The 111,336-nt window shown below is 37.9% G+C and overlaps 2 protein-coding genes and 1 long non-coding RNA gene across 3 annotated transcripts; 1 reads left to right on the top strand and 2 right to left on the bottom strand.

Moving 5' to 3' along the window:
- Positions 1–9,104: 9,104 nt before the first annotated feature.
- Positions 9,105–78,614, bottom strand: UBA6 (ubiquitin like modifier activating enzyme 6). Its single transcript, XM_008158731.3, has 33 exons — positions 78,499–78,614; positions 74,217–74,279; positions 66,991–67,085; positions 66,456–66,484; positions 62,559–62,653; positions 61,705–61,816; positions 59,486–59,566; positions 56,831–56,953; positions 54,498–54,621; positions 51,382–51,485; positions 49,883–49,945; positions 49,046–49,122; positions 47,400–47,466; positions 45,357–45,500; positions 41,827–41,894; positions 41,257–41,335; positions 39,893–39,973; positions 34,380–34,457; positions 32,653–32,834; positions 30,597–30,702; positions 28,334–28,423; positions 28,142–28,222; positions 27,247–27,375; positions 24,955–25,006; positions 24,807–24,870; positions 23,796–23,865; positions 22,331–22,402; positions 20,905–21,025; positions 19,577–19,770; positions 18,430–18,557; positions 17,429–17,516; positions 17,072–17,166; positions 9,105–11,366 (listed from the first exon to the last, which is right to left on the bottom strand). Exons 1-33 carry the CDS (start codon positions 78,567–78,569, stop codon positions 11,231–11,233), a joined length of 3,162 nt encoding a protein of 1,053 aa, XP_008156953.2. The 5' UTR covers positions 78,570–78,614; the 3' UTR covers positions 9,105–11,230.
- On the top strand, positions 51,088–80,773 carry LOC129151990 (uncharacterized). Its single transcript, XR_008558699.1, has 3 exons — positions 51,088–51,124; positions 57,312–57,419; positions 80,182–80,773. It is a non-coding gene; the product is annotated as an uncharacterized LOC129151990 (long non-coding RNA).
- An 8,636-nt stretch (positions 80,774–89,409) lies between these two features.
- GNRHR (gonadotropin releasing hormone receptor) lies at positions 89,410–107,838 on the bottom strand. The gene is made up of 3 exons (XM_008158732.2): positions 107,320–107,838; positions 91,201–91,420; positions 89,410–89,654 (listed from the first exon to the last, which is right to left on the bottom strand). The coding sequence occupies exons 1-3, from the start codon at positions 107,836–107,838 to the stop codon at positions 89,410–89,412; spliced, it is 984 nt and encodes a 327-aa protein (XP_008156954.1).
- Between the last annotated feature and the right edge of the window lie 3,498 nt (positions 107,839–111,336).

Below are 111,336 nucleotides of genomic sequence, written 5' to 3'. Positions count from 1 at the left end.
GATCTCCCCCAATCAGGGATCCAGCAACTCAGGCATGTGCCCTGAGCAGGAATTGAACCGTGATCTCCTAGTTCATAGGTCAATGCTCCATCACTGCACCACACCAGTTGGGCTGTAGTCAGCCCTTTTTATTGCCAATCTCTGGCAACCACTGATGTCTTCCATTCCTATAGTTTTGCATTTTCCAGAATGTCATATAAATGGAATCACAGTATGAAATCTTTTGACACCAATTTCTTTCACTCATCATAATGTCTAGATTCACACAAGTATGGCAAGTATTACTAGCTTGTTCCTTTTTTTAAAGCTGAATAGTATTTCACTATATGGTGACACCATTTTTTAAAATCTACCTACCAATTTAAATGTATCAGGGTTTCCAGTTTTTGGTAATTATTAATTAAGCTATATAAATATTATTATAAAGATTTTTGTGTGAACATAAGTCTTCATTTCACCTGGATAAATCTCTAAGAATAGTGTATGTATCCTATCTAATAAAAGAGTAATATGCAAATTAACCATCACTCTGCTACATCCACAAGCTTGTTGTCAAATATTTGCTTGTTGTCAAATATTTTTTCTTTAGAATTTTTAACTAGTATTTACTTTATACAAGCTACTGTGACTTATAAAAGCATTTCCTGGATATATAATTTTTATTTTCTATATCAATTCCACTGTCTATATCTAAACTCCACAAAACTATTAAATTATTATTTGGTTACATTTTTAAAATATATTTTTATTTATTTTAGAGAGAGAGGAGAGAGAGAGAGAAACATGAATGTGAGAGAGAAACATCGATTGGTTGACTTCCAACCCGTTGTTTTCCATATGTGCCCAACCTGGGACCAAACCTGCAACCCAAATATGTGCTCTGGCTGGGAATAGAACTGCCAACCTTTCGTTGCACAGAATGGTGCCCAGCCAACTGAGCCACTCCAGCCAGACTACATTTTGTGTTTATTCAACTTTAGGAGCATGTTGAGTTAACCCTACAATTCACAGATCCTTATTTTCATCAGTCTGTACAAGATCTTTCATTTTATTTTTGTCTGTACAAGATCTTTCTCTCATTTTATTTTTCTCCTTCTATATGTGGATCCTACTTCCACTGCTCCCATAGGCCTCACAATTATATTTTACATATGTCTTCAAATATACAATTACCTACAAAATTTATAGGGTGTGTGTGTGTGTGCGCGGGCCCTTCATTTATATAAGTAGCATTGTGCTCATATTATTCCTTAGTTTTGGGGCTCAATCCTGGGAATTTTAATCTGGTCCACCATAGACTCCACCATATACCTTTATTCAAGTAGATTGCTCCAACTTCACACACACACACACACACACACACACACACACACACACACATATCTTCATTTTTGCTTCTCTACAAACCTTCACGAATTTCTGAAATTTGTACCCAGAGGTATATATGCAGTCTGCCAAACACACTAAAATGCTTTCCAGAAGTTTACATCTTTACCAGCAATGCAAAAGAGTTTGAACTTCTCTTCACCAACATCCTATTATTCTCTTCTTAAACTGTTGTGATCCTTATGAATATACATTAGATGCTCATCCTATCTAATAAGAGTATATGCAAATTGACTGTACCTCCACTACACCCACAAGCCATGCCCACCAGCCAATCAGGAGCGAGTATGCAAATTAACCCAACCAAGATGACTGAAGCCACGGAGCGAGCAGGAGGCTTGGGTTTCCCCGGTAATGGAGAAAGCCAAGCTTTCCACACACCCTGGCTGACCTAGGCCTCCACTCAAGGATACAAAGTTTCAATTATAGAAGATAAATGAATCCCAACAAAAATGGCGGCAGCCATGGAGCTGGGAGAGAGCAGGAGGCTTGAGTTGCCCCAGCGATGGAGGAAGCCAAGCTTTCCACACACCCTGGCCAGCCTAGGCCTCCACTCAAGGCTACAAAGTTTCAATTATAGAAGATACATAAATCCCAACAAAAATGGCTGTGGCCATGGAGCAAGCAGGAGGCTTGGCTCCACTCAAGGCTACAAAGTTTCAATTATAGAAGATAAATAAATCCCAGATATCAGGGCCTCCACTTGGGTCGCCAGGGGGTGTGGCCGGCCTGCAAACCACAACAGACCCCTCGCCCAGGCCACCCCACACCCTATGGGAACCCCCACCCTGATCTGGGACACACTTCAGGGTAAACCAGCCAGCCTCCACCTGTGCACCAGGCACCTATCCTATCTAATAAAATAGTAATATGCAAATTGACCATCACTGCAACACACAAGATGGCTGCCCCTATGCAGTCAAAGATACTGCCCGCATGTGGACACAAGATGGCTGCCACAAGATGGCCAGCAGGGGAGGGCAGTAGGGGGCGATCAAGCCTGCAGGGAGAGCAGTTAGGGGTGACCAGGCTGGCAGATAAGGGAAGTTGGGGGCGACCGGGCCTGCAGGGAAGGGCAGTTGGGGGTACCCAGACCTGCCGAGGAGAGCAGTAGGAGGAGACCAGGCCTGCAGGGGAGAGCAGTTAGGGGTGACCAAGTCGGCAGAGGAGGGAAGTTGGGGGCGACCAGGCCTGCAGGTAAGGGCAGTTTGGGGGGGACCCAGGCCTGCCTGAGAGAGCAGTTGGGCGGACCAGGCCTGCAGGGGAGGGCAGTTAAGGGCAAACAGGGTGGCAGGGGAGCAGTTAGGCATCAATCAGTCTAGCAGGGGAGTGGTTAGGGGGTGATCAGGCTGGCAGGCAGAAGCGGTTAGGGGCAATCAGGAAGGCAGGCAGGTGAGCTGTTGGGAGCCAGCAGTCCTGGATTGTGAGAGGGATTCCCAGATTGGAGAGGGTGCAGGCTGGGCTGAGGAACACCCCCACCCCCGCCCTTGCACGAATTTCGTGCACCGGGCCTCTAGTAACTTTATATAAAACTGCCAAACTCTTTTCACAAATGGTCCTTTCTGCATCTGTGTCATCCGTCTTGAGCGTTCTAGTTGCATTCTCACAGGCACTTATTGTCATTAAAAAAAAATGATTCTTATAAGTGTATAGTGGTCTCACAGTGATTTTAGTATGTATTTCCCTAATGACTACGTTAAGCATTTTTTCATGTTTTGTCAATCATATAGTGAATTTGGTAAAATATGTTTAAGTCTTTTGTCCATATTTTCATTGGGTTGTTTTATTGTGGCTGAGTTTTGACACTTCTCTGCATGTTCTAAAAACAGGCCCTTTGTCAAATATGTCATTTGTAAATATTGTGTTTTTTTGTATTTTAATAAATAAAAAAGAGAAGTTTTCAGTTTTGATGAAGTATAAATTATCAACTTTTGCTTACTTTTATTGTTGTATCTGAGAACTCTTTGACTAACCAAAACCACAAAGATTTTTTGCTGTTTTTCTCTCCCCAGAAGTGTTATAGTCTTATGTGTTACATTTAGGTCTATCATCCACCTGCAATTAATTTTCGTTTAGGTGTGAGGGATGCATCAAGTTTAATTTTATTGGTATTTAGGCATGTAATTGTTCAGCAACATTTGTTTTAAAAAATCACCCTTTATTAAATCACCTTTGCATCTTTGTAAAAAATCAACTGATCATATTTTCTTTTTTTAAAAATATATTTTATTGATTTCTTACAGAGAGGAAGGTAGAGTGATAGAGTTAGAAACATCGATGAGAGAGAAACATCGATCAGCTGCCTCCTGCACACGCCCTACTGCGGATGTGCCCGCAACCAAGGTACATGCTCTTGACCGGAATCAAACCTGGGACCTTTCAGTCTGCAGCCCGATGCTCTATCCACTGAGCCAAACTAGTTAGGGCTAAACTAGTTAGGGCTAAATATAAGCAAAATAATAAAAGTCTTGTAGAATTAAAAGACAACAGAAATAGAATATATGACTATAGTATGCAAGTAGAATTTAAGAGAATTATTCTAGTTATTATATCAGCATAAAAAATAATCTCAAAACTTAGTTGCATAAACAATCTGTGTTTATGGATTTTTGTGGGTCAGGTATTTGGAAGGGCACAGCAAATCTGGGGCCTGAAATCTGAAAGTTTTGCTTACGCACATGTCTGACACCTGATGATGGTAGTAGGTTGGGGCTATTCTCTCCATGTGGGCTAGTTTAGGCTACCTCACAGTATGATGTCTGATTTCAAGATTGAACTTTCCAAGAGGGAAACAGCAAGCAAGAAAGGAAGAGCCAAGAGAGCGAGCCTTTATGACCTAACATTGGAAATCATACAGAGTTACATATGCTGCATTCTGTTATATTAGTTGAGGCAGTAAAAATATTTTGTTTGGGTTCAAAGGAAGTAGAGATAGACTATCTCTTGATGGGGGTTGGGAGTGTGTGACAAGCTTCTAGAAGAGCATGTGAGATTGGAAATATTGCTGTGGCCATTTTCAGAAACTATAATAAATCTGCAAAAAGGTAAAGATAATGACTCACTTTAGTCTTAATCTGTATATGCATATTGTAAAATAAGGTAATTATCAAAAGACAAAAGCTACTAAACTAGTAAACAGAAAAAGGTGTAATTATCAAATTAGGAAAAGAGAAACTATGTCATTTATATTAAGAAAGAATTTAACCTAAGGAATTGGTTAAATAGGTCTTGGTAGAACTGAAAATGTCAGCAAGGTACACAACTATTAATGGGCAGAGGGTGAGATTGTTAGAACTGGAAGCCTAGATGAGATACCCTGCACAGTGCCAGAATAAAGTTAGTGCCTAGAAACCAACCACAAACACTGGAAGAAAAGCATGCTGACATCAGGAAGCAATTGGCAAGGGTAAAAGTCTCTTCTCCCTTGTCCAGCATTCTAGTTTCCTTCTAGTGCTATTTATGGAACCTAAAGGAAGCCTAATGGCAAAGGAGAAATGTAGTTTCCAAAACTTTGGAATACGAAAGGGTGTCTAGAATTGAGAGAAATGGCAATAAATGGAGTAAAAAAACTAAGTAAATACAAATTTGAAAAGGTTAGAAATTAGAGAAAAACAACCACAGAACAGAAAATCCCCGAAAAATAAAATGGCAGAAATAAATCTATCAGTAATTACATGGGATATAAATGGCCTAAATGTTCCAGTTAGAATATACAAATTATCAAATTAAATTTAAAAAGCCCCAAAATTCAAACTCTAGGCTGATATGAAGGAACACTCTGCTAAAAAAATCAAGAGTCAAAGAGGAACTCCTAATGAAAATAGAAAATATTTTAAATATTAACAATCCTATACAATAAAAGCCCAGCGATCAAAACAGTGGAACGACCAGAGACCAGAACGACCGCTCCCCCTCACCCTGGCTGGCCCTGCCCCCCATTGGGGACCCCCACCCCAACCGGGGACATGGCCAACCTGCAAACTACCCAGCAGCCCCTCGCCCTGATGAGCCCATCCCCCAAGCAGGGACCCCCACCCTGATCTGGGGCCCCCATCAGGGCAGGCTGGCTGGCCCCCACCTGTGCACCAGGCCTCTATCCTAAATAATCATAAATTATAAAAAGGTAATATGTGATTTGACCTTAAGGCGGAACGACCAGAACGACTGCTCCAGTCACTGTGAGGTGCAATGGCCATCTCTCGGTCGCTTTCCCCAGCTCGCAGGTTCCAATTGCCCAATGGCGAATGAGGAACTGGGGGTAAGTGGCGGGGGACAGGGGTGGCCCCAGGCCAAGGCCCCCATCCCACCGGTCACCCCACACACAGAGAGGGCAGGGCCGGTGAGTGGGCAGAATGGCGAACGGAGAACTGGGGGTGGGTGGCGATGGCGGGCAGGGCCAGCTGCGGACAGCTGGGGAAGATGGCCCTGGTCGCAGGCCAGGCCTAGGGACCATACCTACACACGAATTTCGTGCAGCGGGCCTCTAGTAAATAAACAAGTACACATACACACAAAGGGTGGGGCAAAAGTAGGTTTACAATTATTCGTATAGAAAATAATACAATAATTAATAAATAATAATACAAGAATAAACTGTTTTGTGTACTTACAACCGAAAACCTACTTTTGTAACACCCTGCATATATACCAAAACTGTGGAATGTGAATACAACAGTGATTAGAGTATGATATAATGTAACTATAAAATATTATAGTAATATAGAGATATTTATAACTTTTAAATTCATATGTTTGAAGATAGGCTGAAAATGAATGAAGTAAGCATTCATCTCAAGACGTTAGAAAAAAGAACAGTTAAAAAAAACCCTAAAGAAAATAGGAAAAAACTAAGTAATATTGATAAAAACAGAAATTAATGGAAACAAAAAGTAACATACAAGAGAAGATTAACAAAAACAAAATTTGAATCTTAAAAAAAGACTAAACACTGTCCCTCTTTCAAGATTATATAGGAGGCCCAAAAGAATTTACAAATAATTATAAGAATCATTAGAGTTTAGTAAGTTTCAGATACAGAAGCAATACAAAGACATCAATTATATTTTACACTAACCAACAGTTAAGAAATGAAGTAGCTAAGTCATTTGGTTTAACATACTTATTTGAGAATATTTTAAAAAGTTGGACAAAATATATTTAAAAAATGTTGGGAAGGCATCGAGTTGTCAGTGAACAATTATCAGGCTAATATCTGGGAAAAATAGAACTTCATTAAGGTGAACCCTTTGTTTGGGATCACTTGTTCCCTGAGAGCTTTGGGAAATTTTTAAGTAAGAGTCCACTGAGAAGCTGAGCACAGCTAAGGGGCTAGGGATTCAAAGATTGAATCTAGTGCCAGCCAAGAGGTGGGGGCCCTATTAACCCCAGCCCACACTTTGCAACCCTTCTGGATTGTAGGAGTAAGGGTTAACAGGAAGAAAGAGCACTACTACAGTCTACAGTTCAGCTCTGAGTGACATGGATGACTTAGAAAATCTCATTTTCTAAAACTGGGTAAAAACGATCCCAAACTACTAGTGCCCAAGTATCTGGTAGAGCATATGAAAAAATTCTGTGGAGGATGAAAATGATGATGCTGGGCATCAAATTGCTTCTACAACTTTTCAAATATAGTGTTGGCATTTTTCAAATATAGTGTTGACAAAAATATAAGAAATGAGGATTAGCAGAAACAAAAGAAAAAGAAAAGACCAAGAGAATTTCAGATTTGGGAATTATTAAACAGACTATAAAATATTGGTTTTCATGTTCAGGTAGATAAAAGACTGAAAATTACAGCAAGACAATTGGAAACTGCAAGAGTGACAGATTTCCATATTTGCAAATAGAAATTTGAGAACTGAAAATACAAAGGGCTAAGAATAACCAAGACAGTCTTACTAGTTCTGCCAAATATAAAAAAACAATTATTAGCTGTAGTGATGAAAACAATAGACAGCACAAGTATAGAAAAGGAACAAAAAAATTCAGAAAAGATATATATATAAATATCAGAGCAGGGTAAAAGTAGGTTTACAGTTGTTTGTATGAAAAATAATACAATAATAAATAATAATACAAAAATAAACTGTGTTTTGTGTATGCACAATTGAGAAATAGAACCTCTCTATTGCTCAGGAAAAACTGTTATTATCTAATAAGATTTAAGATATAAATACCCTATGACCAAGAAATCCCATTCCTAAGTTATACCTGAACTAGGAGATACACATAAAAATGTTCATTGGGAACTGTGATTGCCCCAAACTAAAAACATCACAATTGTCTGCAGTCAATAGAATGAATAAATTGTGGTATGTTACTGCAAAGTTAAATTATACAACTATGATGATGAATGAAGTATAGGTACAGGCAACATGAATGAATTCCTTGTTCAATGAAAGAAGCAGCCACAGAAGAATACAGTATGGTTCCATTTACTTAAAAGTTCAAAACCATCAAAAAGTAAATGGCATTGTTTAAGTACGACATAGATGGTAACACTAAAAATAAATAAAAATGACAGTTATCACAGGAGGTAGGGTGGTATTATTGCCAGAAGCTATGTGGGGAGAAGCTGGCTGATTAGGAAGGGACTACAAGGGGAGTTTCTGGCTGCTGTCAATGTTCTATTGATTTGCGAGCTGGTTATACAAATAGCTACTACCTTAAAATGATTCCTTAAACTGTGTATTTATATTTTATGTACTCTTTTGAATATTTGTTTCTTAATTAAAAAACAAAGATAGGACATAGCAAGACAAAAATAAACACAAATTACCTTCTCATTACCTACTATGATCTCCAAGATCTCAATGTCCTGTTGAATTTGTTAAAAGTAAAACAGCCAAACTCATACCTAGTGATTCTATACTGAGTAAATTATACACTTACTAGAGGCCCGGTGCATGAAATTCATGCACTAGGGGAGAGGGGGTGTGTCCCTCAGCCTGGCCTGTGCCCTCTTACAGTCTGCAGTCTGGGACCACTCGCTCCTTACCACTCAGCTTGCTGCTCCTTAGCACTGCTGTGGAGGCGGGAGAGGCTCCCACCACCGCTGCTGCGCTCCCTCGCCAGCCGTGAGCCCAGCTTCTGGCTGAGCTGTGCTCCTCATTGTGGGGCGCACTGACCACCAGGGGGCAGCTCCTGCATTGAGCATTTCCCCCTGGTGGTCAGTGTGCATCATAGCGACTGGTTGTTCTGTTGTAATGGTTGCTTAGACTTTTATTATATAGATGATTACAATGAATTTTTGATAATATTCATTATGAATTATCAGGTCAAGAGGTTTTTTCCTCAAAATCTCAAGAGAACAATTTTCTTGTTGTCTTCATTTTACTAATTATAAAATCGTGGACTTAATGATACACATCTATTTTCAAGTTCTACCTTTGGAACAATTTAGAAGAACTTACAGATGAATTAACATAACTGCTTTGAACTCTAAAATGGACATTAGAAATTTGCAGCTAACAGTTTGGGATTTAGCAGATCTTCTGGGATTTATAAGGTCACCATCATTTACCCTTAATTGTTTTAATAGAATTTCCAGGAGCCAAAAAAATTTTGAAGTAATGTCCCTCCACATCCAGTGACTGTTGTATCTCCATGACTGCAAAACTTGAAAATTAGCAAACACCAAAGCAACATTACCCACAAAATAAATAGCAAACTGGAATCTCTGGATTTACAAAGATATTGTCAAATTTCTTTTTTTTTCAAATTTCTTTATTTTTAATAAGTAAAAAATTACTCAGTGGTACCATACAAAATCAAATAATTAATTTTTGCACCTGGTATTGCAATCATCAATAACAATCTCATAGTACAGAAATAAACTAGAGAATGAAAAAAATTGTCATTAACTTCACCTTGGCTTTCCAGCTTAGAACTAAACAGAAGAAATTAATAGCAATAACCATTACCTACTGAAAAAATAAAAGCAACGACAAAAGGGTCTCAGGTTTAATCCTGTTGATTTTGTTTGTATCAGCTAAAGCACTGGTCTCTATAAATAAGAACTGAGAGCATGTTCTAACTTTACTTTGGAAAAGATTTGGAGATTTACATCAAATGATAAGCAAGCTGTTAGATCATAGTTGACTTATTAAATGGCTACCTGGAAAATATCAGTTACTATCATGGAGCACAAAACAACATAAAAGTGGGAAAAGGCTTCTTAGAGAAAAGTCTTTTTATTATTCCTACCCTATAAAGCCATAGAACTCTGATGTTTCTGGATTCAATTTTAAGTAACATTAACTTTAAGCATTACATTTCTAATATGCACAATTGGATAGAGTAGGATATGAGGAACCAAAAATTAATTGCTTATTTCAAAGGTAGCCATTTCCTTTAAATTTATCCTGTCCACTTCTCTCCACCTCCCAATGTACAGATTATCTATCTGTTAACCATACAATTTCACCCTCTACTCCTAAAGAAATTTATTTTCTCAACTGGATAATACTTTTACAAAAGAATAAAATAATAAAGCTGGTTGATAGTCATTTAAAGTATTTCTAAATAAAATCAAAGTTAAGTTGAAGATATAAAAATATACCTAACTAGAATAATACTGATGGAAATTAGTTTTTAATTTATCAAAGTACCTACTAATGGTCTGAACAGGGGAGCAGAAGAAAAGCAGCTAGAGGAAAATGACTTTTGTGGGTTAAACTTGCTTTAGAATACATGGTAGTCTTAGAAAAAGAAACATTTGCTGTTTTCATTGAGTTTACAGTGTTGAGTATACTTTATGTCATTTTAATGATAGCATTTATATGAACATATGCAACAGCTCATATCAGAAAACAGAAAGTTTCTGTCATCAAAAACCTAAAAAAATAAATTTTTATTTTCATCAACTCCCTTTCTGGGAATGCAGAATAAAATAATACGTTTCTTTTTAACATAAAATATTAAATTATTCTTTTCTGTCCATTAGGTAGCTGGGGGAAAAAAATCCAAGACTCAACTAGTGATAATTTTTTAATTTCTAGTTTTCATCTACTTCTAAAAAACACTCCCTTCACAAGACCTTTTAATCTTATATACTATGACAATCAGGTCTAGAGTTCCAAATAAATACAACGGCCACATGAGAAAGCATATTGAAGAATCAAATGATTAGCTACATCTATTCACATTCACAGATTCTCTAAGAGGGTTGTCAGAGTCCATGTAATACGGTTAACATTTAGTCATCTGACCTACTGCTCATGGCTTACAACACTGATGTTATCAACAACGATCCTGACTTTTGGGAGATGGTGATATAACAAACTCTGGTTAAACTAGCAGAGGTAATAGAACAGTAAACTGCAACTGTGAAACTTAAAATGTCTACTCTTTATCCACCATCTCTCTACTTCCCACTGGTGTTAAATTCAAAGTCTAATCATGAGAAGTATGGGTGCCTGACACTATTTGTATAGAAAAACAGGCCTCAAAAACTAAACAAATAAGAAATTCATAAAATAGGATTAAACTTTTTGGATAGTTGCATTTGTTACTTTAATTTCCTTAATCTTTTATCTTTTCTAGTCATGGATACATATATTTCCTTCTATTCATCCAGAGAGATTAATACACAAATTTGTTGTAAGCATTATAAAATGACATTCCAATTCAAAGTTGCTTGTGATCATATCCACATAACAAGTATATACTATGCTCCAAAAGGTTTTGCAGTTCTTCAGTGTAGTTTCTTAATGTTATGTCCCTTAAATTAAGTTTTCCTCAAAGAGAAATCCATGGTAATATGAGCTCATTTTGCAGCTCTGAATTAAGCCACTCTTTCTAAAGTCAAAGAAGTCCTGCAGCAACTTTAAGACAACTTCTGTTAATCAGTGTCATGACTAAAGTAGTATCTTACTGGAGGTCCAGGCAAATCTTCATCTCCATCAGTGTCTGGGGCAAATGACACAGTAAGATCCACATATTTCTTTTCAGTAGTAGGTTTTACAAGTTTATGCATTCTAAAAAAAATAACCAAAGACAAATAATTAGGTAAATTCCTAAAATGAATGATTTGCTGACTAATATTGTCCAGAGAATTAGACTTGTATCTAGACTTTATTTTCATTTTTAACCCCAATAATAATCTGTTTTCATCTTTTCTTTCTTTTCTTTCTTTCTTTCTTTCTTTCTTTCTTTCTTTCTTTCTTTCTTTCTTTCTTTCTTTCTTTTTCTCTCTCTCCTCTCTCTCTCTCTCTCTCTCTCTCTCTCTCTCTCTCTCTCTCTCTCTCTCTCTCTCTCTCCCTCCCTCCCTCCCTCCCTCTCTCTCTCTTTCTTTCTTTTTTTAACTAAAAGCTCTAAACTCAAGACACTCATTTACCTAACAGTGAATCACTTTGGACCACTGCTGATAGTGATAAAGAATATAAACCACTTATTCAAAGACAAAAACAAAAAGTGAAACAAATTCTCCAACACACAAAAAGCATAAACAACCCAAAATGCTTTTTGAAAGCAATGATTTAAGAAAACAAATTCTCCTAAACCTCCTATAAAGTTTAGAGAAATCATAAATTCTTCTCATTCATGTCTCTGTAAAGAGTAAAAAGCAAGCAAGATTTAAATCTTCGAATGCAAGCTAGAAACATCACAGTAAAACACATTTTTAAGTTTCACCTTTCCCTTATATCCTATGTTTATCCTACATACCAAAAAAAACACTTAAACAAATTGGCAGTTACAAAATAGTCACAGCAATGTAAATTACAGCATAAAGAATATAGTCAATAACCTATAATAATAAAAGGGTAATATGCTAATTAGACCGGATCAACTGGACGTCCAACTTCCTTCTGGACGAAGCCACGGTGGCAGAGACTGAGAAAGAGGCAATTAGGGGCGATCAGGCCAGCAGGGGAGCAAAGCAGTTAGGGGTGATCAGCCGGCAAGGGAGCAAGCAGTTAGGGGCAATCAGGCCGGCAGGGGAGCAAGCATTGAGGGGCATGATCAGGCTGGTGGGGGAGCAATTGGGAATGAAATCAGGCAGGCAGGCAGAGTGGTTAGGGGGGGATCAGGTAGGTAGGCAGGTGAGCGGTTAGGATCCAGTGGCCCCAGATTGTGAGAAGGATCCCGGATTGGAGAGGGTGCAGGCCAGGCTGAGGGACCCCCGCCCGCCCCCCCATGCACGAATTTCATGCACTGGGCCTCTAGTATTATAGTAACTACCAATGGGGTCAGAGGGGTACTTAAAATATGGAGGAGGGGGGACATTGTAAAATGTATGATTGTCTAACCACTGTGCTATACACCCGAAACTAATCCTATCTAATAAAAGAGCAATATGCAAATTGACCGTACCTCTGCTACACCCACAAGCCACACCCACCAGCCAATCAAGAGTGAGTATGCAAATTAACCCAACCAAGATGGCTGCGGCCACGGAGAGAGCAGGAGGCTTGGGTTTCCCTGGCAACAGAGGAAGCCAAGCTTTCTGCCTGCCCTGGCCTGCCTTGGCCTCCACTTAAGGCTACAAAGTTTCAATTATAGAAGATAAATAAATCCCAACAAAAATGGCGGCAGCCACGGAGCTGGAGAGAGCAGGAGGCTTGAGTTGCCCCCGGCAATGGAGGAAGCCAAGTTTTTGCAGCCCTGACCTTTCTTGGCCTCCGCTTAAGGCTACAAAGTTTCAATTATAGAAGATAAATAAATCCCAGATACCAGGGCCTCCACTTGGGTCGCCAGGGGGCGTGGCCGGCCTGCAAACCACCACAGGCCCCTAACCCAGGCTGCCCCATGCCCCAAGGGAACCCCCACCCTGATCCAGGACACCTTTCAGGGAAAACCAGTCGGCCCCCACCCGTGCACCAAGTCTCTATGCTATCTAATCCTCCTATCTAATAAAATAATAACATGAAAATTGACCGTCACTCCAACACCCAAGATGGCCGCCCCTATGTGGTCAAAATGACTGACCCCATGTGGACACAAGATGGCCGTCACAAGATGGCCAGCAGGGGAGGGCAGTTGGGAGGCACCAGGCCTGCAAGGGAGGACAGTTGGGTGCAATCAAGCCTGTAGGGGAGGGAAGTTAGGGGTGACCAGGCCGGCAGAGGAGGGAAGTTGGGGGCAACCGGGCCTGCAGGGAAGGGCAGTTGGGGGGGGGACCCAGGCCTGCAGGGGAGACCAGTTGGGGATGACCAGGCCTGCAGGGGAGGGCAGTTAGGGGTGACCACGCCTGCAGGGGAGGGCAGTTAGGGGCAAACAGGCTGGCAGGGGAGCAGTTAGGCATCAATCAGGCTGTCAGGGGAATGGTTAGGGGGTGATCAGGCTGTCAGGCAGAAGTGGTTAGGGACAATCAGGATGGCAGGCAGGCAGGCGAGCAGTTGGGAGCCAGAAGTCCTGGATTGTGAGAGGGATGTCCCAGATTGGAGAGGGTGCAGGCTGGGCTGAGGGACACACCCCTCCGTGCACGAATTTCGTGCACTGGGCCTCTAGTACAAGAATAAATAACATTGAATGTAAACTGTAATTGAAAAAAATAATTGATTACAAAAACTCTAACTCCCCGCTCCCACTTAGTTTTTGCGATTGTCACTGTTGTCTTAAATCAAACTATCATCTATATACACTATTACTGCATTAGCTTCTAGACAGATGTCTCCATTTTCTCTTCTACCTCCAATCTACTCTGCTGCCAATATTCTCTTAAAAAGTAAATCTTAATTTATTCTCTTGCCTAATAATATTATCTATCATACCCATCTCATGCCAGGCTCTGAACTATAAAATCTTTAATCCTCAATAGCAGCTCCTTCCATTTTACAAAGATATTTTGTCCCATATATAACTTTCATTCTTTCCACCACTTACTCTTCTCCACCTCATCCTTAAGTCATTCAAAAATACTTGATTTTCCAAATAGATCATGTATTCTCTTGATTATCAGCTGCATGCCTTTGCACAAACTATTGCTTTTGCCTGATATAATCCATTTTCAAAAGTAGTGCAAATGAAACCTACCCTAAGCACAAGGTTTGATTTAGTAGTACCCATAGTATTCTGTAAAAACCTTTATTATAATAATTCTTCAATTACATTTTAATTATTAACATGTGACTTTTCCTTAAACTGTGAACTCCTTGAGAGCAAGGTCCATTTGATAAAGATGTATGATGACAAAACATTAACAGGAGTAATATTTATTGAATATTTTTTACTTGCTATTACAATACTAGCCCTTACTATTATTTTAGTATTCAATTGCACAAACATCCATGTTTGTGGATAGGAAACTAAGTTTCAAAAAAGTTCAATAAACTACAAATCCATGTGACAAAACAAATGGCTGAGGAAGGATGTGAACCCAGGTATTTCTGAAGCCAAGCTTATCCAGACACTTCATAGGTACTCAGTAAATTATCTGCTAAATAAACAATGTAATCAAATGAGAAATATCATTCACAAAACATCATGCTGGAGCTTACACATATTGGCCAATTCTATAAAGCATTTTTATGAATTATTCACAGCAAAATTTCAATTTCACTAGTTAATACACTTCAGGACCACACATTCCAATCTCATCTAGGTACTATATGACATAATTCTAAATACTACTCTTTATCCAAAAGACATTTAGGATCTGAATTAAAAAACACACACAACCAATATGAGCCAAATTAATGCCTTAGCTAATATAATAGGAATTTTGTTTGTGAAGTATAGATAATTAGGACTGGATTATAATGATAAAAAACAGTGAATAACCTCACTAACTGATCATCATAGTTAAAGCTGACATATCTGTTATAGCACCATCATGTGGAGATTCATTTATTCATATGACAAATATTTATTAATGTTTATTTTGTGCTAGGCATTTGCTCTAGGTTCTTGAAATATGTCAGTGTAAATAAAGATTCCTACCCCTTGTGAAGCTAATGGTCTAGGTCCTGGGGGAAACAGATAATTAATAATAAACATTATATAGTAGCTACAAGTCAGTGATGAATTCTATATAAAAAAGTAGAGCAACAGAGATCAGGCATGTGAGGAGGGGACAGCAGATAGGATGCAGTATTTTAACAGGGCTCATGGAGGCCTTTTCAGGAGGTACAAAGACCAGAGGTGAGAATTAGCCAGGTTGTTATCTCAGAAAGAGTTACAAGCAGAGGAAACAACTAGAGTAAAGGTTTCATGCTAGTGCATGCCTGGAGTGTTCAAAGAAAAGAATGACCAGTATAGGTAGAATTTTGAGAGTAAAGGAGAGAAGTATGAAAGGAATTTAGAGGAGTAACTGGGAACCAGATCATTTAGGGCCTTGCAGACCACTATAAAGACTGGCTTTTTTAGTTCCTATTCTTTCTTTAGGTCCCTATGAAAAGCAGAGGAAATAACTAGACTACTAAATATAACACAGCAATTTACCCCCTTATTCTGCTTTCTTTTCTCCATAGCATTTAACACTATCTGATGTACTTGTCTAGTTGTTATGCAAACTCTCAAAGTAGGACAGGGACTTGGCTTTGCACACTGCTATACCTCTAATGCTTACAAAAGTATCTGGCACATAGTAGATACTCCTTAAAAATAAATGGTGAATGAATGAATATAACAATTTGGCATTTTTATTTTTATACTTCAGTCTCATATTCCAGGAGAGGTGGATCTATTTTCTTTCTTTCTTTTTTTTTTTTAAAATATATTTTATTGATTTTTTACAGAGAGGAAGAGATAGGGATAGAGAGTTAGAAACATCGATGAGAGAGAAACATCGATTAGCTGCCTCTTGCACACCCCCTACTGGGGATGTGCCTGCAACCAAGGTACATGCCCTTGACTGGAATCGAACCTGGGACCCTTGAGTCCGCAGGCCGACGCTCTATCCACTGAGCCAAACCAGTTTCGGCGAGGTGGATCTATTTTCACTTGGTATGTTGATCAAATCAGGTTTTTAAGCCTATTGGCTGAAAAGTTAACAATGAACTACAATAAATTCACAAGGGTATTATAATCTTACTAGTGGCCCAGTGCACAAAATTCGTGCACGGGGGAGGGGGGTTCCCTCAGCCCAGCATGCACCCTCTCCAATCGGGACCCCTTGGGGGATGTCGGACTGCTGGTTTAGGTCCAATTGGGCCTAAACCGGCAGTCGAACATCCCTCTCGCAATCTGGGACTGCTGGCTCCTAACTGCTTACTTGCCTGCCTGCCTGATTGCCCCTAACCCCTCTGCCTGCCTGCCTTATTGCCCCTAACCTCTCTTCTTGCCTGCCTGATCACCCCTAACTGCCTCCACCTGCCTGCCTGATCACCCCCAACTGCCCTTCCCTGTCAGCCTGATTGCCCCTAACTGCCCTCCAGTTCTGCCCGGATCCTCCTAACTGCCCTCCCCTGCCGGCCTGATCCCCCTAACTACTCTCCCCTGCCGGCCTGATTGCCCCTAACCGCCTCTGCCTTGGCCCCTGCCACCATGGCTTTGTCCAGAAGGATGTCTGGAAGGTCTCCTGGTCTAATTAGCATATTACTCTTTTATTAGTATAGATGAATCTCTCTTGAGAGGTAGCCAACTGAGCTTGATAGATTCATAGTCTTTTGACTAGCATAAGGAGTAAAACACATACTTCTATCTGAATTTCGATAAACCTCTATATTTAATTTTCCAGTGTGCATCCAGCTTATATGTTTCAATTTCTGTGACTCTTTTGCACATAGTGTGTGATACTTACGTTAACTTCAATCTTTTTGCATGACCAGGCATTATAGGGACATAAAGCATTTTGACACCTTGTACCACCATTGTTGGCTCAATTCCGTACTTTTCCTGAAAGTGAATATCCAAAAGAGAAACAATAATCAAAGCTCAATCTAAATATAAAGTTTTGGGTGACAATGTTTTACAGCCAGTAAAAATAATATTTATTAAATTATCCCATAAAATTATGTATAAAAATATTTAATAATATTTATTAAATTATCCCATAAAATTATGTATAAAAAATTATGTATAAAAAATTATGTATAGACTCAAAGCAACTAATGTATAAAAAACAAACTCAAAGCAACTAAGTGAATACGTGTCTCACTTTGACAGCATTTATAAAATCCAAGAGGGTGAAATCTTCTTTTCCATGTATAGTCCATCGGTCCCAAATTGTAAATGATATTCCATTTCTGTTGTAGAAAGATATTCAGAACAAAAACATTTTAATTTTCTTTCCTTTAATAATAATAAAAACCTCTCAGAAGTCCATTACTTGTAATTTAGCTAGATATTAATATAGGGGGAAAAAGGAAAATACAACTCCTAATTATTCCATAAACTTGTTTCTCCAACATGCCACATAGGTTACCACTTTTATCAGTTCCTTATTGATTTTTCTAGCATCTCATTATAAATCAGTATGACTTAGTGATAGAGTCCTCCCCCTCTTTTTTTTTAAACACCTGCATGAGTTTCACTGTGTGGATGTTACAGTGCCCTACTACTGAACACTTGGGTTGCTCCAATCTTTGGTTATGACAAATGATGCCAGAATGACTATCTTGTACATACTATCATTTGATATGAATGTAAATGTATCTGCAAATTTGAAATACAGTGTTATATTCCCCATATTATGGGTTACACTACTTTATACTCTCATCAGTAATATAAGAAAGTGCTTTTTCACACTCTTGCCAAAATAGATGTTTTCAAATTTTGGTTGTTGCCAGTCTGGAAAGCCAAAAATGAAGATCCAGGACAAATGCTTTGCCTTGTCACATAGCTTTTGGAACTAGATTCTAAATCGGATGAATCATTAGTCAGACACCAAGGCGTCTTCTAATTCATTTGAGTTAGGTATATGAAACCATAAAATAGTACAATGCTAAACAGTGTGACAGATTAAGTATTGGGACAGTTCTATGGCTAGTTTAGTAAAAAATATGTCAAGAAGATAGGGTTTTCACCTGTTCTTGAAGTATTGGCAAGAATTTATAGATTTAGAAAAAAAGGAAATGTGAAGTTGGTATTTTTCCCTTTTGAAAGGTAAAAATTTTATTTTATTCTCATTATGTACGAGAAATAGACCTTCATGCGTACCTGATTTCAGTTTTTCTTACTTCAGTTGTTTCTGTAAACACTATAATTGGAATGGCTAAGTTAAGGAAACAATTTTTGTAAGCTTCAAAGGGACAGCCAGCAGCTACTTTGATCATCTCCAATGCAACCTAGATTTAAAAAAAAGTAAATTGATTATATAAAAAGCCTAAAACGATTAATGACTTTAATTATCTCTACTTAATATCCCTAAATTCTTCTCAAGCATTTCTCTGTAAAGAGTAAAATCAAGTATTGGACTAGAGCAATATAAATTTCTTATAAGTCTCTTCAGTTTTAGCATATATACTTTCAAACTCCTTACCTGTTCTCTATATGGTGAACAAAGTTATTAAAAGAATATATTAACTTAACCAGGTAATCTTCCTACTTTGAAAGCAGATAGCAGAACTCAAAAATATAATAGTCTAAGAACACAATACAGGGGCAGATAATTACATGACTTCTAAGAATAACACTGTATACAGTGTAGTAACTAGGGCCATTGTAAAGATTCTGAATCATTAGGGAAGATTAAATTGTAAGAAAACCAAATCACAAACAGGGAATTACATATTTTTTAAGGCAGAGCACTAAAATCCAATAGCAAAGATCAGGGCAGTTCATTTTATTCAAGAAAAAGAATACCTGCTTGGTATGGAGGACACAAAGACGATTAAGAGGATTAGTGACTGTAAGAAAAATTAGACTATCTTGACAGAGATTATTCTTTTTTAATGTTATAATGGCATGGTTCACTGGTTGAGTGTCGACCTATGAACCAGGAGGTCACAGTTTGATTCCTAGATGGGGCACATGCCTGGGGTTGCACTCAATCCCCAGTGTGGGGCATGCAGGAGGCAGCTGATCAATGATTCTCTCTTATCATTGATGTTTCAATCTCTCTCCCTCTCCCTTCCTCTCTGAAATCAATAAAAATATATTTTTAAAAATGTTTGTATACCTGTAAATATTTAAAATGCAGATTACTGTATTTTAACAAATGTCTTGTAATTTTAAATTATAAGATCAATATGTATCCCTCTACTTTTCTAAGATCTCTGAGTAACTGGTTGGAGGTAGTATAATGGGAAAAAAGGAAAGAGGCGATGAAAAAGATGCATTTTCATTAAAAGAATAATAAACTCACCAAGCCAGAAACCGCAGCTGTGGTTGTTGCTATAGCAGGTATAATTTTACCAGCTATGCGCTTTGTTTTGAAACGGTCAGCTGGTTCAATGCTATACATTTTAGCACGAAGATTTGATGCAGCTGTGATGAAATCTATGTGTCCATTACGATCATCATCTTTTTCAAATGAAAGGACTGCCATCTGAAGGTCACCTGATCATAACCAGAAAAATAGTTTCCTAGTAAGTGGTAAAGATTTTATCAGGTGAAAAGCAATGTGGGTTCACTACTCTGATAGGTTCTTTTTTGTTTATGTTTTTGAATGACTGAAATGTATAAGAAAAATGCAAGGAACTGCAGATATTGAAGGAAATGAAAATAATGGCTTTTATATCACTAGATTAGAGAAGTTTCTAGATTATAAAAACCTTTCTAAAAAATAGAAAAATAAGAAAGTCATGTACCACATCTGCTAGTAAGTGGTTTACAATAAAAAGGCAACAGTGGGTATTGTATGAAAGTTGATTTGAAACATACTACCCTAAAACATTTGACCTCTGATAACTAAGAATAGGGTTAGTTGGTCAAATAAAAATATGTATCTTTTTAAAAGATTTCTAGATCAGTGGTTCCCATAATCATTCTATAGATAGGTGTAATTTGATCTGTGATGAAAAGAAAAAGCAAGAAATGATAGTATGTTTTTTTCTATAACTATAATGAATAAACTAAGATGGTTACCTTTTATTTGTAAAATAAATAGTAGGCTAATCCTGGTTGTTTTCCCTGAATTTTACTGGTCTGTGCATAAAATCCAAAAGTTTGGGAACTGTTGATTTATGCAATAGAAAAATGGTGAGCAAGTCTAAAAACATCAACTAGTAGCTCTGTTTTTAAGGAATTAACTGTTCAGTTTCCCTATGTTTAAGACAAAGTATGTGTGTAGGTCAGTTTGTATTCCCTGTAATTATGGAGACTAAGAAGCCAAGAAAAATAGAAAATCTGTCTATGCATTTTTATCCTGAAGTGACTTACTTGTCTAAGGTTAATGACTCCACTTTTGTTCATTATGCTAGTCATAAGTTAAAAAGGAGTCACAACAGAACCTAAAACAATCAGAACAATAACAAAGCAGATTAAATTTAAGCTTTTGAGAGTAGGGCAATGGTGAAGAAAATTATGAATTCAGTCACAGTTAAAGATGAACAGTACCTTTCTTTAGATCATGAAATAGACTAATATCATTACTGTATTAGTTATTAAATCCCATAAGCTTTTGGGTGTAGAACTTAGCAAAAACAGAAATCCCTCCAAGTTCAAAACATTTTAATAAAGATTAGTTCTTACTTGTGGTAAGAACTTCATTAGATGACATAATCTTTTCTAGTTGGAAAATTGCATTTCTCTCATCTTCACTGCTGATAGGAATCTGGTCTGGTTTCCGAGCTGTTTCATCTGTTTGAACAACCTTTAAATACATGTATACATGTTCATTAATGTATCACATCCAATATCTAAGTTTGGTTAACATACTGCTTTATCAAATAAATCACAAGAGAAAATATACCCCCTATCCAGTTTAATCAGATTATTACTCTTTATGGTGCAATGTGTTTTATACCTTCCTCTAGTTACACAGGGTTGGGGAACATCCGGCCCATGGACCATAAGGGCCTGTGGGCTGTATAAGGCCTGCAAAATCATTTGGTCTGGCCCTGCAAGGCATTAGGGATGAGTTAATTAAATGACAGACCACATATAGTAGGCTAATTTTTAAGTTGATAATTAAAAAAAATATATATTTATATTGGTTTTATAGAGAGAGATAGGAAGAGAGAGGGAGAGTTAGAAACATCAATGATAAGAGAGAATCACTAATTGGTGGCCTCTTGCACATCCCCCCACTGAGGACCAAGCCTGCAACCTGGGCATAAGCCCGGACCAGGAATTGAACCTTTGACTCTTAATTCCTGGGTCAACGCCCAACCACCAGAGCTACTAGTACACTGGCCAGGGCTAAGTTGATAATTTTGTATGGCCCTCGAATGATGTTATAAATATCCAAATGGCCCTTGGCAGAAAAAAGGTTCCCCACACTTGCAGAAGTAGGTAATATTATGTTATTTATATGTTTTCTTTATTATCTGTCTCCTAACATTGACACCTAAACTCTATGAGAACCTTTTTTCTCAGGGATGCTTACTTTGTTCATTAAGAGAACCACAATAATATATATAAAACAAACTTATTTATAGTGAGTGTTAAAAATATTTACTGAATAGCTTGTGAGCTCTGAATTTATATGGTTCTCTTTTAAAATTCCACACTAAATAAAGTTGATAATAATCAAAAGTTTGTAATTCTCACAAATCTGTTTCAAAACAAACTTCATGGCTCTAACTAGTACAGAGCTGTTTTCTGTCTTTGAAGAAACAGAAGATCCATAAAATATATAGGCATCCTTTAAATATTTCTTGATTGCTGACAAGCAGTTCTTTTCCAAAGAATATGTCTTTCTTCATATAGATGCAAGGCAATATATACAAGTACTTTATCCTTAAGGAATTACTTACTGGACATCCCATAATGGTAGTGAAGTTAATATTCTCAAACTAAGAAACTAGCTACATCATCACTAATTATTTTTTATTTTAAAAAGACATCTAACTCATGTTTTTATAACTCTAACCTGGATTCTCCAGGCTTCGAATGGAATTTGACATATACAGAAGTTCAATAACTATTTGCCAAATAAAAGAATTTCTAAACATACCTTACTGGAAGGTTTGAATTCCTGAATCTTTACTTCTGAAAGAATATTCAAGAGGGCACCTGCTGATATGTCCTGTTTTTTAAAAAAGTAATTTATCAACAAACTTATTCATTTAATTCTGAATTCTAAAGCTAAAATCATCCCATAAAAAGTCCCTTTTTATACAAAAATATTTGAATAATTTATCATTTGACTATTTAAACCACACCCATTTATATGACAGTTATCTTTATTTCTATAGAAATATCAACTCTATAAAGACTGGGGTAACAGTGGTATGTGCAAAAAACTACTTATTTGTCAAGAAACCTAAAAATTTTAGTTCTTTCCACAAATTTTTATAAAGGTAGTTTTATGACTGGTTATATCAGACTAAGTGCTTTAAGATTGGGGACTATGTCTTCATTTTTTTACTAAGCTCTCAGCATAAAATTATACTCAATAAATAAAATAAATAGGTAAATGGAATTCATACCTTTGAAAACATGAATTTATTTAAATGGTTCAAGATGAACCTGGATAAATTTAAGGTTATCAGATCCATATTTACTATTAAGAGGCTGCTTAGGAAAAACGGAGACAAACTGCTTTTGAGGTCACCTATGACACATCACAAAATTACCACTGTTTTTACAAAAAGAATACTAGACTGTATGCCACTATTTTTACCGGACATTCACAGCATATTTTCTTTACATTAACTCTAAAAAGGATTAATCTACAACAGGCATTTTTATCTGGATCCTAGGAAGCTAGATTTATTTGGATCTAGATCTAAAATAGTCAGAATTAGAAATCTGGTTCATATTTCCCCATTTAGCCTATATAAACGTGTTACAATTTATTTAGCTCTAATATGCATTTGTGGGGAAAAATTCACTACTGCAAATTTGCCTCTCAAATGAAACTGTATTAGATCCTTTATAGTTAGTCAAAAAAGATAATGTCTAAAAGAATGGATATAATGATAAGGGCTAAGAAATGTCAATATGAGGTAGCATTTTCAAATTTCCTGAAAAGAATATAAAAAAGCATCATAAAATAAGCCAAACAAATGTTAACAAAGAGAATCTCTAAGGAATATTTTAAATTTGCTATAAAATAGTTCCTTTTGAAATTCAGAGTAATTACAATTGAAGTTATTATGTTATAAATGTTTTAAGTACCGCACGCTAACCGATTGTGCCACTGGAGCTCCGATTATGTTATAAATGTTTTAAAAATAAAGCTAAGGCTGCTTTTATAAATATGTTTCACTACTTAAATTTAGAAAGAAAGGAAATTAACTTTCTTCTACTTAGTAATGCTGCAATGAGATTTTAGCTCTTGCTATGGACAACAATGCAACAAAATAAAAAAAAATTCTCATAATATATAAACACATTTTGATGATGGAATTAGCTGGTAAGTCATCTAATTCTACCCTGGCTTTGTATCATTTGCTAAGGCTTGAAGGATATCTTACCTCTTCCGTAAATGGAATGCAATAGATTGTAGCATATAATTTTGCAGCATTCAGAAGGAAACTGAAGTGCCTTTGAAATTAAAAAAATAAAACAAAGTGTGAATGCACAGTTTCAAATAAGATGTTTAATTCACCAGAAACTAGTATCTAAAATGTTGAAGAAAAATAACCATAGAATTTTTGTTACAGGATTATTTTTTTAAAAGTCAGTCTGTGAAATTCTGGTCTAGACCTAAGTACTGTAGAGGCTACAGACAGAAAACATCAGATGTTCATCCTCATAAGCACTGATACTTAGAAGTAGTTATCATGATTACTTTGGGGATATGAGTGGCCAGAGAAGCAAAAATTAGATTAGTGAAAGAAAATTCATTTTAATTCATAAAAAAGCATTATTTGTTTTTAAAAAGTCTATGTCAGGTTCATACTAAGCAAAAGAGTGTATAAAAACAAAGAAATGTAAGTTTGCAAGCAGTCAGGATTAGGTGAGTGGAAGCCTAAAATAAGCACCAGATGAAAACCTAAGCATAAAGGAAGGCTTACACACAAAGTGTTTAGTGTGTGTGTGTGTGTGTGTGTGTGTGTGTGTGTAAATAAAGTGTATATCTCATCTGGATAGGTATACAGGTATTCACTCAAAGACCAACTCCTTTGAAAATTAATTTGAGGCTATTTAGGGAGATATTTAGTAGTAATCATTCTTATCCCCAAATAACTTAAATTTCCTATATACTAGCTTCATTAAATAGAGAACATCTGCTGTCACTTCACTTTTTATGGATAAAGTCAAAGAGGTGACGCTTTGGTTTCATTTTAGAAAAGATAAAAATAATGAGGTTATTTACCCTAGAGAATAAATAAGTTGTGTGGAAAGAAGGGTTGTTGTGACTGGCTTGGTTGGGCAGACTATGTTTAACATTAAAGAGTCTGAAAATGTCACCCAGTAAGATAATAAGCCTATACAAAGTTAAAAATTTACAAATAAATATAAACCTGGATGTAAATACTTACAAAGGTTCATTAAAATCAAATTTTATTGGACAGGGAGGTCTCTTTGGTGACTGCCAAAACAAACCTAATAAAAGATATATTATTTTAAATTGAGATAGCCAGCAATAAATTACATTAAACTTTCTTCTCAATACTCAACTATACTTACTGCCATCTTTTAATCGAGTATCTAGGGGGAAACAGTGAAGAAGCTGAAGAGCCTAAAGAAAAAATGAAGTAAAAGAAAAATGAAAACACACAAAACGATGTACAGTGAAGTCTCCCAGCTACTCTTGTACTACATCTGTACATTCTGGATTCTGTCACTGCCCTCACCTCCCGCCCCCCTCCTCAAGAACCTGGAATAAGCTCTATTGTTATTTTAAAATCAACACTAATAGTTTGTCATTATAAGAAATAATATAAATGAAGCCACTTAAAAATGGGTCTGAGCTGCCATCCTGGAAGAACTGCCTTACAGGTCTTAACCCTCAAACCTTTGAATATTAAACTGGGTGAAATAATCACTGGACTGGGCCTAAGGCAGTACTATATTCCAAATAACTGTTTATAAAGCTAACAGGAAAGCATTATGACTATTAGACTGATAATTAGATATTCTTTAGAATTAGCAACACTATGCTGGTAACTGCATCTATAGAAATTCCTTCTTTGGAGTATGAAGAACCGTAAAAAAAAAAAAAATCCTCCTTTCTATTCCTGTAATTTTTCTCCTTCTCCTTCTCATGAATATCCCTTGCCTTCACCTCCTAATCAGAATACTATTCTAGTTTCTGCTTGAATCAGTTCTTCCTAAATAGCTATTCTTTTGGATCTCATCTAAATGCTTATTGCCGCTCAATCTGGCCTTTTATTTTTAGGTTAACAGCATTTACAGTGAACACAAATTAGATTATTTCATCCCTTTTTACAGAAATGGTGGTGTATTTTACATACTACTCGGCAACTTTCAAATTAAAACAATATTAAACCAGTAAAGTACTTATTATTTTGTATTTTAAAGTAGTATGTTTGGGATTTGCTTCAAAACCATCTGGGGAAGGGTGGAGTTAGAGATTAAAACAAGACTATCTAGGACTTGATATTTATTCAACCTTAGTGATAGATATATGAGGATTACATGGGAATTCATAATACTATTTTCTCTACATTCTATTGTTCTCAAATTTTTCCATTATAAAAAGTTTAAGAAAACCTACTAAAGAGAGAGTACAGGACACATTCTAGCAATTGTTAAGTTATTGGAGGTAAAAATAACAGCCAATATTATTGAGTATTTATGGGCCAGGTTCTGTTCTAAATACTTTATACATGTACTAGAGGCCCGGTGCATGAAATTCGTGCATGGGGTGTGTGTGTGTCCCTCAGCCCAGCCTGCACCCTCTCCAATCTGGGACCCCTCAAGGGATGTCCAACTGCCCGTTTAAAAGGGCAGTCACACATCCCTCTCATAATCCAGGACTGTTGGCTCCCAACTGCTCACCTGCCTGCCTTCCTGATTGCCCCTAACTGCTTCTGCCTGCCAGCCTGATCACCCCCTAACCACTCCCCTGCCAGTCTGATAGATGCCTAACTGCTCTCCTGCCAGCTTGTTTGCCCCTAACTGCCCTCCCCTGCAGTCCTGGTCACCCCTAACTGCCCTCCCCTGAAGGCCTGGTCCCCCCCAACAGCTCTCCCCTGCAGGCCTGGGTCCCCCCCAACTGCCCTTCCTTGCAGGCCCGGTTGCCCCCAACTTCCCTCCTCTGCTGGCCTGGGCACTGCCAACTGCCCTCCCCTGCAGGCTTGATCGCCCCCAACTGCCCTTCCTTGCAGACCTGGTCCCTTCCAACTGCCCTCCCCTGCTGGCCATCTTGTGTCCACATGGGAGCAGCCATCTTGTGTGTTGGAGTGATGGTCAATTTGCATTTTAGTCCTTTATTAGATAGGATTAACTCATTTGAGCCTCATCACTGCCCTATTAATTAGGTACCAACTTATTACACCCCTTTTACAAATGGGGAAACAAACACAAAATATCATTATCAGACAGGATGGAGAAGGCAAAATTACAACAAAATTTCTGACTGAATTTCTCTATTTTTACAGTCTTTTCCTTTACTCTGAAAAACAAACTACATTTAGACTACTGATGAAATATATTCCGTATACTCCAGAAGGAATCTCTATCTAATAAAACCCAATTTTGTAAACAGAAAGAGAAGGATAAGTTAAATTTACATCTAACAAGCCAATTAGTGAAGTTTAAATGCATTCTTTAATAAGTGACATTTAAAAAGAAATTAGTTGTGTGCTCAGCACTTGTTCTCATTTAATTTACTACTTATTTCTGAAAAGCTTCCCAAAAGAAAGAGTAGACATTTCAGGTCAATGAAATTAATTTGGTAGTAATTAAATAAGCCAAGGTCAGACCTTTTCTTAATGTTTTATAATGCATACTTACCTTATGGTTAAAATATTTTTCAAACTTTAATCTTGCTAATTCTACACAATGGGACCAATTTCTAGGTCTTCTGCTAAGTAATTTAATAACTTGAAATGAGCCTTCTAAATTGTGTCCAGTTTGTAGTTTCTAGAATGAGAGAAAACAAAACAAATGCATTTCCATTATAAAAAGTTTAAGAAAACCTACAAAAGATAAGGACAAACAACAGTTCTCTCTCTGCCTTCCTCCCTCTCTCCCAGGTGAGTATTAGCCAAAGTTTGAAGTGCCATCTCATGCTCCTTGTCCTTACTTTTTTCCTCTCTCCCTTTCTTTTCTTTCTCTTTTGGAGGGGAAACAGCAAAAAAAATAGCACATGAAATTTTAACTCTAAAGTTTCTTGTCTCCCAAATTATTCTCATGTCTTGCTAGCTACTGGTAGTATATATGTACTGGCTAAAAGAAGTACTAAGAAAATGTTTTATACTAAAAAGCTAGCATTTTTAGGATTAAAAATATATGAGAGTATAAGTCTGAGATATTACTATCTAATCGTGAAAGTTTCACTAGAACTCAGAAAGAGCTGCTTTATTATTTGTAGCTCTCCTAGCACTATATACACTCTTATTAGGTTGAACCATATGAATTGATGTTATGTGGGTGAAACATGGTCAAATAGAGGCAACTCCATATGGTTCGACCAAACTAAAAAAAAACCCCAAAAACTAAAAACTTTTTTATAAAGATCATTTGTGACCTGCTAATTTTAAGATTCTTCATATACTTACTACAAACAATAATAATCCATTAAACTCTTTTTAAAGAGATAAAATAAACCAATAATAAACCAATTGCAGGGAACTTTTAAATAAAATTACACAAAGTGTTGTTTGTATTAAAAAATATTGATTTTTACCTGTAAGACTTCTTCTGCAGATGAATAGGTTTGCCAAAACTTGTTAAATAATGAAGGCTTGTGGGAAAAGGAACTTTCAAACTATTATGGAAAAGAGAGAAAAAAGTTACAAACAGAAGTCTAATTGGAAGTTGGGGATATCTTATTTCTACTACTACAAAAAAAAATTCCTTTAACAAATATCTTTATTACCTTATCTCTTGCCCATTGTATAGTATGTTCAATAGCAGCTGGAAAGGATTTCAGAGTACAAAATGGTATTTCCTCTTCGGGGGGATCCCGCTAATTTATAAAATGTGACAACAGACAGTTAAGAGAAGCAATGGCAATTTTTTATTGGCTGAATTTACCTGAATGCTTTAAGTCCATTAAAAAAATGAAGTTCAAAAATAAAAGAAATCCAATATTTTTATATCTTCTCTCTTCTAGGCACCAAGAAGACAAACTGATTCTTCTGACACTTAATCTACTTGTTAATAGCAATGTAAAAACAAACATGAATTCTACGATCACTTTCGGCACCATGTGGCACTCATGGAAGACAAGACCACCATATTGAATTAATTTTTTCCCTCCCAGAATCGAGGTTACATTTAAAACTTTATACTACTCCCTATTATGAAAAGTAATTCAAGAATCCCCAATACAGTTCTCAGGATACCATGAGTTTCTCCAAGGAGATAAAAACTGGGGAACATGAATAAGTCCTTGATGCTTGGTACAGCTTTGAGTAGAAAGTATATAAAGTAAATGGCAAATGCCTATATTGTCTCAGGTAAAAAGGAACCACTGAAAAAAATCTATATCCTGTATAGGGTACATTTGGCCACGCTTATTTGTATACCTAATATAAAATGACTCACTTGGTCTCTTTTTACTTGGATATTTATATTTTAGTTTGTTGATTTTTTAAATATCATAAAATATAAGCCAAAGAGGTGAGAAGAGTATTAAATTCTCAATTTTGAGTATGAAATCAGAGAAGACAGGAAAAGGTTTGAGAAAGATATAGAACAAGAGAATCAATGGAACTTTTGGAATTTTATAATATTCTCTACTTTGAAAAATTTCCAACATAACAGCTAATGTATCATGATTTCCTCCATCTAATTTCCTACAAATTAAATTCATCAACTTGTTTACTATGTTTTTATTATAAAACTTCTGATTTCATGAGAGTAAATGGGAAAATATTATAAAATATTTGAAATATTACTAAAGATTTTCATTAAATAAAGGGATATTTACACATGTAAAAAATAGACTTCTTTAAAAAAAGAAAAAAGTAAAAGAAAAGAAAAAAATATATATATATACTTCTTTCAATTTTACAACTGAGGTTGATCTTTCTTTAAATCCCAAGGCCTGCAATTATTTCTTAGGCCAGTGATTTTCAGCTTCATCAGTATATCAAGATTACTGTGGGGGTTTAAAAAAGTTATATCTATATATCATTTATAGTAAAAAAATATATATATATGTGTGTGTGTGTGTGTGTATATATGTATGTGTATGTGTGTGTGTGTATATATATGTATATATATATATATATATATATCTCCTATCTAATAATAGAGTAACATGTAAATTACCATCACTCCGCTACGCTCACGATTGGGCGGCGGGAGGCTGGGGGGCGGGACTCAGGGTGGCCTATCCAGCCATTGAGAGGCACGGATCCGCTGCCACTGAGGGGAGCTACCCTGCTGTTGAGAGGCGCAGGGGGCGGGACTCCCCGCCCCCTGTGCCTCTCAACAGCCAGATCCGCGGCCGCTGAGGGGGCCTGCCGTGGACACCCAGCTGCGCCTCTCAATGGCAGGGTAGCTAGGTGTCCGTGGCAGCCTCCCTCAGCAGCCGCTGAGAGGCGCAGGGGGCGGGAGTCCCGCCCCCTGCGCCTCTCAACAGCAGGGTAGCCCCCCTCAGCGGCCGCGGACCATCAAAAGTGGGGGAGCTGGGTGCCTGTCTGCTCCGGCACCAGCGGACAGGCACCCAGCTCCACTGCGAAAAGCAAAAGTGTGTAGGGGACCCTACACGTGCATGATTCAATCATGCACTGGGCCTCTAATATATATATATATATATATATATAGAGAGAGAGAGAGAGAGAGAGAGAGAGAGAGAGAGAGAGAGAGAGAGAGAGAGAGAGACAGAGAGAGAGAGAGAGAGAGAGTTTGGTCCCTAATATTTCATGAGTTACAGTTGGATGGTTGTTAGAAAACTAATCAAGCAGCTTTGAGAAATAAACAGTAAAAGATAGACTCCAAACCAAAATTTTGATGATTTAAAAAAATCAGTTCATCTATGTTTTTAGAATTGTACATACACATATGTATGAATATCACTGGCAGATCAAAACAGGATTAGAGAAGGTAAATCAAATTTGTGGACTGATGAAGATAATAAAATGATGAGATATAAAGAAGAGACATTTACTTTAAAAAATTGGTTCACTTACATGACTAATATAAGACTCGGTCAAATGAGGTACAATAACTTCAGTGTGTCCCTTAGTGCCCATTGTTCCAGAATCCAGGAGAGGCCGTAGATTTGCCACAGAACGGCTATTTGAAAAGACAATAGGAAACAAGCACAAAAGTGAGTAATAGCAATGCAGGCAGAGGAAATCCTACTACTGTCTACTGACTACTTCACACACTGATCACTACTGGACTATATTTTAGGAAACATACATTACCACCAAACAACCCATTAATCATTCCTGTCCCCTTCCCCCAACAAATTATGTTGTTCAATCTAGTCATTTTTGTCTCTACCTTCTACCACCACCACCGCCACATTTTGGGCTTGTTTTCCATTAGGTTACCTCTTAGCTATGTTATCTTTTCTTCTTTTGCTTCCTATTTCTTCTTTGGTTACTTTCTGGCTATCGGTTCTTTCCCACTGTTTCTTCCCAATACTTTCTTAATTCCGAACAATACTATACCTTCTTAAATATTTATAATACCTGTATTCTATACAATTTATTAAAGTTTTTTCCTTCTTCTGACCAAGAAAGGAAAAAATAAACTTTCCACTATACTCTCAACTGATAAATTTTTCTGTTAATATATTTGCTCTAACACCTTAACATTCAAGAGACATATAAAGATGTAAGAAAAATTATGTAAGATGTACACATTATAGTCATCCATTCTTCTTATTTCACTAATATTTACTGAATGACATCATGTGTTGAATGAACACCAGTGATACAGTGATGGAAAAATAAACGGTTCCTAAATAAATGATTTAATGAGGAAAAAAACATTAAATAAATATGTGTATCAATAAAATTAAGTGCTATGAAGGAAAATGCTTAGTGCTATGAAAGATTACCATAGATTTTAATTTAGAATTTGGCAGTTAAAGAAAGAAATTTAGGTTGCAACTATAGGGTGAAGAAAAAAACTAAGGTAAATGAGGAATAGGTAAATTTGGGATCAGGAGTTATGGAAAGAGATAAACATAGTTTCCTGAGGCTGAAGAAGAGTATGTGCAAGTTTGAGGTAAAAAAAAATCTATACTTATAATAGGGTAATATGCAAATTGGACGCTGTCACGTAACGACCGATCAACAGGAGGGTGGGACAGTGAGCTACAAGTGGTGGAGAGATACAGGAGGGTAGGGCAGCGAGCTACCTGTGGCAGAGAGCTACAGGAGTGCAGGGCAGTGAGATACGTGTGGTGGAGAGCTGTGAGCGGTGGTGGGCGGGGTGGCCAGCTGAGGCAAGCGGCAGCAAGCTACTTGCGCACGGATTCGTGCACAAGGCCACTAGTCTATAATAATAAAAGTGTAATATGCTAATTAGACTGGACAGCCGAACAACCTTCTGGACGTCCTTCCAGACGACCTTCCGATAAAGCCGGGGCTGCGAGGGCTGAGGACAGCCGCTGCAGCTGTGAGGGCCAAACCCCTTGCACGAATTTATAACATGCATCGGGCCTTTAGTAATAATAATTTAAAAAATGATGGATGCACTGTAAGAATTGAAAAAAACAAATGTGTAGCTGGAATAAGGGGAGCCAGGAAGGAATAGGTAAATGTTAAGATGGAGAGGTGGAGAAGTAAGTGACAGACACTATAAAATACATTGAGGCCACGTTAAAGTTTTAAAATTTTATCCTAGGTATAATGAGAAATCATCACAGAGTTTGAGAAAGTATTATAATAGCAACATAAAGAAAAATTAAAAAATTAAGTAACTTTTCAACAAATAGGCATGGGAAACAGAAGTGAAAACAAACAAAAAAGACAATGATGCCCTGGCCGGTGTGGTTCCGTTGGTTGAGCACTATCCCATGCACTGTGAGGTTGCATGACTGCAGGTCCAATTCCTAGACAGGACACATGCCTGGGTTGCAGCTCCTTCCCTACGAGGGAGCATGTAGGAGGCGGCTGATTGATGTTTCTCACACTGACATCTCCCTCTCCCTCTCTCTAAAATCAATAAAAACATTTTAAAAATTAAAAAAATAAGTAAAGACAATGAACCTAAATTTCAATTACATACCTGTCTACATATCTCCTGGCTTCAACATTATCTAATGCTGTAATAATTATATCTTGTTTATTATAGAACTCATCATTGTAAATAGCCTCAGTGGCTGGACATACTTTGTTCAAGTGTGCATCTATTTTTACTTGAGGATTTATTTTCAGGGTTGCATCAGCAGCAGTATAGCTTTTAGGTTTCTAAACAAATAACAACAAGCAGAAGAAATAAATGTTAAACAGAAAAAGACAACCTATGATTGAACTTACACATTCTTGTCACTCTGGAAAATATGTACGGAGTTGAGAATGAGATAAATTTCCAAGTTTTAGTTTGTGGAAATTACATTCAGACTGTATTCAGACTACATGTAATAGTGCCCAGTAGTCTAAATAATTTACACATTATTAATTGAAATTTAAACAACCTCTCTTTTACAGCTAAATGCTTTAGAGTTCTTGAAATATTAGTTAGGCCCTGTCCGGGTAGCTCAGTTGCTAAGAGCATCTTCCTGATATGTCACAGTTGCGGGTTGGATCCCTGGTCAGGATACATACAAGAGTCAACCAATGAATACGTAAATAAGAGGAACCAACAAATAGATGTTTCTCTCTCTTTCTCTCTCATATCAATTAAACAACAACAACAACAACAACTAGTTAAAAGTCCAATTAAAAGCACATTGTTCTTCCTAGTTATAAATTGGCTAAGTGCCCAGAAAAAGATGAGAATACATTCAGTAAAATATTAGAAATCCAAAATGCATAATATAAGCTCTCAAACATATGGTAATTTAACACTTTGAGAAAAAAAATATTTAAAAAATATTACTATTTATGGATACAAATCTTTAAAAAAATTATTACGTATGTTTCAAGTTTTATTAAAAAAAAAAGTACCCTAAACATAATTCATTATTTTCTTAAAGATTATTAGTGTCATTTCAAATGTCAACAAAGTTCACTTGAAAATACTTTGCTAGAAGTCAGTAAAATAATAAATAGGCCAAGTTCTATAAGTTAAATAAGTTAATTTTCTGACATACATTTTATAGTTCATGAAAGACCCTGTTACTTAGTTCTTTATATTTGGATAAGTGAGTCAATTAGGTTAACTATGCCACCTGCTTTAGTTACTTTTCTGTTTATGACATTCTTAAGCTATGATTATGAGTCATTAAAAAATAAAATGAAAAAACATTTCAAAAGTAAAAGCAAATTTGCTTGACTGATTAAACTGCTTCTTTTTCTGACTTAAATTTTTGGATCACTATGAAAAAGATGGAAAAGCATTATTTTATAATAAAAAAGGATGTTAAACAATATCCATAAAGCACAAAATTATAAATGCTAAACTTGAACACTTCAAATTAGAGAGAATGTTTCTGTGTGTGTGTATATATATATATACACATATATATATATACATATATATACACACACACACACACATGTATGTAGTTTCTAAAATAAAATATGTTGACATAATTTGGTGATTACAAAATGAAAAAAATACCACCCACAATTCACAACTCAGTTTTTAATATCCAAAATCATTGCAAAACCAATTTTTACATTAAAAAATATTTTCCTCTATAATCATTCCCATTATTTGGTAATTTGAGGTTCTAATAAAAAAAGAGTATATTATGCTTGTCAAGCACCATTTTCTATGTATTAAAAGGAAATTCTCTTTTGTTTTGTATAATACAACAGATGATTTAAATTTGAAACATAGCAACATACCTGTATGTGATGAGGACGAAATAAGAACTGTCTGTTCAAGTTAGATTTTTCTATCAAGTCAGGATCTGTAATTGTAACCTAATACCAAAAAAAGAAAATGGCTGAAATTATGTAACAAATGTTTAAATCTATTCTGTTTTTCTCAGGATGACTGAAACTACTCCCACCATTATTGTAAATTATTTTGACTGGTAAAAATTATGTGAATACAAATATTCCAAAATGATTACCATTACTACTCTTTTATACTTACACTTAATTATAATTAATGCTTAGCAAAGGAACAGATCAAGCAAGTTAAACATTTACTTTTATGTTATGTATTCAAAATTTAAACATGCGTATGTGACTTATCTAAAATTAATTAAAATATTTTGCTTCTGAACAATTAGATAATATATAAAGTCTCCCTTTTATTTTCCATGTTATCAATAAACATTTTACTTACTTTTAACCATCCACTTCCAAATCATATATTTTAAAGGTTTTAAAAATCAATCTAAGATATTGACAAATGCCTCTACTTACCCTTGCTTTATGCATTGCTCATGTTATCTAATAATTCTTTCAGTGAGAACCAGTAAGTGATAGTTTTTCATCATTTTACTTGTCAAATATCTTTACTTGTCTTGAAGGATAATTAGCTGGGTACATAAATCTGGATTGATAGCAAATTTGACCTTGCACTGTGAAGATCCGATTCCCTATCTTTAGGTGTGCATTTCTTTTTTAAAAAAAAATGTTTTTATTGATTTTTAAAGAGAGAAACATCAATGCGAAAAACATCCACTGGCTGCCTCCTGCAGACCCCCTACTGAGGATTGAGCTTGTAACCCGGGCATATACCCTAACTGGTAATTGAACCAGTGACTGACACTCAACTAACTGAGCACACCAGCCAGGGCATAGGTATGCATTTATTGTTGATGAGAAGTTTATTAGGTAATCTCTCTTTTTATCTTTGCCTTTGATTTGTTTGAACACACTTGTCTCTTTTCATTTTGGTGGTTGTTGCCCATATTTGTTTTCATTACTTTATCTTTACTTTTTTTAAAAAATATATTTTATTGATTTTTTTACAGAAAGGAAGAGAGAGGGATAGAGAGCTAGAAACATCGATGAGAAACATTGATCAGCTGCCTCCTGCACACCCCCTACTGGGGATGTGCCCGCAACCAAGGTACACGCCCTTGACCAGAATTGAACCCAGGACCTTTCAGTCTGCAGACCGACGCTCTATCCAATGAGCCAAACCGGTTTCGGCTATGTTTACTTTTTAAAATTGAATTTATTGGAGTGACATTTACACTAATAAAAGATAAATATGCAAATTGACCATACCCCCACAATGCCCACCAGCCAATCAGGAGCGAATATGCAAATTAACCCAACAAAGATGGAAGGTTAATTTGCATACACAGTTGCAGAGCGAAGACTGAAGACTGAAGGCGACTGAAGACTGAAGACTGAAGAGGCTTGGCTTCTCTGCTGCAGCCTGAGCAGAGAAGCCAAGCCTTGCTGCGGCAGGAGTGGAGAAGCCAAGCCTCACTGTGGCTGGAGCGGAGAAGCCTAGCCTTGAGGCTTGGCTTCTTTGCTGAGCCAGGAGGGAAGGTCTGGGTCCCGTGTAACAGAGAAAAATCGGTGCCGTCAGCCAGAGGAAGGAAGGCCTATTGTACGAATCTTCATGCAATGGGCCTCTAGTTAATTAATAAAACCATACAGATTTCAAATGTACAACTCTATAACATATCATCTGCATAATGCATCATGCACTTACCATCCAAAGTTAAAACTTTTGCCATTATCATTGAAACTGTCTCTTCTTCATTATCTATGGAAATTCTGCACTTACATAGGACTATGCAATTTCCAATAAATTCTCACTTCTAATATATATGAATTTTGAGCTCACTTACTATATAGAAGTTCTTATTTATTTACTTTAATCTCTGATCATTTCTAACTTCATTTTAAAGTTTGTTCTATTATCTCTATATTTTTCTATTATCTGTAGCACTCTATTTATTACCTATAGTACTTAGAAAGCTAATTCTTCCATTTTCCTTGGCTGATTATTTTTTTAGGTGGTACTTTTTTCCTATCAGATTATCACTTTTTATTGTGAACCGTCTTTAATGGATGATGATTTTTCTGCATAATCCTATGTACTCTGGGTGTTTAAGTATCACCATGATGCAGTTTTGCATTTGTTTTAGTCAGAGCTCTAGAGCTTTCAATGGTCCTAAATTTGCTATATTAATTCTCTGCTTAAAATTTTTGTATAATTTTGGACCCCATTTACCAGTGTGGTGCATGCTCTGTGTTTTAATTTGTCATGAGTGACTTCTCTTTCTATTTAATGTTTTGGACAAATATTCGAGACAGAAATGCTTGGCCCTGGCCAGATAATTCAGTTGGTTAGAGCATTGTTCAGATGCACCAAGGTCGCAGGTTCAATCCTTGGTTGGCAAGAATCAATCAATAATTACATAAACAGATGGAACAACCAATTGATGTCCCCCACCTCTCTCTCACTTTCTCTCTCTCTCTAAAAATCAATTAAAAAAAAAAAGGAAAAGAAAGAAAAGAAAAAGACAAATGCTTGGAAGTCACCACAACTTTTAGTTTAGGAATTAATTTCTCTTTTGGTTCCTGGAATCTGGCTTCTCTTTCCTTCTTTCCAGTTAGTTTTGCTACATATGAAAAACTTAAAAAAAAAAAAAAATTTACACAACAAGTCTATGTGTTTGCAATAAGATAAAAATCCTTCCCAATTAACTTACTTTGTTTTGTTACCTGAAGTCAGTAGGTCTGTTTACTGAAATTCTTTTTCTAAACTTTATATGCTAACTAGAGGCCTGGTGCATGAATTCATGCATGGGTGGGGTCCCTCAGCCTGCCCGGTGATCAGGGCCAATCGGGGCCTGTCTCGCCCAGTCCCAATCGGGCTGATTGGGGCTGGGAGGTTGGCTGGCCAGGGGGAGGGACCACAGGAAGTTGGCTGGCTAGCTGGGGGGAGGGACCACGGGAAGATGGTTGGCCGCAGGAGGTTGGCTGTGGGAGCACACTGACCACCAGGGGGCAGCTCGTGCATCTGCCCCCTGGTGGTCAGTGCGCATCATAGCAACCGGTCAACTAGTCATTTGGTCGACCGGTCATAATGGTTGCTTAGGCTTTTATAGAATTTGTGCACCAGTGGGGTCCCTTGACCTGGCCTGTGGGATCGGGCTGAAACTGGCTCTTTGACATCCCCCAAGGGATCCCGGATTGTGCGAGGGCGCCGGCCAGGCCAATGGACTCCACCGGTGCATGATCGGGGCCGAGGAGGGACACGGGAGGTTGGCCAGCCGGAGAGGGACTGTGGGAGGGCTCCAGGACGTGTCTTGCCCGTCAAGCTTAGTCCTGATCAGCTGGACCCCAGCAGTAAGCTAACCTACCGGTCAGAGCGTCTGCCCCCTGGTGGTCAGTGCATGTCATTGCGAGCGCTTGAGCATATATTATGCTTTGATTGGTTGAATGGCTGACCAGACATTTAGCATATTAGCTTTTATTATATAGGATTATATAGGATAAGCACTGTGAATTTACAAGAAGTTAAAGTATTCAGGTGATTGCCAAATGCATGCAACCAAGGATCTTTTTTTTTTTTTTAAGAAATATATTTTAAAACCACTAGAACCAATTGCAGTTTGTAGTACACAACATTTAGAAATACTGAGCAGGAATAATAACAAATAACCTCTTTGAGTAAAACAATAAGCCAAGTTTAATTAACTATAAAATTACTATTAATTACCATGAGAAATCTATGAAGTCAATACGCTGGGAAGCTAGTTTACATCTTAATGTGAAATATATTTTTATTAAAATACTAGAGGCCCAGTGCACGAAATTCGTGCACGGAGGGGGTTTGTCCCTCAGCCCAGCCTGTACCCTCTCCAATATGGGACCCCTCAAGGGATGTCCGACTGCCCGTTTAGGCCCGATCCCTGGGATCGGGCCTAAACGGGCAGTCGGACATCACTCTCACAATCCAGGACTGCTGGCTCCCAACTGCTTGCCTGCCTGCCTTCCTGATTGCCCCTAACCGCTTCTGCCTGCCAGCCTGATCACCCCCTAACCACTCTGCTGCCAGCCTGTTTGCTACCAACTTCCCTCCTCTGCCGGCTTGGTCACCCCTAACTGCCTTCTCCTGCAGGATTGATCACCTCCAACTGCCCTCCCTTGCAGGCCTGGTCCTTCTCAACTGCCCTCCCTTGCAGGCTGGGTGCCTCCCAACTGCCCTCTCCTGCTGGCCATCTTGTGGTGGCCATCTTGTGTCCAAATGGGGGCAGGATCTTTGACCACATGGGGGCAGCTATATTGTGTGTTGCAATGATGATCAATCTGTATATTACTCTTTTATTAGATAGGATAGAGGCCTGGTACAGGGGTGGGGGCCAGCTGGTTTGCCCTGAAGGGTGTCCTGGATCAGGTGGGAGTTCCCTTGGGGCGTGGGGTGGCCTGAGCAAGGGGCTTATGATGGTTTGCCAGGCGGCCATGCCCCCTGGCAACCCAAGCGGAGGCCCTGGTATCTGGAATTTATTTTCCTTCTACAATTGATACTTTGTAGCCTGGAGCAGAGCCAAGCCTGGGGCTCCCTCTGAGGCCGGCAGCCATTTCTGTTGGGGTTATAATTGAAACTTTGTTGCCTTAAGCGGGTGGGCCCGGCCAGGGTGTGTGGAAAGCTTTGCTTCCCCTGTTGCCAGCGGCAACCCTGGCCTGCTCTCTCAAGCTCATTCTGCCGCCATTTGTTTGAATTTGTTTACCTTCTATAATTGAAACTTTGTAGCTTGAGTGGAGGCTTAGGCCTGGCAAGGGCAGGCGGAAAGCTTGGCTTCCTCTGTTACCTAGGAAACCTTGCTCTCTGTGGCTGTAGCCATCTTGGTTTGGGTTAATTTGCATGCTCGCTCTGATTGGATGGTGGGCGTGGCTTGTGGGTGTCAGAGGTATGGTCAATTTGCATATTTGTCTATTATTAGGTAGGATATGACATGGCTTCCCAATTAACTCACACTTATAGACTTAAGAATTTAATTGATTCACGAGTTTATTCCCTTCTTTTGATAATCACTAACTGAAATTATATCTGATTAGTCTTCAACTTTCTAATGTTAGCTCTGCACATTTTGAAGATTTACTTAATAATTAACTAGTATCTAATAAAATAATAACAATATATGCTTTAAAGTTTGCAAAGCCCTTTCACATTTGATCTTCATAATAACATTATGAGGTAGGTTGTACAGATATCAGCTGCACAGTATTGGAGAATGAAATTAGGAGCACAGAATTAAAGCAATTTGCCATGGGGCCACATAACTTTTGACAAGTGGTCAGAGTAAAATCAGAATCTTTCAATTTCTAGCTTAATAACCTATCCTCACAATTCAATACTTAAGATCTATGGAGTTCAAAAATGGACTACAACAGAAATATGTATACATTTTAACTCTCAAGGATATTTGTCTTACCATTCCCTTCTCTTTGCTTGTGCCAACACCAAGTAAAGCAAAATTTTTTAACATTTCACAGCCTATGGCTCCACATCCTACCTATGGAGAAGAAAAATATATCAAAGTAAATAAAATCAGAGCTTCTACTTACTAAAGAGCAATTTCATAGTAATTTTCATCAAATGCTAACTCACAATAAACACTTTAAAAATAATTTGAACATGTTTGATTCATTTTAGTTTAAAGTTTTAACTGGTTTATGATGCCATTATGAAGTGTCTCAGTTACAGAACATAAAAAAAAGTATAAACCAAAGTAAGAAAAAGCACAATATTTGCCTTTCCTTTGATGAGAAAACATTTTAAAATTCCAAAGGAAAGTCAAATAGTGAGCTCATGTTTTTTTAATATAAGCTAAAAACAAACAGCAAAAATCATCAGTGCAATCTATATATATAAAATCCTAAGCGACCAGTCGCTATGACACGCACTGACCACCAGGGGGGCAGACGCTCAATGCAGGAGCAGCCCTCTGGTGGTCAGTGCGCTCCCACAGTGGGCGCACCGCTCAGCTGACCGATGGGCGCCAGACACCAGGCTCAAGGCTGACGAGCACAGCTGTGGTGGCATAAGCCTCTCCTGCCTCTGTAGCAGCACCACCAAGTAGCTGCAGTGGCAGGTGCAGCAGGGCCAGGATGAGCGGGAGCAGCGCAGTGCCCGGCCTGGGCTTAGGCTCATCCCCGGCCACCTGCCGCTTCGCGCACTACTACATCCCCTGAGGGGTCTTGCATTGTGAGAGGGCGCAGGCCAGCTGAGGGAGCCCATGGGTGCACAAATCTGTGCACTGGGCCTCTAGTATTTTAATAAAAAAGATTCTCTGGGAATTTAAGAAAGATAGAATGCACTTCCATATTCCTCCATTTGGTAAGGAAAAAAAACAAAAACACAAAAAACAAACACCTGACCAATTTTAATGTATTTCTAGAAAATTATGTAATGTTCAAAACTGTAATACACATATTTTCATTTTAAATGTATTAATTCTTTAGATCAGGGGTTGGCAAATATTTTCTGTAAAGGGCCAAACAGCAAATATTTTCAGCTTTGCACTCCATATGGTCTCTGTCAAACGAGTATTGTAGCAGAAAAGAAATTTCAGACAATAATAAGTGAATGAATGTGATCCAATGAAACTTTATTAACAAGCAGGATGATGGATTTGGTTTGCCAGCCATAGTTTGCAAATTCCTGTTCTAAAGATTTACTAAATGTCTACTATGTTAGAAACTACTCATTTATAGTCAATTTGCTTTAATGAATTAAATTGATGATATATAATAGCAGTTTGAATGTACTATTTATTTTCATCATTATTATACTTACTAAGAAGATATTCAAATTTTGTAGCTTCTGACACAAAGTGTCTCCAATGCAGGCTCGTAAGGCATCATATCTATCTCCTCTGAAGAAAAGAATATAACAAAGAAAACAGAAAGGCATTTAAAACATTAAGATTAGTTTCATTGTTGACACAAACTTAAAGTACTTTAAAATGAAGGCAGAACTATTGGGGTATGTGATTTTGGAGCAAATGAATCCATAAGCTTTAATCAGATTCTCAAGAGATTTGTGACTCAAAAAGGCGAATCACTGATACAAATAAAAGTTGCAGTTAGCAACTGTTCATCAAAGTGGTATTTTGAATGCTAACCATTCACATAAAAATATATAATTTAAAACTTTATATTTATTATTTATAAATTGGTAAAGACATATGGCATTATTATGGCATGTCACCTCTAAAAAGGAAAATGACTGCAGAAGTAAATGAGCTAGGTTCCAGAAAAGACATTTAATTTAAAACAACTGCATGTTTAAACAAAAACTCTTTTAATCTGGTTGCCTATCACAAATATACAAATAAGAAAAAAACAACAGAAATCCTAGTATTACCGTGGGAGAAATTCTTCCTGTTCTGGTTTGCTTAGGAACTCGACAATATCTGCTGCATCAATGTATAACTTAAAGTAGAAGATAAAAAAAATAACTTACTATGTACAGAATTTAAGAGAAAAAGTAGTTCTCTTCTGTAGTTATTTAATAATTAAGAAAAATAATAATAAAATACCAATGTAGAATAATAGATTCAAAATGTAATTGTTTTTATACATTATACACTCCTGTATTCTTTCATTAAAGCAATGATTAAACCTGAAGGATTTGTTAAAATATATAATTTGATTCATGTAATTTAGCCATCTTAAAGGTGTTTAACAAACAAAAGAAAACTTCACCTTCATATCTATTTTATATAACTACATAAAAACTCTGGAAGTCCCATTCAATTTTAGCTACATCTGAATAAGTAATGAAAACGACCAAACTGTTGCCACCCCAAAATATGCCTTTTGGGAAATTGATTTTAAGCTGGTTATTAAAGACTTAAAAAGATCCTCTAACCTTCTCACTTTACCTGCCTAAAGGAATTCAAATAGAAAAACATGCTGAAAGGAAGGGAGCATAACCTTAGCTACATAAATGTGGCAACAAGGTAGGAATCTAGCAAAGCCTGTTTGGTGAACTTCCCTCTGTATCCCAGCAAGAATTTGTTTACCACGTTTGATCTTTTTCATCTATCTATAAACTGCCTTTCCCTTTGAAATCCCAGGCCCTTGCCTCTCTCTCCTTTGTCCAGATGGCATATAAGCCTCAACTGCCCAATGCCTCTTTGGGGTCTTAATTTCTTAATAGAGGCCAAGTGCACACTTGGGGCGGGGGCGTTCCTCAGCCCAGCCTGCACCCTCTCGCAATCTGGGACGCCTCAGGTAGGGACACTAGGCCTGGCCTGAGATCAGGGTCTATGGGGCTTTCCTTTCCCTGACTGCGGGCAACTGGCCCCGCCCCTGCTGCTGTCACTGCTTGCCATCTGCGGAGTGCTGCTCCCCCCTCCCTTGTCACGGGTCACCTCCCTCTGCAGGCGACAGGGGTGGGGTGCAATCGCTTGCTGACCTGGGCCTCCCTTTGCGAAGCGATTGCTGGCTGGCCCCGCACACTGGCCACAGTACCGCTGGCCAGTGGCCTGGGCCTCCCTCTGTGGGGCAACTGATGGCTGGGCCCCCAGATTGATCATCTCGCAGAGGGAGGCCACACCCACCTGCTGTAGCACCATGGGCCGGGTAGCCTGGGCCTTCCTCTTTTTTTTTTTTTTTTTTTAAGTAAGAGTAATGTTTACTGAGCTATACAGAACTGAGTACTATGAAGGGTTTACCAGGATGAAAATGCACCACACCCCCGCCCCTGCCACCCCCAACACCCAGAGACTACAGTACTTAGAAGTTAAACACACCAGCCATAACTGCTGAATATCTGTTCTTAACAACAAACCATAGCAATTTATACTATATCACATCAAATGATTATAGAAATCCATTTATATACTGCTCGTATAAAATTATTTTTTTTTGTAAAAAAATATTTTAAAAAAAGAAAGTATAAAAAAACATGTGTAATTGAAAGCCCTGCCAGGACAGCCAGTCTGTAAACATTCAGAGTATGTGCTCTGCAAGGGCACCTGTGCCTCGTGCCCACAGCAACTCCAGCAGGGCGGGCGAGGGTGCACCCTGGCTGTCACTCTGGGCAGGACTGAGCTGGACCACGGTGGGTGGGTACAGCAGGGCCTGGCTTGTATTAGGATCAGGGTCAGGCCCAGGGCTGGGGGGCTGGGGGCAGGCAGATTGCAGTTTCACTATTGAGTTCCATACTCAGTCTAATTTTGGTTGCAACTCATGGCTTTTCCTGGCTGCTCAGAGGTCCTTTGGGTGGGTGATCTGGCAGAGAAGCTGGAGAAATACCCACAGTTGGGTATCTCTCCAGCCCAGAGCCTCTATCCTGCCTCCTGAAAGCCTGGCCCCAGGCAGAACAAACCCCCCTCCACCCCCTCCAGGACTACTTTGGTCTCAGTGCTTGGTCCTGGGTTTCATCAGCGCCTGGGTTTCTTCCCCTGGTGTAGCTGATCTGAGTTTCACAAAAAAGCCTGATGCTGGCTGTGCTGAACCTCATTGAAGAGTTTTTCATGCAGCAAGGAAGAGCCCTCTCGGACCCTCCTCCTTTTCCCTTCCTCCTCCCAGCCCATGGTCACGTCTCCAGCTGCTCCAGCAGTGGGTTGCCTTCTTAGTTGGGGGTCTTAACGCTGTCGGTCCTGACAATGCAGGTGGGGCGATGCTGGTTGAGCATCAAGATGAGATGCTGCCGCTCCTGCTTCAGCTCCTCCATCTGGGTTTTCAGTTCTGCATTCATGAGCTACAGCCACTCAGATTCCTGCTGCAGAAACTCCATCCGCTCCTTCTTGTTCCGGCATCAGGCTGCCACAACTTTCTTTTCCCTGCGCCTTTTCCTCCACTCTTCTTCTTTGTGTAGCTCACTTTTCACAGGTTGAGGCCTCTTGCCCAGTTTCATCTCCAGGAAGTGCAAAGGGGTGATCATGGCCCCAATGTTGTGGATGTCCGCATATTTCAGCTTCTCTGCAGTCAGGGCTGAACCCTGACAGAGAGTCCACAGTCATGGAAGGGTCTGGGATCTGCCCAGGCATCATAGCAGGAGGAGTGGCAGTCTAGCCCTGCAGAAGCCGCGGGCAGAGGCTGCAACCCCAGGGCCTGGGCCAGGCTGCAGGTGCCACGCCTGCTCAGGAGCCGCCATGGCACCAGTCTTGCCCTGCAGCGTTCACCACCGCCAGTGCCTCCCATCACAGCCTCCCAGCATCCCTCCCGCAGGCTGTGGCGGGTGGCCTAAGTCTCTTTCTTTGAGGTGATGATTTGCGGGCTCGGCCTGCTGGCCTGCCTACCTGATCACCCCTAACCACTCGTCTACCTGCCTGATCACCCCTAACTGCTCACCTGCCTGCATGATCACCCCTCACTGCTTGCTGGGGGTCGGGGCCAGGCCCGGAGAGGGGCCATGGTGGTTCTGGTCTCGGGTCGTTCCACTGTTTCCGTCACTGGGCTTTTATTATATAGGATGGCACCCCCTCAGGTACAACCTTGATTACTCTTTGATAAGTACCTATTCTACATTTATTTTCCAGCTTGAGGGATATTATATGTCACTTATACTTACATACACTATAGAGGAAATGAGCTAGGAAGTCATAATTTCAGAACAAGTTGAAGAATCCTGAGAGCCCATGAATGCTAACATAATAATACAGGAGACTAAACATTAAGGATAGCACACCCTAACTCTCACAAATGAGGGAAACATATCCTAGAACGCAACTCTGGGTTATAATCCAATAGCCTCAATATATGATCGTAAGAGTTTCAATCATAGATTTAAGTTTTGGTAGCATATTAGATGTCTCTCATGCATCGAAAATATTGTAAGGTTGCTTTTCTAACATATTAATACTAAAATTCCAAACAGACATTAATTGCATAAATGGATAATTCAACCTTAAATATAAAACTATACTAAAATACAGAACTAACCCACTGGCACAAAGGAGAAAACTTTCCTGTCACAGCTTTCAATACTTCTTGGCTGGCAACACCTCCTACTGCTGCAGCAAGTGGGGGTAAAAAGCCTTGAGCAGTCCACGAGAGCCAACGCACAACGTCAGCATTTACTTCAGGCTGAAACATAAGTCAGGAAAGACAACAGTATTAACAGTATTCACATAGTACACACAAAATTTCAATGACTTAATGTGAGAATTTTTATAGCTAAACTTCAAAAAAAGCCACTCAGTTTCTCTCAATAGTTTTAAAGTCCTGCCCAGCCTCTGTGGCTCAGTGGATTAAGCTTCGACCCACGCAACGAAAGGTTACCAATATGATTCTGAGTCAGTCACATGACCAGGTTGCAGGCCTGACTCCCAGTAGGGGGTGTGCAGGAGGCAGCAAAATGGCTGTTTTTCAAAGATGTTTCCATCTCTCTCTCCCTCTCCTTTCTCTCTCTCTAAAAATCAATGAAAACATTAAAACAGCTTTTAAGTCCTAAAAAAGTTCTAATCTTACAATAAAAGACCCAGTTGCATGTTAGTTTCCCAAGCAGTACATATTTCTCTTTACAGTACCTGCCATTTTTGCTTTCTTACTTGTTATGTGACACAAACACACGATTTAGAATTAAATGAAATATCTAACATCTATAGGTTTTGTTAAATAACAGTTCTGTGATGTCTGTCAATATTTAGAAACAACCAGAATTGTAAAAAAAGTTTTAATGAAAACTATGGAAAAACCTTGAACAAAGATAAATGAAAATAAAATGATCCATATAAATGATGAGGAGCTAGCTATCAGTTTGTGCTCTAAGTGGTAAATAAAAAGTGTATCTAAGAGTCTATTTTTGTGTTTATGATTGTTCATTTGTTTTTTTGTTTGATTTCTACATGAGTGAAATCATAAGGTTCTTAACCTCTTAGACATTTTTTTAACCACTCTACATGCAATAAAAGGGCTTTCATTTATGACTAGTGATTCACTGTTTCAGTACACTTATTTTTTTCTTCTTTCTTTTAATTACATAAAATATGAGATATTATTCTTACTAATGGTAAGTTCCATTTCTCCTTCATTTTTACAAAGTAACAACAGAAACAACATAATTTTCAAATAACTGCACAAACATTGCTACATTTATATCTGCTACAATGAAACATTTGGCCAGCAGGCACTAGCACCATAACATGAAAAAAATCCATTTTCTAGGTAATATGTCCACACATGATATGCAAAATGCAATTAAGGGATATGAATATATAACTTATAAAAGAGACAATTTATATATAGGAAAGCTAATGAGTTTATATAGTAGGTTACATATATTTGGTGAGTTAACAAACCAAGTAAATCAGAAGAGAAAATACTAATACTAAAAATAGAGCAGTGGCAAATTTGAATTACTATATGCCACATACTGTTCAAGGTACCTTAAAAAATTAAATTATCCTATATAATAAAAGGCTAATATGCAAATTGACCAAACAGTGGAATGACTGGTCGCTATGACACACACTGATCACCAGGGGGCATATGCTCAACACAGGAGCTGCCCCCTGGTGGTCAGTGCACTCCCACAGGGGAAGCGCCGCTCAGCCAGAAGTCAGGTTCATGGCTGGCGAGCACAGTGGCAGTGGCGGGAGCTTCTCCTGCCTCCGCGGCAGCACTAAGGATGTCCGACTGCCAGCTTAGGCCCTCTTCCCAGGAGGAGCAGACCTAAGCCATCAGTTGGACATTCCCTGAGGGCTCCCTGACTACAAGAGGGCACAGGTCAGGCTGAGGGACCCCCCGCCCCCTGCCCAGAGTGCACGAATTTCGTGCACCAGGCCTCTAGTCTATTGTACATAAGAACTCTCTGAGGCATGTTAACATTTTATAAATTTATAAATTACAGCAGAATGCAGCCAAGTAACTTGTCTCCTGTTAGAATCAATAAGTAGCAAAGCTTGGATTTGAAGGTTAAGAGAAAATTAATATACAGAATATTTATATGTTACACTTTGATAGCTGTTAACTTTCAATACTCACCTTCTCTTCCAAGGTTTCCCTTATAGATGTTGCTAGTTTTAACAGCTCTTCTGAATCTTTTTTGCATCTAGGATTCAAAACAAAGCACCTCAAATTCAAATTCAGTTTTCTCAAATGCAATAAACAATAGATCATATTCAAATCTAAGATATATGTAAGAAAATGTGGAATTTTACTAACAGGTAGAAGCACAAATTGCTTTAGTGACATGAACACTGGCTCACAAATACATTACTTCAAAATCATGCTCACCTAAGAACAATACTTCTGACTTAATAGGCTAGAAAGAAAACTATTACATAATGGATTTCATAACTGAATTAATATCAGATTTTTCAATTAAAAAAGTTGTAGCTTTTGAAGAATTAAAAATGGGAAAGGTCTTATTTGATGTAATTCCAATTTTATAAATTAATCTCTTTTCTCACCAGGAAGACCAGGAAGTCATAAAAGTATTTATATAGTTTGGGGTACATACTGTTGTTGCAATTTTAAGATGCTTAATTAGTTTTTAAATATTTTAAACTATAATCTCTGAAATACTGTTTTTCCCCCCAATATTATATTAGAACATTTATTTAAGTGTCATCTAATAATGTTCATAACATTTAAGGAAAAATTTCATTTTTTTCCAACTAACAATGTTACACATGCTTCCATTTACTTTTAAATCTCTATAATAAAGAGCCAGGGTGTAATGACCGATCATGACCAAAGGCTGACTACTGTGGCTGCAGGCCCAGTGACCCAGCAGTGACTGCTGAGGGGGCTGTGAAGCAGGCCCGGAAAGTGACCTGAAGAGAGAAGCAGGGGCTGATCTGTAGCATCTGTGGCAGCTTTTGACCAGCATTTGCCTCTCTCTTTCCCTCCAAGCCTGGCCAGCAGCTGCCTCCATTTCTCTTCGAGCCTCCACAGGGGCTGCTGATCAGCCCTGCCTTTCTGATCAGGCCCTGTTGATAGGCCCAGAGACGCTGATTGGCATAGAAACTGACCAATTAGAACCAAATTGGCCAGCAAAGGAGGGCAGTTGGGGGCAACCAGGCCAGCAAGGGGAGGGCAGTTGGGGGCAAGATCAGACCAGCAGGGGAGGGCCATTGGGGGCAAGATCAGGCCGGCAGGGGAGGGCAGTTGGGGGCAACCAGGCTGGCAGGGGAGGGCAGTTGGGGGTGAGATCAGGCTGGCAGGGAGGGCTGTTGGGGGTGAGATCAGGCTGGCAAGGGAGGGCAGTTAGGGGTGATCAGGCAGGCAGAGGCAGTTAGGGGCAATCAAGCAGGCAGGCAGGTGAGCTGTTAGGGGCCAGCGGTCCCAGATCCCGATCGGGCCTAAACCGGCTGTTGGACATCCCCCAAGGGGTCCCCGATTGGAGAGGGTGTAAGCTGGGCTGAGGGAACCGCCCCCCTCCGTGCACGAATTTCCTGCACTGGGCCACTAGTAATTATATAAAAATAATGTGTTTTTTTCAACAAGTAAATAAATACAAATTGCACATTGTACCATTCTTGGTTTGGGTACTAAATTCACGCACATGCATGCATTTTAAATAGTACACTTGAATTTAACTATAATTATAACATCAAATACGTTTTCATAAACTGAAATACTGTTTTATAACAAAGAAAAAAGTTATATAAAACAAAAAATGTTACCTAATATTTGTCTTGCGACCATAGTTCTCCTGAAACTGGCACAAGGCAAGTATAGCTGTGTGAATCTCTAAAGGTGCCTATTTAGAACATTAAAAAGAGGTCAATATAATATGTGCCAGGCACTGTGCTAATGCTTTTTAAAACATTATTTAATTTAATCATTACAATAAATTAATTAGCTTAACACTATTATTAACAGAGGAGGGAGCTGAATCTTCCAGAAGTTAAATGAATTGACTTCACGGCAATAAAGTAATATTAAACAATAGATTTAAGTCTCAATCCCAGGTGGTATGACCAGTTTTTACTAAGTTATCTATATGAAACTTAGAGTAATAACAACTAAACAAACGCATCAAAATATTTGTATAAGATCACTTTCTTCTTTTGTCCTTAATCAAAATTTACTAATTTAGAATCTGTCAATATTATTCTTATCTTATCACAAATACGTTCACTGCTACAAAATTATATCCAATGATTTTAAAAAAAATATAAATGCTTCCAAGGCTTTTTGAATAAAGTTATTATATGAACTCTACATGGTTCAGAAAATCTTTTAATAAGAGTACCTTGCATAAATTATTAAAAACTGTCTTTTAACTATCAAAGCTAACATATCATTATAAAATTTTTCCTATTATTTTAACATTTTTCATGATATAAATTTTTGTTCTAATCATTGGAAGTCAACTTTATATATGTAAAACAACCTTTATCAAGAAAATCTTACAGAAAGGTATATACATGGTTACTCCATTTTAACTTTATAACCTCTTACCAATCCCAATCCCCCATTTTGCTGCCTCTCTTAAAACCTCGGAAGTGTTTATTTACCTCAGGTTTACTAAAATCCGCAATAAGGCACTTTGGGTGTTTTATCTGCTTCTCCAATGACTCCTAATAGAAACCAAACAAAACAATTACTCCCTTGCAAGTGAGTGATTACTTGGCAAAATATACAGAGTACTAAAAGTAACGGAACTTTCCAAAAAATCTGAAATAAATAACGTTGGGCTACTAAAGTTTTTTTTTTTTTTTTTTAAGTAGTATTAAGAATAACTTATTCACTAATCCACTAAGCCAACATTGATAGAGCTACTAGGTCCAAATAAATTAAACAGGACTCAGAATGATTCGATATTAAAGTCTACTTTCCACTGGAATATTGTCAATGCCATCTTGACCAGAAGCCTGGGCTACTAAGTTTTAGCTGAAATATAACATAGCTCCTAATCTTCCTGTTACCTCCGTCTTATTACCACACTTTTTTTTTTTTTTAATGTTAAATGCAATCAGGCAACCTGACCCACATAATAAATTTGGGAAGAAATGGTAAAAACATCTGTATGTAATTGAAAAAAAATCTATTGTTTTAACTGAAAAGCTACCACATTTTTCTGGTATCAAGTTATCAAGACTTGTGATGACTGACAAGACTAGAAAACTCAAAATTACAAAGACCAAAACACCAAATAATCAACCAACCAAACAAACAAAAAAACACAAAAAAACAATAACCCCAGCCACCTACACAATCTGAAATTTACTTGAAGCATAAATTATCAATTTAAAAATTGGGGACAGGGGCAAGAGAAAGTAAGGCAGGGGCAAATTTGACTAGGAGTAGTTATTTTAATCTGTTCGTTGTTCTAACTTTGGCTTGAACAAAGCCTTGTAGAGGACTATAGTTAATAATAATTCTGAAAAAGAAAAGGTAATCTCATTAAAATCACGAAAACTTGTAAGAAAAAAACAGAAATGTGTTAGCTTATACTGAGAAGTGGGCTAACGATTTAAGCGGCAAGAGACTCCTGAGTTCCTTGATACAAGTAGCCTTTCTCTATTCAGATACTTAGATTTTCCTTTTCAATGCCAGATGATAGGAATTACTTTATTTTTCCAACATATACACTGTTTCTTGAAATTTAAAAAAATATTCCATTGACCTTAAAAATGTAAGTGAATAATAAAATACACAGTTTCAATGCTCATTAAATCTTTCAAATTTATACTGTTTCATCTTTTGTTTTAGGAAGCAATTTTAAGACATATGATTGACTCTGATGATTCACAAAGGTATAGTTCCTTTAATGTAATTTTTTTACCTCAATTATATGCATATGGTATTCTAGCTGTAAATTTTTGGTTGATACCAGCTAATTTCCTTAGATTGATACCATTTTTCTCAAATTGGGTGCAAATTAAAAGAATAAAATCTGTTCAGGCTTTAAATTAAGTGTTTGGTTAATTGACTATTCATTTTATTACTTTTTTTCTCTTCTGCCATTCTTCTTCTGTAGAGAAATATTTTAAGCCGAAAAAGAAATACTTACAAAGTAAAATGTTTTAGGAGTCTTAACTTGGACAGCTATGCCTCCATGTAAATAAGGTTCCAGTCCTGTAGTATCACCAATGCTAAAAGAAAATGGTGATACCACTAAAAGAAAAAAAAAAAAGGAAACCATTATTTATGATATAAGTATTGAATTTGAAGGTTTATCAAGATGTTAATTTCCTATAATTTACAAAATTAAGATCCCAGTATAAATCTTTTTTTTTTTGGGGGGGGGGGGGTAGAGGGGATATAGAGGTAGGAAGAAGTGTGGAGAGCTAGATAAACTATTTTTCTAATGTGAATTTAAGTACTAGGTTAGAAAAATCTCTGACAATGTATATCAGATTGCTTAAAAACCAAATACCGTATTTTCCGGCGTATAAGACCCCTGACTTTTGAGATTTTCCTGGGTTAAAAAGTCATCTTATACGCCGAAAAATATGGTACTTAAAAATAGCCAAGAAAGCTCAAAGGGAAAAAAAAAATTAATGACAGGTGCTTATTAGATATTTAAATATTTTATAAAGCCTCAATAATTAATAATGTTGGTACTAATTACACATAATTAATAACAATTAATATAGCATGGTACTGGCTCATGAATAGACAGACAAACAAACAGAATATATTAGAGAACTCAGAAATAGGCTCACAAGGGATACAATTAAGGAAATGGCACCTCAAACCAGTGAGGAAACAATAAGATTATTCAATAAAACTTTTGGGAAAAATGCCATCTGGCAAAATATCTATTCTAAACGGATAAATGTTTTAAATGTCTAAGATGATGAGAAAAATATATTAAGATAGAAGAATGGGAGAAAAATTTCTTCAAAACTTTGCAGTGAGGAAGGCTTTTCTAATAAAATAAAAATCATAAAGAAAAATTTAATTTGATATATACACATAGTAAAAACCAATCATAAGCAAAGTCAAATGCCAAACTAGGAAAAATATTGAAATTTATATAAAAAACACTGACAGATATGCCTTATATTTTAGGAATTCAAAGGAATGGCTAAATAATCAACAACTCAATAGGAAAAAGGGCAAATGATAGATGATTCACATTAAAGAACTAATAGCCCTAAAAGTTAAGAAAATACACTTATCTCATTCATAATATGTAAAATGCAAATTTAAATTATACTGTGATACAATTCATTAAGTAATATGAAATAATATGCAGCCATTAAGAAAACTTAAAAAACAAACAAAAAGAATGTTCTGCAATTATTAATGTGAAAAGATCATGTAGTTATTTTGTTTAGTGAAAAGGCAAAGGGTAGATGTATAATATGATACACTGTATGTAAAAAAATGTAAGAAAAGCCAGGAAGGACACATGATAAACGAAGAACCAGTGAATGGATGAGAACTGAGTGGGAACCGAAGGTAGGCAGGAAAGTTTTCACTGTAAACATCTGATCTTTATTGTGTTTGAACAATTTACTTACTAAAAGAATTAAATGAAATAAACAGTAAGTCTTTTCTCCCTACAAGTCTTAAATATATTAAGTAGAGAGAAATGATCAGCAGAATAAATATCAAACTTAGCTACTGTTATCTCTAGAGCAAGGAGGAGGCTTGAAATAGTACTTATTTTAAATTCTATTTAAGTATGTGTGTGTGTGTGTGTGTGTGTGTGTGTGTGTGTGTGTATCTAGAATAACTATGTATTATTTTAGCTATTTAAAAATGTTTCCCAAATAACAGAAAATTACCTTGGATGATTAAGTACCAATTAATAAATGCTTAAAAAAAAAGTTTTGTAAACAGTCACTTCATTTAAATATTTCATCTCTGCCCTAAGAATTTTTGGAACAAAGTGTGGGTTCGGTTTCTTTTCATTCCTTGATATCCAGTGGCTCCTCCTTTTATATGTATCCTCAAGAGTCTTGATCCATCATCAAAATCTACCAAGGCTTGGACCCCAAAATAACAAAAGATAATCCTAAATGATTAGTTGAATCGTCATTTGCAAAAACAGACTAATTCTTTAATACCAATGTAGTGAACCTGTACTGGTAATTTATATATTAAGATGGAGACTGGGAAACAAAATCCAATAGTTTTGTTACTAAAGATGCTTAAAAATACATCCAAAATTGTTTTTCTATAAAGAGTTCATGATAGGGACTGATTTTCCTCTCCTAAGGATCCATTTTGTAGTCATTGAAAGAAAAAAAAAAAAGTAATTCATTTACTAGTCTACACACTAATCACATAATTATACTTTCAAATGCCCTAAAGATAAAACTGAATTAGGGAGGGGAGTAGGAGAAGAAAGGGGTCCTAATATTAGGGGCAGGAGAAGATTTGACTTTGGGTGGTAGGCACATGGTCCTATATACATATTTTGTAAATTAGTAATCCACACATGTAACCTATATGTTCATGTAGACTAATGTCACCCCAATAAAATTTAAAATAATAATTAAAAAGAAACACCTGAATCACTCTCAGCTGAAGAGGTAGAAACTTGTTTTCTACAAGACATCTAGCGCTATATTTACATCTTAGAATACGGCTGCAGGAAAATCACTCTCTATTGGACAATGACCTCATCTTCGCCCACTGAAAAAACATTTCTTCTACTTCTTGCCAACAAACTCAGAAACTTGTCTGCAGCAACATCCATTCATTTCTTTATTCCAAGCAACTGAACAAAAACACATATCTCCACTTGAATATTTCACTGCCACCTCACTCCAGAAGCCTAAACTGTATTATCTTTTTTCTAAATCTTGCTCTCTTTCTTGCATTCCCTAAGTGAATAAAAATGTTGCAAATGCTGGAACTTTTGTTCACCTAATGAGATATATAATATATAAAGTTTCCTCCAAAATGTCTTAGGACTCTTGCTATCTCAACTCCCACTGTCAGCCCTGCCATAGTACATCTTTCAGTTCCTCGAATCCCTCTGTCTGTATACAGTAATAATCTTTTTACCACTTTCCTAAGTCAATCCAATCATCAAATTTGAATCAAGAAACCTTGTCTCTACTACTGCAGCACCAAAACTGGGTAGGTTTTCTTGCTAAGCTTATAAAGACTTACAAATGTGCAGAATAATGAATAAGTATAAATGAATTAATAAAACAAATAACTTACCAGTTATTTGTTGTGTAGATCCATTTAAGCCTGTCATTCCATTAATTTCTCGAAATGTTAGAAATTGTCCTGTCTCAAGTTTGTGAGGATGATTTTCAAGGCAGGTGACAATGCCAGGATTAGCCTAAAAATAAGAGTAATCTACTAACAAACAAGTTCACGTATTACTTTTTGTGTACAAATTGCCAATCTCACACAAAAAAATACCATGTAATTATGAAATTCTCAAAAAAACCCAAAATTCCAAGCCATTCTTCTCTTTCCTTAGTAAAAGCCTTTAAATAAGTATAACAAAATAATGATCAATTTATTTTATTATGAATGTTTAAAATATAATTTTTATGCTTGGGGGAAATAGAGATTCCAGTAAGAGTTCCAACATTTAAAGCAAAGAAATACTGTGTAGCCCAGCCAGCTTCTCAGGATAAAAATAGAAATGAATTAGCTTATTTCACCAAAGAGGATGGATGAGACAGGTGAAAGGCCCAGTTTCTAATTGCACATAATCCTGTATACTACTTGACTAAAGTGATAATAATCTATGTGAAATCTAATGAAATTATCATTTTCTCTCTCTTCATAATAGTGTAGATTCTAAAAATTATGATCACAAAAATGTAGATAAAAGTAATGTGATATGGCTTTGCTAATAACTCATGAAGAATAGAATTGACAAGGAATTTATTAAGGAGAAACAATTCCTTGCAGATAATTTAAATGGGCACATTTATGATATTTTCTAATTCTTTATGGATAACTTCATATTTCCTGCTTTATTCTAGAAAAGAAAAGACCAGTGCAATATAAGAATCCATAATCTTCCTTGGAGCTTATGCTAACTATATGATATTCTCAGGGACAAACCAAAAACAACTACAGAAGATAAAAGGCTAAATAATAAACCATTCTGTTAATAAAGAGATACACAGAATTTTTCAATAAATTTTTCTTAAAAAAAGGCAACATTACATTGGGTTAAAAAATAAAGCATAAAGATAATGTACTATCAAAAGTACATTATCATTCACTTATATTGACTTCTTTGAAGCTTTTAATGTAAACTGATTATAAAAGATGCAAATGCAGTTAATAATTTAGGCTACAAAGAAAGAGTAAAAAATGAATCACAATGATTTTTCCTTTATAGGGAATAAAAAAATTAAGCTGATCAAGTACCTTTTGATTTAAAGATCAGTTAATTCTTAAAACTTTTTTCTTCCTCCAAATAATGTTTTAGAAATATAACAGCTTTTGTCTATGATAACTTAAATGTGCTTCTCTCTAGAGTCACTGTGTTGGGTCAGGTGACTTATGACAAAGTTACATCTATGATCTGACACAATGAACAATTCAGCAAACACTGAATCATAGTTCATGTCCCATAAGAACATGACATAGAACAAAATTAAAATTATAATTTATGACATTAGTGCCCAGGCCAGGTTGCTCAGTTGGCTGGAATGTCATCCTGAATACCAAAAGGTTGCAGGTTCGATTCTGGGTCAGGGCACATACCTGGGTTTTGAGTTTGATCCGTGGTTGGGTGCATATGGGAGGCAACTGAGTGATGTTTTTCTCTTACATAGTTGTTTCTCTCTCTCTCTCCCTTCCTCTCTTTCTAAAAATCAATAAAAACATATCCTCGAGTGAAGATTAAAAGAAAATTTATGACATAAGCTAATATTGGTCTACCAATCTATAATAATAATAAAAGGGTTATATGCTAATTAGACTGGACGTCTTCTGGACGTCCTTCCTGATAAAGACAGGGCCGGAAGGAAGCCAGCCTGGGTCCGGGGTGCTGGAGAGAAGCCGGTGCCGGGGGAAGGAAGGCCTACTCTTGCACGAATTTTCGTGCATTGGGCCTCTAGTTGTTAAATAATTTTAGAAGGAATCAGGAATACTCTTTTTAAAAAAGATGTATTTTTATTGATTTCAGAGAGGGAGAGATAGAAACATCAATGATGAGAATCACTGATCGGCTGACTCCTGCATGCCCCCTACTGGGGATTGAGCAAAACCTGCAACCCAGGCATATGGCCTGACTGGGAATAGAACCATGACCTGCTGGTTCTTAGGTCCATACTCAACCACTGAGAAACATCGGCCAGGCAGGAGTACTCTTTTAATAATCTAACTTAAATTTAGCTTTAAATATAATACAATAAAGAAATTAACAAATTATCTCTCAGGAATTACCTTAAAATCTTGTAAAACAACTAAAAAATATTGCATATTACAATATTTTGCTAATACCACCTTTAAAAAATATTCACATCAACTTAAAAAATTAATCCTATATGTATGTATACAATACATATATACAATCATACTTGCGTTATATTTGAAATGAAGATTTCTTTTGGTTCTTCTCCTGTTGTATCTAAAACTTCAAATTCATCACCAAAATCACAAAACAACTGTGACCAAATTCCATGTATATCTGCACTAATGAACTGTAAAATGATAAAAACAAGTTCAAGCTTATCTATTTATATTAAAAAAAACAGCTCAACTATCTTAGGCTTTTTAATGACAATTTTACTTATAATTAAGTATATTGTTTGGGATATAAAGTAAAACATGAATAAATTATTTTCCTGCAAACTGGTTCAGGAATCAAGGATTTTGCTATTTGGGACGTGATATCTAATGTTACAAAATTAGAAGCAACATCAGCACATCATCATTATACATTCTATGATTTTTAGAGAACAAAAATTCCTATATTGCCCTACCAGTTAAGCATAGTATGTAAGAAGAAGATTATCTTGATTTCATGGTCTAGCAGTGAATTCTTACTTTTCATTTTAGAAAAGAATGGTGTGTCCATTCACCAAAAGCAGTAGTTAATGGAAAACAGAACATAGCTAAAAGCTAAGAGTGGAGTCAACAGATAAAGGGCTGAGCAACTGATGAAAGGTAAAAACGAGATTCTTCAACAGAATCATAAATGAACTATTTAAAGTGATTTTTATTATACTACACTCTTCTCTATTTTAAATCTGTACAGAAACTGTTTTCGTGTTCAGTTATTTTTAGAGTTATTGATACTATCTTACTTGATCATGTACTGCCTTTACTGTCAAAATAGTTCATATAGCCAATTTTTATGAGATATAACATTGAGTAGAACTTTTATATATTTAAGTTTAAAAGCTCAGACTTAAGGACAATTTCTTCCTTTTCAAAACAACTTTTAAAATGTGAATATATGTATCAACTACATAAACAAGGATTTTAGTTTATAAACTACTGTAATTATTTTATAAAACTTATGTGACCTATTATAAGTTTACTGACCATTCCATGTCTTACTCATCTGTTTAAATTATGAACCATAGCACAAACATTGTGCAAAGTGTAAAAATGCTATGTAATACCACAATCCGAAAGTACACCCATTTTATACAGTACAATTATGGCTTGGTGGCCATTTTAAACAGGATGAATAGCCTTTTCCAAAGAAACAAATGTCTCACTAAGGAGGGGGGATTAGCAATATGTATTCAATTGCAGAGAAGAATTTTGTATTTTCTCATCTAAATCTCTTTCCAATATTCCCAGTGTCACTACTACGTGCCTAATTAATGTGGACCAAAAGCTGAAAGTTATTCTTGATCATTCTTTCCTTCACAACTCACAACTCTCAAGTTCTGCTAGACTTTTCTCTTTTTTTTTAAACAAGTTCAATAACTCACAATCCTTATTGCTCTTCTCTTGAATAAGGCACCAATATCTCTCACCTGGATTACTGCATAAGCCCCTCACTGGCCTACTGCCTCTATTCTATTCATTATTCAATAGTGTTCTTTTTGGTTTCATGACCCTTCATGTTCCTTAAAATTATTGAGGGCCCAAAGAGCTTTTATTTATGCCAGTTATACCTACTGATATCCACTGTGTTAGATATTAAAACTGAGAAACTTTTAAAACCCAAGAATACATACACACACACACACACACACACACACACACACACACACACACACTCTATATTAGCTATCAGAGCAATGGTATCAGTAGCCATTAAAGACTGTGCCACATAAGAGAACCAGAGTGAAAAATGCAAATAACATTTTAGTAATATGAAATTTTATGAAGGGGTCTGTGTCCTTGGACCACACTTTTTAAAAACTACTGCTAGAGTCTTCTCTCCATTCAGCACAACCAGAATGATCTTTTAAAAATATAAATTAAATCAAAACTCACAGTCTTAAAACTCAGACATTCTTAACTCTGATCTATAAGAAAATGGTCTTCTAACTACTTCTCCAACCTAATCTTCCAGCATATTTTACTCCTACTACTCTCTCCCATTCTGGCCCTGCTTGCTTCCTTCTGCTTTTCAAACACACCAAGTGAAGTTTTATACTCCCAAGTCTTTACACTTGCACTTCTCATTGCTTTGAATGCTTTCCTCAGATGTGTACTTTGCTGGCTCTTTCTCATTATTCAGGGCTCTATACAAATATCATCTCAGAGAAGATGTTCCCTTACATTCAATCTAAGAGAACCAGCACTGGCCCCCATCCTAACATCATGAGGATGTTATACTCTATTCTTTACCTAGTTCTTTTCTTCATAGGACCTGAAAGACTTATTTGTTTATTTTCATAAGTAGGAAAATCTATATATCCTATTCACTAATGTATTCCTAGTGTCTAGAACTGTATATGTTTAATGAATTTGTTAAAAGAACCAATGTACCATCACCATACCATACTAAAGTTAGATGATGATTTCAATACTTATCATATTTTCTATTTCTAGTCTTTATTCTTCCTTAGTTTTGGTAATCTGCTTATATAAACCAAATTTAGATATTAGTTTTAAAAATATGATACCAAATTTAAAGAGAAAAACGTTACTGTGTTATCCTCATATAAAGAGAGCTTTTAAATAATCCAATGAAAAGCTAAAAATTTTAATAGTGCAAGTGTCCTTCCTTTGGTTAATGACATGTCATTATTAAGTGATGCTATTACCTTAATTGGAGGGCACTGAGAACGGCAAAACTCATTGATTTTCTTCTGCAATGGAAGTCTGATCTCAGTCAATACTACACACTGTTGAGGAAAAAAAATATTAAAGAATAAAGAATACACAATTATTTTGGTAATGTACACCTTCTAAATCAGAAGCATTTTAATTTATACTGAAAATACAATAGGATTCCAACCTAAAGTTAATATCTTCAGAGGTATGGAATAATAAAAGCAAAAACAACATAGACAAGGGAAAACCTACTCACATTAAATTCAATTACCATCATAGACTTCACAATTAGAAACAAACTGTAATTTCCTGGGGTATTTATGCACTCAAAATGATTAGAGTTTTTGTTTTGTCTACAAACCTAGTCACCAGAATACTAATGTAAAGTATTTAGTTAGCCTAAAGGGTTAACAATAACATTTTTAAAGAGATATATTAGTTGGCCTAACTTTCTCTTACTTCAGAGATGCAACAGGTTCACAATATAACTACTTCTGCTTTACTACAGTTTCATTAGTGAAACCATGAAGTTCTGTAATAAATATCAAATTACAATTTTCAATGCTTTATTTTTTATCATTATCCTGTGAGATAAGTAGAGATTTTATAATCAGATTTTATCATAATTGGTAAAGGTCAAATACTTAGAGTCATTAGCAGAGCTAGACTTTTAGTCCAGAGCTTTCCTTGTTGCTGGTTTCCATGACTTATATTACTTAGTTTTACCACAAATATCCAGGTATTAATTTAGTGGCAAACTTTCTGCAAGCAGATTATTTCTCCATGGGTCTCTCACTTTTCATACATCTCACTAGGTATACCATGAATGCAAGGTTCTGACCATTATTTACTTGTGCCATTTCTCAGGATAGTATTTGTCTCATACAACCTGAGGAATGAGGTAATGTCTCCCTCTGGGACAAAGAAGGAAACTTGTTTATTGCTCACTGTAAAAAATTAAAACCAAGCCCAGTGTTCCTCTCTTCTAAAGGAACCCACTACATGTGCCCTCTTGCACTTCACTAGGATTTGGGGGAAGGCAAGAGGAAACAAGGCAAGGAAACAAGGAATCTCATGTATTCTTGCCAGTGTTCATCAAATAGTAACACATTAACTTAGCTTGTAAATAGGATAAAATCAATTCTCAGTATAGCCCGTCTAGTGTGGCTTAATTGGTTGAGCATCATCCCATGTACCAAGAGGATACCAGTTTGATTCCAGTCAAGGCACATGCCCAGGTTGCAGACTCAACCCGCAGTAGGGGGCATGTGGGAGGCAGCTGACTGATATTTCTCTCTCATCATTGACGATTTTCTCTCTCTCCCCTTTCCTCTCTCTCTCAAATCAAAAATATATTTTAAAATATTCTAACTGAGTATATATTTAATCTAACTTGTTTCATCGATGCTACAAAGTTCTCAGACAGAGTTGGAGAACTGCTTCTTGTGGGGAAAAAACTGACACATATATGGTCACACAGTGCCTGAAGAAGAGTAGAGGAGAAACACAGGAGTATTTTTTTTCCTAGACCAATGGGTAACACCATAATCTAATCACTTTTAGAACATCCACAGTGTTTAGAATTTTTATTATTTAAGGTTATCTGAAGTAGATCCCCATGTTTTACTTTTCTGTAATTGGATTAGATACCACCTTTAACCCATGACCTTAGGAAGAGAAGAGTGTACTTTCCTGCTCCTTGACTGTGTGACTTGCTTTGGCTAATGTATTATTAAATGGAAGTAACACAGAGGCTTGACATATACTTAGTTGGTTGGACTTGCCCCGCTGCATTTCTGCTATTGCCATGAGACCATGTGCTAGGTAGCCCCTTGGTCCCAGAAGAGAGGCGCATGGAGCAGAACCCAGACTTTGGAGTTCAAGTTCAATCTAGAATAGCTGAACTCCAACTGACATGCAAATACATAAGAAAGAAAGAAGTGCATGTTGCTATAAACCACTGCGTTTTGGGTAGATTTTTATGCACATTACTGTGAAAATAGCTGACTGATGTAATTGCTTTGTCAGAAGTTCATAGGCCCTTTGCCTAAAATGAAGCATTAGAAATATATTATTCTAAAGGAAGTCTTTTATCCTGAAATTTTTTGTTCTGCCCCATAGAATAGGTTAGATTAGTTATATCACATTAATACTTAATGATTTGCCTTCAAATCTGTCAATAACCTCCAATATTAAATGGTGCACCAACCTGGTATTTATCTAAGAAGGAGAGATCTGTGGTTTCACTTAAAGGAAGAGAAGATGATGTAACATGAACATATGGATTTAGTTCTGCAATATGTTGAAGAACAGCTTCAGCCCTTAAAGAAAGAAAAAGAAATGACCTTTAGTATTCTTTCATTCAATATACTCAATCTCTCAAACTTGGACACTTTTACATTAGAGGAATCTGAATGTCACAAAATTTCAACAAATTTAATAAGCTATAGAAGAAAAAAGCTGAGACATTTATATTTATAGATGACTATACAATCTTGAGATGTAGCATACTATTGTAGTTCATAGTAAGACATAATCTCAAAGTGTACCCTTATAGTTTCAAGCTCCAAACTCCGTCTTTTAATGATTCAGGAATAATAAAGACTTCCTTTAACAATCTTTAAGAAATACATTCCTAGGTAATAATGTGACTATATTAAAATTTTGACAAATATAAGTAATTAAGTAAGTATATGTCAATATTTATCGATGGTAGTGTGACTTTATGGTGATGAGTTAAACAACTATGATTGAACTAGTGTTCTGGATACAGATAATATTCTAAGTAATTGCAAGAATAAAAAAAATGTCCTGCCTAGCTGGTTTGGCTCAGTGGATATAGTGTTGGCCTGCGGACTGAAGGGTCCCAGGTTTGATTCCGGTCAAAGGCATGTGCCTGGGCTGTGGGCTCGATCCCCAGTAGGGGAGTGTGCAGGAGGCAGCCAATCAATGATTTTCTCTCATCATTGATATTTCTCTCTCTCTCTTCCTCTCTGAAATCAATAAAAATATATTTTTAAAAAATATTTCCTATGATAATACATCAAAATATCTTATCTTCACCTGTTTCTCATATTAACAACATCATCTTCACAGAGAAAGAAGTTGGTTCCTAGATCCCATGCTTGGCATTTTTCTACATCATGAATTGTAAGTGCCTTCAAAAAAAAGAAAAATATCTGTTAAATTCAAAAAAGGACAAGGATGTTCACCATCTACAATATTATTTACATTATATTAAAAATATTATCCTGCATAAACAACAGAAAGTAAGGCTTAAGAATTAAAAAGGATGTAAATTAGATCTATTCACAGATGAAATGACTATACATATCAGAAAACCCAGAAAAACTAATGAAAAAAACTATTTCCAACAGCAAGAGAATTAAAATTTTTTGAAAGCAGCAAGTTAGATAAATCATCACATAAAAAAATTAATAATTCACATAAATAAGCATTTCCAAATGTTCCATGTTCAAAAGAAGTAAGATAATTGACTAACTATAAAAAAATGTTTGTGACTTGAATTACAGACCACAAATATTAATTTAAAAAAAGGAGGCATGCCGAGACCGGTTTGGCTCAGTGGATAGAGCATCGGCCTGCAGACTCAAGGGTCCCAGGTTCGATTCCGGTCAAGGGCATGTGCCTTGGTCGCAGGCACATCCCCAGTGGGGGGTGTGCAAGAGGCAGCTGATCGATGTTTCTCTCTCATCGATGTTTCTAACTCTCTATCCCTCTCTCTTCCTCTCTGTAAAAAATCAATAAAAAATAAAATAAAAAAAAATAAAAAATAAAAAAAGGAGGCATGGGTCCTGGCCAGGTGACAGCTCAGTTTGTAGGAGCATTGTCCTGAATACCAAAAAGGTTGTGGGTTAGATCCCTGATCGGAGCGTGAACAGGAGGCAACTGATTGATGTTTCTCTGTTACATTGATGTTTCCCTCTCTTTAAAAATCAATGAAAACATATTCTCGGGTGAGGATTTATTTTATTTTATTTTTTATTGACTTTTTAGGGAGGGAGAGAAAGAGAGAGAGATGTGAGAGATACATTTATCAGTTATCTCCTGTAAGTGCACTGATGAAGATTGAAACCTCAACTCAGACATGTGTCCTGACCAAAAAATCAACTCACGACCTTCCTGTGTATGGGAGGATGTACTAACCAACTGTGAGCCACACCGGCCAGAGCCCTCCCTCAGGTGAGGATTTTTTTAAAAAAGGGCATGGTATATGAAAACAAATTATACTGAAAAAGAAATGCATTTGGCCCTGTAAAATATTGAAGCGTGTTCAATCTTGCTCAAAAATGAAATACCTTTTCTCATTCTTTAGAATGGCATAAGTACAAAAGTTTGACAATATACTCTATAGATAAGAATGAGGTGAATCAGGGATTCTCAATACATCAGTGGTGGAAATGTTAGGCTGCACAACCTCAATAGAAAAGAATTTTGCAATCTCTGGCAAAATGACATGTGCAATTATACTTTGATATAGCAATCCCGCCTTTAAAAATCTATACCAAAGACACACTGGGAAAAATACAAAAATACATGGATAAGTATTAATTGCAACACTATTTATAACAGCAAAAGACTGGAAAGAATCAAAACATCTATCAGTGAAGAAGTAGGTATAATAATATATGCTACATCGACAAAATGTATATCCATGCAGCTACTAAAAAAAAAGTAATATATATATAATTACCACTATGGGGTAAACTCAGAACATGCTATTAAATGATAAAAAGCAAGATGGTGGAAAAGTATGGCTCTATCTAAGAAAGGCAGGTGGGAGTAAATATGTACGAACACATATAAAATTTTCACATTTATCTGTTTTGCTTATATTTAAAAACAGATGAAAAAAGTGGGTGAGCTAATAAGGAAAGGAGGGTATAGGGTACAAAGAAGCTAGACTTACCTGAATATACTTTGTTTTATAAAACTGACTTTGAATTATTTAAGTCTCACATAGTATTAATACTACGTTAAATAAAAAAGCAATTCCTAAAAATCCAAGCAAAATAAATAAAAGGACAAAATTACTATTGAATTTGTTGCATAACTACCCAAAGAAATGATTTAAAGTGACTTAAAAAAATCTTATTTTTTTAAATTACTTAACTGTTTTTGATAGTAATCATACTGTTATTAATACTGGAATTGTTTTGCTGAAAAAACTTTGCAATCAAAGACTACTGGGGTTTGCCAAAAGGACTCAAGAACTTGAAGAAGATCTGAACAAGCAAAGGTAAAACAATTTGAGCATCAATGAGAACAGCTACTATAATAGATCAAAACCTATCAAATCTGTGTTTGTCGTCATATTTACACACACACACACACACACACACACACACGCGCGCGCGCGCGTGCACATGTTCACTGGCTACTGCTAGGGGATAATAGAAAAACCACTGATTTGAAAACTGGTAAATAAAGTGGGAAAATATCAAATATTTCTTCTGCTCTTCATATATGTACACTTTAATGGAACCAAATATGTGATGAATGAAAAATTTTCTTTCTAAATATTATTCTAGCTAATAAATAAAGAAAAAAAATGACAGAATTAGAATATCACTGCCACTAATAAAATAATGAATCGAGGCAATAATCATTAATAGCTAGAAATAACCACAAAAAGAGAGACAACAGAATATTATTTCCTCCTCAGGGAAGAACAAATTATCACCTGTGAAGTAGTGGCACCACAAGAATCAAATAAGAATCTGACTGAATATAACTACCAGTTTACAGGAAATACAGAAGTAGAGGTATATGTGATGAATAATCTGGTTTCTTTAATAAATTGTAAGGGGAAAAAAAACAGGGAAGGGAAATCTATAGATTAAAAGAAACCAAGTTTAGTGTGTGGACTTTACTTGGATCTTGATTAGAACAAAAATTAAAAAAATATATCTAAGATAATTGGGAAAATTTGAACTTTAACTAGATATTTGATGATTGTGGTAGGCTTTTAAGATAACCTCAATAATTCTCACTTCCTGGTATTTAGGCCTTTATGTAATTCCCTCCCCTTGAGTGTATAAGCTGGACCTAGTGACTTGTTTTTGAGGAATACAGCAGAGGGGATTGAATGTCACCTCTGAGATTAGATTACAAAAGACTGGTCTGCTAGAACATTCCCTTTCTTTTCTTCTTGCTAGCTTACTCTGATGAAGCAAATTGCCCTAATGAGAGGGCCACATGGCAAGGAATTGATTAATAGCCAGAAAGGAGCTGAGGTGAGAATGTGAAGTGGCACAACTTTGCCACTGAATCCTTTCAATAACTACCTGAGCCACCCTGGGAGCAGATCCTTACCCTAGATGACTGCAGACCCTGCCAATATCTTGACTGGAGCCTTGTTAGAGGCCCTCAAACAGAGGAACCAACTAAGTTGTATCTGATTCCTGACTCACAGAAACTGAGATAGGTGCTCTTGTTTAAGTTGCTAAGTTCTGGGGTAATTTATTTTGCAGCAATAGATAACTAATACAGTGAAATTCAGAAGCATTTTTTAGATGTGAAAATGGTATTGTAGTTATATTTTCAAAAGGGATCCTTATTTTTTAGAACTATATACTAAAATATTTAAGGAATGTATAATAGGATGTCTGAGACTTATGCAAAAATAATTTGGTGGTTGGGGAAGGCAGTGGGGAATAGGGAGGAGATACATGAAAACAAATTAAAATTTGACTATGAGCTGATAATTGTAGCTACATGATGGGTACATGGGGTTTTGTCAAAACTATTTTTTTTTAATTTTCTATAATAAAATTTTTTTTTTAAAAAGACTGAAGTAGAGAAAACAAATCTGCTACTAAATGAAAAAGCAATAATTAATTCAAAGTGTAAATAATATTACCACTACTGAGAAGCAAAAAAGAAATTAAAAAAAGAGTTCATAACAAATAATTCTTTTTACCAAGGACATTTACTCACCTTAATTCCTGCAAGAACAAGATTCTTTGCTATAAAGAAAAAGGAAACGAATAGCTTAATATTAGGAATGTATAACAGATATGTCTTCATGGAGCTTCATCACATCTCTGACTAAGTAATTTTAACTTTTTTACTACTTAAGGAAATACATGTCCCTAAGAAGATACGGATTAACAAAAATAAAAAAAAAATTTCCATAATTATATCACACTGAGATAATTACTCTTAAAATTTTAGTGTATTCTTCCAAACATCATTATAAATATATGTATATGTGGTCTACCATAATGAATTAACAAATACAGTGAATAACCACTAATGGCTATTAACATCACAAAGAGAACCAAGAGAGTCATTACTGGTTCTTTCTGGAAGACTATAACAGTACTGTGAAGTAGTCTTGCCAAAAGAATTAAACCTGATCAAGGTTTTGAATTTAATTTTCCTCACAAAAATAATTCATGGGGAAGGTGTTAAATCTTTAAATTATGCTCAAAAGTGTCATGTAAAATTATAAATAAAAATTACTGCTTACCAATTTCCAAACCAAGACCACCCATACCACTTAAGAACACATGGGACTTGGCCATCTTCTGCATTGCTGTGTCTCCAAGAACGTACCTCTGTCGACTATAGGTAAAACACAATGAAAAACAATAAATTAAGTCATCAAAATTATATATTCTTTTAAACTTGTTTGCAAACAACCTGGCAACTAGATCCTGCCCAGAGACTCCTTTTGGATCATTTGCAGTGTTTACATTTTCTGAATTAATTGCTAAATAAAGTATGAAAGGTGGATTAGAGACAAGAATAGCTCTAAAGAGATCACATAAAAGAATAACAGTTCATTGAGAGATGCCAAATGTAGGGAGAGGGAATGAAAGAGATGGAATTAAGATTTGTTCAGATAAAGAACTGGAAGGATTTAAAAAATTAATTGAATTTGGAGGATAACAAATAGGGAAAAAATCTAAAATAGAATAGCTCTAAAGAGATCACATAAAAGAATAAAAAAGAGATTACATAAAAGAATTTGTAATACAGCTTGATATCTGGCTTTGTAATACAGCTTGATATCTGGTATTGAAATCCCTCCTACTTTATTCTTCTTTCTCAGGATTGCTGTAGCTATTCGGGTCTTTTTTAAAATTCCAGATGAATATTTGGAGAGTTTGTTCTAGGTCTGTGAAATATGCCGCTGGTATTTTAATGGGGAGTGCATTAAATCTATAGATTGCTTTGGGTAGTATGGACATTTTAATGATGTTGATACTACCAATCCATGAACACGGTATGTTTTTCCATCTCTATCTCTTTTTTCAGTGTCCTGTAGTTTACTGAGTCAGGTCTTTTACCTCCTTAGTTAAGTTTATTCCTAGGTATCTTAATTTTTTTGGTGCGATGGTAAATGGGTGTTTTTTTTTAATTTCTCTTTCTGTAAGTTCACTATAGGTGTATAAAAATGCCATAGATTTCTTGGCATTAATTTTGTATCCTGCTACATTGCCAAATCCATTTATTAAGTCTAATAATTTTTTGATGGAGTCTTTAGGGTTTTCTATGTACAGTATCATATTATCTGCAAATAATGAGTTTTACATCTTGTTTTCCAATTTGGATACCTCTTATTTCTTCTTTTTGTCTAATTGCTATGGCTAGCACTTCCAGAACTATGTTGAACAGGAGTGGTGAAAGTGGGTATCCCTGTCTTGTTCCTGTTCTTAGGTTAAATGGTTTTAGTTTTTGCCCATTAAGTATGATGTTGGCTGTAGGTCTGTCATATAAGGCTTTTATTATGTTGAGTTATGATCCCTCTATTCCCACTTTGCTGAGGGTTTTTATCAAGAAAGGGTGTTGGATTTTGTCAAATACTTTTTCTGCATCAATTGATATGACTGTGATTTTTATCTCTCAATTTGTTTATGTGATGTGTCACGTTTATTGATTTGCGGATATTGTACCGTCCTTACATCCCTGGGATAAATCCTAGTTGGTCATGGTGTATGATCTTTCTGATGTAATACTGGATTTGTTATTCTTAAGATATAACAAATATTACTCTGGTTTACATATGAGAAATATGAGAAACAAACATTTTAATAACTCGTTTTAGTTTTTAAATGTCAGGGTTGGGATGTGAACATCTTCTCTATCTGCAGAGACCATGTTCATTTCACTGTAATACAAGATTTCTCTAAGAAGTAGATATTCACTGAACATCTTACCTGGTTTACATTTACATGCTTGTAAGCATTTAAAAATGAGGCTAGAGCGTGGAAGGAGAAAGATGAAAAAGAGACTCAAGTATTACTAGAATATAGATAGTTAAAATCATGAAAATGGATGATCAGAGCATGAACCAAGAGAAAAATCCTAAATTTGGAACCTGGCATTTATGGTGCAGGCAAAAGAAGAGCAACCTAAGAAAAAGTCCAAGAAGGAAGAGTCAAAGTAGTAGAAGCAAATCCCAAAAGATCATTATCCCAAAAGTCACAGGTGTTTCCTCTAGTATTCCACCAGAATAAACACAGGTTTTGACACTATGATTGTATTATACCCAGAGAGTTAAGAAAGCCCTGATTCTGCTTTGATATTCACTCCTTCTTCATACAGTGATGTTGACAGAGAAACCCATATGCAAAGAATACAGAAAAAGAGATATCAAAGTACCATTTTATTATCTGAATCAGCCCTAATTACTTCCAATGGAAAGTTCTTTGTTAAAAGTAGAATTAGAAAACCAAGGTTGGAGTCCTAAATTGGAACACATTCATTTCTTCAGCTAAATCTTATGATCAGCAGGCTCAGACACTTCACCAGAGAAAAAATGAGAAATGGTCAGATCTACAGAACTGATTCGAGTCTAACTCACTCAACAATTTGCAGGTAATAAAGATGTAAAAATAAATAGATAACATAACTCTGATTGCTGTTAGAAGTGACCCCAAACAAAAGAATCTTTAGATTGTGAGAACAATATCAGATTTAGTTGATCAGTAACTATGAGGTGACTTAAGATTAAGCAGTAATAAGGGAAAAGTAACATTTATTCAGAAAGATATGCTGTTCAACTAGGTATTGAAATTGTTCTACTCCAGCCGATGTGGCTCAGCAGTGAGCATCGGCCCAGAAACCAAGAAGTTGCCGGTTGGATTCCCCATCAGGGCATGTGCCCAAGTTGTGGGTTCAATCCCCAGTGGGGATTGTGCATGAGGCAGCCAATTTATGATGTTCCTCTCTCATCGATGTTTCTATCCTTCCTCTTCTTTCCTCTCTCTCTAAAAATCAATAAAAACATACTTTAAAAAGAGAAATTGCTCTAAAAATATTTCCTACTTAAATACATATACCAATACTAGGAACTTAGTTAATATTCAAGATTTGTAGATTTTAGAGAGTTTTAGTTTTATAGGAAAGCCTAACTGTTTAGAAGCAATAATAACCTGAGGCTCAGTTACTTATATTTGGGAATAAACTGTACACCTAGTAAATATTAACCAGATTTCAATTATGGTATCTAGGAGGAAATAAACAACATTTAAAATATTGACCTTATAAATATCAACATCTAAAATGCCAAAAAGTTCATGGGCTCAGAAGAACACTAAAGTGGTGCCCTAATAGAGAAATTTTTGGATTGATACTTTTTATAGAATATTTAAGGTGATGGTTTTGATTTTAAAACAAATGAACCAGTTAGGACTTGATATCAACTGCAAAAACACATTTTAAAGATATTAATAGTTTAACCATTAAAAAAATGCCAAAAAGTTACGCTTTAACTTTAAGGGTAAAAATGAATTTATGTACCGTATATACTAGAGGCCTGGTGCATGTGCAACGGTGGGGTCCCTCAGCCTGGCTTGCGCCCTCTCACAATCCAGGACCCCTCAGGTGCACGAATTCTAGTATGCATATAAGATCTTTGGTTAATCTCTTCCCGCCCTCCCCCTTCCCCACTCTGAGATTCATCAGTCTGTTCATTGCCTGTGCGTTAAGCGTCTTCCCCGTGGTGGTCATTGCACATCATAGCTACCAGCCATTGGTGGGTCGCTTAGGCTTTTTTTTTTAAATATATTTTATTGATTTTTTTACAGAGAGGAAGAAAGAGGGAGAGAGAGTTAGAAACATCAGTGAGAGAAACATTGATCAGCTGCCTCCTGCACACCCGCTACTGGGGATGTGCCCGCAACCAAGGTACATGCTCTTGACCAGAATCAAACCTGGGACCCTTCAAGTCAGCAGGCTGATGCGCTATCCACTGAGCCAAACTGGTTAGGGCTGCTTAGGCTTTTATATATATAGATGGTCTGTTAAAAATATGCTCATTTGTTCAAAATACCCCAATTCTAGAGAAAATAGAAACTTTTTTGCTTTTCTGCTCTTCCAGTTGTCAGAATTTTCCAGATGTAAGATTGTTTTTAGTCTTCTCATATCAGACTCCAGCAGGAGGAATATTATACCTTGCTGGATTCTGGTTTTGCTTCAGGAAGAAATGTGTGAGTACTTTCTCAATATCATTATCTCTTTATGTACCTTTTGCACCTTTTTCAGACTTTTCTGCCATATCCTTTGATTCTTCTAGTTTTGGTTCCTGCTCACTTCCTTAACTGCCAACTATCTAGGGCAGGGGTCCTCAAACTTTTTAAACAAGGAGCCACTGTCCCTCAGAGAGAAGGAGTGGAGTCGGAGAGTGCGGCGCACATTCCACACATGCGCACTGCAGCCCGGGACGAGTCGTCTGCTAAGCAGGACAGGCAGCGGTGGCAAAAACACCCGGTGGGCCTGATAAATGTCCTCGGCGGGCCACATGTGGCCCACGGGCCGTAGTTTGAGGACCCCTGATCTAGGATTCCAGACCACAAGTCAATCTGAACCCTCTTGTCTTGTTTTAGTCATTTAATAATAATTTAATGAGAATTTTCTAAGCATTAGACAATGTGCCACGGTCCTTAACTTTGAGAAACTCATAGTCTGACAGAGCTGACATACATGTAAAAAAATACTCAGACAATGTGATGAGTACTTTAATAGCAAAAAGAATAACATGTTTTAAGACTGAGCTGAAAGGACTGAAGTAACTCAGGTAAGATATCAGAGTAGACATCTGAGTCTTAAAAGGTAGGTAGAAGGTGATTTTGAGGCACAAAATGGAGTTCTACAAATAGACAATTTGGATGTTTGGTATGAAAGTAGTCTAGCATGTCCAGTGTATTCAGAGGAAATGGTAAGTTGGGACTAACAAATGGTGTTGGGAAAACTGGATATTTGCATATAAGAGATGAAATTGGACCTTATCTTATACCACGCACAAAATGAACTCAAAATGGGTTAAGGACTTAAGGATAACACATGAAACTAAAACCCCTAGAAGAAAACAGAGGAAGTGCTTCTTACCATTGGTTTGACAAAGATTTCCTGGATATCACACCAAAAGCACAGGCCATAAAAGCAAAAACAGACAAGTGGGACTACTTTAAACTAAAAAGTTTCTGTGTAACAAAAACAACTAAGTGAAAGGCAAACTACAGAATGGGAGAAAATATTTGCCAGCCATATATCTGATAAGCGGTTAATACCTAAAATATATAAGGAACTATAATTCTATAGTAAAAAAAACACACACGCCCATAAATAATCTGATTTAAAAATGAGCAAGGACTGAAAGAGACATTTCTCCAAAGGTAACACAAATGTTATGTGTGTTATGAAAAGATGCTCAACATCACTAATGATCAGAGACATACAAAACCTCAATATCACCTTATATCTGTTAGGATGGCCATTATAAAACAAAACAAAAAGACAAAAACAAAATCCCAGAAAATAACAAGTGTTGGTGAGGATGTGGAGAAATCTGGATCTTTGTACACAGGTGGTGGGGATGTTTTAGTCTAGAAGTAATAGAAAACAATATGAATGTTCCTGAAAAATTTAATAATAAAGCTACCTTATGACCCAGCAATACTGATTACGTAGGTACTACTATATATCATACCTAAACGGCTATATTCTAAAACTTTCAGTCAAGTAAACTGCAGCCTACTTAGATAGCATAGCAATAAAAAAAATTTAATCTCTGGCTTACTGAAAATTATGTTCATTAGTCAGCAATTACTGGGTTGGAAGAATATAAAAGTTTCACAGGGATTTTAACAAAATAATGAATAAAATTAGCAAAAGAGTTCAAAGAGCTGCCATTTGTTATCCCAAGAATATGATCAAAAGGACATTAAGAACAACATAATTATAGATTAAGAGTCCAAATGTAAAGTGACTTCTGAGGTATATTGATAATCTGGGGAACATACAGTAAAATAATTCTTACATAAGCAAAATCAGGCTAGTCTTTCATCCACTTTTCCCAAGTGGATTTGAAGTCAACATATCAGCTCCTTCTAAAGTGCTCAAAAATGACACTGCATCCCACATTAAAAATATAGAGGAATTCAAAATACACAATGGGCTCATCTTTCCAAATTGTATCTACATAAAATCTATTTTTCGTGATTACATGAGAGAAAACCTAAAAGCTTTAAAAATATGATACTATCTTATATACAAACAACTTGAAGTACTAAAAAATTTCTTAGGAATAATAGTAACAAATGTGTTTTCAATTTAACTTTAATTTTGAAAAAACTATTTTGATTTCCTGAAAAAGTATGGTAAAAAAAAAAAAAGTCTCAATAAATTCCATTAAATTCACAGCTCTTCAATCACACAATACTTCTCCATCATTTATGGAGTGCAAAGTTATTAATGAGATTATACTGATATAAACATTCTCTAGATGCTACCATGTAAGTAAATAAAGTGGAATGGATTATTTTTCATGAGACTCCTGTACTACCAAAAACATAAATATATATTCCTGTATAAAAACAAGAGGCATATTTTGTGGTAGACTGCAGGATCATTCTTAATCATATCTCCTAAAGCCAGCATGTCACACTCATAGCTAACACGGGCCACGTAAACAAGGTTTAAGTTTATATGGGCAGTAAAAAAACAAAAGCTTCAATTTTCATAGAATCGTAGGTTTATTTTGATAGAGACATGCTGAATACAAAGGGCTGAAATAAATGAGTAATCGTTAACATAAAATAATAGAGTATTTTAATAAAAATTAGTATTTTTTCTTGAACATTAACTTACCAGACACTGAATAACTACATAAATTAATAAGTGTAACGTAAATAAACCTATTTTTCTTGTTCTCTGAAAGCGAAAAATTTCCTATTGAGCACACCAAACAAGTCAGTCCAAGACTAATGATGTGGCAATAAGCTGCTAAAATATTCACTGCTAATATTAGTGGAGAGAAATGGTGCGCCTGCATAAAGGGCACATAAGGGAAATTAATGCAACACGATTATAGTAATCAGTCATTAGCGAGCGTTATAGTTTGTTATTAGTAATTATGTATAACAGATATTGTAAAAATTAAGTTGTGAAATTTTTATTAAAACGTTTCTTATATACCGCTATACTGACTGGGCCGCAAAAATATTCGTTGTGGGCCGCAAGTTTGACATGCTTGGCCTAAAGCAACTGAGATTTAAATATTATTCTAGATTTCAGTCTACATATAATTTAAAAAAGAAGTTGCAGAAAATCTAATTTTAACTCAAGAGCAACTCTTAAGATATATTTACAAACTTCGGCATAGGTCTAATGGTAACCTCAAATAGACTACTTTATTATTTGAGAACAAACAATGGGGAAAATAAGTTTCAGTTTCCATAAGGTTCTTACCTATATAATGCATCATCAATTTCCACAGATTCTGTTGACATCATGGGCAAATGTGTATTTGTACTGAAAAAACAAACAAAATCTATAAGGGCAAGCACGATTATTCAATATTCACATCCTGTAATTAACATTCAATTATACATGGTATCAGATTCACCAGTTACTAAAGGAGTTTTTACAAATCAGCTATATATTTTATTATCTAACACTTTACTTGGATTTAAAAAATAGGTCAAAATTAAATTCACTGATTGCATACTCCTTCTGTGTACTGCAAAATTACAGCCCATGGTTGTTTTAGTCTCAGGTATTGTTTTATCATTGATTCTGTTGGATCTATATTTTAACAGTTTTGTTGTAGTGTCCCACAAACCTTCTCTACTATACAGTTTCCCTAGATAATCTCATTCAACCCATGGCATTTACTATATACTGATGATATCTAAACTTATTTCTCTGTGTTTGATCTCTCTTCTGACCTCTAGATTTTATACATCTTCCAGAACAATATCTCTAGTCTGATGTCCAATTAGTATCACAAATATAATAAGCCCAAAACAGAATTCAATTCCCCCTGCTTCATCTATTCTTCCCCAGTGCTTCCCAATTCAGTTTCTGGTACTACCTGCCATTTACTTGCTCAGGCCAAAAAAATCTAGGGATCTTTTTCATTTGTCTCTCATTTTCTTCATCTGTTAAACATTTCCTTCAAAGGAGATCTCAAATCTGATCACTTCTCACTATTTTAATCTGTATAATCTCAGGCCAAACCACCATCATATTTTATCTGAACTACTTCAAAGGTTTCCCAATTACTTCTCCAATCTCAACTCCCACAACTCTCCCTCTTGCTCACTATCTTCAGCCTTGCTGGCCTACTTGCTTTTCCTCAAAAAGCCAAGCCTGATTTTTTTACACTGGCTATATTCTCTCCCCCACAAATATTATGCAGACCATTCCTGATCACCCTATCAACGAAATGGCTCCCCTTCTCTTTTAGGTCACTCCCTAATTCACTAACCTGCTATATTTTCTTCAAATCACTTATCATTAATTGTTTATTGTCTGCTTTCCTCTACGGAATGTATGATCCATTAAGAAGTCACTACTGTACTCCAAATACCTAAAAGAGCTGGCATTTAATAATAATAATTAACACCGTGCCCATATCCTTTTAAATGCTTTAGATGTACTAACTCAGTTAATCCTATCAACAACTTTATGAAATAGGCACTATTATCATCTTCATTGAACAGAGGAAATAAAACAAAACACCACAAAACTAAGGATGACTTAAATAACCTTCCTAAAGTCATAGCAGGTAAATGGCAGAGCCAGAAGCTGAACCTAAGCAGTCTAGCTCTTGGGCACCAGGCTATACTGCCTATTACCTCTTACGTAGTAGGAATAAAGAGAACACTCAAAAAATATCTGTTGAGTAAATTTTAAAAGTTAAACATACCAGTGTGACAAGACATACTTATGTATCATTTATCCCAGCTCCTCCCAATTTTTTTAAAGCATGGCATACAAAGAAAATGATAATAGGATAAGCACTGGGAACAGAAATGGTTCCCTGGTAGAGGGAACCAGCCTGAGGCATTTGGGCTTGAGCCACTGTGACAGCTAAGAGCTAAGATCAGTATCATCTTAATAAAAGTAGAATCCATTCCATATTCTGGGAAGCTTTAATTATCAATTACAGGATTCTAAAAACAATGTGGTAGCAAGGAAGTTCAGTTTTAGAACTCATTTTTTTTAAGGCCTGGTATCTATACTAATAAAAGGGTAACATGCTATTTAGACTGGGAGACCTTCTGGACAAAGCCATGGTGGTGGGGCCGAGGCAGAGACGGTTAGGGGCGATCAGACCGGCAGGGGAGAGCAGGTGGGGATGAGCAGGCTGGCAGGGGGGGCAGTTGGGGGCGAGCAGGCTGGCAGAGGGGGCAGTTGGGGGTGAGCAGTCAGGGGGGACAGTTAGGGGCGATCAGGCCGGCGGAAAGGGCAGTTGGGGGAGAGCAGGCCAGCTGGGGGGTGGGAGGGCCAGGTGGGGATGAGCTGGCCAGCGGGGGATGGCAGTTGGGGGCGAGCAGGCCGGCAGTTGGGGGCGAGCAGGCCAGAGGTGGGGGGGCAATTGGGGATGAGGTGGCTGGCGGTGGGGTGGCAGCTGGGGGCGAGCAGGCTGGTGGGGGGGATGGCAGTTGGGGACAAGCTGGCTGGTGGGGGATGGCAGTTGGGGGCAAGCAGGTCAGTGGGGGGGGCAGTTGGGGGTGAGCAGGCTGGTGGGGGGTGGCAGTTGGGGGCGAGCAGGTCAGTGGGGGGCAGTTGGGGGTGAGCAGGCTGGTGGGGGGTGGCAGTTGGGGGCAAGCAGGCCGGTGGGGGGCGGGGGGGAAGTTGGGGGTGAGCTGGCTCGCGGGGAGTGGAAGTTAGGGGTGAGCAGACCGGTGGGGGGAGGGAAGTTGGGGGTGGTCAGGGGAAAGAGGTGGCAGTTGTGGTTGATCAGGCCAGCAGGCAGAGTGGTTAGGGGCGATCAGGCAGGTAGGCAGGTGAGTGGTTAAGAGCCAGCAGTCCCGGATTGCAAGAGGGATGTCCGACTGCCGGTTTAGGCCCTATCCCTGTGGGTGCAGGCTGGCCTGAGGGACACCCCCCCCCCCCCAGTGCATGAATTTAATGCACCGGGCCACTAGTTGATATGTAAGTCAAAGGATCTATATATATAAAAGCCTAATATGCTAGTGTCCAACCATTTGACCAGTTCCTGTGACGCACACTGGCCACCAGGGGGCAGACGCTCCACCGGTAGGTTAGCTTGCTGCTGGGGTCCAGAAGATGGGGACTGGGAGAGACAGGACAGGCCCTGGAGCCCTCCTGCGGTCCTTCCCCAGCCGGGTGGGGTCCCGGATTGCGAGAGGCCGCAGGCCAGGCAGAGGGACCCCACCAGTGCCTCTAGTTTGTAAGTATAGTTAATCAAATGTTATCATTGATCTTACCAAACACTGCTTGGTACCATTAAATATTAGCTTCTAGTTAATTAATGGATAACTGTTAGAAATATTCCTGGCTACTTACAATTATGAAAGTAAGCCAGAAAATAGCTGTGCTTAAGAGATCAACTAATAAAAATGTACACATCCACTGTAATAATCTGTTTTGGCATTGTAACAAAATATGAAAATAAAATTTCGTATTACAGTTTTCTCATCCTTAGAACACTTTCTCTAGCTGTCTTCCTCGCATGGAGGGCAGAAATCTAGTGGGCACACCGAAAGTGAGAAGAGCTACAGTCTCATCAGCCATGTCACTTGCTGTGACTGGCACTTTTCAGAAAGTCCTGCCTTACTGGAATGGTTCAAAAGTCATTTTTGTAGTAAAATCTATACGGCCATCAAAAATGCCTTCAACAGGGGGAGTTTCTGTTAGTATTGCACAATGTCCCCCAAGCGGATTCGGCCGCGTTGGCAAGGGCAGGCAATACCCTGGTATCAAAAGCATCCCTTTCGGTCTGACGCTCGTGAAAAAGCTACAGGTTTATATCCACCACTTCTACCTTCGGCATATTGTATTCTGATAGTGGGCAGGACACAATACTCCGCTTTATTAATGATGAGATCATTGAAACGAACATCACCCCCCCCCCCCCCCAGCACCACCCTAATTTACCAGGAGCGGGCCAATCGTGAAGAACCTCAACACCAACTGGGAAATAAGAATGGGTAACGCAGGCTTTTCCCCTGTGTTTTTATTTTTTTAATTTTTTTTTATTTAACTGTAGACCACAGAAGTCCTCAGGGTGTCCTGTCCACTGATTCATTATGACCAAGTTCCCTCAGGTAATAGTTTTAAAAAGGAGGATCACCGTGGAGGAGGACGCCCAGTGGAGCTCCTGGTTTTCATTTTAGCGACGGGAGGGCAGAATGTGTCGTTAGGCAACAGGTCTGGGAAGCGGACCGGGCCGGAACTCTGGCCGGAGCCTCCCTCCGCCACCTTCCCGCCCGGTGCCTGGGAGGAAGGAGGATGGAAGACCCCGACCGGAACTGAGAAAACGTGGAAAGGGGCGACAGTGGATTTTCTCCTCAGCGAAGCCGGGAGCCCCGCAGGCCAGAGCCCGAGCCGCCACACCCACCCCGGGTGGTCCCCGCGCCACCCAGGCCGGTCCGGCCCCGGCTCCGGCCCCGCGGCCTCTCGAGCGCTCCCTGCCTGCCTGACGGGGAGAAGCAGAAAACCGGCGCCTGGGTCCTGCCCGCCACCCCTCGCTTTCCTGCGCCCACACTCGTCCTCTCACCTGCCGGCCCCCCAGGAAGAGCCGGACGCCTCTCCCCCACGGGGTGCGGCCACAGACTCGGATTCCTCCATCGCCTCCGGAGAAACGCCGCGCCGCGGGCTACGGGCAGGCAGAGAAGGGGGCGGCACCGCGGGGGTCAAGGGGCGGGCGATGACGTCACCGGAGGGGGCGGGCCTGCGGAGCTTGCGGCTTGCCGCGCCTTCCCGTCAACCCCTGGGGCGCCCTGACTTCCGGTCTGGGTGTGGCCGCCGCGGCTGCAGGTGGCTGCAGTGAGAGGCTGTGTTGTGATACGGAGTCCGCAGACGGCAGTGGCACCCAAACAGTCAAGTTACGCTTCACCGCTGGCCCCCCTGCCAAGCACTGGGGATTCCAGTGGCCAGCGAAATGATGGGGCTGCCTATCAGGATTCTCGAGTTTTGTTGCGAGAAATGGACGCCCCCCCAAAAAATTTTATAAATAATCAAAGATTAATAATAGGTAGCTCCAGATTTCCAGCCTGGGATTCAATTTTAAGACGTTATTATACGTTTGACAGATAATTTTGTATAGTACATGTCAGGCACTGCCACAGGTTTAATAGAATCATGTGATTTTGGGATCTATAAATAACTATGTCATCCAGTTTGCCCCCTTCACCTTCTGGGTGAAGTGACAGTCAGTGTAAGTGACTCGGTCAAGGTCAAAGACCTGGTCACACATGGCTAAGAACCTTTCATTTAATTCTCTTGCCATTGACTCCCCTTTCACCTTTCTTGGAAAACAAGAATGAGTGGGACACAATAACATTAGGGTTTGTCTTTCATTCTGAGAAACTTCTGTAGGATTTTTAAAATTGGCATATACTTTATATATATATATATTACATCATCTTTTGCAATGGGTGGTATTTTTACTTAATTAGTTCCTCTAGTGTGGAGTGAGGGTCCAGACAAAACTGCATTACTCTTTTACTCTTTATGCCTCTCCATTCTCTTTTCAAAATTGTACATCTTCAGTTACCTGAAAACAAGCTGCTCAGCTATGGCGTCATTCAGGTTTCTCAATCCAGTTATGTACCTTTCAGCATAACCACTAAAATCAAATTTGTCTAGGTCCCATTTTTTCAAGGTTCTGCTCTCGCACTAGGCTTATCCCTCTGTCTTTTTATTCTAAAGTAAATAAATATAAATACATTTGGCCCACTCCACAGATAATGCCAATTTCTGTATTTCCTTCTAATTTCCCTTTTTTCTTTCCTTTCTAAAAATTGAATGCCCATTAAACTTTGGGACCTAATAACTTGACAATGATAAGGTGATAGAGAAAGAGTGATCCCTGAATTCAACAGTCTCATTGTGAAAAGCCAAAAAATGGAAAATAAATGAAAAAATAATTTCAGAAAAGTAAACATAATGAAGAAAATAAAAAAAATGTAAGGAGTTAGAAAGAGACTTGGAGGGTGGCGGGGGGGTGTGGGAGGAAGACAATTTTAGATAGTCACAGAGGGCCTATTTGAGAAAGTGAAATTTGAACCCAAACCTAATGTATGTGAGCCCTGCCAGATATTCTAGCAGAAGAATATTCTACACAGAGGGAAATGCAAGTGTAAACTTTTAATTTTATTTTTTAAAATTTTTTTGTTAGCATTTATCAATTTCTGTTGTATATTTATCTGTTTATATATTGCCTGTCTACCTTTAAAAGGGACTGAGCTTTTCCTGAAGAACGAGATTCAAAGTGTGCGGGGCAATTTGATGAGAGAGAGATTCTACGTCGCTGGCTTTGAAGAGGAAAGGGACTCCTAGAAACAAATGGGGATGGCCTCTAATTCCTGAGAGTGGCTTCCAACTGCCAGCCAAGAAGAAAATGGGGATAATGGCCGATAGCTGCAAGGAACGAAATTTGGTCAACAACCTATAGGAGCTTGGAAGAAAACCCCTAAGTTTCAGATCAGAACACAGCTGATACCTTGATTTCAACCTTGTAAGGCTTTGGGCAGAGAACCCAGCTATGCTGTGCCCCTAGTTCTGACCTGCAGAACTGTGAGCTAATAAATTTATGGTTTGTGGTTTTTGTATTTACAAACATAATGTAGCATATTTCACCCAAAACCTACATATCTTGACATTTTAACATCCCTGAAATTAGAATGTATTTTTCCTTTTTTAAAAATACAGAAAATAATGGTGCTCTTATAATTGAAGTCATCTTTGATTTGGTGAAATATTTCAAACATACAGTATAACAGATACCCAGATTTAATAGATTTTAATGTTTTGTCACATTTTCAAAATGGAAAATTGGAATATCATCAGACTTTTGACAATGAATCTTTTCTTGCCAGAAGAAAATAGAATGACATTTAGGATATTCAAGGGAAAAAGTGTGGTCAAGGACTTAATATTCAGCAAAACCAACCCTCATGTACAAAGGGTATAAACTATTATCAACACTTGATATGACATCAACATTTAATGAGACGATTGTTCCTTTGAGTCCTTCCTAAAGGATTAGTAGAGAAAGCATCAGACAACCAAAATGACTAGAGAAACATTGACCTAAGTTTTGGTGCAGATTCTTACTGAAAAAAAAATTCAATCTTTTGTGTTTATCAGCTTTTGTGTTCCTTTTAGTTTATTCTTTATAACTAATTGTCCTGATTTTCTGTCACCTCATTCTTGAATCTTTCTAACCCCTCTTCCAGTTTTCTTAAGGTGTAGTTGACAAATAAAACTAAGATATTTAAAGTGGACAATGTGATGATTTGATATATTGTATACACTGTAAAAGGATCTTCCCGTTGAGTTAATTAACTGAGATTTTTCTAATTCTCAGTTAATTGGAAAAATTAACTACAATCTATTTAGATAGATTCTAAATCTATCTTGTTTTTTATATTTTGTATGATTTTCTTAATCTCATTTTGGTGGATTCAAAACAGTAACTTAAGGTTTGATATATTTGGTGGTACATCTTTCAGGCATGCTTACATTATCTGTAATGATGATGTTATGCTCCTTTTTATTGTTTTTCTTTGCATGGGACTATTTTTGTTGCTCATTTTTATGTGAAATTAAAATGAACTTCCTGAACTTTTAGTGTGAGGCAGACTTCCTAGTCCAATATGCCTAGGCCCATGGGGGAATAAAACTATATTTCAAGAAAGTCAGGTTTCTGGTCCATTGCAAGGAGGGAGCCCATATTCCAGAAGAACCATGAAGTGCCTTACCAAACAAAGGAAAAGTTAGGTTTATTATAGGAATTTCGGGTAGTGTTGAGTTTAGGAGAAATTGAAATGAAGTTTGAAAATGTTTTGATAGGCTCTAAAGAAAGCAGGGGTCTACATTACGTCTGGACTGCAACATGGACCCAGGGTGCTGTTTTATTGGAAACTAAAAAGCTTAAATAGGTGTGTATTTGCAATTCAGTCGAAACTTCATTTGTTTAATATGAACTTTCTCCTTTCTTTTGAAGTGGCTTAATCCAGCACCCTGATGCACCTGCCCCCTTCTTTCTTGCAGGACCACTCCCTAAATCATTAAGCCCTCAGGACAATGAGGTTCTGATCAACACCAAGTAATCTTAGGAACAAAGCCTCAGGTCTGTTGCACCCAGAGATGGAGTTTTGGTCAAACTAGAGATAACATGTAGGCCTCAGTTGTGTTTTCAGCTCCAGAACAATCTCACTGACCACATCCTAGAAAAAACAGATAAAGTAATGCTGTGACTGACATTAGGACTAGATGCACTGATCAAATACCAATGACCAATCAGTGGAAACATGACCCTAACTCTCTTAGTCACCAAAATTAATGACTTGTCATCTGTGTAAGCCATTCCCTGATGCCATCGGGGAGCCAGGTCTTTGAGAATCAGCTCACCTGTGACTCTGGACATGGGCCACTTAAAAATAACCCCTTTATTTTCTTTGCTACAAATTCTTGTTTGTGTCTTCTTTGGCTTTGATGCATGCAGGCAAACAGACCCCTTTAGTCCGGCAACATATTATTTCTACAAACCCCTTTTCTGACTGACCCTGGGTTGGAAGTAGAGGCTGTTTCTTTGTGTCAAAGTGACTTAGATTTTCTAGCCAAGAGTGGGATATTTTAATCTTAATGAAAGGATTTCAAAGAGCAAGTTGTTTTTTTTGTGTGTTTTTTTTTTTAACAATCCATTATTATATAGGAAAGGGTTATCTGTAAGTAAAAAAGCAGTAACTTCAAATTGAGGGGTGGGTTGTTACACTATAGCATGTTCTTGAGAGAAATATTATTTTCTGTTAACTTTACAGCTGGCTTCTTTGTCTGTTGTCTATATTTGATAAATGGCAAAGGAGATTTTAACTTTTAGTCCAAATTCATTTTTTCTTTCTCATGTGTTTCAGCAAAATTTTCCAAACTTCATTAGGAATAGTTAAGTACATTTTATTGTTTGATTTAAGTACTTAATAGAGAGCTCCCTTTTCTGTTTTTGTTTTCTTTTTTTCCTGTGTGTGTGTGTGTGTGTGTGTGTAGTGTTTAAAAATATGTTGGCTTAATTTTGTGGTTTCCCAGCTTACTTCCCTTCTCCAGTCAGCTCTCTCAAAGATTCACTGTCTCCTTTCCTTCATTTCTGTTGCCCACGTGCTATCAATGTACACACACACACACACACACACACACACACACACGAGTATTTAATTATTAGTTTACTAGAGGCCCGGTGGACTAATTCGTGCACAGGTGGGGTCCCTAGGCCTGGCCAATGATCCGGCTGGCGGGGGGGGGGGGCGGGGGGAGAAGGAGGGAGGGACCGTGGGAGGTTGGTCAGCCACGGTAGGTTGGCTGTAGGAGCACACTAACCACGAGGGGGCAGCTCCTGTGTTGAGCGTTTGTCCCCTGGTGGTCAGTGCACTTCAGAGCAACTGGTTGACAGGTCCTCTGGTCATTCTGGTCATAAGGTCACTTATGTTTATATATATGTAGATTGGACAATTATTCTCTAAATTTGAAGTGATAGAATTGTAAAGAGTTATGTAAATTTCTTACCCAATGAACTAATTATAAAATAGACAAAAGACAGAGACCACGAGTTTCCAAAAAAGTTAATAATTGGGCAGAAGTTACCCTCTATTCATTGAGTGAAGATTCCAACTACTAGAGTTTAAAATGTTTGGATTTAGATTGTAAAAAACACACCCAAAACCAAATCTGTTCTTTTTCTTTACAGCTACATTGATTGTACAATTTCTATATTCCAAGCACTGTATTTAGTCTTTATGCTTGTATTTAAATAATGTGCTATTTAAACTTTGTGGTATACTTAGAATCAGTTTATTTTGAGAAGTTAATTGATGATTGTGGCAGCTACTGCTGGCTTCTGAACTACAATTATTTGCAATTATCAGACGGCTAAATTCAGGGGTCCTCAAACTTTTTAAACAGGAGGCCAGTTCACTGTCTCTCAGACCGTTGGAGGGCCGGACTATAGTTTAAAAAAAACTATGAACAAATTCCTATGCACACTGCTAAGTCGGCTGCTAAGCAGGACAGGCAGCAGCGGCAAAAACACCCGGCGGGCCGGATAAATGTCCTTGGCGGGCCGCATGTGGCCCGCGGGCCATAGTTTGAGGACCCCTGGAAATGTTTAGGGAAATTGAACACTACCTCCACAAGATAAAGCATACCTTTAAGCTGTCTAGGGCAATCCCCTTCTCCTTTGCTAATTATTAGTTATTGTAACATGTGTTATAATGATAGCCCATTTAGGAGGAAGTGCTGAAGTTCTGGGAAACTGAGATGCACAAGAACAAGCCACTCTTTCTTTCTGCCTTTGAGGCTTCCAGTTGGCAACAACTAACTTCTAATCACTAAAGTAAAGCCTAGTAGAAGCAATGAAAAAAAGTGACTCGAAGCTCTGAATTACTAACTCTACATGCTTGCTTCTGGATTTCCTGTAAAATGAATGAAAAAAAAAAAAAGGCCACTTCTAGTCTGACATTTCTATTACTTATAGCAGAAAGCATTCAGTGATACATAAAATAAAAGTCATATAAGCACACACACAAATAATATTTATTGTATTTTTTTCCTCGTGATAAAAACAATATATATTCATTTTGGAAATTTAAAATTATAGGTTCACAAGAAAGAAAAATTTTAAAAATTATTACTCAGAGATAACTATTTCAACACTTTTTTTGCATATATTCTATTGTTCCTATGCATGCACTTTACATATTATATAGCTTTTAAAATTAGATGAGTTCTCTTAAGTATGATTTTTAAAAACTTAACCATAAGAATTATATTGAACATTTAAATTAATTAATCTTAATTAAGATTAGCTTCCTTTGGATGCAATTTATAGTAAATAGACAAGCTCAATAAATTGGTTAAACATTTGAAACTAGGCTAAAGCAAAATAAATGAAATTCTAAATATATCTTAACTGCCACAAATATCTCTTTATGACTACCAAATAAATTCTGAGACCAGGTCACTTTAAAGAAATTCCTAACTTACACTGATTTATGCTCCCTGGAAGATAATATTTGTGGTACCAATCTTTCTCCCTCCCCCATATATTCCCCTATTATATCTCTGTTTTTTAGGCCAAAATTGATCAGTGCAGTCATCGTTCAACTCATTGTCATTAGTCCATGTAATTTATTTACGAAAATGAGTTACAAGAGGAAATCTATTAAACCAGTTTTATATGCTAACGAAAGGAGGAGACAAACAAGATAAAATCTTAATTATCTGATACTTTGGATTCTCTCTGCAAAATATATCCTTTAAACAGGGAATCCTCATCTTTTATTATGATTGGAAATAGAGTAAGTGACTATAATATCAAATATTAAATATATTCTGTTGAGTGTAGTATCTTTAATTTAAAAGCTACATTTACCTTTTGGACCATGAATTTTAGTTTGTATCCATATCCATATTATAATTTATGAAGCATAGTATTCATATAATGTACTTATTTCTGCTAAGTTTTTAATTATATGTTGAGCCTTTAGTGGGTTTCTAAGTTTGAAAATGACAAGTAATTAAATTGAAACATACAGTTTCAATATTAACATTATTATGCATGTATATAAACAAAAAACTACATTCTGATACATTTTTTATTGTAGTAAACTGTTGTAGTAAAATATAGAAATGTTTAAAAATGCTTAAAGAATGTCTAGAAAGGTTAGGAAGGTTTTGAAATGTTTCCTTGAAACTTAAAGCGTGATATTAAGGACACATTCCCCACTGCCCTGAAGCGTGTGTGCCCCATAGATAAGGATTTGAACTTCAGTTACAGACTCAGAGTGACTTGCTAAGATAACCATTTGTGTGCGTGATGTACTCTCCCTAGATAACCACATGTAGCCCGTCGCCCTGTTTGAGATTAACATGTGTGCATCAATGTAATTCATTGATGGCCACCTGAACTGCTGCAGGTATGAAACAGGCTTTAAAAATGGGTCCTGACCAGCCAACAGTGCTCGCCTGTGGGGACAGCCACAAAGGCACGTCCTTTTGTCAGTCCAGCAAGCGACACCGCTCCAGGCTCCTCTCCCTGCCAGACGACAGAAGGACGGCTAGTACCTTCCGATCGAGACGCGACCAAGCTCTCGGGTGAGGAACGCCTGCCCCCTGCACATCCGGACCAGCCCAGCTGCCGGACCCCAGAGGACAGCACCACCGGATCCCATCAAGCCTGTACCCGCAGCATCAGGAACTTGTGTGAATAATAAAGTGCTGTGTGATTTGCATCTGCATGTGTTTCATGTGGTGTAATTCCTCTGGCAGTTAATTGAATTATTTTGTGTATGCTTAAAATTGAAATTAAAGCTTCTGGTCTTTTCGGTCCCAAGCCTGCCCTTGGTCCCGCTTGCGGAGAGTAGCCTCTTCGCTAACAACTACTTGAATGTCCCAACAACCTGCGCAGTTCAAGTTTATCAAAAGGGACGCCTTAGATAAACATCCCAGATCCTTTCCCAGGATCTACTTGGGACATAAACTTTCGTATAAATATGTAAGAATCTGCAATTCTAAATCTTGTTTTGTGATAAGGGGTCCTTTGGCAGTCTGGCTTGTCCTACAAACCCCTCTAAGGATAATGTTTTTAAATGCATAAAATAATACAAATAAGAATTAAAGAAAAGCAGTTACATTTAAACATAGTTTTGTGCATGAACCATAGATTAAAGACCCCCTGCATTAAGATTTTGAATAGCCCTTTTCTTAATATATTTTTTTTAAAAAAATAAGCCTGAGAATAGTTTCTTAATCATATAAGAGCCAAACTGACATATGATCATTAAACACATATTTTAATAAAGCCCTTAGGTTGTATTTTGTATACGTGTATTATTTTTGCCTTTAAATCCAAAAGTAAGAATTGTTATCAGTTTAAGAGTAAGTATATGATATAGAGACTTGTCAAAAATTGGCTTTACTGTGACGTATATATTCGTGTTATTTAGCAGAAGTATCAAATCTTGACAACAATATACATGCCTTTAAAGTTAAATTTGAGCATTTTGGTACATTACAAATTTTGACTTAACCAATTCAACTTTAGACTTGGAGCATGGATTGGTAAATGTTTAGTAAAAAAGAAGATATGAATGAAAATATCCAACGGAGGAGCTCAGTGGTGAGAGAAATAAGACCAATGGAAACAGCATTGGAAAATAGAGTAGGATATGGAAAAAAACACCACACACTATAATACTGAAAAACTGAAAGTATGAAAAGAGAAAAATAATGAAAGGAAAGACCTACCATGAATCTAATTATCAATTTACTTTTCACAAGTCCATATGCCCTAGAATATTTGGAATTACATTTCATCCTTTGTGCGGCACTACATATCTTAGATGAACATAATGGTATTTTACCTGTTTCTTTTTAAAAGATTTTAAAATTGATTTTTAGAGAGACAGGAAGGCAGAGGGAGAGAGAGAGAAACATCGATGTGAGAGCAAAACATCGATCGGCTGCCTCTTGCACATCCCCTACCAGGGATTGAGCTTGCAACCTGGGCATGTACCCTGACTGGGAATCAACCTGGCAATTTTTGGTGCATGGACAACGCCCACCAACTGAGCCACACCAGCCAGGGCTATTTTACCTATTCTTAAAAAAAAAAAAAAAAAGTTAAATGATTGTTGGATTTTTTTAAAGTCCCTTATATAATTTTCTCATTTAATGGGTATTATAGTCGCATTATTTTTATCTCTCCTGTTTTTCATGGAGTAGAATAGGCTTAAATTAAAAGAGGTATTGTGCCGACATCATTTGGAATTGATACCATTTCATGTGACTATTAGTAGCTGTTAGTTACCCATTTACAGAGAGTTTTTCTTTTGCTTTTTCCCAATATTCTGCTGTCTTCTTTGACCTATCTATATTGAAATTGTGGTTTTCAGAGTTTATTTTACATATGAAATATCTTTTGCTTGTGCATTTGCTTGTTTTCTTATTTAAGATCACAAGACAGGAAAAAATCCCTTATATTAGAACAGAGAGTATAAAAAATAAATAATGGACACGGGAAATACAAATTCTATATGATAAAAAACCCCAGAGAGTATATTATGTATAAAACATAACTGGCATAGACCTTTTAGTGATTGTATTTTAAAACAATAATTATTATTACATTTAATTACCACAAACTCCATAGACTATACAGCTTAAAGGAATGTTCGAAACCCTGTTGAAATCCAAATCCCTCTTAAACTCAACTTCATGTACAGTAGAGGCATTCACATACCATGTAAATAAAGAATGAGATGAAGAATTACTTGTAAGTCTTGTCATATTGGTAGAGTGGATGGTGGGTAATTGCTGAATACTCCAAGCATCGGAATGCTTTTGAGGCCAAACAAAATATAAGCTTTATTGCATTTTTTTAACCATAGGAGGGAAAATTGATTTTAGGGGGAGGGGAAATACCGTTTCTGTGCTCCCTCTATTATTGTAGCATAAGATCAGAATTGCTGCCTAAGCCCTTTTGGAGAAAAACTCTCCAAGGATTCTGAGGTTAAGATTGTGTTGTGGTTTCTCAGCCTTACGTTTTGGTAGCTCTTAGCCTTAGGCCATGGCTATTGTGTGTGTGTGTGTATATATATATACACTAGAGGACTGGTACACGGATTCTTGCACCTGTGGGGTCCCTCAGCCTGGCCTGCATCCTCTCGCAATCCATGACCTCTTGGGGGATGTTGGACTGCAGGGTTTGGGCCAAAACCGCAGTCTGACATCCCCCGAGGGATGTAGTAGTGCGCAAGGCGGCAGGTGACCAGGGAGGAGCCCAAGCCCAGGCTGGGTGCCATGCTGCTCCCACTCATTCTGGCTCCACTGCGTCTGCTGCCGCCACCATGAAGTAGTGCTGCCAAAGAGGTGGGAGAGGCTTGTGCCGCTGCAGCTGCGCTCACCAGCCGTGAGCCTGGCATCTTGCACCCATTGGTCAGCTGAGCGGTGCTCCCACTGTGGGAGCTCACTGACAACCAGGAGGCAGCTCCTGCATTGAGCGTCTGCCCCCTGGTGGTCCGTGTGTGTCATAGCGATGGGTCAAACGGTTGACTGGTCGAACAGTCGACCGGTAGCTTAGGGTTTTTTCTATCTATCTATCTATCTATCTATCTATCTATCTATCTATCTATCTATGAAGAAAATGATAGTAAACCCATATAATGTATTATAGGAGGTCAGAGGAGATTAATTGAGAAGCTAATGATTAAGGCAAAATATTTCAAGATTTCTGAAGTTTTTTTTCCTAGTAATTGAGTCTCTGACAATGCGATTCTTTTACAAAAAGGATGAGAGTATAACTTTAAATTACGATTTGTTTATAAGTTTGTCTGCTGCTACCTGTTTATCATTCCCAAGTGGGAAAATTCATTACCTTGCTTGTCTTTACATGACTTCCTATGTAGTCTAATAATTACAGAGAGAAATATCCATATATAAGGGGATCAAAACATGGATTTAAAAAAGCAAAGAGAAAGAAGAAGTGATTCACTGGATCTGACACCCTATTTAACATTTCAGGATCAAACCAATACCAAATTCCTAGGACATAGTAGGGAGTCCAGCAGACAGTGAATGAAGTGGCAAAGGCAACCGTCATCTTTAGGGTCCTCAGCCGAGCTCTTGGTATATTATTCTTGGATTGATTCAGTTGTAGTTCTATTAAAAAGAGAAAAGAGTAGGTGTTTAAAGACCAGTTTTATTACAAGACTAAAATGGACAAAAAGGAAGAGAGAATCACTAATTCATCCTAATAAATATAATGGAAGCAAATTTTAATGTTTTAATAAATGATAATTTGTTGTAAAAGCATGTTTATATTTCAAGTTTTCCATTATAGCATATAATTAATAGAAAATATTAAAGATGATAGTGTTCTTACAATTTTCTACCAAACTAATTTGGATTTGAAATATTGTGGCACTCAAATTCTTAAAATATAAATTTGAGAGAGCAGACTGAGGTTGAATAGAGCTGAGTTCTCTGCATCTTGGTTGTCATGCCAACACAGCCATGTTTACTTTATAAATTCATAAACTTTAGTTTTTGAGAATGCACCAGGTTACTGAAGCAAAAAAGTCACAACCATATTTGTAAAGTTGCAGATGAAACACTCAATTACATATTCAACAATTTTCCACATAGCTAACACATACACACTCACAAACATACACACACAAATGTGCACAGTTATTGTGTGTGGATATAGAGGATTTGATGTGAAACAGAAGAGCTTAATTTAAACAAATATTTGGCTGCCATTTAAATAATTGTACTTTGCTACATTCTAGAAATTAGGTGTTTGATAAGAGAGTTGTGACAGCCCAGCAGGAAAAGTTCTCCAATGCTTATACTGGGTAAATGGGGCAATTATTCTTTCATCTCTAATTCCATGGTCCAAATTTAGAACATTAGGAGATGCAGCCTCATTTATCAATGGAGATAATAAAAGGGTTACGTCCCGGGGTGATTGTGAATGTAATCCTATCTAATAGAAGAGTGATATGCAAATTGACCATCACACCAAGACACAAGATGGCTGCACCCATGTGGACACAGGATGGCCACCACAAGATGGCCTTCAGGGGAGGGCAGTAGTGGGAATTTAGGGGTGACCAGCCAGCAGAAGAGGGCAGTTGGGGGTGACCAGGCTGGCAGAAGAGGGCAGTTGGGGGAGACCAGGCCAGCAAGGGAGGACAGTTGTGGGGGACCAGGCCTGCAGGGGAGGGCAGTTGTGGGGGACCAGGCCTGCAGGGGAGGGAAGTTGGGAGGGGGGAGACAAGGCCTGCAGGGGAGGACAGTTGGGGGGGGGGACCCAGGCCTGCAGGGGAGGGCAGTTGGGGGGGACAAGGCCAGCAGGGGAGAGCAGTTGGGGGGGACCAGGCCTGTAGGGAAGGGCAGTTGGGAGCCAGTAGTCCTGGATTGTGAGAGGGATGTCCAACAACCTGTTTAGGCCCGATTCTAGTGGGATCAGGCCTAAACGGGTGGCCAGACATCCCTCAAGGGGTCCTAGATAGGAGAGGGTGCAGGCTGGGCTGAGGGACACCTCCTCCCCACTTGCACAAATTTCATGCACTGGGCCTCTAGTGAGTTAATATGTGCAAACTGCTTAGAACAGTATCTGGCACATAGTAAGTGCCACTCTGGGTATTGCTGTTTAAAAACCGTTAACCCTCAACTAACACCAAAGCTAAGGAATACATACTATGGGGATCCTGATGAAGGACCCGTGTGAGGGTGAAGATGATTTTTGCATTGCAGATCAACATGATGAGAAGAGGAATGATGAAGAGGCAGCTGAAGGTGAAAAAGTTATAAAAGGCTTGATGCCACCATTGTGGAAAACTGCAGTGTGTTACACATTGAGAGAAACCGTCTGACTGTCCGGAGCCATCAGCTAAATGAATCATTCTGAAGATATATAACTGTATAAGGAAATAAAAAATTAAAAAGTTGTGTTACTTTATTTCAAACAGTATTTGCATGTGTTCTTGAGAGTTTTCTGCATTCTGCTAGCCTTTTAGCATGCTGTTGCCCAAAGCAATTGCTGAGGTCCTTGATTTACCCTTTAGGAATTTCTGTGAAAAGTTGTAAGTGAGTCTTTACTTAAAGTATGTTTGGATAATGTGAATGGATCTATAGGATTTTTGATTTTTTTGGAAATTACTTCAAACTTGTAGAGCAATCCTCAACCAAGGATTTAAACTTTGTTTGAATTTAAATTTCAGATGAAAATGTGCTGAGTAAACTTTGCAACTAATTTTGTTCATTGTCCCATCTGCAGCACTTAAAAATTATGGCATTTAGAATGTGCCCCCAAGATATGTATTTAAATTTTATTTTTGAGACAGAAAACTCCAATAAAGTGGTCAAAACAGACAGTTGGACATGAACACACAGTTCACAAAAGAGATGCAATAGTCGCCCTTATGCATATGAAAAGATGTTCAACCTCATTCATGACAAGCGAATTGCCAATTAAGGCTTCACTGAAATGTAATTTTTTCACTAACAAGATTGGCAACATGGTAGCAACATGGTCTCATGGCAAGGCTGCGTGGAAACAGGGACTCTCAGACATTGCTAGTGGAAATGCAAATTGTTTTTTACCCCTCCAAAAATACCCCTCCATAACTGTTATGGAGGGGTATTTGGCTGTAACTAGCATATTACATATTCATGTACCTTTGATGCAGCAATCCTACATCCAGGAATTTATATCTGGGTGATATACCCCTACTTACATTATATGAAAATACATTTGCATAGGTTATTCACTGGTGCATTGTTTGTAATAGAAAAATATTGAAAACATCTAAATACCAATTCATGGAACAGTAGCTGAATAAACTATGATGGACCACATGATGGAGTGCTATATAGTTATAAAAATAAAGAGTAAGGAAAATCTCTCTCTCTCTCTCTCTCTCTCTCTCTCTCTCTCTCTCTCTCGTTATATGCTAATTAGACTGGACAGCTGAATAATATTCCGGATGTTCTTCTGGATGACCCTCCGGAAGAAGCCAGGGCTGCGAAGACCAAATCAAGCCACTGCAGCTGTGAGGGCTGAGCCCCTTGCAAGAATTTCATGCATCAGACCTCTCTAGTCCTATCTAAAAATCCTATATAATAAAAGGCTAATATACAAATTGACCGAAAGGCTGAATGACCGGTCGCTATGATGCACACTGACTACCAGGGGGCAGATGCTTAATGCAGGAGCTGCCCCCTGGTGGTCAGTGCACTCCCACAGGGAGAGCGCTGCTCAGCCAGAAGCTGGGGTCACGGCTGGCGAGCGCAGCAGCAGTGGCAGGAGCCTCTCCTACCTCTGCAGCAGTGCTAAGGATGTCCAACTGATGGCTTAGGCCCATTCCCCACACTGTGAGAGGGCACTGGCCGGACTGAGGGACCCCCTGAGTGCATGAATTTCACACACTGGGCCTCTATATATATTTGTGTGTGCACCTATATGTACATTTATTTATTTTTCCAGCTCTGTTTGTTGAGAGACCCTAGGGATAATGACACATTAGTGCCCAAATCTTGATTTCTAACTGTCATTGTCTACCAAAGGAACAAGCGCTCATTGGAGAAGTGGGTGATGCCAAGGCTTGGCAGGCGAAGTACAGTATGTGCTTAGAACAGCTTCTTGTGCCAAAAGTCAGGCAGTAGTCAGAGAGTGACGGAGCATGTCAAAAGGGATCAGGGGCCAGCTTGAAAGAGCTCCCATTGGCCAAATCTAGGGCAGTTTAAGCTTGATAATAAAGGAAACAACTGATATATAATGATAAAATTCTGAATAAAGTAAGAATACATGGGTTCATTAAAAAAATAAATTACAAAACAACAACAAACAAATGTGGAGGGGGAAGCTCTTTGTTACCATAGAAAGGAACAATGGAATTACAATAGTGGTAATCTATAAAAAATGATTCAGGCAAGAATCATCAATGCATTGTAAAAACATTGGTGAAAGTGCAGAGAACAGGTTACTTACATTTCTAAAAATATCTACCTACAGTATGTTCATTATAAAGAGTAAAATAACTATAATAGAGAAAGAACCAAATAATTAAAGTTAATATTGCCAGGAATGTGACCAGTTGACAGTGTCCGTTTCCTTATATAATGCACTAAGAAGAAATCAGCATCACTTCTTTTGTATTTCTACTAAAGGTGCATAACTTGAAACTAACCATGAAAAATCAGCAAACATAAATTGAGGGGGATTCTACAAAGTAACTGGCTTGTACTCTTAAAATGTCAGTATCATGAAACAAACAAACAAAAAGACTGAGTAAAGGTTGTAGTTTAAAGAGGTCCCAAGAGACAGGGCAACTCAGTCCACCACATAATCTTAGATTTTCTTTATTAAAAGGGACATTACAGCCCTGGCCAGCTTGGCTCAGTAGATGAAGCGCCAGCCTGCGGACTGAAGGGTCCAGGTTTGATTCCAGCCAAGGGCACATGCCTGGGTTGCGGGCTCGATCCCCAGTAGGGGGCGTGCAGGAGGCAGCCGATCAATGATTCTCTCTCATCATTGATGTTTCTATCTCTCTTCTCCCTTCCTCTCTGAAATCAATAAATATATTTAAAAAATAAAAGGAACATTACAATGATGGGTGAGATATGAATAAGGTATAGAGATTAAATAATAGTATTGTATCAATGCTATTTTTCTGATTTTGATACTTGTGATTATATGTGAGAAAAGTCGTATTGAAATATTGAGAGGGAAATATCCTATCTGAATTTATTTTTAAGCAATTCAGAAAAAATGTATATGAGAGAACAAAACAAACAAGTGTAGTACAATGTTAATATTTGGGGAATCTGAGGGAAGTGTATTCAAGAAAACTTTGTACAATTTTTGCAATATTTCTCTAAGTATGAAATTATGCTATTTTAAAAAGCACAAATTGAATCAAATATTAAAGAAATGTTGCAAGTTGTTTTCAAAAATGAGTTGCAAGGGACATTTATTCATTCCTCATTCATCAAACACTTTCTTACCTAGTCATTTACAAGCTTTTCCACCAAAAAACTTTAATTTACTATGAAACATTAATAAAATGGAAAGATAAGAGGGCCAAAGCACTTAAAAACTGATAGCAAGTAAATTCAAACAAAAATATTACAGGATTTTTTAAAATCTGTAGTCTAATATTTCTTCTTTTTAAAAATTGAGGTATAATTGACCTATAACATTATATTAGTTTCAGGTGAACAACATAATGATTTGATGTATATATTCCTTTTTTTTTTTTTTTTTTTTACTATATTGATTTTTTACAGAGAGGAAGGGAGACAGAGAGTTAGAAACATTGATGAGAGAGAAACATCGATCAGCTGCCTCCTGCACACTCCCTACTGGGTATGTGCCCGCAACCAAGGTACACGCCCTTGACCGGAATCGAACCTGGGACCCTTCAGTCCACAGGCCAATGCTCTATCCACTGAGCCAAACTGGTTAGGGCTGATGTATATATTCTAAATGATCACCACATTAAGTCTAATTACTATCTGTCACCATGAAAGGAGTTTTAGGGATAAAATGGGCAGGTTTAGGGAGTTTTAGGAATAAAGAGGTTCCATGGGGGAGGAAGGCATAGGTGAAGGCCAGGAACCACCAGAAGGCACACATTCACCAAGAAAAAAAAAAGTGCCACAGGATAAGGGGAGAAGAAGACATCCATTCACAGAAGACAGGGAAAAGCCTCAGGATATGGGGAGAAAAAGAATAGAGAAATGCCAACTAATGGGAGAAAGAGGAGAACAGATTTTCATAGGAGATAGGGAACTCTACCACTGAAGGGGGAGATAATGAGGGGCCACAACCAAGTGGGGATGGGGCTTTGAAGCTGATATTCTGCCAAAGAGTGACAAATTAGAAGGCAGTATGAAGAGACAAAGAACTGCAGTCGTTATAAACCTTAGCAAAAAAGAGCTCGGTGGGTTACCCCCTTGGGACCCCCTCCCTACGTGGGAGTCTGTACTTGCTTCCAATAAATTTCCACCCATTCTTCTACCAGCTTTTGTTCGTGGCTTCATTCTTCAAATCCATCTGGACGAGAACCTGGGAAAGAAATCACCCTTGCATCCTGCTCAAGAAAACAACTGGAATCAACCACACATAGTTACACATTTTCTTTTTCATTGTGAAACTTCTAAGTATAGTACAGTCACCATGCTGTACATTACATCCTTATGGCATTCATAACTGGAAATTTGTATGGTTTGCTCCTCTTCACACACCGCCTCCTGGCTCTGACCATCACCAATTTTTTCTTTGTATCTAGGAGCTTGTTTTTCTTTTTCTTTTTAATGTTGTACATGTAAGCAATAGTATGTAGTATTTATCTTTTCTGATTTGTTTCACTTAGCAAAGTGCCCTCAAGGTCCATCATATTGTTACAAATGGCAAATTTCCTTCTTTTTTTTTATGATTGAATAATATTCCATTGTGTGTGTGTGTGTGTGTGTGTGTGTATACATTTCTTTATCCATTCATCCATAAACGGACATAGGTAATTTCCATATCTTGGCTATTGTATCTAATGCTACAGTGAACATGGGAATGCATATATCTTTTCAATTTTAGTGTTTTTGTTTTCTTCAGATAAATACCCAGAAATGGAATTGCTGGATCATATAGAAATGGGAATTTTAGGGGTGAAATAGACAGGTTTAGGGAATTTTTAGAATTGGGGGTCCATGGAAAAAAAACACAGGGCTACAGAGCAGAAGTTACATTTCCATAAGACAAGGGAGCAGCAACATTTACATTTCCATAAGTCAAGGGAACTGGGAGTAGCAAAAAGGTCTATAGTTACAAAATAAAGAAGGAGGAATAAAGCCCAGAGGGAATAGGAGAAGAGTGAGGGAGTAGGGCCTCAGGAGTTACTATAGTAACCAATTCAAAAGGGACTATTGACCAATCAGAAGGGATATCAGGACAAAGGGACTTGCAGCCTTTATAAACCATGGAAACAGGAAGTGTGTGGGACTCTTCCCCCTCCCCACGTGGGAGTCTGTACTTGTTCTTCAATAAATCTCCACCTTTGCTGTACCATCTTCCATCTGTGAATTCATTCTTCGACTCAGATGGACAAAGAATCCGCGGAACCATCCTGCCCAAGGGAACATCACATGTTCCAGTACAAAAATCCCATATCAATAGGGTAGTTCTATTTTTAATTTTTTGAGGAACCTTCATACTGTTTTCTACAGTGGCTGTATCAATTTACATTATTAGAAAGGATTAAAATGTTGATTTTTATTTTCAAGGGCAAAAATAATTTTAAAATTAGTCCACTAGAGGGCGCCCAATGATCAATCTTAAAATCAAGAAACTCAATCACGCAATCAGCTAATTCTATTTTATGATCCTGACCAACTTTTTCCTCAATATAAAGTGATTCTTTCAGTTTTCCATACTTCCTTTCAAGCTACCTTACTTAAAGCTCTGTTTTTAATTTGACCAAACAGATGTGAGTTGAAGTCTTTGGAAGGGTTACTTTACATAGAACCTGAATGTCGTATATTTCCTTAAAATCTTTACTTCCCTTCCCATGTTCCCAATTGTACTTGGAGCCAGATGACCTGAGTTTTACTTTATGCTCTGCACTGGGCCACATTTTCACTTTAATGTTTTAAGTTATAATGATGAAACTTTGAAATATGGTACTATCATCTGAATTTTTTAAAAATATGTTTTATTGATTTTTAGAGAGAGAGGGAGAGGGAGAGAGACATGGAAACATCAATGATGAGAGAGAATCATTGATAGGCTGCCTCCTGAACACCCCCTACTGGGGATCCAGCCTGCAACCTGGGCATGTGCCCTGACTAGAATCTAACTGGTACCTCTTTTTTCCTGGGTTGATGCTTACCGTTGAGCCACACTGGCTGGGCTGATTTGAATTTTGGTTATCATCTTTTTTTTTATTTAACAAATACTTGTGTGTGTGTGTGTGTGTGTGTGTGTGTGTGTGTTTTAGTTCTCACCTGAGGATATATGTTTTTATTGATTGATTGATTTTAGAGAGAGGAAGGGAAAGAGAGAGAGAAAGAAACATCAATTCGAGAGAGAAACATTGATTGGTTGCCTCCCAAATGCACACTGACCGGGGATTGAACCCACAACCTAGGTATGTTCCCTGACCGGGAATCGAACCTGCAGCCTTTATGTGTACGAGATGATACTCCAATCAACTGAGCCACCTGGCCAGGGCAAAAATGCTTATTTTTAAAGCAACTCCTTGGTTAAAAACTATGCTAGGTGCTGTCTGTACTAAACAATAAACCAGATATATCCTGCTATCAGGGTATTAAATATTTGGTAAAGAAGATAGAGCATGTATGTGACACCTGCAATACAAGGTAGACTGTGATAAGTTCAAAAAGAGAGGTATAGTAAAGTGTTATGGAAAATCAGAAAGTTACTTGCCCATAAATTAGTTGTTTGAGGCTTGGTTCGGTTTATTTTATGCTCAAGGCAACGTTCATTTTAATGATTATTAGAGGGATCACTTTACTTCCAGTGGTTCTTTTGTCCTTGGATTATATTTCTTAGTTTCTCCTCTCTTATCCTTGGCCCCAGTTTCATTAGTGTTTGCTTTATTTTGACATAAACAAGAGCAATCTGTTTTCCTTTCAGTCAATTGCAGATGCTCATTTCTTTTTAGAATATTATTTTTAACCCTTACCTTACCCAAGACTTACACCATTACCTAATCTTTTCCAAAGGTAATTATCTTTAGGTGATGTGATTCAGTTTCCTCATCTATAAAATGGAGATGTTAATAGTATCTACCCCTAGGTGTTATCATGACAATTAAACAAATAAATACTTGGAAAGTGCTTAGAATAGTGCCTGGCACACAGCACTATATAAGTCACAACCGTTATTATAATAAAACTAGAGGCCCAGTGCATGATTGAATCATGCACGTTTAGGGGGGGAGCCTGGTGCCTGAGTGGACAGGCACCCAGCTCCCCCACTTTTGATGGTCCGCGGTGGGATGTGAGCTCGCTGCTCCAGAGGCCCCTTCTGTGCCGCAGCACAGCCATGGCGCAGATGCTGAGCTTGAGCCGCCGTTGGCGACGCGAGCTCAGCGTCCCGCCGGCCCAATCGGCCCCCCCGGCCCCCCCGAGTCCTGCCCCCCCCGTGCCTCCTGGCCAATCGGGGGCATAGCGAAGGTATGGTCAATTTGCATATTTGTCTATTATTAGGTAGGATTAAAGGCCCAGTCCACGAAATTTGTGCATGGGTAGGGTCCCTAGGCCTGCCCGCTGATCATGGCCAATCAGGGCCTTCTGGCTGCTGGCCAGGGCCTGCCTTCCCTGGCTGCTGGTTGCTGTCCATGGCCTCCCTTTCCAGCTGCCAGCTGCCTGCCGGGGCCTTCCTTCGTTCCTTGCCACCCCCTGGTGGTCAGCGCACATCATAGTGAGTGATAGAACTCCTGGTCTCCTGGTCGAACTCCCATGGTAACACTGCATATTAGCCTTTTATATATCAGTATATTGATTTTTGCAGCACAGAGCTTATAAGTATGTGTTCATATATATTTATTTATGTATTTGTAAATATATGCCATCTTTTTATTCCTGAAATCCCTTAACCATCTATTCTCACCTTACAATTTTCCTGTCTTTCCCTTTCCTTCAGGTAAAAAGGAAGTAGACAATGCTGCATAGTGTGGGTATAGTGCAGTAGTTAAAAGCCCTGGGTATGAAGGTAGTTGGGTGCACTGACACCTCCACTTACTAGATGGTAATTTGGGCATATTATATAATATTCTTATCCTTAGTTTGCTCATGAATAAAATAAGGGCAATAATCATATCTAATTTATAGAGTTGTTGGAGCCTTACATGAAGTAATGAACACAAAAGCATTTAGTAACTTCCTATCCAATATTTATGTCCTCCATAGCTATTATTTATCATCATCATCATCATCATCATCATCATTATTGTTGTTATCTGCTATTAGTTTGCTCTTACTGTGTTCCAGTACAGTTCTTGGCATATTGTGTGGGTGTGTGATGAGTATTTATTGAATTTAAGCTGCCTGTCAAGTTCAAAAGTGCATTCTAGCACTATAAATTTTCTGTGTCAAGGCAAGCCTCCACACATCTTCAGACCACACATCTTTATACCAAAGACTGAAGGATGGCTCATATATCTTGCCTGTAGGCCTAGGTTAACTATAGAATTTAAGTACTGTCAATAGGTAATGCTTCATATTAAGCAGTGGTATGAGCTAGTGGTATAAACTCTTTCTGTAAATAATCTGCTACTCTGGAATTCTTGTGGTCTTAAATGACTGTTATTGAAAACCATGTAATTTTTAATTATATACGGACACACCTAATTCAGGAAATGTTTTCTTCTCAACATGTACTTACCAGCCTAACCACAGATGCTCTTAAGTCAGATCTTCTTTGGGTCATGTTTGTTGCCTATTTTTTTTTTAACTTTTCTCTTTTTTCTCTACTCTTCCCTTTTCTTCTTTTTCCCCCCATCTTCCCTCTCTCCCTCCTATTCTTCCCTCTTTTTTCCTTTTCCTACTTTTAAAAAATTATGCCTCCAATACTTGATTTATTATGTACCTATCAGAGTGAGTAGGATAGTTTGGTGACTAGGGAGTAGGTTGGCCAAATTTATCAGTCAGAATAAATTTGAAATAATCAACCTTTATATAAGCAATTCTCTTTACTGTTTTTCAAAGAACTATGCATTTCAATGCCCATATTTCCCTATTATTTTCTCACCTAACTCGATGAAAGAAGGAATGAAGACAGGAGCAGAGGAAGAAATAAACATTAACTGAGTGTTTATAAAGTCTTATAGTAGATGATACTTTATATATCTTATTCTTTATAATGTAGTCTTTAAAATTGCATTTAAACTTAATTAATTAACACAGAATCACATAGGTGGTAAGAGATAGTATTGAGACTTGAAGTCAACTTTGTTTTAATCCAATATCCATGCCATTTCTACTATCCCATTGCCTGTCATACTTTGTTGCAGGGAGATGTAAGATATTCAGAGAGATTATTACTGGGCCTAGTGTATAGCCAAGCAGAAGACTGGGCCTCCCTTATCCCTATTCAATCAGAGCATATCTGTTTTATTTATTGGGGCTTCACATAGATTTTTTAAAAATTCCATTACTAGTAAAAAGTTTGAAAGTTCCTACAGTACACTATGCTAAAACTTTTGGGAATATATCTCCAAACCATCATAGAATGTAGTTTCTGAGGTTAGTAATAAGGAAGGTGGAAAACCAAGGTGGCCAATTTGAAATTTGGTCTTTCTGAGCTGTCGCAAACTGTCATAAATTCCCAGGTTGCCAGGCCTAAATTCTGACAACAAACTTGTTGTATTTTTTAACCTGGTAATGAATTACTCAAGTAATAGAAAATTAATATATGCACCAAGGGATGAAGATTAAAGTCCATTGTAAATTAGCCACAACAGGATGTGTCTTTGTCAATGGGCTTGTCCCCAGAGTGTGGTGAAGCATGAAGTACACTCACCATGTGTCACAGTCTAGAAATAAAAAGCCTTCTCTATGTTTCGTCTTCAAATATAAGTAACATTAGTCACAGGGTTGAAACCCCATTTCAGAGATAGCAGAGAGCCATAATAAAAAGAAAAACTGGCATTAATAATAATAAAAAAAATAACAACAGGTCAAGTGACATTGGGAGAGCCAATGAATCCTTTAAACCAGTGGTTTCCAAACTGCAGGTTTTGCCTATCAGGTAGTTGTAATCAACAGTTAAAAATAAGATGGAACAGAATAGATATTTGTTTAATGAAAAATCTTTTCTTAGTCATAGGTGTGTGAGAGAAAGACAGACAGACAAACCATGTATCTATGTAGTATGTATACTGCCAAAAAGGTTTGAATGTCATTATTTTCAAAGGTTTTTTTGGACATTTTCTCTTGCATGAAATGGGGATAATAACATGGTTCTACTGTACTTCATAGAGTTAATGTAAATATAACATAAGATTACATATTTTAGGTTTTTCAGGAAATTTTACACAGTTCCTTACAAATTTAAAGTGCTGCTGAAAGTAAAGATGGGTCATTTGTTTTACCAAAAAATATATGTTACCGTAATTTCTGTGGCCCATATTCACATAAATCTCCCAGAGTAATGTATTTGAAGTCAAGCTATTAATCACTTGAAATTCCTAAACAATTTAAAGTTAATTTTATGTTCTCTATTTATTACATCAAGATAGATAAGTATTTGGCATTTTCTTCCTGTTGTTGCTGTGATATACTTAGATGGAAATAATTGAGGTAATAAATCAATATTTTATTTACAGCCTTTGGGACAGTTCTTTTAAAAGAGTGAAATTGTGGGTTTGTGTTTTAGTTATCATAAATTGGCTTATTTCTACTGTTTTAACTTTCATCTACATCAGTATTCCAAAATACCAACCACTTTTTGAATAGCCATCCTATATAATAAAAGGCTAATATGCAAACTGTCCCCTCAACTGGGAGTTCAACCAGGAGTTCTACAGGAATTTGACCAGGGGGCGGTCCCTCCCCCTGACTGGCCTTGCCCCCAAATCGGCCCCCCCAACCCCGATCTGGGGTAGGGCCAGCTGACCAACTGCCCATGCTCCCTCCCCACTGGCCTGGATCAGGCGAGTGGGCCAACCTCCTGTAGCCCCTCCCCCTCAGGCTGGACAACCCGATGGCCCTGATTGGGGCAGCCAACTTCCCGTAGCCCCTCCTCCCAGGCTGGCCGGCCAACCTCCCATGGCCCCAATCAGCCCTGATTACTGGCCAGGCTGAGGGACTCCACCCATGCACGAATTCGTGCACCGGGCCTCTAGTCTCTATATATAAAAGCCTAAGGGGCTGTTATAATGAAACAACCAGAACGACTGGAATGACTGGTCGCTATGACATGCACTGACCACCAGGGGGCAGACACTCAATGCAGAAGCTGCCCACAGCCTGCAGGCCCCGATCACCAATGGGGCCTGCAGGCCAACTTCCAGGTCTCTTCCCCTGGCCGGCAGGCCCTGTTGGGGCTGGGCCCCCAGGCTGGGACAGGGAACTGGGGGTAGGTGGTGGCAGATGCAGCCCCTTTCCCAGGGGGACTGAGGGCTGGCTCCTTCCTTGGGGATGGTGGCCAACCTCCTGGGTCCCTCCCCCCAGCTGGCAGGCCCTTATTGGCCCACTGCCTGCCCGCTGTGGTGGCAGTTGGCCCCTCCCCATGGCCAGCAGACCCAATCACCTGATCAGGGCCTACCGGCCAACCTCCCAGTCCCTTCCCCCAGCTGGCAGGTCCCAATCACCTGATCGCGGCCGGGCCGCCTGGGCTGGGACGTGGAACTGGGAGTGGGTGGCAGTGGATGCAGGCAGTGAGGGAAGGAGGAAGGGGGGAGGCATGGAGGCGGGGAACCTGATCAGCCCTGATTGCTGGCCAGGCCTAGGGACCCCACCCATGCACAAATTTTGTGCACTGGGCTTCTAGTACTTATATAAAGACCTTATATCGTCAATATCATGTCCTAAAGCAAATGTTTTTAGCCCTTTTCAAAGCCTGCCTTTCCTCCCCTTTCAGATAGACAGGCAGAAAAAGAAACTAACACTCTTCTCAACCTACCTGTCTTTTCTGTGGTTTTACCATTAAAACTCCTTGACCAAAAATATCAGAGCTTTATTTTACTCCCCTCTATTATTAACCCCCTTCTACTAAAGCCAATTTGTTGCCAAGCTTTGCTTTTGTTTGAAATGTCCCTTGTAATTACTATCAATTCCCTCTGACTCCACCCTAGCCCTCAGCCTAATCATCTCTTTGCCAGATGTTCTGAAAAAGCTTCTTTGTCTCTCTCCTCTCTACATACATTTTATTGAAATATTTTTTTTGTTAAAAATTATTTTAGTAATGTACATAACATGATGACTATAGTTAACACTGCTGTATGATATATAGGAAAGTTGTTAACAGATTAGATCCTAATAGTTCTCATCACAAGAAAATTTTTTTTCTTTTTTTATTGTGTCTTAATGAAATGATGGATGTTAGCTGCACCTATTGTGGTAATTATTTCACAATATATGCATGTCTTTTTATTTAAGGTAAAGTGGTACATTTATTAAGATATGATAAGTTCAAATAAGTCACTCAAAGTACTAGAACAACATCATATAAATAAATGTCAAAGATTATGTTTAGGAAATCGATAAAAATACAAAAATTCGGCCCGACTGGTATGGCTGAGTGGTTGAGTGTTGACCTATTAACCAAGTGGTTGAGTGTTGACCTATTGCCCATTTCTCATTGATATTTCTCTTTCTCTTATCCCTTTCCCTTCCTCTCTCTCTAAAATTAATAAAGACATATTTTAAAAAATACAAAAATGCTAAAATTAATTAGTTAAAATATTAGTAGCCAAAAATATAAAAAAGATGTTCTTTCGTGTATTTATATTCAAGAGAGTTAAAAAAGATGGGCACTTTATACATTGAGGATATCAGGAAATCAATTTATCATTATGTTTTAAGGAGTCTTAAAAATGTTTGTACACTTTTACTCAGCTATTCCAATTTAAAGAATGTGTTGAAGTCATAAGAAGACACTTGGGAGAAGATTTTCATTGTAATGTTTGTTTTATAATTGAGAAAAAGGAAAAAAGTGATACATTAAATACAGGTGGGCCTCCCCTGGCACAGGACCATGTGGGCTGAAACTTGGGCAGAGTGGAAATGTGTCCTTGCTCTGAGTGGGTCGCAGTTACCCCAGCACTGTGCCAAGTGAAAACCGCTGGCACTCAGCACCTGGCCGGACACAGGCAGATGGCAGACGGACAGAAGCTGGTTGTACATAATGGATCCCCTGTAAGGGTGTACTGGCAGTGATAATAAAGGAGACTGTGACTGTCACATGACAGACGTTTGCATTTGAATTAAATTTTTTAGCCTTATCTGAGCTTATGTGTATTGACTTTAGAGAGAGGAAGGGGGAGAGAGAGAGATATCAATCAGTTGCCTGCCATACACTCAGCCCTGGAGGGGATTGGACCTGAAACCTAGGTATGTGCCCTGACTAGGAAGTGAACCAGAAATCTTTTAGTGTACTGGATGATGCTCCAACCAACTAAGCAATTTGGTCAGGGCTGCATTTGAATTTACATAGACATTAAAATGAAGAAGCTCTGCCCTGACTGGTTTGGCTCAGTGGATAGAGCGTCGGCCTGCGGACTGAAAGGTTGCAGGTTCGATTCCAGTCAAGGGCATGTACCTTGGTTGCGGGCACATCCCCAGTAGGAGGTGTGTAAGAGGCAGCTGATCGATGTTTCTCTCTTATTGAAGTTTCTAGCTCTCTATCCCTCTCCCTTCCTCTCTGTAAAAACTCAATAAAATATATTAAAAAAATAAAATAAAATGAAGAAGCTCCCAGTTAAGGAAAGGGCAAATCATTTTATATAACTTTGTATGAAAAAAAAGGGTACAATAATGCATACATTATGATAATTTTGTAAAATGCTAGGGAAAAGTAACACTTGCTCTTTATATCTATGTACCAATTTTCTATGATTAACAATTTTATAGGCACAAAAACAAACAAAAAGTGCATATTTCCAATATAATTTCACAATATGTGTAAGTCACTCCATCATGTTGTACACCATAAATTCATTCAGTGATGTATGTCAATTCTAAAAAGAAAAAGATAATTTTACCCTTTGTACAGGTCTCACAGCTATATCACTCCCACATTAATTTCAAAATTCCCTGGCTTTCAATAGCTATAATATAAATCCATTTTACCCCATTCATTAATTCATTTATCCAAACTTTGTTTTGTTTTGTATGTAAAATGTGAAAGATTTATTTCATCTGGAAAAACCCCAGAGTATCTGAACATTTTACATTTCTATTTTTGCTAGGTATCTTATTGGGTACTGTGAATATGTGATATGTTGAACACAACAGTCTCCACTATTTAGGAGCATATATCTTCAAGGCAAAGATGGGCAAACAACATAATCACATTACTTTATGACAAAGAAATAGTATCCTATGAGGTTAAAGAAAGGGGATCAACAATCAAATCTAATTTCCTGCTGGTCCCAACTCTCAATTTGTCACTTTACCCAAACACATCTTCTATAAAAATCACACTTTCAACCTTTGTTGAAAAATATATGTGCTCTTTGACTTATTTTTTTCCATCCAAATGCCATCCCTCTTTAAAAACTCGGCTAATCGTACCTTTACCCTCAAATCTTCCTTCACCATTTCAAGTCATACTCATCTCTCCCTCTTCGTACATTTGTAATAGGTTTAAAACAATTTAGTATATAGTTAAATTAGCTTTATGTAAGTTCTGTTTCCACAACTGAATTACATTTTCTTTGAGGGCAATTTTTTAATTTCCTCAATACCAGGCTCAGTGCTAGAAACCCAACTTGTGGTTATCTTCTCCAAGAAAACCAATCAATAAGTAGCAGCACTCATACTTTAAAGAAACAAAATGGAAAATTTCAAAACATAGCCTTAGCTAAATATCTTAATTTCAAGCGATATATTTGCTAAACCTATTCTTATCTACTCATTCACTGTGAGAATAATTGTAATGTACTTTTCCCCAGGGAAATAAAAACATTTTTGTTTTTTCCCCATTTTCTCTGTTATAAAACAAACACTAATTGGTTAACAAAAAATATTGGTTGAGTGAGGAATTCGTGAAAAAATTTAGTTGCCCGGCTTTCCTTTGTCTTATACTATTTATATAGTGAGTCTTGCATTGCCTTTTTTTTTCTTTTACCATCTGGCCACTTTAGAATGTCTAAATAAATTTCCATTTTTGGCACGTTTTTGGAGGATCCTGGTTAACTCTGACTTTACTTCTTGATACCCCCTTGAGCCCCGAGTTCTTCATCTAGTACATTTACATGCATACAGAGAACTTGTTTATTTGTTACTAAAGGATCTTTCTATTTGCAAGAATGTGTCCTTTTCTTCAAAGTATGACTTCTGACAAAGGCAGATTCTATAGGTCAATTAACCAGGTAGCCTCTGTTGAAAACAATCTGGAGAGATCTCCATCTGCCTGCTGCAGGAGAGGGCCTGTGCCTACACCAATAGTCCTAGAGTTTTGCTAATAGTCGGTTACAGTCTAACTTTCCTCCAGAAAAGTTTAAGTCAACCTCAGGGAAATATTCAAAATTCCAAAAGTTCAAGATTTTCCTCTTTTCCTCTTTATTCAGTCCCACTCAGCTGCAAATTTTAGATCAACATACTAATTGAGAACAATTCTCTCTGAACTGCAATGACAGAATTCTTAACGTTTCCACTCAAGAGGTCCCAAATAAGACAAGTTATAAATACTTTATATCTATGCAAATTTCATAGTTCCTAAAGATCCTCTCGATTTGCCATGTCAACCAGAGCAAAAAGAAAAATAGGTGGAAGACTAAGGTGGGAATGCGGTCATGTTTGAGAGTGGCTACATTTTGGGGGAGTATTTAGTATGTACCAGAGATTATTCTAGACACTTTAATACATGTTCATTTAATCACACAAGCTGCATGAAGTAGGCATTACCTCTATTTTATAAATGAAGGAATTGAAACTCAGAAACTCAGAAAGGTTAAGAAATTTGCCCAAGGGAACAGTGCCAGGATTGAACTCTACTCTCTGACTTCCAGAGCCAAGCTCTTAAGGATAATACAATACTGCCTTTGACTTACAACAAAACAATACTAGTACTCAAGTTTAGACAGGAAATCTGTGATGGCCACAGTGCAACACGTTCATGATAATGGTTTACCTGTGGTCCAGCAAAGAGGCTACTGAGGAGCCAGGCCATGCCAATCAAGGACTGTCCCAGCTTGCTGTTGCTCACAGGTAGGGGTCTCGTGATGGCCAGGGAGCGGTCCAGGCTGATCACCACCATCATGAAGGCTGGGGCGTACATGGAGAAAAGCTTCAGGTAGCTGAGCACTTTGCAGAGGAGCTCTCCCCCGTACCATTGGACTGTAATGTTCCACATCCCGTCCAGTGGCATGACAATCAGAGTCTCCAACAGGTTGGCTAAAGTCAGATGTTTTAAAAGCACATTCATTCTCGAGAGCTTTTTCCCTTTCTCTTTCTTCTGAGTCCACTGCTTAAGTTTCAACAAGAAAGTAGCGTTGAAAGTCGTGGAGAGTAGAAAAAGGAAGAAAGTAACGGTCACTCGGATCTTTCCAGACAAGGTCAGGGTGGGGAGGCTGCCCTGCATCAGCGGGCTGCTGCTGTTGATGGATGAACAGTGGTTTTGACTCTGTTCAGCAGAGGCACCGTTTGCCATATTTCCCAACTGGTAGAGCTTCAAGACTTGTGCTCCTGGCACTTCTGGTGTTTTATTGTAATTGAACCCATTTTATTTCTGTCACCGGTTTAGATTTATGACAAATTTTGTTCCTGACATACTTTATATTTAATGCAAAAGTTCAAGGTGAACTTGTTTTGTGGGTTTATAATCCAGCAGAGTGCTAAAACAGAGCCTGCCAAACACATCCTGAGGGCCAAACGTAACTGTAGAACCCCAGCAGATGGCCTGGTTGTCACAACATTTTTCCTGATGGAAGAAGGACACTTGAAGCTTAATTTTGAATTTGAAATTTACTCAGGATGTTATTAAAATAACCGTAATGAAGAGATTTTCTAAAAACTAATGTGTTAGTGTTCCGTCCAACAGATGCAAAATGAAAATGAAGAAAAAGACAAAAATAACTCAGTTAAAATCTGTTCTTGGAAGAAATGAATACATTTCTCAAAAACATTTGTTTTCTTTTAAAATCACATGCTGCTATGCATTCAAACACTAGACAAATATACTAACTTAATGACATCCTCCACAAAACACTAAATCGATACCTTAACAGTTAGAATCAAATTGATATGATACAAATTGGACTGCATCAAATTTATCAATCAGTCTTAATGGTCAGATTATCCATGCTCAAGTTAGAATAAAAATGGTAAACTATTTTTAAAATTATTGCCTGGCTTATGTAATTGTTTCAATATTATACTTACTGTAATTGTACATTATTGCATACTAGCAGCCCGGTGCACGAAATTTGTGCAGGAGGGGCTGTCCCTCAGCCCGGTCAGCACCCTCTCCAATCTGGGACCCCCTCAGTGGATATCCGACTGCTGGTTTAGGCCCGATCCCGCAGGGGTGATCAGGCCTGCAGGGATTGGGCCTAAACTGGCAATCGGACATCCTTCTCATAATCCAGGACTGCTGGCTCCTAACCGCTCGCCTGCCTGCCTGCCTGCCTGATTGCCCCTAACCACTTCTGCCTGCCAGCCTGATCCCCCCCTAACTGCTTCCCTGCTGGCCCAATTGCCCCCAACTGCCCTCCCCTGCTGGCCTGGTTGCCCCTAAGGCTTTTATTAGTATAGATATGACCCTTCACAGAAAATTTCATTAACCCTGCTTTACAAGAAGGGCTTGACAATTGAATCATTGGGGCCAGACACCAAGGTTTCCTTTCTTTGAATAGTGGAGGGAATAATTATCTTGTCTTTAAGTTGCCCTGAACATCAAATGATATACTGACTTGGAAAAGTATAAAAGCACCATATAAAGACAACTGTCTTTTTCATGTACTGAAAAGACAATAAAGTGGTAAAATGAAAAACACTATTTTTATTCTCCCCCTTCCTTCCTTTACAGCCTTTATTTAAACTGTGAAATTTATAAAAATTTCACTCCTATTTTCATTTCTTTACATTCAATATTATTTTGTATTAGGTTCAGGTTTTATACTAGTTACAGAATAGTGATTAGACAATCATATACTTTACAAAGTGTTCCCTAATATTTCTAGTACCCACCTGGCATCACACCATCATTACAACACTGTTGACTATATTCCCTATTTAAGTGACAATGGGTTTACAGGTTCCTTCCAGTCTTTCTTTTGTGTTGCTCACCCTTCCTTTTCTTTCTCACTTCTTCCCTCATTTTCTTTATATACTATCTCAATTGGCCCTCAAAGCTCAGCGAAGGCACTGGGACACGTGTAATCCATTTTATAGACCAGGAAACTGAGGCCAATTCCAGTTGGCTGTGGAACTTGACACAGCATGCAGGGAGCCCTCACAGCCTTGCTACCTCTGCCCTTCCTAAGGGGCAGCCGTGGGGCAAACAGAACAAACCTTCCCATCAGGCTTCCGAGCCTCTTGCTCAAGCACCTCTTCATCACGGATGCTCCACATTCTTTCCTCTCCCCCGCCCCGTCCCCATTGTTTACTGCCCCCCCTTCTCTGGAGCAGGTGGTAGGCTTCTCACTCATGGTGCAAGCGTTCACCTCTGTGGGGCTGGGTGGGCGAGGGCTTGCTTTTGGGCCAAGGCAGGTGCAGGAGTTGCTGCCTCTGAAGTGCAAAGGCCTCCTAGGCAAGGTCCGGTTAGTGCCAGGAGCTTCTCTGAATCTTGTCAGTCAGTCGGGTACCCTGCAGTGCAGCACCCCTCCACTGAGGCACCGCCCCTCAACCCCCGCCTCAGGGCTGCGGGTCCGCACCCCTCCATCCAGGCGTCCTTCCATGCCCCTTGTTCCCCGCCGACTGACCTGTGTCGTGGGGCCACTGCAGAACCTCGCTCTCCGCAGGTGAGGCAGATCTCCACCCGCAGGCCCCCTGCCCCTGCCCGAGCCCCTGCTGTGCACCCTGCCTCACCAGGTTTTTGCCTTTGATCTGTGGCATTGGTGACAGCACACTCCTAGAAAGCCTGGTACCCAGAGGGTCACAGGGTCAGTTCTTTGCCCAGAATGTTAGAGGTTGCAGTAGTGTTTGCAGATGCTGCCCAGAGCCTGCTGGCGAAGGCAGTGCCTGTGTGGGGTGTCCTCATAAAGGAATGGTGAGGCGCCACTCTGCACCCCTTGGGCCACCCACCTCCTGGCCTCCGCTTGGCCAAAGCCACCATGCTCATCGGGGAGCCACCACTCAGGTGGCCCCGCAGTTGGGCCTTACGCCTCTGCTAGGTCTCCACCCTCACCTGGGTCACCTACTTTCTTCCACATTTGGCCTCCATCCATCCCTCTCTCCTGCAGTGCTTGGGCTCCAGGCCCGAAAGAAAAGGACCAAGGCCAAGAAGGACAAAGCCCAAAGGCAGTGAGTCTTGAACCCCCACATCCCATTCTCTGGATTTCCTCCCGCACCTCCTCTCTGTGTGACATCTTGAATGGGCACCCTGTGGCCCAGCCACATGGCCTCTGGGTGGCCTGGTAGAGTCGGTGTCCCCAAAGCTGTGGATCTGTGGCCAGAGGCCCGGCCTGGGTCTCAGCAACCACATGCCTGCTGGAAGGGGCTGTTGGAGAAGGACCAGAGCCCATTGGTCATTAGCTCCCCAACTCCAGAGGAGGCACCACAGGCTCATGTCCCAACTGCAGGCTCCGCTCCCCCCCCTCCCCGCTGCTGAGTGGTCATGACCGTTACGGAGTCCCGGCCAAATTTGCATATTCCTCTCTTATTATATAGGATAGTAACTAGATATGGGAGAGAATACTGTATTAATGCTATAACCACATTTGTATGTTTCTATATAATATGAATATTTGTTTATATTCCTTATATCAGATCATTTCACATTGAAGCCACTTAGAAGCTTTCTCTGTATTGCTATTTTAACTTCCATGGTGAGTGTTTGGTGATGTTACTTACAAATACTGGTATGACTTACATTGGAATTTATTAAATCACCAGCTTGATTTGTTTTATGTTAACTAGTTTGATTCCATGGCAGCCAAAGCTGGAAGAATATTAAAAGTGGCTCTTTTGACTTAAATGGTTTATTCTT

This window comes from Eptesicus fuscus, chromosome 2 (assembly GCF_027574615.1).
Source record: "Eptesicus fuscus isolate TK198812 chromosome 2, DD_ASM_mEF_20220401, whole genome shotgun sequence".
Taxonomy (NCBI): domain Eukaryota; kingdom Metazoa; phylum Chordata; class Mammalia; order Chiroptera; family Vespertilionidae; genus Eptesicus; species Eptesicus fuscus.
This window is presented reverse-complemented; position numbering and strand designations above follow the sequence as displayed.

Coding starts and splice junctions, on each gene's coding strand:
- UBA6 (XM_008158731.3), bottom strand. CDS start 78,569: ATGGAGGAATCCGAGTCTGTGGCCGCACCCCGTGGGGGAGAGGCGTCC. Junction 66,485..66,990: donor TGGTCTTGGTTTGGAAATTG/GTAAGCAGTAAT, acceptor TTTTCTTTATAG/CAAAGAATCTTGTTCTTGCA. Junction 28,223..28,333: donor TACAATGGGCAAGAGATAAG/GTAATAAAGATA, acceptor TTTCCATAATAG/TTTGAAAGTTCCTTTTCCCA.
- GNRHR (XM_008158732.2), bottom strand. CDS start 107,838: ATGGCAAACGGTGCCTCTGCTGAACAGAGTCAAAACCACTGTTCATCC. Junction 91,421..107,319: donor GCCTCTTTGCTGGACCACAG/GTAAACCATTAT, acceptor TTCCTTATACAG/TTATATATCTTCAGAATGAT. Junction 89,655..91,200: donor CCTTCATCAGGATCCCCATA/GTATGTATTCCT, acceptor TCTTTTTAATAG/AACTACAACTGAATCAATCC.